This window comes from Phyllobates terribilis, unplaced genomic scaffold, assembly GCF_046119375.1.
Source record: "Phyllobates terribilis strain yellow unplaced genomic scaffold, ASM4611937v1 Scaffold_11__3_contigs__length_659146591, whole genome shotgun sequence".
Lineage (NCBI taxonomy): Eukaryota > Metazoa > Chordata > Amphibia > Anura > Dendrobatidae > Phyllobates > Phyllobates terribilis.
In genome coordinates, this window is record NW_027362771.1 from 341,252,208 (window position 1) to 341,374,103 (window position 121,896).

Below are 121,896 nucleotides of genomic sequence, written 5' to 3' on the forward strand. Positions count from 1 at the left end.
CCTTCCCTATCCAGGGCCAAGCTCTAGGGAAATATAGAGTTTAGGTTCCTGTGCGATGATTGGTGAGGAACCAATATAGGGACGTTAGGGGAGACAGGGTGATATCAGATCAGCCTAGGAGGTCTCCATTCCCCTTTCCCTAGTGTCTGGGCTCCCTTCCCCTCTTCCCTTCCTGTTGCACTTAATCTTTCTTACACCTTGCGTGACATCAGCGTTCTGGTGAATAAAGAGCAGGAAGTCATCACTTCCAGGCCTGTTGGAAATCACCAAAGCGTCCTGGACTGGAGTGACTAGATTAAATTCCTTCTTATATTACTTAATTCCCTGCCATTTAAACATTATTTTTTTGCAAGTTTTTTTCCCCTTTAAAGAGAATCTGTCACCAGGTTTTTACCATCAAATCTGAGAGCAGCATTATGCAGAGACAGACACCGATTCCAGCAATGTGTCACTTACTGGTCCGCTTGCTGTAGTTTTGATGAAATTACTGAGCAAGGGATTATCACTAGAGGACTAGTAAACCTGTCGCCAGGTACTCCTCCATATTCATGAGGCCTTGACCACTGATTGGCACCTTTCTGCCTATGCACACAGAAAGCTGCCAGTCAGTAGTATGGTGGGGTTATACAGAGCTCAGCATTCAGAGAACTGCTATATCTGCACCAGATCAAGTGATTTTATCAAAATGACATCAAGCAGATCAGCAAATTACATCGCTGGAATCAGGGTCTCTGCCCCTACATCATGCTGTGCTCAAATAGGGTTGCAAAATCCTGGTGACTGATTCCCTTTAAAGTGGATATCAGCACTCTGTGCCTTGCACATTACAACCGATACTAGCTGGACATTGCTCCCTCAGTGATAAGTGAGAGCAATTCATTCAGTAATGCAGCTAGAAGTAGAAAATTAACAGAAGGCACAGAAAGTGATCGGCAATATTCATTCTCCAAGAAGCAATTCTGTTCACACTACAAGCAGAATAAGAACCATCCATTGCTTTGGCAGTTGCTGCTGTATCAATGTTAACATTGTATATTGATCACCATTGATCATCTTTCTCATCTGTGTAAAGAAATTACAGTTTTCTACCGCTTGATATTATTTAAAAACTTCCCAGGTCTCTACTGTTCAGACATCAGAAAATCTTTCCTTTAAGTCCCTATATAATGGAGCTTTATTCTGAATTGGTACAGTATGGCGGTATGGACTAGCATCTAGCGCCTGCCGTTACATAGCCCTCATTCACTAATCAGCAATGTCCGGCCTGTGTCTGTTATTTCTGAGAGCCATTCAGTAGAAATATCTGGTTTGTGACTCATAGGGATATTGAGGGGTGGGGTGGGAGAATCCATGGAATTTGATCTGAAAACACACTCCTCACCTTTCCACAAAACCTTGCTTTATGGTGGAGAAGGATCTGGCAAGCATTCAGGGAATGTCAGAGGTGCACGTTTAACCACTTGATTATCGAAGTGCATGAGATGGCTGTATTAGAAACAATTAACACTTTCTTTCATTAGGACTGGGCTCAAACAAGGCATTTCTTCTGCTTTGCAACTTGATTTTTCTTTTAATTTAAAAGACATTTTCTACTGTAATTAAACCATCATATAAAAATGTTCTGTATTACTCTAACATTTTACGTAAAAAATGCCGCATTCCCCTGTGTAATTCCACGCCTCCATATTTTTAGTCTGCTGCATCAAAAGTCTAACGGCCCATGGTGCGTCTTTGGTGCACTTCGCACCACTTAGTTCATTTATGTAACTTGTGCTGTTTTGGGGCTTTTTTTTTTTAACATGCAGTTTTATTGTATTTTTTTTCTACTGCACTTTTTGGCAGATCAAATTTAAAAATATATATTTTTTGCAAACTGCTGGTCTGCTGAGTTAATCAACTAAGAAAAAACTTTACTGATAAATTCAAGTGCAGATTATATATGTTGTTTGCTGCATTAAAACACATGCAGATTTTATCTGCGCATCTCACACAAGTCTATGGGAAAAATAACTCATTAAGGCCTCATTCAGACATCCGGGAGTCTTCATTTAAGTAAAAACATGGACCATTGTTCATCAGTGTTTTGGATCTGAGTTTTATAAGCATTTGGCCAAAGTCAGTTTTCACTATCAGTGTTTCATCAATGATGGAAAAAACAAATGAAAGGCAAAGCTTCTCCTATCCATTACAATGTAAATCACATCCGTGTGCTGCCCGTGATTTTCACATAGACTTGTATGGGTAACTTTAATCTGTGACTCATTTCAAAAACGGACAAGTCTTCATGATTTTTTTTCAGCAAAAAAACACGGACATGTGAACAGCTCCACGGCTAATAACTTTTATATTATGGATTACTACAACTTGTGTTGGACAAGTGTTCATTTCATTTTAATGAGTAGTAGGACGTAAGCAATTTCCAGATATTACTGGCGGCTAGATCAAGAAAAGATCAAGTTGATTACAAACTGATCCCTAATTATCTACCCTGACCCTGACTGTCAGGTTGGGTGTGCAGCTGAGGTCCCCATACACATTAGAAGATTGACGAGATTGAAGGTGTATTGGGAGAGGGGGGACTAACATTGCTCTATATGTAACTAGTGGGAGCAATAAAGACCATTATACTGCAAAGAGTAACACATTACTGTTTATTTCCTACATTTTTATGCCTCAAGGCAAAGTACATTTCGGATAGTTGTACGAAAAGCATTCATATGCTATTAGAGACGACGGTACGCCTTTTTCTTCTAGGAAGTACATTTAGAAGTTTTTAAAAGGTCATGGTGTAGAAAGTTTGTGCAAATTAATATTTTGTATAATCTAATAGCGCTTGATGTGGAATTATAGAAAATGGACATCATAGAGTCTCCAGTATATCATTGTGAATTTTTCAAACCACTAGTCTCCGCTTACACCTGAGCTTGTGTAGCCGGCCGACAAGAAGCCATGCCTAATCCACTTAATACTCAGTTTTCAGCTAAATACAACAGGCTCATGTATTTTCTTGCAATGTAGCTTCAGCTTTCCAGATCTTCTGTTTTGCTTTCAGACGTTTTATTCGGTTTCTCTTTTTCTTCTTTGCGCTGCTAATGTTAGATGCATTTGTAGGTGGCAAACCCTTGGTCTGTTCTTGGCCGGGCGCTTTTCTTGGCTGCTTTAGTTGTAGCTAAGAACATAATAAACAATACACAATGAAACACAATACTCATTGATCTTAAGTCAAACACATTAAAAAGGCTTTAAATGTAATAATCTAGAAATGAAAGTCTTTGACTTCCTCAGCCATTTTCACCTTACAAGGGAACCTGTCAGGTCCCCTGTGCCCCAGAACCAGCAGCAGATGGGTCTGCATATATACACACCCTGCCTAACAGTCCCTATATTACACACATAAACAGATCTTTACAAAAAGTATTTCTAAAGTCCATTTATAATAAATGAGGCATTTGACTAGTTGATAGGGTGTTAGTGTCCCCAGACTGGTCGGCCCACCCAGCATGTTATCACGCCCCTGTGGGCATGATAACATGACTTACAAGCACCGGCGTCATCACCAGCACTATACAAACCTCGTGTATGCGTGCGGTCTCTTTCCCTCACGTGCTTGAACCTCTGTACTTACGCGTCCCGGCTTCAGAGAGGCGCGCCGGGTGTACGTACGCGTCCCGGCTTCAGAGAGGCGCGCCGGGTGTACGTACGCGTCCCGGCTTCAGAGAGGCGCGCCGGGTGTACGTACGCGTCCCGGCTTCAGAGAGGCGCGCCGGGTGTACGTACGCGTCCCGGCTTCAGAGAGGCGCGCCGGGTGTACGTACGCGTCCCGGCTTCAGAGAGGCGCGCCGGGTGTACGTACGCGTCCCGGCTTCAGAGAGGCGCGCCGGGTGTACGTACGCGTCCCGGCTTCAGAGAGGCGCGCCGGGTGTACGTACGCGTCCCGGCTTCAGAGAGGGGCGCCGGGTGTACGTACGCGTCCCGGCTTCAGAGAGGCGCGCCGGGTGTACGTACGCGTCCCGGCTTCAGAGAGGCGCGCCGGGTGTACGTACGCGTCCCGCCTTCAGAGAGGCGCTCTGCGCATAATCGGAAGTCTGAACTTTTTTGTGTTAAAGAGCCCTTATCTCATAACTTGCATGCCGAAACTAGCCATAAACATTTTATTTTTAGGCAGGTCACCTCCAATTTTACAGAATGTTGGCGATCCCCCTACAATAGGAAAACAGTACAAGATTATTAGGCCTACCGCCAACGGTTAGGCATAGCCAAATTCATATTACAGTCTAGTCGCTGTACAGATTGTGAACACGTTAACCCATCTAGTTGGCATATTTGGGTATCTGGTCACATAGATTAATTTCTATTTAGGTGCTACAAATCAGCACAAATAATAGATTAAGGGAGCAGTGACCACAGATGGCATGTCGTCTGGTACATTCATGATAGAGAAACACTGCGGTCTACAGGAAGGTCTGTGTTACCTGTGAAGAAATCTAATCCTATTATACACAAACACAAGAGGCTGTGCCACTATTAACTCAGGTGTGTTAGAGGAAGAAAGGCTTCTTTATCCTGCAGATAGGCTGAAACTTGCAGAACTCGCATTATGTGCCCCACCTGACTAAACTTACGATAAGAAGAGAGGGGGCGGGAGTGCTACAGATTGCTATCATAATCACCACGTATTACAAGGCAGAAGAGACTAAATATTCTATTTGGTCTCCCACTGCAATGAAGTCAAAAACTATATGATGAAATCTTCTGTCAGACAACTTGCTGCAGCAGGACAAGTCCGCCAATGCCTACAATAAGTGACGTAACATTAAGCCGGCCCCTTGGCTAAGTCCCACCCTGTTAGACATCTACCCGCCAAAAGTGGAACAGATCAGAAGAAGATGTTAACTCTCTAAAAGAACTATTTGGAAAACAGACAGTGCGAGAACATTTCTAGATGTAGTGCTCCTTGAAGATGGTCAAAACTTTGAACTTATAGTGACAACCTCAGACACTGACTACTACTCCACTCATCAGGAAGAAGCAATTCATGACAGTGATCGCATTACATTACATTTCTCAAATGAGGGAGAATTATAGGTGAATGACATTCGGAAACAAATTCACACATTAAAAGCTGCTTTACCGTTCTGAAGGTTCCCAAGATATGACCATCGATAGAAGCCTTTAGAAGGGTTCTCTCATTAGGATAACCTCAGGTTTCTTGCCATATTGAAGCTAGAAATGAGCCAATACATTTGCAGGATCCTGGTCCAGTGACCATGACACCATTCTGTGGCCATAAGACAGTAGCCCTTGAGAACACGATGTCATTGTTGTGGCATGACCCAAAGTACATTGTGCAAGCGGTCGATAGTCGGCTGAATAAGTGTTTATGAGAAGGCTTGCTCTTGATCACTAGGCCAAGTGACCAACTGTTGAACAAGCATAAATCACACCTTTAATAAGGCCTGAAAAATATCAATGGTGGCAGCACATCTAACCATGTAAACAATGTACAAACTGTATGGGAACCAAACGATCAAACCAATGATTATTGGCCCCACATTTAACAGACCGTTCAAAAGAGTGAGCTGAAAATAGCTGCTTGGTGTGGGGTGGAAGAGTTAGGACAAATCCTAAGAATAAGCCATCAATATCATAAGGCTGGACAACCCTTTAAACTTGGTCACCTCAATGCATTGTGACGCAGAATATCACAGGATGTTTCCTACAGCTCGAGATACAAATGAAAGGAATTACATAACAGAAGCTGAGCATCAAGATATTTTCATATGGTTCAATGTCAGTAAACACAACTAACATTTGAGGTCAGGAACATAAGGTGCTGAAGGGTCTGTGAAACCGGTTAGACAACCTTAAGTAATAATGAAAGTAATGTTAATGTCATTTATAAATGGATTATTATTGTTACACTGAAGTTGTATTTCATTATTGTTTTCTCTAAATGAATAAAAAATGTATCCGATTTAAAAAAAAAATAAATAAATGGATTATTAAATGAACGTGATAAAGAATACCTTTATTTTATGATCTATATATTACAGAAGAGGATTTCTTTCAAGAACAGTAAATCCATGTTCACACTATGTGGTTTATGAAAGACGTCTTTTTTTTCATCTCAGGAGTAGATTAGTAAGAGTAGAATTATGCAAGAGACTGTAGTTTTCTTATAAAGTGTATATTCACACATTGCAGTCATGTCATGATGTTGAGCATAAACCATATGACAGAACACACATCAAAATGGCCCAAATTGCCCTGTGAGATCATGGACATGCAGTCTTGGATCAGTAGTGTTTATGGCTATAGGTCACTGCCAGACAATCTCCCGGGTGAACGAGATCAAGCACGTGGAAACCCTTCCCATCCTAGATTGAACATTTATTTTCCTTTTAAAAAACTTATCACATTCCAACATATTTTTTGTTTCCATCTATTCCCCTGGATCCACTAGACAACCTCTATATTGGTTACAATGTTATGCAATCATCTCGCCCATTTCGGCCACATTTTTTCTTCCTTTCTTTACCATTAGAGAAAAGGTCCACACCACCTTTCACACATACTTCAAGCTTCTTCCCTTCTCATGTATTATGCTGATGTATTGATACTTGTACATCCATAATGGCCTTTTGAGCTGCCAGGAATAGCAAATGAATATTCTCTCTCTGACAAGATATATCCGGAACATAATGGAATAACAAGAACCACATTTCATTCACAATGTAATAGCCTGTAACTCGCTGTCAAAGGATTTTTACTTCTTCCCAAAACATCTTAAAGTGACAAACACAAAAAATGAACAAAAAGAAAAAAAAAATACCTCAGCACTTCCTCCCTTAAAGTGAACGCGTCAGCGGGTTTTTGCTAACCCATCTGAGATCAGCAAGGTGTAATGACAGAGACCCTGATTTCAGTGATGTGTCACTTACTGGGCTGTTTGCTGCAGTTTTGATAAAATCACTGTTTTATCTGCTGCAGATCCAGCAGTTTTGATAAATCAGCAAGAGATCATTAGAAGACTAGTAAACCTGCGGCCAGGGGGTCAATGACATTCATGAGCTCTGTATAATCTCACCCCCACCACTGATTGGCAGCTTTCTGACCATGTGCAGTGTACACATTGGCAGTTCTATCAGTGGTGAGGACGGGTCATACAGAGCTCATGAATATGCTTGACTACCTGGCAGCAGATTTACTAGTCCTCTAATTATAACCCCTGGCCGATTTATCAAAAGTAAAGCAAGCAGCCCAGTAAGTGACACATCGGAGTGGAATAATGTAGATACAGAGACCCTGATTCCAACGATGTGTGACTTACTGGGCTGCTTGCTTTAATTAGAACCTCTTGATCATTTATCAAAAGTAGAGGACTAGTAAAGCTGCTGCCAGGTAGTCAAGCATATTCATGAGCTCTGTATGACCCTGCCTCACCGATTGCCAATTCTATGTGTACACTGCACATGGTCAGAAAGCTGCCAATCAGTGGTGTCCGTGGTGTTATACAGAGCTCATAAATGTGATTGACCACCTGGCAGCAGGTTTACTAGTCTTCTAATTATAATCTCTTGCTGATTTATCAAAAGTAAAGCAAGAAGACCAGTAAGTGACACATCACTGGAATCAGGGTCTCTGTCTCTACATTATTCTACTCCGATTAAGTGGAAAAAACCTGGTGACAGATTCCCTTTAAAGCGGTAGTCCGAAACATAAAATGTCCTATAAACGCCTGCAGGGCCATTCATGTGAGGATGGTGGATGGCCCTGCAGTCGTATGTAGGCCTTTTTATGTATCAGACAACTACTTTAAAGGGCATCTGTCGCCAGGTTTTTGCCACCGGAAATAAAGGAAGAAAACAGATATAAGGATTAGCTGCATCAGGGAAATAGTATGGAATTTTCAAATAAACCTATTAACAAAAGTGGTTAGGGTGTAAAAAAGATTTATACAGGACATTTTATGTATCTGACAACCCCTTTAATATCATACTATAACCTGATTTTGTCTTGTATTACAATTAAAGGCAACCTGTTAGCAGTTTTGATTGTGTGATGACAGGAGTAGGAATAAAACTGTATTTCAAAAGTCATGTTGCCACTTACCTGCAACATCCAAGTATATTTATGCAGAGCTCCCATTTTCCTATCTATCCCTGTGGGAAATTTTGGAACACTGCTGACAGATTCTCTTTTCAATTGGGAAGTATAAAAAAAGCCATGTAACCGTTCCTCCTCCTCACTGCACTTGTGTGTGGCTGTAAGACAACTGGCTGGGGCTGGAGCCGGCCTCCTCCGCAGCTAGAGAACTCATTATCGCGCCCCCTTCTCTTTTCCCAGGGGCGAAGCTTCATTCAGCCACCAGCCAAAGCGACACTGATCAGCAGCGGATTTACAGCCTTATTCTCTGCAGGATTTCTACAAGGCCGACTCTTCCAGGGTCATGCAGAAAATGCTGCAGACTAACAAATTATAAGGGCAGCTATATTTCTTGCTTGATTTATCATTCACTTCTGGGGTTAGTGTTCCTTTAAGAAACATCTACAGCGGTCTGGATGGATGTTTCTTATCCTATTCTAAACAGCTTGGAATAAACCATGGAAGGAAAATGTATAATTAATAGACAAAGAGTTACCGCTCCAGACTACAAGATTTTAATAATATATTGGAAACTGGAACCACACACGTCCTGAGCTATTCTATTTCTATTTGCAGGAATCCACTTTTCATAATTCAGCCAGCTCAGGAAAACATTCTAATAGTAAGACCAGAGATGAACTATGCTACATAGCCATCTTGATAGTAGGAGCATTTTTTCCCCTTCTTATTATCAACTCAGCAACTCTTGGAGGGATCCTCCCCGAATAAAGGTCACTCCAGACAGCAAAGACAATGGAATCAGACTCTTAAAGTCGCAGTGTTTTTAAGTTCGTAAAACACAGAGCGCTTTATACTTTCCCTGCTCCACTTACACAACAGTGCAGAGGACGAGGCTTGGTGTCACAGCATATTTTCCTTCTAGCAAAATACAGTAAAGGGATCCAGGACACATTTCTCGGTGCATTATGAGAAGTGCTTGGAAATTGGCAGAGTTCAGCAGTTCTCCTGACTGCAACTATTATCCCGGGCAGCTATGGTGTATGATCCAAGAATGACATCAAACCCCGTTCTCTACAAATATTCAACTCCCTCCTCCTCTACAAGGAGAGCGCTGACTTTTCCCAGCAGCAATAAAGCCGGTCTCCACACACACAGCTTTCCCCACCACTCTCCGTTCCCATGAGCACACCTACTAGTATTTCTTTTAGGGTAAATTTACAGGTTTTTTATTGGAATTGTCGTAACTACGGCAAAACCAGAGATTTTTACAAATAACGTTGCTTGCTGCAACTGTGCAAAAAGCAGAACGAGAAACAGAGGTGTCAAGAAACAAGAATAAAAAACATATATACCCCAATTGAAATGTATCCATATAAAAAAAAACAAATCAATGGATATCTAATAGTATATGGAAGAGACATGAAGGGTTACTCATTATTACAGTGGGATTTCTATAACTATAACCAGATGTAACTCACTACAGAGCAATGGAAACCAAAAATGTGCATGACCTCATAGAAACACACTAAATAGCAAACTTTCCCAATAATGCTAGTAAGAAAATTGCTTTCTCTATGTTATATTAAGCCATATGTGGTTATGGGGGCCTAACCTTAGTGAGCTGCGGCTCTTCAGTATATGACATAGGGGTTTCCAGCTGCAACACCAACCTAAGTGAGATGCCATAAAAAAATTATACGACAACCTCCTTGAAAGGCAAATGTGATGAAGTATGAAAGATGTGGCATGTTACATTTCGTTACTGCTTTACATGTCCATGATATACAGACCTTGCTGAAATAAATGCCTTATATATGCTTATGGGACAGTTCAGGTCAGGAGACCAGCCAGAAGGGCCAGGTATTGCGACCCCAGCGCAGACCGTATATCATGTGTATACCTGGCCTTAGGATAGAAAGTGTCATCTATTTGCTCATCTATTCTTCATATAGTTTTAGGATTTGAAATGTCACAGTTTTTATTATATATGACAATAAATATAAAATCTACTGATTTCTCCTACTAAGACCCTATTTAAGAGGCCAGGCACAGCCAGCGGTTTCAGAAATGTAGTTTGCTGAGGACTATACCTCCCACACTGTGGATAATGTCTGCCCCCAGTGTCAGGAATGAGCCGAACTCCACAGTAAACCCTACGATCAGTGCTTCACTACTTCAACACTTACGTTGTCTTTTCCTGTATCCTGCTCTGGAGCAGGTGGGAAAGTGCAAGGCGGACGGCCATGTAGGATGTGATACTTCAACAACAGATTGGGATTTAAAGGCACCCAGGGAACAGACAGAGAGGACGGTGCTTTGGGGGCATGACAGTGGGCTTCATGCAGATTATAGGCTCCTCTTTTGTGATCCTCAGTACTTTTATAGAGGTAGACAGAGGAGTCTCCAGACACATGGCTCAAGAGGTAGGATCCATCCTGGAAACTGCATGGAAAACAAATACAGCCCAAGTTAAAGAATTCAGTGTTGAACATAAAAAAAACCTAAATAAATCAATCATATGACTTTTCCTTACAATTGTCATTTTGATGTAGTAATAGTGAACAAAGACTAAGTAACAATGCTGGCTCTGCAGGCTTCTATCACCCTGGCATAGTCGGTCTCATGTAGAAGTACTGGTGACATGCACGACTTTCTCGGTTACCAGGACCCATGGCTAGATCCAGAAGCAGAGCATTGTGCTTAGTTCTGCTGTTCCTGGTATGTTGCCTTCTATGTAATATAGCCACATGAACTGAATCATTCATGTGTATTCCACTCAGTCATATAAGCTTTGTGTTTGATTTGACTACGACAGGTGCGCAAACCAAACCTAGATATTACTGATGATCAGCTTCCGGGGTGAGTCACTATTTCAGCAGAACTATTAGACAGTCCATTTACATTGTTTGCATGGATGTGTCTCATTCTGGCAGATGCACACTTCCTCTCTACATCCTGCTGAGATGGTTACATTACAGACAAATAGCAATATGATAACAGATCAATAAGTGCTCAGCGAGGCGGTAACAAAATCCTTCATGAAATTTCAGTTAATAAATCTCTTCATTGTAACTAGACTTGCAAATTTACATGCTGAAAATTTACAAAAATTACTAATATTCAGAGAAAAGACAGCCAAGCAGCTTAAAGGGCCAGTATACAAAGTCACTAACATCTTATACTTACCCAGTCACCCACTTTAAGATATGACGAAGAGAATTGAGGCAGTTAGCAGGCCTGTGCAGAAATAAATAGCACATCATTACTTAGGCCTGGACCCCAAATATGGCAAGAGGTGGTCACTGGCAACTCAACAAACTTTGCATAATACAACCATATTTAAGAAACTCTGCAATATACAGTGGTGGCCAAAAGTATTGGCACCCCTGCAATTCTGTCAGATAATACTCAGTTTCTTCCTGACCAAGGATAGGTCATCAATATCAGATCGGTGGTGGTGGTGCTAGTTGTCCGATGCGACTCAGCCCGAGCTATATACTCTATTCATCTGGTTGCCTCCAAATCTGCAAACAGCTGATCGATCAGGGCACCGGGTGTCTGTTACTGATGATCTATCCTAAAAATCAGTCATTAATATCTAAGTACTGGACAATCCAGTGACCCACTGTGATGTAAGGTGTCAGAAGGTAGTTGAATAACAAAGCCTACTTGAAGGTATTCATGCCTTCCTTCAAATTTTCAACAGTGATTTCCTCCAGCATGAAGAACTTAGACGTGTAAGCATCGACATGTCCTAGAAAACAAAAGAAAAAAAGGGAGAAAAAACCTAATGCATCTTGAAATCTTTGGTTGCATAGCTTAGAGTAGGACCTTGATCTCCAGATCTCCTCATCATTTATTTTCTAGAGTAAAAAAAAAAAAAGCTAAAATCTGAAATCCCAAACCCAACATCTTGTGTGCAGTAATCTTTAAGTAGTCAGCAACATAAGGCAGCACTGCACAAAGAAACCAAGACGATTCATGATTTCTACATAGGTTAGAAAAAGTTACAATTGTGGAAGGAGGCGAGAAAACCTGGCCTTTTGTGTCTGTACTAATCTTTCTCAGTGGCTCACACCCAGCCAAGGTAAAGTGATTTATCATAGTGACCAGCAAGGTGAGTGGTAGCATGGGTAGGAATACTACATAGTTATCTGTCATAACATTAAAACCACCTCTCTAATATTGTAGAAGCCTTTTTTTAGCCTCCAAAATGGCTGTAAGCTGTCCAGTCATGGACTTCTATGTCCTGTATTTGGAATAAGACGTTAGAAGTTCAGATAAATGGAATGCATCTTTTTTTTTAATACTTTTTACACTTCCTATTTTTGCACATGACTGGGGGGGGGTGGACATGTTGAAAGAGCTACTGCTAATGGCCTTCAGAGATACACTTTGCAGCAGCCACATGAGCCATGAGAAACAATAGATGTTTGCTGACTTCTATGGGAAACTGTTTTGTGCATGCTCTGTGACTTGTGCAGAGGTAACTGCGTAGGGAGCAGGAGGACGTGTCTTTGTACACATTTCATTGTACAATATTAACATTTTTGATGAAATACATTTTTTGAATCAAATAAATTTTTATTGAACATATTTAGGCATACAATAATTTCCAAGGCATTAGTTTTAAAGGATAAATAATGAACAAGAACATTCCAACAATCCCTCCGCCCCCCACACCTTCCGACAGCACCCCTTCCCCTAGCCAGTAGAGAGAGAAATAGAAAGCTTCAAACAATAAATAAATTTCTATTAATCAACTATGGTAGAAAACCAGTGGTATATTATTTAAGAGTTAATTTATACTGTATTCTATAAGTTTGGAGTCAGTGTTCTCAAATTCCCTTGTATTGTATCCATGGCTCCCATATCTTTCCAAAGGTACTCAGCTTCCCTCTTTTTTCGTATATTCCCTTTTCCATTTGTATAATAAATTGCATTTGTCTAAGGAATTCTTCTTCAGAAGGGGGATCAGCTCCTATCCATTTTCTTGCTATAACTTTCCTAGCACAGTAGAATACTCTAGCAATGGCTATTTTTGTATTTTTATCAGCTAGTAAATCTTCTACATAGCCCAACAGACATGTAATAGGATCTCCTGGGACCTCACATCTGTACGCACCTTCAATCTCAGCAAGGACCACAGTCCAGAATCTTAATAGTCTAGGGCATTCCCACACCATATGATATATGCCCGCTTCCTCTCTTCCACATCTTGGGCATTCAGAGTTATCTTTCAACCCCATTTTATGCATAATTAATGGAGATCTATAGACTCTGTGGATTACATAAATATGTGACAGTCTAGCAGGTTCGCTCATCGAAAGCATAGGTATATATTCCAATATATTTTCCCAAATATCATCCCCTATGGTTCCTACTTCCTTTTCCCATTTATTTTGGGATTTTATTGGATACTCCAGCATAAAAGTGTGCATCAAGTCCTTATACATGCCCGAGATTACTCCCCTGGTGGTCCCCTCTTGACAGATACATTCCATAACTAGATCTGTTTCCACTGCCATACGTTTCCTGATTTTTTGGGTTTGGATTGCATGATTTATCTATCTATAGTGAAACCATTCTGAATTTGGCAGCGAGAATTCTTTCTGTAACTGGGAGAAGGGTTTAGCGTTCTCCCCTTCCATTATTTGATACATATAATTAATTCCTTTATTTATCCATTCTCCTATGGTACCAATCTTTTGCATCTCTGGAAGATTATTATTATTCCATATAGGGGTAAATTTAGTCAATCCTTTATTCCCCTCACTCTCTTTACCATGTTCCAGGTTTTATGAATAAGGTCCATTGTAGGCATTTTTTCTTCCAACCTATTTATGTCACCTCCCTCCAATCCCTCAAGTATTTGTCTTTCTCCAATGGAATGTTACAAAATTCTTCTTGTAGATCCACCAGATCCCAAACATGACCATCCTCTAAAATGTTGACTCTGCGCTGCCAAATAATAGATCTCCGGGTTTGGTAGTGCCAAACCACCCTCCTCTTTAGGTCGTTGGGAGAGTTTCTAGCCTTATTCTCGCCTGCTTCTTCCCCCATACCAGGGCTCTGATCATTACATCTAAGGACTTAAATCTCTTTTTAGATATCCAAATTGGAGCGTTATGTAGGATGTATAGTAACTTGGGCATCAAAACCATTTTGAAAAGATTTATTCTCCCTACCACCATTAAGTGTAGTTTATTCCATATATCTATTTTAGTTTTCAATTTTTGAAGTAGTGGCGATAGATTAATATTGAGATATTCTGTAACCGGTAAAGATATTTGTATTCCCAAGTACTTAAATTCCTTTTTACTGTGCAAGCTATCAACATCTTTCCCTTTATTTGTCAGCTCGGTGTCTTGATCTACCCTAAATAAGACTGATTTGGACCAGGTAATCTTCAACCCGGATATCATCCCAAATCTCTCAATTATCTGCATGGCATGGCTCAATGATTTATCTGAGTCACTCAGAAATAATAATAGATCATCTGCACATAGAGCAATTTTTTTCCTCTAACATTCCATATTTAAACCCTTGAATCTCCTTTGTTTCCCTAATAATTGCAGCCAAAGGTTCAATTGCCATGGCAAAGAGAAGCGGCAACAGTGGGCACCCCTGTCTGGTTCCTCTACCCAAATGGAATGAAATTGATATTGCTCCATTAATTCTTATTTTGGCAGTGGGTTGTGAATACAATAATTGCACCCATTTAATAAATTTTGGTCCAAAACCAAAGTTTTGCATAACTGTCCATAAATAGTTCCATTGTACACTGTCAAATGCCTTCTGGGCATCCAGTGATGTAATTATTCTACAGCCTGGGTTATCGGTTTTAAGTTGAAGATTAAGATATAATCTTCTAATATTAACCGCAGTAGATCTATTGGGCATGAAGAAATCTATACCTGGGGCCTTCTCATTAGCCATGCCATGTAGAGCGGTCTCCATTTCCTCAATGGTAATGGGAGAGTCCAGCCTTTCTCTATTTTCAGAGTTTAGTTTAGGGAGCGTAATTCAGTAGTGATCTTTCCCTTATCGTCAATCATTTCATGGATAAAGGAACTATTCCTTTGTGCCGATGCTATAACCGATAATAGATGCCCAACCTTTTCCCCTTCAGCATAGAAATTAACTTTCCGAAACGCCTGCATTTTGGTCATTTTATCAATTAGGATCTTATTTATCTTATCCTGCGCATTTTTAAGACTGAGTTGCACCTCAGGAGTGTTGCTATTTGTGGCTTCTTCTTCCGCCCTTTCTAATGCTTTTAGGCCTTCCTTTTCTTCTTTTTGAGATTGTGATTTACGCTTACAAATGTCTCTAAACAATAATCCTCTCAGAAAGGCCTTCATCGCGTCCCATTCTATCAGTTTATCAGTACTACCATCATTATTAGTAAAAAATTCTTTCAATTCTGCTTCTATACTCTGAGCATTAAGGTGTTGTAACCATACGGGGTGCATTTTCCATCCCTCTCTAACTAACTATTCCTTTTTGAGATCCGTACCCAATGGTTACCATGACTGGGCTATGGTCTGAAATTATTCTAGGGAGGTATTTAACCTCCTTTATCATGGAGTCTGCTAGTTCATCTGCCAATGCCAAGTCTATGCGTGATAACGTACCATATGATGTGGAGTGACATGAATAGCTTCGTTTCCCTGTGTTCCTAACCCTCCACGTATCAATCATTCCAATTTCCTTTATGAAGTGGCCAAAAACTTTATTAATGCTTTCCTGTATGTTTAATTGTCTCTTACTCCTGTCTCAAAAATGATCAGTTACGTTATTAAAGTCTCCCATCATCAAAAACAGTAATGTTCTTCCTTGTTCTGCGTATTCTCGCATTAGTCTAATTTTGGTGCTAGAGTAAGGGGGGGGAATGTATAGTGCCGCTATACACATTGTAACTCCAAAAAAGGTCCCTTTAATTGCTACTCCCTGCCCTTCTGGATCAATATAAACATCCAATTCTTCAAAAGGTGTGGACCTATTAATTAGAATTGAGACCCCTCTGGCGTAATTAGAAAATGTAGAGTGATATGCTTTCTGTATCCACCTCCTATTTGTAACCTGAGTTGTTTCCTTAAGTAGATGAGTTTCTAATAAACAAATTACTGATGCCCCTTGGTCCTGTAAGCTTTTAAATATCGTTGCTCTTCTGGTTTTCTCCGATAAACCCCTAACATTCCAGCTTATAACTTTAAAACTACCCATAAAATACAATTAACAATGTTTCCTTTTCCTCTATTTCTCTCCTTTGCTGTCGGTGTTTTCCCCCCTTCCCTTCTCCCCCCTCTCCTCCCCTCCCTTCCCTTCCTCTCCTCCCAACTTTGAGTGCTCTCTAGGAGCTGTGGGTTCTCCATTCCTGTTTGGGCTCCTAAGTTAGACATTCCCCTTAACTACTTCACTTATAATTCCTCCCCTCCCGCCACTCCCAAATGTACTTTCTATAAATTTTAACCATCAGTATCATAAATCTTAGGTATCAAATATTCTTAATATAATTAATATCCCCCCCCCGCCACCGTCTTGCCCTTCACCAAGGGCTCGAATTTGACATCCGTACACCATGCAGTGGCTCCTTTCTTTCCCCCTCTCCTCTTTCACGAAAGAGGGAAAGATTTTAAACTCATTATATCAACAGGACAACAAAAGCCAACTCAAAATTGGTCCTGAATCAACAAATTAGATAGCAAAAATATGACTAGAAGGCAGGGAGCAAAAAATAAAAGCCCCCCCTTCAGTTCTCTTGTCCAGGACAGCGTTACAAGGTTGCCTATTATACTCTGTAAAAAGGCATCTGTCCAAATAGGTAGTTCCCATTATTAAATAGTCACTGCGTACATCCGTTCAATAAGAATTCTCAGCCGACCTTTCTCTTAAGGAATATTTAAAGTGTCTTAGCAGACTCTCATTTTCCCGCTTGTATAGACTTAGCATTCACATCGATACATTCTGCTGCATCCTCTGGCTTTGTAAAAAAGAAAACTTTATCCATAGCAGCCACTCGTAGCTTGGCTGGAAACATCATTGAGTACGTTGCACCCAGTTCTCTTAGCTGTCTTTTTACTCCTCCAAATTGCATTCGCTGTTTCTGTACTGCTACCAAATAATCGGGATATATGCCAATTCGTTGGCCATTTATTGTGATCTCTTCACTTTCCCTTGCTTTACGGATAATGATATCTCTGTCTCTATAGTGAAGTAGTTTAGCTATTATAGCACGTGGTCCTTTTCCTGGGGGTTGAGGCTGCATTGGCACTCTGTGAGCGCGCTCCACCGCAAAAGTTTAGTAAGAGAATCCGCTCCAAATCTTTCCTTCAGCCATTTCTCAATAAAATCAGTGGGATCTCTTCCCTCAGACTTCTCTGGTATTCCAACTATTCTGATATTGTTTCTTCTGGAGCGGTTCTCCAGGTCATCATTTTTGGCCATAATTTCTGAGATTTGTTGTTTAAATTGTTTTTCAGATTTTGCAAGTTTATTAATCTGATCTTCATTTTCTCCCACTCTGGTTTCTACCTCGCCAGTCCTGATATTAGCCTTTTGCATGTCTTTTTTAATAGTGGCTACTTCAGATTGCACTCCCAGGACTTGCTGTGTTAATGTGGTTAGTGCCTGTTTGCAAAAAGACACCACAGCAAATACGTCTTTAATGGTGGGGTTTTCTGGTGCATCAACCTCCTCCTGTGTTACTTCAGACATGGCTTCTCCACCATTATGACTCCCCTTCAATTGTTTGCCCCATCATTTCATCCTCCTCCATCTCCTCTCCTTTATCCAGCTCCTGTTGTCTGTCTCCTTCCACATCGCGTGCATACCTTTCCAGCCTCGCCGCTGCACTCATGCGATGCTGGTAAGCTGCGTTGGCTCTGGCCGCCTCCTCCTTCTTCTCGGCGCCATCTTGGGAGCCTTTTCCGTCTCCCCAGCCCGCGTCTTTCTGCCTTCGACGGGTCATCTTTGTACCTCTCCGCACGTCGCAGCTACATCTCTGATGTTCCGCAGCGCTTCCTCCACCCTCCGGTCGGCTGAGACCGACCGCTCACATAGCCTACCAGGCTCCACCCCCCCTGATGAAATACATAGATAAGACTCTCATCCCCAGAGGCCTGCGGGTTCAAATTTTTCCCTCTTTTCCGATTGAGGACGATGCCTTCAAAAATAAGTGGGAGGAACTGGCGGACACCTGTTCCCTTGGATTCCTTAAATTACTAAAGGAACTGAATGAGACATCTCTTAACGAGATGGAGATTGAAATTGAACTATTACAAGTTCAATTCAAGAAAGCAGTTGAATGATGAGGTCGATCTGGAATGTCAGAAATGGGTTAAGGAAATACATGCTAACAAATTAAAGAAGGTTCAACGTGACATAAATGATAAACAGTCTCGGAGTGTGTACAGATGGCGTATGCCCTCTGATAGATCACGCCCCAGATCCCGTAACAACCCTCTTTCCCGCTCGAGATCGACTTTGATCGCTTCAACTGCTTCAAATGGGGACCATGTATCCTTGGAGAATCTGGGTGCCCGTTCTGGATCACAGGATCAATCATTACCGAGAATCCAGACAAGACCTATTAATAGGAGAAAGCGCACCACTCCTTATCAGGTTAGTGATCCCTGGGGAGGGCTCCGTGTCGTGAACTTATCCACCCACGTATTAACCGAAGCACAGATGGAGGTCCTTAGTTTGGGTCTATCCTTTGCACCCACTAATGCATTTAATTTTTTTACTGCCCTAAAGGACCTCCATCTGTTTGCACGGAAACTCATTCTCAAAAAATTATATTCCAGGTCGCATGGTGAGGGTGACCCTGTGACTGCGGCAGAGAGAGAGGCCCTGAAGAATTTATGATAATCTTACCTACTCCCAACATCAGCTACAATGGCTGCAGAATATTGTTATTAAGCCAGCGGACAAGGGAGGGAATATTGTACTGTGGCCCTGCTCCAAATATGAGAGGGAGGCATTACGTCACCTAAGAGACACTAGTACATACTCCAGATTACCTTACAATCCCACGGCCTCCTTCTCTGCTGCGCTCTAGGGGATCCTGGGCTGCGCCTGTGAACAGGGTATCATTGATAAGCAAACCGTTGAGGCTTTAACTGTTCATTTTCCAAAAACTGCCACTTTCTACTTACTCCCCAAAATTCACAAGGGCGCCCTCAACCCGCCGGGACGTCCGATCGTGTCAGGATTGGGCGGTTTGTGTGGGCCCATTTGTCAATATATTGACAGCCACCTCCGCCAGCTTGTTGAAACTCTTCCATCATGTATCAAGGAAACGACGGACGTCCTTACGCGGGTTGACGGCGTCCTTGTGACGGATGGTACTCTCCTAGTCACGGCCAATGTCGAGAGTCTCTATACTTGTATTAGCCATGATCTGGGCCTGTCTGCGGCCCGCTTCTTTCTGGGGACCTCCGACCTGGACGGCCCATCACGGGAGCTTATCCTTGAGCTCCTCCACTTCGTCCTCTGCCACAATTATTTTTTATTTTAAGATACAGTGTATTTGCAAAGGTGTGGCACGGCGATGGGGGCGGCCTGTGCTCCCTTGTACGCCAATTTCTTCCTGGGCGCTTAGGAGAGGGATATTTTTGGCGACGAGGGCGTACGGGGCGCGGACCGCGTCGTGTCATGGCTGAGATACATTGATGAGGTTATATTTTTTTGGCAGGGGACGGTGGAGGAGCTTGACGATTTTCTGCTATGGCTTAATTCTAACAATCGTGCTATCAAGTTGACTTATTCGTATCATCATAAACGGATTGACTTTCTGGATGTCACTCTTGAGGTAGGCTCTGATTTTCGGATTCAGACTGATGTGTTCAGAAAGTCTACCCCAGTCAATTTCTTGATACACGCCGCCTCTGCACATGACTCCCCTAATATTCGGGCCGTCCCGGTCGGACAATTCCTCAGGATGAGGCGGATCTGCTCCACAGATTCTAACTTTGAAAGACAGGCTTCAGACTTGGCGGAGCGCTTTAGACAACGCGGTTATAGTAATCGCTGCATCGGCCGTGGCTATGTGAGGGCACGGGGTACTCCCCGGTACCATCTGATATACCCTTCTACTATGCAGAAACGGGGGACACCGGAGAGGATCCGCTACATCTCCACATTCAATCATGAGTGGGGGGCAATGCGGCGGATCCTCTCCCGTCACTGGAGTGTTCTCAACGCGGAGCCCTCCCTACGGGATTCCTTAGGAAATTATCCATTAATGACATCTCGACGGGCTAATAACTTGGGTGATCTGTTGATCTCTAGCCATTATGTTCCTCCCCCGGCTAACCCCTTTGGGTCCCGCGGACCGACGGTGGGTTCCTTGCCGTGCGGCCACTGTGTCGCCTGCACCAATGTCCTGCGGAGTACATCCTTCACAGCCTCTGATGGCTCTCGTCAGTTTAGGATCCGCAATTACATCTCTTGCGGCACTACCCATGTGGTGTATTACGCCACATGTGGTTGTCAACTGATTTATGTGGGACTTACTACAAGAGAGCTTAGAATCAGGGTCCGTGAACACGTGCGGGACATTGGTGCGGTGCGAACCGTGGCCGATCCCCGGGAGCTAAAGACTCTGCCACGCCATTTCAGGGCAGTTCATAACGGTGACCCTCGAACACTGAAAGTGCGAGGCATTGATGTTGTACATTTGGGCTCCCGGGGGGGAAATGGCAAGCGCCTTCTGGCCCAAAAAGAGGGCAGATGGATTGTCACTTTGGACACCGTGATCCGCGTGGTCTGAATGAGAACTTGGGGTTTTCGTCCTCTCTCTGAAACGGGATAATTGTTTCCTATTTGAATAATATTTAAAATATAAAATAATAATAAGGAAATAATACATACTAAACAATCTCTTTGCTCTCCTGTGGGCCTTGCTTTACCCTTACATAAGGGACTATGGACCATGGCCATAAGTTTTTATGTTTTGTGATTTTACCCTTTTTACTGATTATGTTTATTCTTTATTTTCTTCACTTAGTGATTGTGCTCCAAGGACCTCTTACTCTGCCCTATTTCATCTGTGGTTGCTGACCTATGCCTATGAACCCCTTCCATCCTGACATGGAAATGGATTGAATGGATGGTGCACCTATATGAACACATTCTTCTTCAGTGTTGGCCCTTCTTTTTATATTTGCATTCTTATGGTTGCCAGTATTTATATGATGACTATTTAGCCTCATCTTCATATTCCTTCTTGATATTTAAAACCAAATTTTGTGTACCCATTGGAGGTTTATGATCTCTTACTAGAGTTACTCAGACTATATATATTTATCCTGTGAGGGACAGATATCTTATTTTATGGCCACACTGACCTTAGACAATAACTCCATTCATTTCATACAGCTTCTTCTGCTTCCATCTGTCCATAGATGCGGTGCACATGCGCCCGGTATCCTGCGCTCCGTGGCCGCACTCAGCTGTCTCTCTGCCCTCGGCGCGTCACCGAGCCTGTGCACACCCGCACTCCCGGACACGCGCTGACGTCATGACGGATGGGGCGCATACATGGAGGCGCTGGTAGCCCTAAAGCATGCGCCGTGTGCATCGGCTGCCGGGCGGCCATATTGGCCTATCAAATGACTGTACATGTGATCATCGGTTGGAGTATTTAAGAGGTCCTGACAGCCTAATCACACATGCCTCTTGAGAAAGCTAATCCACCGGCGAAACGTGCGTCGAGGCTGTCCTTGGCCACTGTCTTGTCCCTGTGCTGTCCCCTTCTGAGCTGGGCCCCTTTCCACCGGGTGAGTGCTCTTCTACTTGTTCATTTTTATGGAATTGACTCTCAGAGTTTATCACAATTAAAACTGAGCCACAGGATCACTTGATCCTTTCTCTGTTTTTCCATCTTTGTTCATTGTGGCCCTGTTGGGGCCCTTTTTTGAGCTCAGCAATGGAGTATGGCTGACTTGTCTGCATGTTTCCATTTTTGGAACACTATTTATACTTGATGTACTATTTTTAAAGGAATTGTCTAGTAATAAAGTTTTTCATGCCATTATTACTCATGGGTTCTCCTGTTTATAAATATTAACATGCCGGTATTTACTCATAAGATCCAAAATTCTTTTGGATGCAAAAAACAAAGCCTAGTAATGTATACTTTTATAATGGCCATCTCTTAGTAGACTGCTCTATTCTGCCATTTACACTGCTTTCCCAACAATTTCCCCTTAAGTCATCTGGCCTTTGCTCAAATTGTGATTAACACGTCAGTAATTTCTGACTCAGATGATATCTGGAAGTGGATTAAAGTCTTACTCCATTTAATAGCCCATACAGAACAAGCAAAAAGAGAATCAAGCAAACGTTAAGGCAGTAAAGTAACAGACAAGGAATAGTAATAAATTATTAATCCAAGAGAGACTATCAAAAGTATACATTTCTGAAGAACTGCCCTATATATAAATGTATACAACAGAGAAGGTATCATGAAATAAACTATACACTGTATGTATGAACAGCACGTTTCTTATCAGAGTTTTGGCAAAACCAAAGATGCAAATTCAGGATGTCCGGAAGGGCAATGCTCTGCTGTGTACGCTGTAATATAGTATGTGGTTTCAGAGATCTGAAACTGAGAAGTTCAAAAGATGAAAGTTTACAGGGGTGACATTTACAGAGGACGTTGTGTATACTGGGGTCAGTGATATGCTGCTCCTGGATGCCTGACACTCAGTCCTGAAAAGGAGGGGCACCAGCACAATGGCAGACCCCCGGGAATACTTCCATGATGGCAGCAGACATCAGCGAGTCTATATACTTAGGACAGTTAGGGACGTCTCACACCTATCACATCATAAGGACAGCTTTCATCAGGGATCGTATATTTTCAGATGATCTTTTCTTATGAGCCTACAATGTGGATTGTATTTACTGTGCAATGCAACAGAAATGGAGCACCGATATAGAAAAAGCTACAGCACAGTAATATGACTTCGCCACAGGGAGGGGCTTTACTATGGAAACCACTAAACATAACACAGAGAAGAGGAAATGCAGTAATCACACAGGATGAGTGGGCTGCTCTGACTCACACCGCTCAAACATAATGCCCAGCTTCAAATCTGCCCGGGCACTTTAGGTTGTAGCATTTCTTTAGCACATGGAGACTTTCCACCACTACTTACCATATTTTAAGTACTGATAGACAACTGCAGTGCACAAGATTGCAGACAACTAAATATATTGCATCTGTAAGGGTGTGCGCAGCGTTAACCCACCTTACCAACTTGCTCCTAATCATGTGCAGTAAGCTTGATGAGGCTGAGGAGTTTACACTGCAACTCACTGCACATGACACAGGCGTTCTAAGCACGGACCGTAAAAGAACATGTGCGGGATTCCAGAAACATCTGCTCTGACATCACTATACCGTGGAGCAATCAATTAAAAGAGAAAGGACGTGTTTACAAAGATGACTCGGCAGGAGGCTGTACCGCCCCGATGACTCGGAGTAACAGATTTTTACACAAGTTAACACATTTTTATTCCATAAGCCGCAACAATAATTGTACTGCTTAGCTAGAAACAACATTATTAATATCATTCAATTGCCTGCAGGAGCGTGGGGTCAGATTAATAATAAATTTGCTGATGTCAAGTTGCTTTTTAAGCATCATTCTCGGCCTTTTTTATTACAGCGCTGGAGTGGTGCTACTAATCTAAGTTCCCTGCCCCTAATATTATACTTACCAGCCGCAGTCTTCTGCTCTTCTCAGCGCTGCTCCGGTCCCACATCGCCATTTTGTGACTGCAATTTCTGACTAGCCGAAAGTTAGAGGTAACAGTCACAAGCTCTCAGTGTAAGTCTACGGGATCCTCGGTCGGGCTCTCGTAGACTTACATTGAGAAGTGGCCTTCGGATCGCTCCATCAAACACTGGCACGATCTAAAGGGTCACCAACTGCTGGAGATTGACAGGAGGAGCACAGAGAACTGCTGAAGACGGCAGCTGGTAAGTATGAGACTAAGTGCAGGGACCCAAAATCAGTGGCACCACATCAGCTGCAATAAAAAAAAGCTGGAGTGGAGCTTTAAGGACAGTTATCTGACTGCTCTTATGGGGTCATAAATAATCTCCCCCCACCGACCCTAGTTTTCATAACTTCTCCTGGAACAAACAGCTAGCTATGTAGCTAATGGAGATTTGTCAATTTTTAACCAGACTAGCTAAGTATAATTAAGAAACCTGATCACCATACCTGTTCCCCTCACAAGCCTGGTAATGGCCACTCCTCATATCCACCCTATATCAATTATTAACGGCCTATAGAAATTGCTTTATGAATTTTATATGGACACAGCAAGTAATAAAGATAGCTATGTATAAGTATGGTGGCTTAGTGCACAGGCATCTAGCATTCATGAATTTCCAAGCGCATTGATGACACTGATTAAAAGCACAAAGGAAAGACTTCACTCACCAACATAGAGTTCACAATGAGAGTGCACTAGGCTTTCAGTCCATAATCGACACCTCTCGCTCTCAGTCAGCGACTCCACACCATAGCAGGTCTGGTAATTCACCTTCGTGAGCACAAAGACTGGAATTTGCTAAGAAAGAAAATACATTTGGTCACACTGCTCTTATCAGCATTACTGGAAAGAAGCCGCAGACAGCTGTTCTCAATACTAAAGGCCTCCATACACACAACAGTCAGGGTGAGGACAGTCTGACAACCTGATTCGTAAGGGATTTTTGAGGAGTTGGGGGTGCTAAAAAAAAACAAAAAAACACCCAACCACTCCCCGACAAATGAGGTCATGGAGAATAAAGCAATTTCCATTTACTAGTTAAGCATTTTTTTTCTCTGGGCGATAAGCCGCTGCTTAAGATGTCTGCACTCAGCTGACAGCTGTCACCTCCGTAAGGCCAGTATGTAGGTTCAGCGTTCCTGAGATCTGCTGCATGCCATTGATAGGGTTGTTGGATTTAAGTGTAGGAACAGAAAGCATGAATTTCAGCCTGCCTGATCCAATTCTTCCTTGGAAGACCAGCAACACAAGAGGTACCTGGCAACCACTCGCTTCAAACATGCCTGATCAGACAGACTAAACCCGCATGATTATGGAGAATTAAAGAACAGTGGTTAGCTAAAGAGATCAATTTATTTTATTAAACCGTTAAGCTGCCATAAATATGTCTGCTCGGACCGGCTGAGCATGCATGTTTATTTTGACCTAGAAAGACTCTGTTTTTAGCCATAAATGCCATATCACATTTTCAAAACAGATACAAATAGATCACAGTGGACTGTTGGGGATTTAGCAGTTTTTTTTTCAGCAATGACCGTGTAGGATTTAATCTGTCAGAGGTTCATCTCCTTAAAAGGGGTTGTCGGAGCAAAATGAAAATTTCACCGGTGGCTTACAGTTGTAGAAAACAACAAACCAAATGATACTCACCTTCCCACACCTACCTGGATCCAGCACCGGTTGCGCCATGGTCTGTGTATACACAGGAAACGTCACCATTCCACCAGCGGCAGGGCCGCCGCAACAATCAGGTTACATCAGAAGCGTGTTATCCAATGTCATCTTTTCCTATAAAAGGCTGAATTCACCTGACTGTTACAACCAATCACAGGCCACAGCGATTTTGTCGCTGGTAGAATAGGGACGTCTCTTCTTCCTGTGTAGACGTAGATGATGGGCGGCCAGCACTGGATCCAGTTGGGTGCCGGTATTTGAATATCACTTTGTTTTTTACAGTCGCAAGTCACCTGCAAAATTTTCATTTTGCCTAGGCATCCCCAATATATTACGATAGAATCTTGTGCATGTTCAGCTTAGCACATTTCAATTCTGAAGGGGAAATAAGGCATGTTGTCCAGAATACAGTGCTCCACTACAGGGAATGGGTCTACACTGTGATACCACACACAACCTCTAAAAGGAGTGGCGATATTTCAGGAAGAAAGCAGCATTGTTTTTCTAATTCTGGACAACACCTTTAAATATAAGATGCAAAAAGTAAGAGAGTGAAATGTATTAATTTAAATGCACCTCACTGTTCAAGGCAAAAAAATACAATTTATCACACAGAAAACAGGGTGCAATTTACAAAAGATCTATAAAATCAGACTTTTTGTAAAGATAATCTACCAATTTGATTATTTTTTTCACTGTGCGATGAGTCTTGGCCGTGTGCACAGTACTCTTGAGTAGCAGCAGTATATCATCCAGGCTGAACATCTTGTATGCGCAGTTTTCTTCTGGCTCCACAGTGTACTCAGAGGCATCCTCTTGCAAGGTCATAAGGTCACTAGGAAGCAAGTCTATAAAGAACAGATAAAAATCTGAGAACGAAACATGGAAAGGAATATATGCAAAAATATACTGCTTTACGAGAACTATTCAATGCAGGTAAGACCTACTGCATTCAATCAAAGCACAATTGTTAATCCTTAAAAGAGGGAAGAATAAGAAGTATTTATGGAAACCAGGAAGGATGAACACAGAACTTAAACACATGCTAAAAAGGAAGAAAGAAATGTTTATCAAATGGAAAGAGGGAGGCATATTTAAAGAAGAATATAATGCTGTCTGCAGAACCTGTAGGGCACGCATCAGATTAGTTAAAGCTGATGATGAATTAAGGCTTAGAAGAGATGTTGAAAGCAATAAGTAAAGATTTTGGGGGTATGTCAAAAGTAAAAGAAAAGTCAAAGATGCTACATAATTTTTACAGGATGAAAATGGTAATGTGGTTAAAAATGATGCTGAGAAGACAGAAGTTTTAAAATTATTATTTTGCATCTGTTTTCTCTCAGAAAGTAAATGTAATATCAACTGATCTTCACTGTACTATTGAAGGAATAGAAGAATCCACACTATCTATAAAGAAAGAGATAGTGAGGGAATAATTAGCTAACATAAATGAATTCAAGTCTCAAGGTCCAGATGAATTACATCTTAGGGTACTGAAGGAGATAGCAGAGGAAATTATTGAACCACTCTCCATAATCTTTGAAAATTCTTGGAAAACAGGAGAATTCCCAGAAGACTGGAGAAGAGCGAATGTTGTCCCCATCTTCAAAAAGGGGAAGAAGATGGACCCAGGGAACTACAGGTCTGTGAGCCTTACTTCTATACCAGGAAAGATCTTTGAACAAATTATTAAACAACATGTATGCAAGTACCTTTATGAGAATTAAGTGATTAACCAGAGCCATGGGTTTGTAACTAATAAGTCATGTCAGACTAACTTAGTTTCCTTCTATGACAGAATCACTGTGGATCAGGGAAATGCAGCGGATATGGTATATCTTGACTTCAGAAAGCATTTGACAAAGTATCTCATACCATCCTTATTGAAAAAATGACCAACTATGGAATGGACAAAGCAACTGTTAGGTGGATTCATAACTGGCTTAGTGATCGGACCCAAAGAGAGGTCATAAGTGGTTGCACATCCAGTTGGAAGAATGTCTCAAGTGGTGTACCACAAGGCTCTGTCCTGGGCCCCGTGTTGTTCAACATCTTCATCAAAGATTTAGATGAAGGAATTGAGGGTAAACTGATTAAATTTGCTGATGACACAAAGCTAGGAGGGATGGCTAATACTAGAGAAGAAAGAGAGGATTCAAAAAGATCTAAACAAACTGGAACTGTGGGTAGCAACGAACAGAATGTTTTTAACAGGGACAAATCCAAAGTCCTATATCTGGACAAGAAAAATAAAAAAAGCATATACAGATTAGGAGGAATAGGGCTAAGCAACAGCACATGTGAAAAAGACTTGGGTATACTAATAGATCACAGACTGAACATCAGTCAACAGTGTGTTGCAGCAGCAAAAAGGCAAACATTTTGGGTTGCATTACGAGAAGCATAGAATCTAGATCACGAAGTAATTAACACCCTCTACTCCTCTTTGGTCAGACCTCATCTGGAATACTGTGTCCAGTACTGGGCACCACATCTTAAAAAATACATGAAGAAACTGGAGCAAGTCCAGAGAAGAGAGACCAGAATGGTGACCGGTCTACATACAATGTCCTATGAGAAACGGTTAAAATATTTGGTAATGTTTAGCTTGCAAAAAAGAAGACAGAGGAAACCTGATGGCAGTCTTCAAATATCTCAAGAGCTGTCACAATGTAGAGGGATCAGCTTTATTCTCATTTGCACAAAGAAAGACTAGAAGTAATGGGATCAAACTGAATGGGAGAAGATACAGATTAGATAGTAGAAAAAACTTTTTGATGGTGAGGGTGATCAATGAGTGGAACAGGCTGCCACGAGAGGTGGTGAGTTCTCCTTCAATGGAAGTCTTCAAACAGGCTGGACAGACATCTGTCTGAGATTGAGATGGTTTAGTGAATCCTGCATTGAGCAGAGGGTTCGACCAGATGATCCTGGAGGTACCATCTAACTCTCTCTTTGTATGTTTCAATCCCATTGGCAAGAAAAAGTGACGTGCCCCCTGGGCCGTGGGGTACTCGGCAGCCGGGCCGGTCAATGCTGGGGGATGTCACGGTGGCAGTGACCCGGTCCGTGACCCAGGGCGGTCAACTAAAGGGGAAAAAGTAGAAGGGGAATAAAGTTTTTATAGATAATGCTCGTGACGCCACCTGTGGTATGCGACTATATGGGGCCGCCGCTGCAGTGCAGATCCTAGGGAGCTGATAGTGACGCAGCAGAGTTGGTTCAGCTCTCCACAGGCAGAGCTAAGCTCCAGGGCAGTATAGTGATGTTATGAGGTAGATATTGCTATGCAGTGTAGTGCAGGGCTGGTGATGGTGCAGCAATAATTCTAGGACACAGTGGAGTGCAGTCTTCAAGGTTTTACTCACAGTTATCACACTGCTCCTGGTTACAACTGCCAGATTATAACTACCCATGTCGTCCTGCGTTCAACAAGGAAGGGGTTCAGCTGCTCTCAGGTATTTCAGGAGTACTTAAACGGGACCCCGTTCTATGTTTCTTTCTCAGTCGTCTTCCTGCGCTGGCTCTCGCCCTCCTGCCCTGCTCCTCACAATCAGTGTCCCAAGTCAGTAGACTCGGATCTTGTTGGGCGACGTGCAGTTCCCTGGACCCTATGCGGCCACCTTTTCGGCGATGTAATTGTGGTAGTGGGCAGCTGCACCTTGAAAGTACAGTAGCCTCCAGTTATCTAACTGAGCCTGTTTCTTCTCCACGAGTTTAGGGGTCGGTCCCCTATGCGGCCTGATCCCTCCACGTCCGTGTAGATTTGGGCGCACGGGTGGCTTCCTGCACTCACCGTGCCCCTAGGATCCCCTCTGTCTCAGGAGCCTTCCCTCTGCTCCCGTCCTCTCTCCCCTGGGCCTCTCAGACTAGGCCTGCTCTCCTCTCTCCAGAGCAGAGCTCCTTCTGAGCTCCCACTCCCACCTGTTTCTCCTCTGTACTCACACTGCACTCCTGCTCCCAGCACTGGAGCAGGAGACTGGCTTGTTCTAGAACCTTTTACCTTCCTTTTATACTCCTTCCTGAAGGTGCTCCCATGATCTACTTCCTCCACCCACACCCACTACATGGTTCTCCCTCTCGTGGTTCCCCCCCTTCCAACCAGGTGCAGGGCTTAGCATTGTACACGTGCATCTTGCCCCGCCTGCTGTTCTGGAGTGGTGTAGTGTTGGATGCAGGTAGGTGGGTCCGGGCTGTACTCCTTCCTTACCTGAGAGTGGGGTACCACACCTCTGGGTGAGATGTAGTACCTCGGTAGCGACTGAACCCACAGGGGCGCCACAAAAGGATCTGAAAATAAACTCTTGAATATAGGCCCCGATTCATCAAGCAGTATTTACAGTCTTCTGGCATAAAACTGGTTGAAATGTAGCAAAATTCTTCCGTTTTCACGCAAGTTCCAGACAGCTCCGCCAACTTCTTAAAAGACAAGATGTGGCCAAACGCGTCCGACAAATTCTGCATAATTTACACCATGAAAGAGAGTCACCTCTGTGGCCAGTGTCTGGCAAAGCACCCAATGAGCAGAGACCAACAGGGACACTAGAACAAATCAGTGGGGGTGAGTAATGCTTAAGCCTCAGAATCCACTCAAAAAAGGAAGCGTTAGAAATGTAACTGAGCCTAAAAGCAGAATTTACATTTATGTTCTTACAAAAATAGCAAAAAAAGGAAGATCACAGAAATACCCAGTTGTGAAGTCAAATATTTCCCACGACATCAAAAATCTCATGCATGTCAGATCTTGTAAAATGTCACAAAAAGACTTCCAATTATATTTTGCCATTTAAAAAAAAAAATCTACTTTGCAATTGTGCTGGAGTCTTGCACAAGACTAGCAACCATGAGTTGCCCCTGTGGGCAGTGCCCATATTCTGCCAATGTGCATAATTAAAAGTTTAGTTTTGTTTTTTTCATTGTGAAATTACTGCAGGCAATTATTTTACAATTGTTTATAAGGAATTACAATATTGGAAAACTGTGAACAGGTCACAACAGCAGTCAAAATCTGTAAAATCAAGTCTTAATGTAATTAATGACAATATAAGCCTCACTAAAGTGTTACTCACAGTGGTCCAGGAAGCTGATACATTGCGAATACCGTATTTTTCGGACTATAAGAACCACTTTTTTCCTCCAAAATTTTGGAGGAAAATGGGGGGTGCGCCTTATAGTCCAAATGTTGGGGGGGGGGGGCGTATATATGTGGGGTGTGTGGGGAGCGGTATCGGTGGAGGAGCGGGGCACAGGAGGCAGCAGCCGCCCGCTGCAGCCTACACTGTCCCCGCTGCTAAAGAAAATGAATATTCACTGCTCCCCACGCCCGTGGAGAGCACTGAATATTCATGCTCCTTAATAGCAGCACACAGTGTAGCCGCGCTGCGGCTCCTGCCGGAGTCACCTGTGCCCGCTGTTAAAGGGCATGAATATTCAACCTCTCTCCACGCCCATGGGCGTGGGGAGGGGGTGAATATTCATGCCCTTTAATAAGCGGGCACACGAGATAACCCGGCAGCAGCAGGAGCCGCAGCGCGCTCCGCTGTGTGCCGGCTATGAAGGAGAGTGAAGTCACTGCTCCCTGCGCACAGTCCCGGAATGGGGAGCAGTGACTTCCGGCAGCTGATCTCTCCTTGTGAGCCGCGCATGGTAGTGACATCATGCGTGGCTCACATGGAGAGATCAGTGAAGGCAGACAGGACGCAGCGCTGGAGGAGAAATGAAAGGTGAGTAGGAGTGTTTATTTTTTTTTTATGTGCAGCATGATGGGGATTAGGGGGACCATGCATACTAGGCTAAGGATGAGGGGGCCATACATACCAGGGTAAGGATGAGGGGTGCCATGCATACCAGGATAGGGATTAGGGGTGCCATGCATACCAGGACTGGGATTAGGGGTGCCATGCATACCAAGATAGGGATTAGGGGTGCCATGCATACCAGGCTAGGGATTAGGGGTGCCATGCATACCAGGATGGGGATTAGGGGTGCCATGCATACCAGGATGGGGATTAGGGGTGCCATGCATACCAAGACAGGGATTAGGGGTGCCATGCATACCAGGCTAGGGATGAGGGGTGCGATGCATACCAAGACAGGGATGAGGGGTGCCATGCATACCAGGACAGGGATGAGGGGTGCCATGCATACCAGGACGGGGATGAGGGGTGCCATGCATACCAGGACGGGGATGAGGGGTGCCATGCATGCCAGGACGGGGATGAGGGGTGCCATGCATACCAGGATAGAGATGAGGGGTGCCATGCATACCAGGACAAGGATGAGGGAGCCATGCATACCAGGGTAAGGATGAGGGGTGCCATGCATACCAGGATAGGGATGAGGGGTGCCATGCATACCAGGATGGAGGAGTTCCATGCATACCAGGATGGGGATGGGGACCACGTATAAAAGGAAGGGGGGGGGGGCATATATACCAGGATGGGGGATATTGTCAGAATTGGGGGACATTACCCCTACACCAGTGTCAGCAGAAGACTCCCTCCCCCTTAAAAGTGCATCATGAACACATTTTTGGCTTAAAATTTTTTATTTTATTTTCCTCCTCTAAAACCTAGGTGCGCCTTATGGTCCGGTGCGACTTATAGTCCGAAAAATACGGTACTTTGTCAGGGTTTTTGCACTGGAGAACTTATGTTGATGATTATTTCTGGCCTCTGTACGTTGTCTAAGAACTTGCTTTAATTCAGCATTCTGGACCCCTTTGAGTATAACATGAAGAAATGGGCTACTAAAATTAAAAGCTAGAGACAGCAAAGTGCCGTACTTGGCTATCTTCATCAGCCCCATAGATAAAAGGAGCAGTAAAGTACATGAGCAACTGATCCATTCAAATAGAGTAGAGGACATAGCACCTTTGTGTTGATGAGACCCCCCCCCAATTAATCAAGCACTTATCACCTACTCTGTGGCCAGGTGATAAATTGTTATTATGGCAGAACCCCTTTACTGCAGAGTTCTGCTTTAAACAGGTAATTCACCACTATACTTACATTTATTATTACTTGACTGAGTAACTTGAACTTTCCTCTGAGACTCCAGGGATGAACATGGGGGAATCTGTTGGAAATTGGGTGCAGATTGAGTTGAATGTTCACTTTTCTCAGGATTTACTGAGCTCATCTGTTCCATTTTCTTTGTGTCTGCTCTAAGAAGCTGTGTTTGCATCTTAAGAATCTGCCCTAAAGGATCAACATCTTTAGAAATCTTCCTAGCAGTCTTTCTCTGCCTAGGGGCACTTGGAGTAGTAGTCACTGACTGTGTGACTGCCACATTATTGGGCTCGTTCATCTTACAATCAATGTCAATCACAAGTTTGCCATCATCTGAGTCACTGTCACTACTGGTGGTGGGTTGGGTGCCAGTGCTTGGCGTAGAGCTTGTTCTCAACTTGTTGTCAGCGTCTAGACTCAGATCCAACTCCTCTTTATTACTCTTTTTTTGTTTCTTCATATTGCTGACCTCATCTGAACTGTAACCTTTATAAGAAGGAACAAGAATAGTGTTACCTCTCAATCACTACAGATAATCGTGCAGACTACTTGTACATATGTAGTGATCACTGACGGCTAAGCAATACTCATTACCTACCATCCTAATTCTAAACAAGCTTGTTAGGTTATAAAGTAACTCAAATTAAACTTTTGAAATATAAAGAAAAGCAGAAGTTGCCAAGTAAGAAAACCTATGTCATTTTCTAAGATAAAACTAGTTATCACTAACAAAACTTCTTTGTTTGTCTGCAGTACAAGGTGCGCACAACTATTAGGCAATTTGTATTTTTGATGATTCATTTTATTATTGAACAACTACAGTGATGTCAATCATTCCAGTAGGTTAATAAACCTGAAACCAGAATATTGAAGAAGTAAAAGTTGAGGTTTTGTCTTTCTTAGGAGAATATCTGTGTGTGCTGAATTATGCAACTACAGTCATGGCCAAAAGTATTGAGAATGAGACAAATAGTAATTTTTCCAAAGTTTACTGCTTCATTTTTTGCAATGGCAATTTGCATATACTCCTGAATGTCAAAGAGTGATCAGCTTAACAGCAATTACTGTACTTGCAAAGTCAATATTTGCCCAGAAAATGAACTTTAACCCCCAAAACACATTTCAACATCATTGCAGTCCTGCCTTAAAAGGAGCACCTAACATCGTTTTAGTGATTGATCCATTAACACAGGTGTGGGTGTTGATGAGGACAGGGCTGGCGATCAATCAGTCATTATTAAGTAAGAATGACATCACTGGACACTTTAAAAGGAGGCTGGTTCTTGGTATCATTGTTTCTCTTCAGTTAACCATGGTTATCTCTAAAGAAACACGTGCAGCCATCATTGCACTGCACAAAAATGGCCTAACAGGGAAGAGTATCGCAGCTACAAAGATTGCACCTCAGTCAACAATCTATCGCATCATCAAGAACTTCAAGGAGAGAGCTTCCATTGTTGTCAAAAAGGCTCCAGGGCGCCCAAGAAAGACCAGCAAGCGCCAGGATCGTATCTTAAAACTGTTTCAGCAGCGGGATCGGACTACCAGCAGTGCCGAGCTTGCTCAGGAATGGCAGCAGGCTGGTGTGAGTGCTTCTGCACGCACTGTGAGGCGGAGACTCTTTGAGCAAGGGCTGGTTTCAAGGAGGGCAGCAAAGAAGCCACTTCTCTCCAGAAAAAACATCAGGGACCGACTGATATTCTGCAAAAGGTACAGGGAGTGGACTGCTGAGGACTGGGGCAAAGTCATATTCTCTGATGAATCCCCTTTTCGATTGTTTGGGACATCTGGAAAACAGCTTATTCGGAGAAGAAGAGGTGAGCGCTACCACCAGTCTTGTCTCATGCCAACTGTAAAGCATCCTGAAACCATTCATGTGTGGGGTTGCTTCTCAGCCAAGGGAATCGGCTCACTCACAGTCTTGCCTAAAAACACAGCCATGAATAAAGAATGGTACCAGAATGTCCTCCAAGAGCAACTTCTCCCAACCGTCCAAGAGCAGTTTGGCGCCCAACAATGCCTTTTCCAGCATGATGGAGCACCTTGCCATAAAGCCAAGGTGATAACTAAATGGCTCATGGAACAAAACATAGAGATTTTGGGTCCATGGCCTGGAAACTCCCCAGATCTTAATCCCATTGAGAACTTGTGGTCAATCATCAAGAGACGGGTGGACAAACAAAAACCAACAAATTCTGGCAAAATGCAAGCATTGATTATGCAAGAATGGACTGCTATCAGTCAGGATTTGGTCCAAAAGTTGATTGAGAGCATGCCAGGGGGAATTACAGAGGTCTTGAAGAAGAAGGGGCAACACTGCAAATATTGACTAGCTGCATTAACTCATTATAACTGTCAATATAACCTATTGGTACTCATAATATGATTGCAATTATATTTCTGTATGTGATATAAACATCAGACAAACACTAATAAAAACCAGAGGCCAGCAGATCATGTGAAAATATAATTTTGGTGTCATTCTCAAAACTTTTGGCCATGACTGTAAAAGAAAAACAAATTTTCCCATCTCAGTTATTGATTCTCATCTGTTAAAGTGAGAATAACAACTAAACAACTCAAAATGTACATAAATAAATTTCTAAAAATATATCAGTGACATATATAGCCGCCCTTCTTTTCAAGAAGTCATAAATCTTCCATCCATGGAGTCTGTCAGACTGTAAGACTTCAAACAATGGTCTGCCATTAACGCCAGCTACAGGCTGGCTGTCAAAGAATTAAATGCTGCCATCAGAGATTGAGTGTTTCATTTCAGGTTAGCGGCAGCGGGCAGAGCTCAGCTCCACCCGTGGCTGTTAAGAGGCAGATGATGGCTAAATAATTCAGCCATCATCTGTCAAGAAAGAGTGGGCTCGGCTTGCGAGCCTGCATCAAAATCAGGCACCCCACATATGACGCAACTGTACGTCATATGTCAGGAAGCGGTTAAAGAGTGAGCGTCGTTTAATTTTTATTTTATAAATGAATAGTGTACACGGAAATAAAACAAATTTTGCAATATATGTTATCAGAGAATTCTGCTTCTTTCTCCTACTGGACTGATCATTCATTTTCAAAGTTCTCAATTCACGGGAAGAATCTGTATTCAGTGAAGACAGAATTTTACATTAAAGAAATAGGAGATGGCAGCTGCTACTGATAACATTCTATGTAGATGGGAGGAGCTCTGTCTCTAGCTCCTCCCTTCTCTCCCCTACAGAGAACCTTATCAGTAGCAGCTGCCATTTACTATCTCAGTAATTGGAAAGTCTCTTCACTGAATACAGACTTTACCCGAGAATTGAGAATTTTGAAAATGAATTATCAGTCCTGGTGGAGAAAGAAGCAGATTTCTCTGATAAAATTAAGTAACTTTGTAATATATCTTATGAGTATTACTGATTTGGGAAATAAAAATGATGATTACGCTTTAAGGGAAGGTTTAGGTTTATTTTCCTTCACGGATCAGTTTCGGACAAAAGATGTATGGGAGAGCATACTGTGCTCCTGAAGATAGTGTGAAGAAAGCCTAAAATGCACACAAGTAGCACAACTGACAAGACACAGATTCTAACAATGATGGTCTTACAAAACTGATCTGGGTTTGAGGTGTTGATGATCTGTTTGTCAGCTTCTAATTTGTCTTGCAGAGATGTTTTAAGGGAGCACTGAAACGCTTCCGGCGACTCTGGACCAGATAAAGTTGTATCTGAATTTGCATCCTTATCCACAGATCCAAACGTCTCCAATTCTGTCAAATCACTCTCAAAATCCTTATCCTCACGTGGCAAACTCCTACTTGCATTATGTTCTTCAACCTACAAGGAAAAAATAAATAAAATAAAGGGACAGCAGATCGATAGGGGAGCAATCTAAAACGATGACAGCAGTCCATAATAAATTAGTTATTTACAAGACAACAACAACGACATTAACAAGATAATAGGAATCAGGTAGTAAAAAATGTACTGTATGCTATAAAACACAGTTCAATATAAGCCATTACATTCAGTCTTTATAGAGTCTTGATTTATGCAGAGAACTTCCACGGAAAGAAATTTGTTTAATATCCAAAAATATTATCTATGAAGCTGCAAAAAGTACAGTTAGAAACCAGAAAACCTTCTGCCAATAAGGTTATATAATCCATGAAGGCACCCATGTAGATAAAACTGGTAAACACAGGCAAAGAGATCATTATAAGACTGGAGTCGCAAAAACAATTTTAAGGGCAATTTTGGGAAGAAAAGTATAAAAAGAAGGACTTTCTAACCACTTTTAGCTAAAAGTGTACAACCCCTTTAATACACACCTGTAGATGTAGGCAATTTTCCACAATAAGGTGTTGTGGGTGTACATGGGGAATAATACTATCTCTGGCCATCACATGGATTCCTGCATTATTTTTTATGAAGAATAACTACTATCATGTGTCCCATACACAGAGACATGAGAGATTCCTGCTCTCCTGTCTCTCTGTAGAACATCCCCAAAAGCACAGCTGAATGGATGACATCACAAAGTAGCACTGAGTAGTGTAGCTGTGAATCCAACTTTGGGGTTAAAATAAAGAAATGGCTAGAAAGCAGCAGCATATATCTATGTGTTTGTCTTGCTCACTATTTTACTCTCTTGCTCACTCTGCTTCTCCCTTATCCTCTTGCTATAGACTTTAATAGTCAGCTGTAATCTGACACCTCAGTGAGCTGACAGTCCACCTTGATTGGGCCAAGATGGATTTGGATTTTGGCGGTTTTTCAGAGTGAATGACAAGTTCATGGAGAATGGGGGATGAGAAAAGTGGTTCAGAAGTAGAAAAAGAAGCAATTTTCTCTGATCATATGCATTACAAAATGAATTCTATTTGCTTGTACTAATGATTTATGCAAAGTTTGTTGAGTCAACAAAGACCACATAAATACGATGAATGAATAACGTTCAGCAATCACTGTTGGAGCAGTATCTACCATTAAGGAATTGGCTATGATTGGCCTTCATAGAATATGTCTCTATGTTCCTCCAAAAGAAACAGACTGGTCAAAACTTATTCTCCTCTCACAAACGTAGGTGTAGAAAGCTGTGAGTTCCTAAAGGTGTACTTTTAAGAGACAGACCAGAATTTACCATTGGGAAAGTCTTCTAAGTTGGTATGTCATTGGGATCATGGTCACCAATCAACCACCCTTTGATCTAGGGGCTCTGTTGGCATGTGTGGGACACTAGTAAATAATTACATCAGTCATTTATTTCATATGTGAAACATACTTTTGTCTGCCTAAAAAAAAAATGACAAAAAAACGTATGTAGTACAGTAAATGTTTTTGTCGTAAGGTCTTTATTCTAAAATATGCACTATGCAGAGTAATGTATTCCTCTCCCCTACACAGACAAAGCCTTTGTTTTTAAAAGGTTAACGCAGACTCCCACAACTTCCAGATTTACTGGGTTTATTTCATGCAAAACCTTTATCTGGGGCTAAATAGACACATTCAGCAAAAAGAGACAAACCCATTTTTCCCATACGTTTATACTTCCAATACCACAGAAACAGATGCTTCCTATACAATGTGATTTAAAGAAATGGAATTGTTCAAAACACAATGTAGAAAGGGGAAGCAACAGCTTTATCTTGCTTGCACAATATACTGCATGGAAGGACTATACACTAAGTGATCTTATAAGGGCTTTGGTAAATAGTGAAAATTTATAAGCCAAAAAGCAAAAAAAACCCCCTAATTTTAATATCCTTCTGACTTAAGAACATCCTTCATCCAAACAAGGCTCTCTCCATTCAGGCTAAACAGTTTAAGACATGACCAGATAGCAGGTTTGGCTGAACTTTTATTTTAGTTTGTGATGGAGGCTCCTCCTTTAATTTTCGATTCCATGATGTCTTCATCGTGGATGATCACGCCAGTCAAACCCTACTGAGGGTACTAGGAGGCCAGCCAGACATCAGCACTGTGCCTAGTCCACCTCCAGGTCACCTATCCCTTTACCCTGCTGCTGCAAGTATGATGCGCTGATAACCCCTAAATTATGTGGGAGATTACCAAAGAGGTGACTCTGCACACACCCAAAGATAAAACACGTGAGTACAGAGCTCCCTTTTTAGTGGATCCCTTTTTCTTTTACCTCTCTCCGGCCATTGCTCAGTTTCCAAATAAGTCTATTTCCTCAGTTGAATTCAAGGGTTACAAGCTTTTCCCTAGATGAATGCCCCTCAGCAGCCGACAGATGCCCCTCAAAGATAAGAAACTTGTATTAGTAATGCTCCCACATGCCATGGAGTGTTTTTACCAACACTGCTTTCACCTGGCCTTTACACATGCTGTTGTGGCTCTCTACCATGCCGAGGTTCTTTCCCACGTGGTATGTGCTCCCTTATCAATCCCCAGCATCTTGGAGGGACACTGCTGCAGGACCAATCTCGCAGCTTGCCCAGAAGCATAATCTTCTCTTACAGCAGGATTCCAGGAGGGAGGTACTTCGCTCCTATCTCACAACAGCTACTGTTCCTAATATTGATCTGTCAATACTTATTGCTCAATTGTTATCAATTGTTCCAGCATAAAACAGAATCCCTTGTCTGTCCAGCTCAAGACACCAGTACAGACTCTCCAACTGAAGAAGCTCTTAGTAGCTGAAGCAGCTGAACACTGCAACAGCATCTGTAAGCTAGCATGTTGGCTATACTCTTCGCCCACTACATCTATTTAGGAGTTAATTCAAAACTATACATTGCTTGGTGCTCCAACCCCTTTTTTTTTCTGAGGCAACATATCTATATCTCAGGAGGATTCTGCCAGACAACTGTTGTTTATAACCAATTTTGCTTGAACTTACTGTAATAAGTTTCAACGCAGTAAAAGTAATGTCTTAATCTGTGATCGCAGATCATCCTAGTAGCTACCATACTTTAGTACAAGGGGCAGAGTTATTACATGAAGCAGGTTTCAAATCCCCAAGACAGGTAATTTTGCCATGAAACCATCCTTCATGCCCAATTTTACGTGTCCCCTAAAACAGGAGATACTTGTGTCTTGCGACAAATTCCTGGCTTCTTTAGATAAGACTACCATCCTAACCACACAGATATGCAGAGAGCTGCTCTAGGGGAAAACATCCCAAACCGTTCATTCCTGCTTGTCAATTGGCTAGTCAATTCAATAGATACGTCTCATAGGTGGGTGGGCGATAGTCCCCATACTATGTGAGGCGCATGGTCAAAGAAAAAAAGCTTTCCTATTGGTCAATTTTCGGGATCGGAGGGTCATCCGTTTTAATTAGATCCCCTGCCCACCACCTTCAGGGTCATAATGGAATCACCATGGGGCACTGCAGTCGGCTTCCTAGATTTCACACTGTGTAAAGGAGAATAATAAATTTCTTCAGCAATTCGTGTATTGAGAGTAGACAATGGGCAATGGACTTCCTCATCTAAAAAAAATGAGGCCCTGGATCGTGCTGACTCCACCTGGACATCTTTTACCAGATTTGCCAGAGGTGGTGCATCTGTATGTGGTACCCTTTGTATTCCATATGAACCACAAATTCCCAGAATATGTGGAAAGAAGGCAAGACTACTTGGCCCTTGCAGTTGACACTCAAATCATTCCTTAGAAATGGTTCTCTCTTCATTACCTTTTCCATCCTCTTCCACTCCTGCCCCAAGTAATAAAAAAAGTCAAGGCACTCGGCTTGCAGTGCCTGGGTATGCTGACCTCATCAGTCTGCTTGTGGATTCTTCAATTTCAAACCAGCTTTCTTTCCAGTAATGCTCTATTACATAACACTTTACCTGAGCCTTATGTCATGTTGTTCAAGTCAAGTTTTGAGGTCTTATGATTTATCCATGTCTGTCATTTAATGTTCTAAACCCAAAAACCTTAGTCAGACATTGGTCGAAGAGCACGGTTTTCCCTAGTTGGTTTCTCCACCCATAGGATTCTGTTCTTCCTCCAAACAGGTCTAAAAAAGGGATTTGGTCTCAATTCCTTACAGGGTCAGGTTATTACTCTTTCAATTCTATTCCATCCTTCCACTACCATGTAGATTTCTTTTGCAGGTATTTGCCCCATTCCCATCCTGCTGAGCTCCAGGTTCTTCGCCTGGTCCTGGAAAACGTAAAAAGGTCTGGCGCAACGTCATGTGTGCGTCACACCACAACAATGATATCGCGCCAGTCCAGCTAATGAAAACAGAAGCCAGGATTTTTCACAGGGCAGACAGGAGTTAGTTCACAGGGCTCCAGTCTGATGGCCATAAATTATTTATCTGGCTGTGGGACCGGTTCATGGGAATCGATCTGCAACAACTCTAGAATTCATTGTAATGTATCCAGAAGAAAATATACTCACATGAGAAATTCCATTATCTCTGTCCAGAGAAATAATTTTCAAAGGAATCAAAGAATTTTTCACCATGAACTTGTCCAGAACAACCTCATGAAACATTCGGCTTTTCTCTCTTGTGCTCAGCTCTTTCTTGGGAAGAGGGGAATCCATGTACACCACTTTACATTCTTTACCATCTGGTAAGACAAAAAAAAAAAAAAAGATATGCCAATGTGACTTATACTAGATGATATTATTATTTATTATAGCGCCATTTATTCCATGGCACTTTACATGTGAAAAAGGGGTATACATACAAGAACAGGTACAGGAGGAGCGAGAACCCTGCCAACGAGGGCTCACAGTCTACAAGGAATGGGTGAGGATACAGTAGGTGAGGGTACAGCTGGTCGTGCAGCGGTATGGTGGAGGGAGGGTTACTGCAGGATGTAGGCTTGTCGGAAGAGGTAGGTCTTCAGGTTCCTTTTGAAGGTTTCCAAGGTAGGCAAGAGTCTGATATGTTGGGGTACAGAGTTCCAGAGCAGGGAGGATGCACGGGAGAAATCTTGTATGCGATTGTGGGAAGAGGAGATAAGAGGGGAGTAGAGAAGGAGATCTTGTGAGGATCAGAGGTTGTGTGTAGGTATGTACCGGGAGACTAGGTCACAGATATCTGGAGGAGACAGGTTGTGGATGGCTTTGTATGCCGTGGTTAGGGTTTTGAACTGGAGTCTCTGGGCAATGGGGAGCCAGTGAAGGGATTGACAGAGAGGAGAGGTAGGGGAATACCAGGGGGACAGGTGGATTAGTCAGGCAGCAGAGTTTAGGATAGATTGGAGGGGTGCAAGAGTTTTGGAAGGGAGGCCACAGAGCAGGAGGTTGCAGTAGTCGAGGCGGGGGATGATGAGGGCGTGCAATAGTGTTTTTGCAGATACGTGGTTGAGAAATGTGCGGATCCGGGAGATATTTTTGAGTTGGAGTCGGCAGGACGTGGAAAGGACTTGGATATGTGGTTTGAAGGAGAGAGTCCAGGGTTACCCCAAGGCAGCGAGCTTGCGGGACTGGGAAGAGTGAACAGCCATTGATGTTGATAGATAGGTCGGGTGGAGGGGATGAATGAGATGGTGGAAAGATGATGAATTCTGTTTTGTTCATGTTAAGTTTTAGAAATCTAGCAGAGAAGAAGGATGAAATAGCGGATAGACATTGTGGCATTTTGGTTAGTAGGGAGGAGATGTCGGGTCCAGAGAGGTAGATCTGTGTGTCATCACCATAGAGGTGATACTGAAAGCCGTGTGAGACTCAATGAGCTGTCCCAAGCCAAAGGTGTAGATGGAGAAGAGGAGGGGTCCTAGGACTGAACCTTGGGGGACACCGACAGATAGAGGGAGAGATGAGGAGGTGGTGTGTGAGTGGGAGACACTGAATGTCCGGTCTGTTAGGTATGAGGAGATCCAAGATAGGGCCAAGTCTGTGATGCCAAGAGATGAGAGAGTCTGGAGTAAGAGTGAATGGTCCACGGTGTCGAAGGCAGATGAAAAGTCCAGGAGGAGGAGGACAGAGTAGTGTCGCTTGGATTTGGCGGTTAGTAGGTCGTTGGTGACTTTAGTCAGGGCAGTTTCAGTAGAATGGTGCAGTCGGAAGCCAGATTGGGAGGCGGTCAAAGAGAGAGCAGGAGGAGAGGTGGAGGACAGTTCAAAGTGGACATGTTGTTCCAGTTGTTTTGAGGCATGGGGATAAGTGATATGGGGTGATAGCTAGTCAGAGACGATGGGTCAAGGGAGGGCATTTTGAGGATGGGTATGATCTAGGCATGTTTTAAGAATGAGGGGAAGACACCAGTTGTTAGTGACAGGTTGAAAAGATGGGTTAGGGTTGGGATGAAGATAGTGGTAAGGTTGGGGATGAAGTGGGACGCGATTGGGTCAAGTTCAAAGGTGGTGAGACACATTTTACCTCTTATTATAAGAAAAAAAAAGTGGCAAAAAATGGATACATTCAGCCTTGTCAGTACAAGGATCATACTGTATTTAAAACATCACTTAAACAGTAACTATCGTTTTAATTTTTATTTAAAAAATCAATAGTACACCTGAAAATCAACAATATTTGTATTATATCTTATCAGAAAAATCTGCTTCTTTCTCTGCTAGAATTGATCAGTTATCAAAATCCTCAATACGGAGGTAAAATCTGTATTATTCAGTGAAGACTGACTTTCCCATGATGGAGATAGGAGATGGCAGGCGCTACTGATGAGATCATGTGTAGAAGGGAGGAGCTCTGATTGTAGCTCCTCCCATGTAGATAGAATCTTATCAGTAGCAGCTGCCATATCCCATCTCAGTAATGGGAAAGTCGGTCTTCACTGAATACAGATTTTACCTCAGTGTTGAGAAATTTTATAATGACTGATCAATCCTGTCAGAGAAAGAAGCAAATTATTCTGATAAGATGAATTACAAAGTTGCTGATTTTCACGAGAAGTATTGATTTATGAAATAAAAATTAAAATGAATATATCACTGAACGTTGAGGAAATCAGTGGTATGTCTGTTAGTGGGTATCAAAAATGTTCATATTCTAATGATAAACGTGGGGCAGAATCAGCTCCCCAATGTTACAGAGGTCCTGGAGGTTCTCCTGGCTCGATCGCCAATGTAAAGGGCAGCAGAATATCAATATTTTAATATAATATTCTCCTGTTTTTTTCGGGTCCCTAAGGGTTGACTAGTTTAACACCTTTTCCTGTATTTCTGTTTCTCTGCACTCATATGTACACACGCGTGTGCTGATTCATAACACTGTTAATATAATAAAATCTAATAAATTTATTGCCTAACAAAAAAATTTACAATAAAAGTATATTAGCAAATGTCGAACATATAACAATCAATATGAAATCTAGATGAAAAAATTATACACAATTGCAATATATGAAAAACATCAGTAAAAGTACCTTGACCTACCCACTTACAAAGACACAGAAACACAAGGAGCCTCTCCCACTTGACAATACTTGTGAGGATCTAGGTCTGCTTGTGGTTCAAAAGGTGGTTCTGGTGGATTCTCTTCTTTCTCTGCGTGTCTGTTCTGGAGCCAGCCTTGTGTCTTGATTTCTGTCCGTCTCCAGAGCTATCTTTTTATCCACATTTCAATCACTGACTATAATGTGACCTGTCGTGATTGGTATCGTCACCTTGTTCTGATGGAATGTGCTTGGGTATTTCCAAATAAAGATACTTGTAATATGCCATCATGGTATTCTGACATTTATGGCTGTCCCTAAGCCACTACCACCAGGTGTGATATGGGTGCAGAAAAGAAGTGGTCCTGGCATGCAAAGATGCCTATCTAGATGTGGACATTGCATTCGTAAAAATCATACAGTGAACAAATTTTCATACACACATGTACAGTGGCATGTAAAAGTTTTGGCACCCCTAGTCAAAATTACTGTTATTGTGAACAGTTAAGCAAGTTGAAGATGAAATGATCTCTAAAAGGCCTAAAGTTAAAAGATGACACATTCCTTTGTATGTTAGGTAAAAATATACACTGCTCAAAAAAATAAAGGGAACACTTAAACAACAGAATATACAGTAACTCCAAGTATATCAAACTTCTGTGAAATCAAACTGTCCACTTAGGAAGCAACACTGATTGACAATCAATTTCACATGCTGTTGTGCAAATGGAATAGACAATAGATGGAAATTATTGGCAATTATCAAGACACCCTCAATAAAGGAGTGGTTCAGCAGGTGGGGACCACAGACCACATCTCAGTACCAATGCTTTCTGGCTGATGTTTTGGTCACTTTTGAATGTTGGTTGTGCTTTCACACTCATAGTAGCATGAGACGGACTCTACAACCCACAGAAGTTGCTCAGGTAGTGCAGCTCATCCAGGATGGGACATCAATGCGAACTGTGGCAAGAAGGTTAGCTGTGTCTGTCAGCATAGTGTCCAGAGGCTGGAGGCTCTACCAGGAGACAGGCCAGTACACCAAGAGACATGGAGGGCAACAACCCAGCAGCAGGACCGCTACCTCCGCCTTTGTGCAAGGAGGAACAGGAGGAGCACTGCCAGAGCCCTGAAAAATGACCTCCAGCAGGCCACAAATGTGCATGTGTCGGCACAAACGGTTAGAAACGGATTCCATGAGGGTGGTATGAGGGCCAGACGTTCACAGATGGTGGTTGTGCTCACAGCCCAACACCGTGCAGGACGCTTGGCATTTGCCACAGAACACCAGGATTGGCAAAGTCGCCACTGGCGCCCTGTGCTCTTCACAGGTGAAAGCTGGTTCACACTGAGCACATGTGACAGACGTGACAGAGTCTGGAGACGCCGTGGAGAGCGATCTGCTGCCTGCAACATCCTTCAGCATGACCGGTTTGGCACTGGGTCAGTAATGGTGTGTGGTGGCATTTCTTTGGAGGGCCGCACAGCCCTCCATGTGCTCGCCAGAGGTAGCCTCACTGCAATTTAGGTACCGAGATGAGATCCTCAGACCCCTTGTGAGACCATATGCTGGTGCGGTTGGCCCTGGGTTCCTCCTAATGCAGGACAATGCCAGACCTCATGTGGCTGGAGTGTGTCAGCAGTTCCTGCAAGATGAAAGCATTGAAGCTATGGACTGGCCCGCCCGTTCCCCCAGATCTGAATCCGATTGAGCACATCTGGGACATCTTGTCTAGCTCCATCCACCACGTTGCACCACAGACTGTGCAGGAGTTGGCGGATGCTTTAGTCTAGGTCTGGGAGGAGATCCCACAGGAGATTATCCGCAAACTCATCAGGAGCATGCTCAGGCGTTGTAGGGAAATCATACAGGCACGTGGAGGCCACACACAATACTGAGCCTCATTTTGAATTGTTTTAAGGACAATACATCAAAGTTGGATTAGCCTGTAGTGTGTTTTTCCACTTTCATTTTGGGGGTGACTCCAAATCTAGGCCTCCATTGGTTAATAAATTTGATTTCCATTGATGATTTTTGTGTGATTTTGTTGGCAGCACATTCAACTTTGTACAGAACAAAGTATTCAATGAGAATATTTCATTCATTCAGATCTAGAATGTGTTATTTGAGTGTTCCCTTTATTTTATTGAGCAGTATATATATATATATATATATATATATATATATATATATATATATATATATATATATATATATATATATATATATATATAGTCATTTTTTACATTTAAAAAAAAATACAAAAAAGGAAAATGGGCCGACACAAAAGTTTAGACACCCTTCCAAATTTGTGTGCTCAGATAACTTTGACCAAGGTTTCAGACGTTAATTAGCCTGTTATAGTTATGGCTCCATCATCGTTAGGAAAGGCCAGGTGATGCAAATTTCCCAGCTTTATAAAAACCCAGCCTCTTCTACCCTTGTGCCAAAATACAGCAGCCAGGGGTTCTTCTGAGCAGATACCTAGCACTCTGAAAATTAAAATGATAGCGGCCCACAAAGCAGAAGGCTATAAGAAGATAGCAAAGCGTTTTCAACTTGCCCTTTCCTTTGTTAAAAATTTATTTAAGAATTGGCAGTTAACAGGAACAGTGGAGGTCAAGAGAAGGTCTGGAAGACCAAGCAAAATTTCAGTGAGAGCTGCTCGTAGGATTGCTAGAGAGGCAAATCAGAAACCTCGCTCGACTGCAAAAGATTTAGTAGACTCTGCAGTTGTGGTACATTGTTCTACTGTTCAGAGACCCCTGCACAAATATGGCCTTCATGAAGGAGTTCTCAGAAGAAAACCTCTCCTGCATCCTCACTATAAAATTCAGCGTCAAGTAAGCAAAAGAACATCTAAACAAGCCTGTGGACCGATGAGGTTAAAATAGAACTCTTTGGCCACAATGGTCAAAGATACAGTACGTGTGGAGAAAAAAAGAGCACAGAATTTCAGGATAAGAACATATCGCCAACCATTAAGCATGGGGGTGGATCTATCATGTTTTGGGATTTTATTGCAGCCAATGGCATGGGGAACATTTCATGGGTACAAGGAAGAATGGATTCAATGAAATTTCAACAAATTCTTAATGCAAACATAACACCATCTGTAAAAAAGCTGAAGTTGAAAAGAGAATGGCTTCTACAAATGGATAGTGATCCTAAACACACGTCAAAATCCACACTAGACTACCCCAAAAGGCTCAAGATAAAGGTTTTACAATGGTCCTCACAGTCCCCTGATCTGAACATCATTGAAAATCTGTGGCTAGACCTCAAAACAGCAGTGCATGCAAGACAACCCAGGAATCTCACAGAACTGGAAGAATTTTCCAAGGAAGAATGGATGAAAATCCCTCAAACAATTGAAAGACTCTTGGCTGGCTACAAAAAGTGTTCACAGGCTGTGGTACTTTCAAAAGGGGGAGCTACTAGGTACTAACCATGCAGGGTGCCCAAACTTTTGCATCGGACCATTCTCCTTTTTGTATTTTTTTAAAATGTAAAAGATGAAAATATACACGTATTTTTCGCCTAAAATACAAAGGAAATGTGCCATCTTTAACTTTAGGCCTTTTAGACATCATTTCATCATCAACTTGCTTAACTGTTTACAATGCCAGTAATTTTGACCGGGGGTGCCCAAACTTTTACATGCCACTGTAAGTAAAAGCAATAGTGCATATAAATAGCATAGGATACTTAGTAAACACGGTGTTTGATAAAAAAAAGAAAAGTAAAACTCATACCATCAGTGTCAAGGTGTACCCAAATTTGGATGGTCCTAGCCTCTAGTGTTAAAACCTAACCATGTGTCAAAGTTATATCAAGAGCCGAACAGGATCACGTCCCGAATATGATACCCAGCAAACGGGACGCTATATAAGTGTAATGTCCAGCTCAATTAATGGGAGGCCACAGCCTTACCTGCACTTAGTGCAAAGAGGGTGTGGCCTCCCTTTCTTTGAGTTGGACATTGCAGGTTCAGTTGACGTTAGTCTAATGTGTATGGGGGCCTTAACAAAACATCCATTCAGTTTATTACATTCGTTTTCGCTCACCTCTACCATTAATCGTCTTCACACACACAGGAACCTCCCATTGTTCATTGTAACCAGGAGCATGGTTGTTAAGGAGGGTAAACAAGACCTGGGAAGTAAGCACGACCTGTGGACAATACTTTGAGGCCAATTTAGAAATGTTTGGATCCGAACTCACATCCTGTGAAACAGCAAGAGACACAATATAAATAAGCAAGCAAAAAAATTGTTAGGATATGTGTACACACGTTATTTGCAGCAGATTTTTCTGCAGGAAAAGCTCTGCGTATAATATGCACATTTTAGAATATTTTTCTGATGCATTCTCACTTGAGTTTTTTATCCTTTCATTTCAATGGGTGAAAAATGGTACAAAAACTCTGAAATAATTGACGTGCTTCAGATATGAAAAAAAAACCTTTGATGGTTCAAATTTGCAAAAGAAAAAAACAAGAAATTTAAGAAATTTCATTCACTTTGCTGGCACTGCAAACGTTATTGTTGCTGTAATTGAGTTGAAAGATACAAGGAAATGTTTATTAAAAAAAATAAAGATTCTTGGATCCCCCCCACCCTCTAAAAAAAGAAAAGAAAAAAGAAACCCTAGAAAAAGAACTTTGTGTGAAGGAAGTCTTACACCTCATAAGTACCCATCACAAGTCTGGGGTTTCCCTTTTTATGTAGGAGTGGGCGACCTCGACTGGAGAATTTTCTAAACATCTGTTAGCAAAAGCGGTGAGAAGGGTTTCTAAAACCCTCATAAAGGACCTGACTTTCTAGCAAAAGTAATGTCTGAACTTCCAGTTTGTGGGGTCTCAGCATGTAGAGTGGGATCCTGCAACCCTCCGTGGTCCTCCTCACTATGAAAACACAAGATCTCACATGTTATCACAAGATTTCAAGCCTTACAGTAACCCAGCACAGCTGCATCCTTTGCTAAGTGGTTATGAATGTTACCATTCAGTAGCCACTTACCAGAATGGTAGCCAGAACTTGCTCTTTTAGAACAAGCGGGGTTGTGGGATGCCACAACTCAGAAGTTCAGACCTGACTTTTGATAGAAAGTCAGGTCCTTTATGGGGATATTAGGGACATTTTTTATGCCTCTTTTGCTAATAAAGTGTTATTTACAAAATGCACTAGTCCAAGACAGCCTACTTGTATATAATTATAAAAAAAAAAAAAAGGGGGATAGTTCCAGATTGGTGATAGGTAAGCTTTAAATATTAAGTACTAATAATTTGTACACTCAATCGCTTAGTCAGACGACGGTAATAAAATTACATTACAGTACAATTATAGAGCCGAATAAATAAGCCCTTAAAAGGGAATGTATCATAAGATAATGACCTACTGTGCAAATAAAGTTTTCATATTGAATATATTTATTTATATATTTTTAAATTTGATTATGATTTTAGAATTTTCCAAATAATGATCTGTATTAATTCTGCAATATTGCAGTTTTCACGCTGGCCTTTAAGCCTCACAATAACTTGACACTTATTGTACACTCAGTAGTTTTCATCATTGTGATCATAAACTGGCTTATGATATATAACAAACAAAATAATATTGGTTGTGCCAACAGGGGAACTGCTGCCCTTGATAGGGCTCTGTAGATCCACTGTTTACATTGGCCATATATGTTTAGGTTTTGATTCTTTTCAAGTGATGGTGTTAAAAATTGTCCAGTGTGCACAAAGATCATCAACAATGAGCCTAATCTTGATATTTTGTGCTGCCATAACATATGATCATTGTTGACCGCACAATTGGAAAAGACTGTAGCAACATTTATAACTGGCTCTCCAGCCTGTCACTACACAATTCTGAAGCTTCTTGAACATCACCTTGCAGTGACAAGGATCATCCAGCTTAGAATCATCAGTTCCTCACAATGATTTTGGAAATGACCATAGTTCGTTCCGCACAGAATTTAAAAGTGGCTTCATATAAGGGTTCTCTACCCAAATGCTTTAACAGATCAGTGGTAGTGAAAATTCACTAATTGAAAAATTATCTTCACTTATATCATAATGATGAAAATCCATAGGACCACACAGCTTTACTAATGATAGTTATACATAGGTCTAAGTGAATATACTGTAATTCTTTTAATCACTCCTTAAAGTGAATCTGACAGAAGATTGAGATTCATGCAGCCCGAATCACAGGCAGCATGAATCAGACAGTCTGGGTTACAGCCACCATGAATGATTTATTCTGAAACATACTTTAAATAGTCGCTCCGGGACCATGAATCTCAGATGACTAGTCTGGATTGTGATAAACTGGAAAGATAATGAGCACAATAAGGTCTTTTACGGAAAAGTAAAGCAAAGTTTATTCTCACCTTCAAGGGTTGTGAAAAACACAACCTCTGTGATCGCTGGAGAATTTGGCTGCTGCAGATCCACAGAAGGAGATGAAATGTGCAACTGGAGAAAGTGGAGGTAAACCCACGCTGCCAATAGTAAAAGATGCAGTGGAAAAACTGTGGAAATATCAATGCGGTTTTTATTTGTCTGTCAACGCGTTTTGAAGCACACTTGCTTCTTCATCAGGACAAACCATTTCTGTGGTTTGTCCTGATGAAGACGCAAGTGTGCTTTGAAACGCGTTGTCAGAAATAAAAAACACGTTTTTTTCCACTGCATCTTTTACTATTGGCAGAGTGGGTTTACCTCTACTTTCTCCAGTTGCACATTTAGTCTGTGGCAGGTCTCTGCCAGCATCTCAAAGGGATCGGGTTGTGGAGAAGCAACGGAAGACCTGCCACTGACTACATAGACATCCAATATGCATTGTCTCTGGCCGGCTTTTCAAAGTATGTTCACTCTGAAATGCAACAGCGGTTTAGAGTAAATCAGATTTAGTGGCAATAACGCAGCCAGTGTCTGATTCATGACGCCCATGGTTTCGGCAGCATTAATCCCCATTCAGGTTCCCTTTAACAGCACTGTAGAATATTTTAATCACAAACTCACCGCATGTACATGACAAGCCTTTGTTTTTGGAGGCATCAACTGAGACACCTTTTTATAGGAGGTTGGCAGAGGAATATCATCAGATGGAAATGTAATCTTCACAAATTTCACAGATCCCTAGGAACATTAAAGATATTAGTAATGACCAGAATTGTTGGGAGTACTATAATGAAATTTCCAACATGCACTATATCATAAAAGAGTAACCTATGTTGCCTAAATTTTAAAAAACAAACAAAAAAAAAACACAAACATTTTAATACATAACCTAAACTCATGCATACAAGTTTCTTTAGAAAGATCTGATGAATCCAGAAAAAAATGCCTGGTTGGAACAGAAATAACTTTGTGAGCGCAAATGCCATATTTTTTATGTACTTACATAGAGAACAGAAAAAAATGCCACAAAAAAGGCCTGATTTATTGAAAGTTTGTAAAAGAAAAATTAGTCTTGTTGCCCACAGCAGCCAGATATCAGCTTCCACTATTAGATACTCGTCCCTTTTGCTAGTATGACGACTTTTTAAAGCCCTGTCCATCTCTCATTGTGTAACAGCCCGTGTTTTGGTATCTGTTTAATGTTCTTGAGATTGTGTAAGGAGACACAGAAAAACTTTTTGCATTAGCAAAAGCAGGAGCAGGACTACCTGTTCAATCAAATGGGCTGCAGGGTCCGCCTCATGCTATCAGTGGTGACAAGGACACTGACAAAAATGAAAATTACAGAAGAATCAGTCAGGAAGGATAAAGAGAAAGTTAACTGTTTTTGGCCTCTACCTACAAAACCATTCCTTTTTTGGGGGTTGTCTTGGGGCTGCCTTTCGATGTACCTGCTGTCACTTTTATTTGTACCAACGCAGGTAAAATAGATTCACAATCACTTATTTTTCCTAACTGGACAGATTGATATCCCTGAAGTTTAAATGAATTATCCTGCAATACTTAATTTATTTGAGCAGTGTATTTACTTAAGAGGAGAAGTAAATTCATAGTTGGGTTGCAGACTTCTCTTTGTTAGGAAGGCTCAGCGCCCATGGAAATTACCCCTCAGGATGTAAATGTAAGAAAATTTGCACGAAGGGATAAATTGCAGCAAAATGTTGGAGATACTGTCTGGAACATTTGCAGATAAAATTGGTACTACAAAACAATGTGTATATTACACTTTCTAATCTCATACTATACAGAACAAATACATAGGACAACAAAAAAGTGTAATACAATACATAGTATAACCCTCTATCTTGTACTTCGGTGAATGGAGTAGAAAGAAACAACAATTCTTATTTTTTACCATTTTAAGAAGGCATTTCTCCAGCTTAAAGGTCAAGTCGGGGATAAACTTTCCCCCCAAAATGCTGGTGATCTCATGGACAGTGAATAATGGAGGGTAATTCTTCACATTAGTTTGGCATGCCTTTACCATCTCCTACAAGAAGAATAGAAAAGAAATAAATAACCAGAATATAAAAGTACTTGCTAGGATAAACGGCACCAGACACTGTCAATGTTTATTACATAGCAAGCATTGTGCAGTAGGCACGCTGTTTAATGTGTTCTGGGCTGGCAGGAGAGACCGCTTTTAAAGCACCACTCCAGCGTTTTTTTTAATTTTACTGCTGGAGAGATGCCACTAATCTAAGTTCCCTGCACTTAGTCTCATATTTACCAGCTGCCGTCTTCTTCTGTTATCGGCGCAGCTCTTCTGCAGGTTGTGACCTGTGGGGTCACTCCAGTGTTTGCTAGGCGATCCAGAAGTCACAACTCGATTCAAGTGTATGAGAGCCAGAAGGAGGCCAGAACGAGGGTCTTATACACTTATACTGAGTGCTTATGATTGTTACCTCTGCCTTCCGGTCAGTCATAAGCTGCAGTTAGAAGATGGCAGCACGGGACCAGAATGGCGCAAGAAAGGGCTGAAGATATTGGCTAGTAAGTCAGGGACCTTAGGTTAGTAGCACCATTCCAGCGCTGAAATAAAAAAGTAGTGCTCGAAGGTACAATTTTACAGTCAATTTGATGTCTGGGTTAGTCCGAACTAGCAAAAAAGACCTAGTGCCAAGAGGCAAAAATACAAAGACTAGGGTATATTCAAAAAACGGACCATAACAGCAAAAACAACCCCAATATAAAATCTACCTTTTATTAGATATCATTAAAAGAATAAATCAATATAAACGGACAAAAAACTTAGAAAAGTGTGTCAATGCAATGGGATAAGGGTCGTAGGGAAGCAATACATATGAAATATACAAAACTGCCCTGGGTTTCCCTCCAATGCTGAAAACCTACCTGACAGTGGATGTTTAGCACCCTAGCGATACAATTTGGTGTCCCCGCTCCACGTCGGCTCTCCCTTAATGACCCTATCTAGCCCTAATAAACACACATATGAAAGTAGAAACAACAACAAAGAGATCCAAGCAGTGGTACAGTACAACCACACTGGGTCCGTTGTAAAAATGGTAAAGTTCAATCACTCATAAGTTCTTGTGAAGGGATAAATAACCATATGTATAGTTTAATTACGATAGTGTGTCAAAAAAAAAGGTCTAGTAGACAACAGATGCCCACACAATAATGGTGTATACAGAGGAAGATGTATTATTTTGGAGACTGTTTTTTATTCTGCATGATTGCACTTTGGTATTTGGTTTACAAGATTTCTGCTGAGGTAGTTCAATCCTATATGTTACAGCCTCTGGAACTGCCCAGCTCAGAGACTTGACTCTAAAAGGGGCATTTCATAATGTTACTATCCTGAATGGTGTTGCTCAAGAGCCGGGGGCTGACACCCAATATCCACACTTTGCTGTAAATGGGGAGTTACTATATCGGGTCACCAAGCTCAGAGGGGAGGTAATCGAGCAGTTACTAGTGCCAGGGCGGTACAGACGCAGGGTGTTAGATATGGCCCATACACATGTGTTGGGTGGTCATCTGGGGGTAGCAAAACCCAGGAAAGGATCCTCCAGAGGTTCTATTGGCCTGGTTGTCACTGAGAAATTGTACATTTCTGTAGGTCATGTCCCACCTGCCAACTGACCTCCCCGGTGGCCCACTTCCAGAGCCCCTTAGTGCCATTGGCAATCATTAAGGTGCCATTTGATCGCATAGCCATGGATCTAGTGGGACCCCTGGTCAAATCCACCATTAGACATCAGTATATCCTGTGGTACTGGACTACGCTACACGGTATCCGGAGGCTGTACCACTAAGTAACTCCTCTGCCAAATGTATAGCCCGGGAGTTGGTCCACATCTTCTCTAGAATAGGATTGCCTAAGGAGATCCTAATGGACCAAGGGACCCCATTTATGTCAAGGGTGAAGAGGGAGTTGTGCAAAACCCTGCAAATCACACAACTCAGGACCTCAGTCTACCACCCCCAGACAGATGGCTTAGTGGAGAGGTTTAATAAAACCTTGAAGGCCATGTTAAAGAAGGTCGTAGAGAAAGATGGCCGGGACTGGGACTGTCTACTGCCATGCCTTCTGTTCTCCATTAGAGAAGTCCCACAGGCCTCTACTGGATTTTCCCCGTTTGAGCTGTTCTATGGCCGACACCCCAATGGACTCCTGGACGTGGCAAAGGACACCTGGGAGGCAGAGTCTACACACTATAGGAGTATAATCGAACATGTGGCCCAGATGCAAGAGAGGATTGCAGAGGTGATGCCCATTGTGAAAGAACACCTCCTCAAAGCACAAGAGGCACAGTTGAGGGTGTATAATAGATTAGCGAGGGTGAGACACTTCAACCCTGGCGATCGGATACTAGTGCTGGTACCTACGATGGAGAGCAAATTCCTGGTCAAGTGGCAGGGACCCTATGAAGTGGTTGAAAAGGATGGCGACATCAACTGTAGGGTCCACCAACCAGGAAGAAGGAAGCCCTACCAGGTGTACCACGTCAACCTCATTAAGCCATGGCAAGACAGGGAGCCTGTGGAAGCTTCGTTTTGGGTGGCGAAGACTGAAACCGACATGGAGGAAGTCAAGGTGGCAGAGTCGCTGTCACGTGCCCAGAAGCAACAATGCCAAGAGTTGCTGCAGCGAAACAGGGACCTGTTCTCGGATCTTCCGGTCAGTACTCAGGTCATAGAGCATGAGGTGCTTACAGAGCCTCATGTCCGAGTGAATATGAAGCCATATCGGATTCCTGAAGCCCGCCGAGAGGTAATCTCGAAGGAGGTGAAGCGCATGCTGAATCTGGGGGTCATCGAAGAATCAAAGAGTGGCTGGTCCAGTCCCATAGTCTTAGTGCCGAAACCAGATGGAGAATGGCAGTTCTGCAATGACTATATGAAACTGAATGAGGTCTCTAAGTTTGATTCTTACCCAATGCCCAGGGAAGATGAACTAATTGAAAGGCTACGGCCGGCCAGGTACATTACCACCCTTGACCTCACAAAAGGGTATTGGCAAATTCCTATGTCCCAAGAGGCCAAGGAGAAGACGGCCTTTTCAAAGCCAGATGGGTGTTTCCAATACACCAGGATGCCGTTTGGGTTGCATGGAGCACTAGCTACCTTCCAGAGAGCCATGGACCGGATCCTAGCTCCCCACAAGAAGTATGCAGCAGCCTACCTGGATGATATCGTAATCTACAGCCAGGATTGGGGTAGCCATCTGAGCAAAGTCCAGGCGATATTTGATGCTCAACGGAAGGTGGGGTTTTCCATCAACCCGAAGAAATGTGCAATAGGCATGGAGGAGGCCAGATATTTGGGCTATGTCGTAGGTAGAGGTGTGATAAAGCCCCAAGTAAATAAAACTGACGCGATCTGGGTTGGCCACAACCTCTCACAAAAAAGCAGGTCAGAGCATTCCTGGGCATCGTGGGCTACTACCGTAGGTTCATCCCTAACTTCGTCATGACAGCCGCCCATTTGACAGACCTCCTTAAGGGGACAAAATCGGCTATGGCTAAGTGGTCTCCAGAAACCGAGACGGCCTTCCAGGAACTCAAGCAAGCTCTGTGTAAACAGCCGGTGTTGGTAGCACCAGATTTCTCGAAGGAGTTTGTGGTCCAGACGGACGCATTAGATGTCGGGCCGTGATGAACGGCGAAGAGCACCCCATAATGTATTTAAGCTGAAAGCTGACGTCTTGTAAGAGAAATTAGTCCATAGCGGAGAAGGAATGTTTGTCCATCAAGTGGGAGCTGGACACCCTAAGATACTACCTCTTAGGCAGGAAGTTCAGGCTGGTGTGAGACTATGCCCCACTAAGGTGGATGAGCGAGAAGAAGGGGAAAAATGCTCGAGTGACCAGGTGGTTCCTAGCTCTTCAGGAGTTCAGCTTCCAGGTAGAGCATAGACCTGGGTAACTGCATGGCAATGCTGACGCATTGTCAAGGTTCCACTGTATGTTAGCGGAAGGTGCCAAGCCCCCCCGGCTTTGGGCAGAGGGGGGCTATGTAACATGGCCGCTGGACATGTTCCTGAGGGGAGATATGTATCGCTGAGGTTGGTAGCTTCAGTGATATAAAACTAGGAAAGCATGCTCCAGCACACACAGTGCTGAGAGGGTTAATAGAGCGTATCAGGGCCGGCTTTTACGAGTAGTCATAAGAGACGGGTGGGATTGGCTGCTCACATATCCCCACCCCAGGGTGTGTGTATAAAATGGAGACCGAGTGTTTCATTCAGTGTCTGTGGCTGGAGGTGTGGAGACCTCCAGAGTGTTTGTGCTACAGGACGTTGACAGTGAGCGAGCGAACCTGCAGTATTGTATGGACTAGTTATTTTCCTGTTTTGTTACTTTGTGCCAGACAAGGCTGTCTTTTGTTTACATTGCAAAGGCGGTTTATGAGGCCTGAATAAACCTGCCTTGGACATTTTTAAGAAACTGACTCCTGTGCCTACCTCAAAAGCAGCTGAGTGAGTAACAAACCCTACAATGTATAGATAAAAATACCAGCAGATATAAGGAACATTAATGGGACCCAACCTATATCTGTTCAAATAAATAACAAGGTAGGCCCTCTTTGGTCTATGCAGAGATTCATGATAACACAAGCACAGAAATCTCTGTAATTATTCAGCTGAGATATCAAGGTAGGCCCTCTTTGGTCTATGCAGAGATTGGAGATAACACAGGTACAGGAATCTCCCTAATGATTCAGCCGAGATAGACCAAATCCATGCTCTCTCAAATACAGCACCGGGGGCATGGTCCCTAAATCATGTAATGCATTTGTTCATATGGCTTGACAAATATCAGAGAAAAACACTTCTAACCAACTCCCTATAGGAAAATCATAAACATATACACAGTTTAACAGAGGCTGCCCACATAGCCTATGGAAATTTTAGCCTTGTATACACCAATATTATGGCATCAAGTTTGAATTTTGCCGTCCCTCATTTAGTGTCCTGATGCATTGCCCCCCCTTTCTATCCAGGGTTTATCAGGGGACCATGAGAGATCTCAATCTCTCTCCGTGTAGGCATGGAGGAAAGCAAATGACGTTGAAAATGACGTTGAGAAAATGAGGTCAGTGGAACGCAGAGAGAGAAGCGCACAGTCCGGCGACCGGAAATGACGTCGACCGCCATTCACAGCGGCGTTAAGTGACATCGATAGCCCTATCATCTGAGGGAAACGGAAATTGTGTCAATGACACGCATCCTCCCAGCCATGTACCGCACCATGGATATAAGCGGTCCATAATGTCCTGCACTATGGATATCAGCGGTCCATACTGTCCCAAGCATATCTATACACCACCCAGCAGGCATATAATCACCAGTCTGCCTCCCTATTTTAGTGAGATAGGGATATGGTGTAGGTCATATGATCCAGTGCTTTATAAATGCTGACATTAAACTCCTCTTCTTGCTGCACTGAGAGAATGTACTGAGTTTTCTTTTGGGGAAATAATCAAATCCATTTATTTCTTATTATGTCAACTCTGCCTATACCTAAAAATCTAGAGAATAACCCCCAAACAATAAATAAAAAGCAGAAAGTATAGTCCTTAGACCAATCTTACATCATTGTGTCTCACAAAAGGCCATCTGGACTGATACTATATGGCCCTAAATATTTGTATTATGGACTTAGATGAAGCTCAAAAGGCTCAACTGCTCTTTCAGTCCCCCAGGACTCACTGATTCCATCCAAAAAATCCAAGGGGATCCCGGTTGTGGTATTTTTTTATTCCAATCCCTTTTTCTAATAGATGGTTGTATGACCTAGATTACCCGGAATGAAATGCAGCGGACATCACCTCCATGTTTTGAGTTGATATTTCTGGCGAGTGGTGTATCCCTGCCATGTATCACGTCCCCAAGGTGTTCGCTGATGCATATGCGCAATTCGTGTTTAGTTTTTCCTATGTGATCCATTGGGCTCGTGCATGTGCAGAGATACACCACCCTGACATTTTACAGTTGGCAAAACTTCTCATTCTCATAATGTATACACGAATAGTAATGGCACTTGTGACTTTTTTGATGGTATGACATACTTCTAGAAGGTACAGTGGCCACACCTAAATATACTCAGGGACCTATTCTGCAGCCAGGTACCTTCCTTTTTGGGTGGAACGCAGTGGCTATGGACGACCAAATCCCTAATTGACCTCCCCCCTCCTATAAAGTAACCAAATGATTCCTTGAAATTAGATCTGAAACATCAGGGTCAGCTTTCAAGATTCCCCAATGTTTCTTGAGAACCTCCATAACTCTGTTAGACTAGTCATCGTACGTAACTATTAGCCTTGTTATGGATTATGAGCAGCACGGTGGCTCAATGGTTAGCATTGCAGCCTTGCAGCGCTGGGGTCCTGGGTTCAAATCCCACGAAGGACAACATCTGCAAGGAGTTTGTATGTTCTCCCCGTGTTTGCGTGGGTTTCCTCCGGGTTCTCCGGTTTCCTCCCACACTCCAAAGATAGGGAATCTAGATTCTGAGCCCCAATGGGGACAGTGCCAATAATGTCTGTAAAATTGTCAGAATTGTAAAGCGCTGCGGAATATGTAGGCGCTATATAAAGAAAAAGATTATTATTATTCAGAGTCAGATATAGTCCTTGGAGCAAGGAGGGATGACCTGTCTGTCCCTTTTTCATATTGATATGCGTTCCTAATAGTTCCTTCGGGATATCCCACATCACGGAACCTTTTTGATAGATTGATTGATTCAGCTTGGAAGTCCTTCCACAAGGAGCAGTTCCATTCAGCTCTAAGGAACCGCCCCTTTGGGGATGCCTCTCCAACTGAGGTGGATGATAACTCTCCCACTTTAGGAGGCTGTTGGTTGCCGTAGTTTTCGGTACAACAATGTTTTTAGGGATCCACATTTCTCGATATTTTAAGGTCAAGAAAGGAAATGTCATTGATGCCCACTTTGTAGGAAAAATTCAGTACAAAGGTGTTAGAATTTAGGTATGTAACAAAAGACTGAAAGGACGTTTTATCCCCAGCCATAAGTACGAGGGTGTCGTCAATATATCTTCCCCAGAAGAGTATTCGTGAGGAACAGACGACATCCTCGTCCCTAAACACAAGAAGTGTCCTCCCACCAACCCAGGAGCATATTGGCGCATGTGGGGGCGCATGGGTTCCCCATCGCCGTGCCCGAGTTGGTGGTAGTCCTTCTCGTTAAATAGAAAAAAATTGTGCCACAAAACAAATTCTATCAGCTCCAGTAGAAACTTAAGAGGCCCAAAGTGTGTTCCTCTACTCCTTAAGTAGTATTCAATGGCCGCCAAACCTACTTCATGTCTGATACTACTGTACAAGGCCTCAACATCAATTGAGACCAGGATAGTATTTGAGTCAATTATTACACCCTCCAAGTTATTTAGGAGATCCATCGTTTCTCTCAGATACGATGGAAGTGCCAGGACAAAATGGTCTCAGGAGCTTATCCAACTAAATGCTGGAGTTTTGACACAGGGCATCAATCCTCGCGACGATCGGTTGTCCTTTTAGGGGACTGATGCCCTTGTGTATCTTGGGGAGCACGTAGAAAGTGGCCGTCGCGGGCCATTTATGAGGAGAAGGTTATATTAATTTTTTGAAAGCCGATTAGTTTTCAAGGCCTGTGAGAGGATTTTGGATAGTCTCATAGTGTAGTCCTTGGTGGGATCTCCACGTAGTATCTCATATGTTGTGTTGATAATATTCTTTGTATTGGTCTCTAAATGGGTGCAGGTTTTGTAGAGACCAAAGACAGGATACAATTCCCAACACACAGCAGGAATATAAGATTCCCGGGACATTCACATGTTCCTCTTCCAATGTGGTGTACTTAATTCTGTGCACTATATGTCCTATTGGGGGGGTCTCTATTTGGGAGAAACAGGACAGAAATTGAGAGCAAGGATGAGGTCTCATCGCCACACGATTACAGATAAGAAAACCCAGGTACAGGTGGCCAAACATTTCTGTGGTCCAGGACACAACATTAACAATATGAAAGTTGTCATATTAAAAGGCAACTTTAAATCGCAAAAACATCAAAGAGTCTGGGAATACAAACTGATTAGGGTCTTTGGCACTCTCCACACAGGAATAAATCTGTCAGGAGGATTTATGTCTCACGACAAAATCTGAGGAATCTGCTCCAGAGACAGTGAGGGCACCAGGCCTATGATCTTACATGGATATTGGGACCATAAAACTTTCACACCACTAATCTAATCCAATTAAGGACTCACTCTCTAAGCTCAGTTTGTTTATTTAAATGTTAATTTATTATGCCATGCATCTGCATTTCTTTTCTTTGTGTACATATATTTGTGTTCTTCATAAATCATGTGTTATGATAGGCTACAAGCACTAAGGAAAGACAGGAGATCTGTCCCTACAATAGAACTAAGCTAGATCCCTACGATGTAACGGGGAACCTGATCCTGCGATCAGACCCGCTAAAGTCCTCAGCTAGTCTGAACGAAGACCTATAGATGTGAGGGAGGGATCCCTACAAGAACTAGGGACAGGGAGAAAGATGGACACCTCCTAGCAGAAATTGTAGCAGTAAAAAGACAAACACACAACATAGAACATAAAGGTCAAAAAGACCTAGCTAAACTGACTGAGAAAGGTTACAAAGCACCTGGCTAGCTTAAGAGTAGAAATTACAATGAAGTCCAGCATGGCCAGAAGGGCGGAGCAGGATTAAATAGGCAAAAAGGTCATGTGACCAGCAAAATAGAAAAAACCTAACAGGAGAGTTCTAACAGTACCCCCTCTTCTAAGAGTATCCTCCGGATCCCCTAGGACCAGGCTTATCTGGAAACCTCTTGTGAAACGCTCTGACAAGTCTGGAAGCAGAAACATCATCCGCCCTCACCCATGAGTTATCCTCGGGACCGAAACCCTTCCAAGCGACGAGATACTGCAAACTCCCCCTATACCGTCTAGAATTAAGGATGCGGGAAATTTCATATTCCCCGTCCTCCACCATTGGAGGAACAGTGGCAGTGGCGTCTCTGATACATCAGCTTTTTTCAATAGAGAAACATGAAACACCGGATTAATCTTCCAGGAGGTAGGAACCTCCAACCTAACAGCAGATTGGTTAACTATCTGAAGCACATTAAAGGGCCCTACAAACTTGGGACCCAATTTTTTAGAAGGAATCCTCAACCGCAGATTCTTAGAGGACAACCAAACCATGTCGCCAACCATAAACAAAACCTCTTGACGTTTCCTGTCAAAGTACCTCTTAGATTTTTTGTTAGCCTCCTGAAGATTACCACGCACATCCATCCAAACTCTCTCCAAATCACCGGAAAAACTCTCCTCCTCAGGCACAGCCGATACCAATTTGGAGAATGACCCAAAAGACGGATGTCTCCCAGAACAACAAAAAAAAGGCAAATTCAGCAAGCGGCAGAAACTCAGACCACCCCTCTTGATTGTCTGCCACAAAACAACGCAAGAACTGCTCAACATCCTGATTCTTCCTTTCTGTCTGGCCATTAGACTCAGGATGATATCCAGATGAAAACGACAAATGAACTCCCAACCTGTCACAAAAGGCACGCCAAAAACGAGCCACGAACTGAGGTCCCCTATCAGAAACAATGTCAGTAGGAACACCATGGAGTCTGACAATTTCCTTGACAAAGGCCTTAGCGAGTGTCTTAGCGCAGGGCAGTTTGATGAAGGGAACCAAGTGACACATCTTGCTAAAAAGGTCCACGACCACCCAGATGACCGTGAAACCCTCAGAGGAGGGAAGGTCAGTAATAAAGTCCATAGCCAGATGTGTCCAAGGTGCACTAGGAACCTCCAGAGGGCAAAGTAACCCCGCAGCAGGAGTATGAGAAGACTTATATCTAGCACACACAGTACATTGACGCACCCACTTAATGACTTCCTTCTGCCATCCAGGCCACCAAAAACTGCGACCCACAAGTCTCTTGGTCTCAGAAATTCCTGGATGACCTGCCAACCGAGACTCATGACACTCAACAAACAAATCTCTCCTAAAGGTCCTAGGCACAAACAACCTCCCATGGGGAGTGTTAGATGGGGCATTCTCCTGTGCTTTAAGAATCTCATCTTCCAAAACGGAGTCCAATGCAGCAATCACAACACCTTCTTGTAAAATGCTCTCCTCCTCCTCAGCACTGACCATGGGAGAAAAGCTGTGAGACAACGCATCAGCTTTAACATTCTTGGTACCCGGGATGTAAGTAACGGAAAAATTAAACCGCGAAAAAAAAAGTGCCCACCTAGCCTGACGGGCATTCAAGCGCTTGGCAGCATCAAGATAGATCAGATTTTTATGATCAGTGAAAACCTGAATGGGAAATTCAGCACCTTCCAAGAGATGACGCCAGTGTTCAAATGCGAGTTTAATAGCCAGCAATTCCCGATTACCAATATCGTAATTAAGTTCAGTCTCAGAAATTTTTTTTGAAAAAAAGGCACAGGGATGTACTCAATCCTTGTTTTCCTGAGACAACACCGCACCGACCCCCACAGAAGAAGCATCAACCTCAACCAAAAACGTCTTCGTCACATCAGGCTGCATAAGGATAGGGGCAGAGCTGAACCTCTCCTTTAGAAACACAAACGCCTCAAAGGCCTCAGTAGTCCACTGAACCGTATTAGCACCTCTCCTGGTGAGATCGGTCAGTGGTTTAACAATAATAGAAAATTTTTTAATTAATTTTCTGTAATAATTGGCGAAACCCAAAAACCTCTGTATCGATTTCAAACCAATAGGCCTAGGCCATTCCTGCACAGCCTGAACCTTCACCGGGTCCATCTCAAAGCCCTCGCTGGAGATAATGTAGCCCAAAAATCTAATTCTCTATACAGCGAACTCACATTTCTCTAGCTTAGCAAAAAGCGAATTGTCAATTAATAACTGTAATACCTCACGTACGCTCCGCCAATGAGACTCCAGATCAGGCGAATAAATCAAAATGTCATCCAAATACACAACCACATTTTTGCCGATCAAAGGTCTAAGGATGTCATTAATAAGATTCTGAAAAAATGCTGGTGCATTGGTAAGACCAAAAGGCATAACCAGATTCTCAAAATGACCCACAGGAGTGTTAAAAGCAGTCTTCCATTCATCACCCTCCTTCATGCGCAACAAATTCTATGCCCACCGGAGATCAATTTTAGAGAACCACTTGGCCCCCACTAACTGGTTAAACAAATCAGGAATCAATGGCAGTGGGTAGAGATTACGTACAGTAATTTTATTAATCTCGCGAAAGTCCAGACAAGGACGTAAACCGCCGTCCTTTTTTTTTAACAAAAAAAAATCCAACAGCCACAGGTGACTTAGAGGGTCTGATCTGACCGGCGGCCAAGCTCGTCTGTATGTATTCCTCCAAAGCCTTTCTCTCAGGAATAGTAAGATTAAATAAACGACTTTTAGGAAGAGTCGCTCCAGGGACAAATTCAATGGTACAATCATAGTCTCTATGGGGAGGCAAAATTTGCGACTCCTCCTCAGAAAAAACTTTCCAAAAATCCTGAATAGGTACAGGTAATTCCCCTTTATCCACAGCAGCAATGCGCCCGTTACAACACTTGTCATAACACTAAGGGCTCCAGGACTTAATTTCATTAGTAGACCAATCCAGTACAGGATTGTGCAATTTTAACCAGGGTAACCCCAAAATTACTGGAGAAGGCAAATTATTTAATACTACCAAATCCAAATTTTCTTGGTGAATACCATTAATAATGAGGGGAAATTCATAAACCTTGTGAGTAACACATTTCAAGGGAGAGCCATCGACAGAAACCACGGCAATAGGGGATGACAAAGGTTTGGGTTTTAATTTAAGTTTTTCCAAGAATCCCCCATCAATCACATTCAGAGTAGAACCACAATCCACAAATACCCGAAATTCAATTAATTCTTCCTGAGCTGCAGTAGTAGCAGAAAGAAATACCCCCTTAGTGTTTAAACAGGCTATACAGGCGTAACTGACCTTTTTTTTTTTTTCTTTGTTCATACGAAGTACACAGTTCTTAATGAAATGGTCAGATTTTCCGCAATAAAAGCACAAACCTTCAGAAAACCTGCGGTCTTTTTCCTGAGAGCGGGGTGACATCGCCCCAATCTCCATCGGCTCTCCAATGTCAGTACAGACCCTCTCAAGACTAGGAGCTGACATGGCAAAGGATTTACTCTCATTAACCCTTGCACGCAGTCTCCTGTCCACCCGTATAGCTAATTGCATTGCCTCCTGCAAGTTTCCAGGTGTAGGATAAGCAATAAGCAGATCCTTAACCCTTTCACCTAGCCCAGCAAGAAACAAACTTTTCAGAGCTGAATCGTTCCACCCCACCTAAGCAGACCACCGACGGAAGTGAGTACAATAATTTTCCACATTACCTGATCCCTGTCTCAAAAGTCTCAATTCCGTCTCAGCTGATGAGACACGATCAGGATCATCATACAACAACCCCAAAGCAGAAAAAAAACTATCCACTGATCTAAAGCACGGATCACTAGGTTGGAGAGAAAAAGCCCATCCCTGAGGTTCTTAGCGCAAAAGTGACATTATGAACCCTATGCGCTGTGATTCATCACCAGAGGATCTGGGTCTCAAACGAAAATACAATAAACAAGCATTTTTAAAGGAAAAAAAATCTTGTTGTTCACCAAAAAATAAATCAGGCAATCGTACCTTTGGCTCCACAAAATGCGCTCCAGAACAGCTACTCACGTGTTGTTGGAGCTCGGCCACCTCCAGAGAGAGTCCCTGCAGGCGTTGAGCCAAATCCTGAACCGACACCATGATGGAAACTGGAGGTCTTTCCTTAGAGATATTTTTAGGCTGGACTTACTGTTATGATAGGCTACAAGCACTAAGGAAAGACAGGAGATCTGTCCCTACAATAGAACTAAGCTAGATCCCTACGATGTAACGGGGAACCTGATCCTGCGATCAGACCCGCTAAAGTCCTCAGCTAGTCTGAACGAAGACCTATAGATGTGAGGGAGGGATACCTACAAGAACTAGGGACTGGGAGAAAGATGGACACCACCTAGCAGAAATTGTAGCAGTAAAAAGACAAACACACAACATAGAACATAAAGGTCAAAAAGACCTAGCTAAACTGACTGAGAAAGGTTACAAAGCACCTGGCTAGCTTAAGAGTAGAAATTACAATGAAGTCCAGCATGGCCAGAAGGGAGCAGGATTAAATAGGCAAAAAGGTCATGTGACCAGCAAGATAGAAAAAAACTAACAGGAGAGTTCTAACATCATGTTATACCATGTCTGAGGAAGGGACCTAAGTTGTCCCGAAAGCTTGCCTTGTAACAGCATTTATTTTATTTTTGTTAGCCATTAAAAGGTATCATAACTACAAGATTATCTTGTTTTTCCCACTGAGAGCAATCTTTTTTCAACTGGCTAACACGGTACCAAACCCCTTTTTTTCTTTTAACATAATATTCTTTGACACATCTCAATATATTTGATATTGTCAAGTACAACCGTGTTCCCACCCTTATCTGAGGGCTTTAACACTATCAGCTATTGGTGTTCAAGGACTCCAGGTCTCCTTTTTCTTGTAATGACAGATTGGGACGTGCTGATTCATATCTAGGATTAATGTTCTGGATCTCTCCTGAAACTAGTTTGAAAAAGATGTCTATGCTCGCTCTCATTCGTAGGAGGCATCCTCCTGCACTTTGGTTTGAAATCAGAGAAGGGTCCATCACTGGCCCTCCACTGACCCTCCTCTGATAGCTCGGATAGTAGCAAAACATCTGGGAGATCATCCAGAGAAATGCCCAGTTGCTGACATTTCAGTTTGTCATTATTAGCAAAAAAATTTCTCCATTTTAACTTCCTGGCAAATAGATTGATATCCTTTTCCAGGAAAAAGGGTCAAATCTAGTTCTTGGCACAAAAGTGAGCCCCTTCAGCAGTACTGACTTTTCAGAATCAGATAATGAATATGATGACAAATTAATTATCTGGTTCTCCTTGTCCACCAATAAGTCACCAATTACCTTGCTCTCTCTATGTTTGTAGAGCAGTATGCTCCCGCAGTTTGTAGGGGAGCATACCTCTCGCTTCTAAAAAAAGAAGACGACAGGGAGGGAGCAGATGATGAAGATGCCCCTATTCGATCCACTCCCTGTCCCTGCCATCTCCTGTAGTTACCTTTCCGCCCAGTCCTCTCTGCCTTTGATGTACTCTAGTTGACAGATGTCTTGACTGAGGACTGTCTGAGGATTCTAAATCTGAGGACAAGATGTTATCTGGGTGGATTAGTCATCCACGCAATCTCTTAGGAATCTCTTGTGTTTCCTGTCTTTAATGCTCAACTGAAAACGTTCAACTGCAATTTTTAAATTCTCTTCTCTGTTAGGTAAGTGAGTTGTTTTATGCTTTAGGGCTCCCTCAGTCAATTCTTTTAATCTTAGGGAGGTTTTTTCCAATGTCAGCTTTTCTTCCTCTAACAAAATCTACATAAACCTAATTGAAGAGGATTCATTATAATACACCTGATGGGTGTTTAATTTGCCTACATAAATGGGGGTTGGTCAACAAAGCCCTGGACACAGCACTGACTGCCTACATGGAGAGAGATTGAGATCACCCATGGTCCCCTGATCAACTGTGGATATAACGGGGGGGGGGGGGGGGAAACGTGTTGGGACCCTAAATGAGGGACAGCAAAATGATAAGTGTTATTTCATTATTTCAAACTTGATACCATAATATTGGTGTATACAAGGCTAAAATGTCCATAGGCTATGTGGGCAGCCTCTGTTAAACTGTGTATATGTTTATGATTTTCCTATGGGGAGTTGGCTAGAAGGGTTTTTTTCTGATGATATTTGTCAAACCGTATGAACAAATGCATTACGTGATTTAGGGACCATGCCCCGGTGCTGTATTTGAGAGAGCATGGATTTGGTCTATCTCGGCTGAATCATTAGGGAGATTCCTGTACCGGTGTTATCTCCAATCTCTGCATAGACCAAAGAGGGCCTACCTTGATATCTCAGCTGAATAATTACAGAGATTTCTGTACTTGTGTTATCATGAATCTCTGTATAGACCAAAGAGGGCCTACCTTGTTATTTATTTGAACAGATATAGGTTGGGTCCCATTAATGTTCCTTATATCTGCTGGTATTTTTATCTATACATATACACCTTTTTTCTATCTTTTCTCACTATATGTATTGTGTCAATAAACTAGGATAGGGTATTACAGGGATATAAGGGACACAGACGTTGAGCGGGGGAGTCACGCAGAACAAATTAGGGTGCAACCTCCGCTGCCAGGAAGGGAGAGAAAGAAGGGACATCAAGGGACAGGTAAGGTCTTTATTTACTACCTCCTGTCAGATGTGTAACTAACCCTGCTGTGTACGATGAATACCCTCTGGCACTGATTTGTCTGGTATATGTTTTGTGGAACTTTTAATCCTTTATGCTTTTAGAATAACAAAATAAAAGTTTATTTTTAGGGGTCTATTTCTTTCTGCATGCTGGAACATGACAGTTTTACAGTTCAACACAATGCAATCAGGCAGGCAACGTTTCTCCTGGCATTCACAAAACCCAGACTCCAAAGGAGTCTTCCCAGATAGAAAAGCACGATTCATCTGTCCAAAGGACTTGTTTCCACTGATGTGGAGTTCAGTAGTAGCGGTTTTACACCACTCCATCCGATGCTTGAGATTGTGCTTGGTGATGTAAGACTTGCATGCAGCTGCTCGGCCATGGAAAACCCCATGCAATGAAGGTCCCACCACACAGTTTTTGTGCTGATGTTAAATGCCAGAGCCGATTTGGAGCTCTGCAGTTATTGAGTCAGCAGAGCATAGGTGACTTTCATGCCCTATGTGCATTTGCATTCAGCGATCCCACTCTGTAACCACATGTAGTCTGCTACTTTGAGGCTGAGTTGCTGTGGGTTCTAAACACTTTCACTTTCCAATAACACCACTTACAGGTGACCATGGAAAATTCAGGCGGGCAGAAATTTCAAGAACTGACTTGTTGCAACAGAAGCATCCTACTACAGTACCAGGCTTGAATTCAGTTATCTCTTAAGAGCCATTCTTTCATAAATGTTAGTAAAGGCAGACTGCATGGCTAGATTTTATACACGTGTACAGTTGAAACCAGAAGTTTACATGCACTATATAAAAAGACACACATGCATGTTTTTCTCAATACCTGACATGAAATCAGAATAAACCTTTCCCATTTTAGGTCAATTAGGATTACCATAATTTTTAATATTTGCCAAATGCCAGAATAATAAGAGAGAGAATGTTTTACAACATTTTTATTACTTACTGCAAAGTCAAAAGTTTACATACACTAAGATCACTATCCCTTTAAACAATTCTGGACTGCCTATATGATGAGGTCATGTGTTTGGAAGCTTCTGACAGTTTTTTTTGGCAATATCTGAGTTAGAGACACACCTGTTGATGTATTTTAATGAACACCTGAAACACACTGCTTCTTTGTGTAGCATCATGGGAAAGTCTAAAGCCAAGATATCAGGAAGAGATTTGTGGACTTGCACAAGTCTGACTAATCCTTGGGTACAATTTCAAGATACCTGAAGGTGTCTCGTTCATCTGTACAAACAATTATACGCAAGTACAAACAAGATGAGAATGTCCAGCCATCATACCGCTCAGGAAGGAGATGAGTTCTGTGTCCCAGAGATGAAGGTGCTTTGGTCTGAAATTTGCATATCAACCCAAAGACAAAAGCAAAAGACCTTGTGAAGACGATGGCAAAAGCTGGTAAGATTGTGTCAATATCCACAGTGAAAAGAGTACTGTATCAACATGGGCTAAAAGGCCTCTCTGCCAGGAAGAAACCATTACTCCAAAAGAAACATAAAAAGCCAGACTAATGTTTGCAAATGCACACAGGAATAAAGACCTTCATTTTTGGAGACATGTCCTGTGGTCTGATGAAACTAAAATTGAAATTTTTGAGAATAATGACCATCGTTACATTTGGAGGAAAAAGGGAGAAGCTTGGAAGCCTAAGAACACCATCCCAACTGTGAAACACAGAGGTGGCAGCATCATGTTGTGGGGTTGTTTTGCAGCAGGAAGGACTGGTGCACTTCATAAAATAGATAGCATCATGAGAAAAGAAGACTATGTGGCAATACTGGAGCAACATCTCAAGACATCAGCCAGGAAGTTAAAAATGGGTGGAAATGGGTCTTCCAAATGGACAATGACCCGAAGCATACTGCCAAATTGGTAACAAAGTGGCTTAAGGATAACAAAGTCAATGTTTTGGTGTGGCCATCCCAAAGCCCTGATCTCAATAGTATTGAAAATTTATGGGCAAAGCTGAAAAGGCAGGTGCGAGCAAGGCGACCTACAAACCTGGATCAGTTACACCAGTTTTGTTAGGAGGAATGGGCCCAAATTCCTACCAACTACTGTGAGAAGCTTGTGGAAGGATATCCCAAACTTTTGACCAAAGTCATTCAGTTTAAGGGTAATGGTACCAAATACTAATGAAATGTATGTAAACTTTTGACTTTGCAGTAAGTAATAAAAATGCCTTAAAACATTGTCTCTCTCTCATTATTCTGGCATTTGGCAAATATTAAAAATTATGGTAATCCTAAATGACCTAAAACGGGAAAGGTTTATTCTAATTTCATGTCAGATATTGAGAAAAACATGCATGTGTCTTTTTATATAGTGTATGTAACAGGGCTGTGGAGCTGGTAAGCCAAACCTCCGATTTCGGCTCCTCAATTTCCATGATACCGACTCCAACTCCGACTCCCTCTACATGGTTTATGTGTACGTGATAAATTTACTGTAGCACAGATTCATCTGTTAAAAGTCTAGACCCTTAGATCAGGAATAGGACAGACATTTATAGGACATTTCATAACTTTCCCAAATTCTAATGAAAAAATATTCCCCACAAACTGCATTGAACTACTGTACCCAATTTAGTATATATTTTAGGAGTTGGAGTCGGTCCATTTTATACAGACTCCCATTCCGACTCCACGACTCAGACTCCACAGCCCTGGTATGTAAACTTCTGATTTCAACTGTAGCAATGGGACTGAATGAAAAACATGAATTCAATAATTTTGTCTATATATATTTGTCTCTTATACCAAACTTCCTATTGCATCAACTCAACTGAATGGCACTTGTATGTACTTGTGTGGGCCTCTCTTTGTTGCTCCAGTTCCCCTCCACTCCATTTTCAAATACTGATGCGGTTAAAATGCTTCATATGAATTTGGCCTTAACACAGAATGATTGCTTACAACCCATGATTGGTGCCACTGAATATGTTACCGCTGTAAGAAATAGTCCTCATTTTGGTAAAAACTGCAAACCAGAGAAGAAACAATACTCTTGAAGAGGTAAGAGACATATGGCAGCACTCCTACAACTATGTCTTAAGACACATGTGCAGATTCTTGGGGAAGACATGGAGAGAAAAAAAAAAACCACCTATGCCTTACTATCATTGTATCCAACAATTCAGTATCGGACACGAACCTGAATATAGAGGTCAGCATCTGCAGAAAGCACATCATAGTCCTCAGCACAACTCCGAGCCGCATTCTGGAGAAACTTCTGAAACTCTGGAACTTCGTTGCTTGATTTAGACTTCAAGAACTAAAACACAATTATATAATGGAGACAGGTAATGTAATAACACTGGTAGATAAAAAAGAGATATTCAGCTCATCCTTTAGACTGAAGTGAAATCCATGGAATGAAGCACAGGACGGCGTCTCTGCCACACGTGAATTGCAATGACAGATAGGAAGAAATCCAGCTTTGTTTAGTTAAAACTTCCAAGTCTTTATTAGATCCATTTAAAATGGATCAGTTCAAACTGAGTCTAAGAACGGTAATACCGTTCAAAACCCTTTCAGTTGTTCCTCACCGCACTCCCTTTTTCACCCAGTGCACGCTACAGTTGGTCTACACCACTGTTATATTTTAAATGGATCTAATAAAGACTTAGAAGTTTTAACTAAACAAAGCTGGATTTTTTCCCTATCTGTCCAATGTAATAACACGCCATAAAACAGAATATAAAAAGCATTTAGGCAAAAACATATTTTGAGCTCACTTGCTGATTTGAATACTATCATTGGCGGCCTAACACCGACTCATGTAAAAGGCAACACCAAGGCTACATTTCATGTGACCCTTTCAAGCTGGCACAAATGGCATTCTGTAAAAAAATAAATATGTTGGTCATCGTAATCAGATAAAATGGTTGATTAGCTGCAAAGAATTTACAGCTATTTAAAAGATAAAGTTAAAGTGGTTTTAACTTTATTAGGCTTTCCCAAAAAAAAAGAAAAATCGCATCATGAGCTAGTCTGTACTAATTTACGGACCAGACTGGTGCATGGAACTACAGGTAGCTCCTGCACCGGTCTGCTATGGCAAAAAAAGGAAGAATAGAAATTATCAAAAAATCTCAAATAACATAAGATATTTAATATACCGTATTTTTCGGACTAGAAGACGCACCGGACCATAAGACGCACCTAGGTTTTAGAAGAGGAAAACAGAAAAAAAAAATGTAAGCAAAAAAGGTGGTTATGATGCACTGTTATGGGGTAGGGGGGTCTGCTGCTGACACTGTTATAGGGGTAATGTCCCCCAATTCTGTTAATATCACCCATCCTGGTATATATGGCCCCCCTGATCCCTATCCTGGTATATATGGCCCCCCTGATCCCCATCCTGGTATGCATGGCCCCCCTTACCCCCATCCTGGTATGCATGGCACACCTGATCCCCATCCTGGTATGCATGGCACCCGATCCCCATCCTGGTATGCATCATGGCACCCCTGATCCCCATCCTGGTGTGCATGGCACCTCTGATCCCCATCCTGGTATGCATGGCACATCTGATCCCCATCCTGATATGCATTGGACCACTGATCTCCATCCTGGTATGCACGACACCCCCCCTCATCCTGGTATGCTTGGCACCACTCATCCCTATCCAGGTATGCAAGTCACCCCTCTTCCTGGTATGCATGCCCCCCCCTCATCCTTCTTCCTGGTATGCAAGGCACCCCTCATCCCTATCCTGGTATGCATGGCCCCCCTCATCCTTCTTCCTGGTATGCATGGCACCCATAATTCCCATCACGCTGCACACAAAAAAAAATAAACACTTCTACTTAACTTTCTTCCCTCTGCTCCAGCGCTACGTTCTGCTCTGCTGCCAGCACTTATCTCACTATGTGAGCCACTCATGACATCCCTGTCATGCTCCCTCACAAGGTGAGATGAGCTGCCGGAATAGTCACTGCTCCCCACCCCGGGACTGTGTTCATGGGAAGCAGTGACTTCATCTCCTTAATAGCCGGCACACAGTGTAGCTGCAGTGGACGTACTTGGACGTTCCAACATGACAATGATCCAAAACTCAAGGCCAAGTCGACCTGTCATTGGCTACAGCAAAACAAAGTGAAGGTTCTGGAGTGGCCATCTCAGTCTCCTGATCTCAATATCATTGTGCCACTCTGGGGAGATCTCAAGCGCGCAGTTCATGCTAGATAGCCCAGGAATTTACAGGAACTGGAGGCTTTTTTCCAAGAAGAATGGACAGCTTTACTATCTGAGAAAATAAAGAACCTCATCCACAACTACCACAAAAGACTTCAAGCTGTCACTGACGAAGTGTGCCGAAACGCGCGTCGGGATCGGAGTGCAGTACACGGAGTGACAGACCACCAGGTATTAAGACATGTTTATTTGATGTAAAGTGTATGGCTGATGCAATTGGCAAGTTAGGAAGTTTAAAGGTTGTACATAGGAATTATTTATTTGAATGGATTGCAAGTCTATTTTCAGTATCATGTGTTTTGCTGCCCTTTGGTCATTGACCATATACACAATCAAAGTTTGATAGGGCCACTTTGTACTTGTCTCCAAATGTACATTTTTAAGTTGTGGGTGTAACACAATATATCCCATATTTCCTATGCAGCATCAGTGTACCATGGTGTAATTGTGTCCAATGTCTCTATGTTTGTATTTTATATCAAGAGAGTATATGTTTTTTTATAAATCCGTGTATGCACTTTTTCTTTAGTGCTACCAAGAACCTATTTTTGCAATAAAGGTGTTTTAGTCTGACATAATGTTTGGCTAATTCTTTATTATTTCTTATTATGACCTGGATGTTCGGTTTGTTTTGTTTGGGGTTATGTTAGAGAGGGCAATACATGGTATTAAGAACTGGGGTATGTGAACTTTTGATCAAGGTCATTTGGATGTTTTTTGGTTGTCATTAAGATTTAAAAAGAGAAAACACAGTAGTTTGACAATAAATGGCTTCACCCAACCAATAACCATGAGTGGAGAAAAAGTTTTTTTGTTATCATTCATATTCTCTGAAACAAGAGGCCAAGAAAGCAAAAATTCTGTCGGGGTATGTGAACTATGTAAAGTATGCATGCATGTTAAAATTATATAATATATAATTTATGTATATATACATACGTACATACATACATGCATACACACACACCACATTCGGACTATAAGACCCCCCCCACACACTTTTCTCCAAAATTTTGGAGGAAAAAAGTGCATGTTATAGTCCGAAGAATACGGTACAAAGTTTATTTAAAAATTTGGAATACAGAAAAATGGAGAGAGGTTACGGATAATGAACATACATGTAGGAAAAAGGAACGTACGTCCTACACAGGATTGCATCAAACAATACTATCTATCAAACAGAATGTGGTCCCAACACCCCATTAGGCCTAATAGGTATGAAAGTAGTACTAGCTTGATGACACACACAAACATTTATTTTAATAAATAAACCCCTGGATAGGCCCCCCGACGAAGGCTCGGACGAAATGCATGTTGGGTGGACGTGCGCCCATCCAGGGAATCCCTTGCCCCTTTGGCCTGGGTCTTTCAGGTACATGATGCACTAATCTGTCTTTGATGCACAATTATTCATTGTTAGCCATTATTAGGTGAAATGTTTGTATGTGTCATCAAGCTAGTACTACATTCATACCTTTAGACCAAATGGGGTGTTGCAATATGGTTAACCCCTTAGTGACCGGGCCATTTTTTTGAAATCTGACCAGTGTCACTTTGATTTTGTGACTGTTTTTTTGTGACACATGATACTTTATAATAAAGGTAAATTTAGGTTGATTTGTTTTTCGTTTATTTATAGAAATATCTAAAATTTTACAAAAATGTTTTAAAAATTGCAATTTTCAAACTTTGAATGACTATCCCTTTAATCTATATAGTCATACCACACAAAAACATTAATAATTAACATTTCCCTCATGTCTGCTTTACATCAGCACCATTTATAAAATGTTCTTTTATTTTGTTAGCATTTTAGAAGGTTTAAAAATGTAGCAGTCATTTTTCAAGAAAATTTACAAAACTTATTTTTATAGGGACCTGTTCAGTTTTGAAGTGACTTTGGGGGTTTTATTTGTTGGAAACCACCCAAAAGTGATACCATTTCACAAACTGCACCCCTCAACGTATTCAAAATGGCTTTCAAGTCGTTCATTAACCCTTCAGATGCTTTTCAGGAAGTAATGGAAAGTGGCATGACAAGAATGAATACGTTTATTTTTACCACCTAAATTTTGATAACTTCTGAACAGGCCGCTATAGCCATTATTTGGCCATGAACTGCCAATGCAACCATCAGGACCACACAATCAAAATCTCAGGGTGCCGATGAGGTTAAAGAGGGAGCCCCCACACTCTGTTAACTATTTAGATTCTGTAGTCAGTATTGACAGCAGAAACGAAGGGGTTAAACGTCCATGGTCGGTGTCAACACTAATCGTGGCTGATGCAGCAAGTTGTCAGCTATAGTGTGCAGGTGACAGGTACAGGATAGTCACCTGTCGGGGAACGCTAGTCTCATATCGCAGGTCAGTAAAAAGACGTCTATTGGTCACTATGGGGTTAAATTAGATTTATGGTACATTTTGGTGCCCACATTCTGTATGACAGATAGTATTGTTTGATCTAATCCTGTGTGGGACGCTCATCTCTTTTTCTTACATGTATGTTCATTATCCGTCACCTCTCCATTTATCTGGATTCCATATTTTTGAATAAAGCTTTGTATATTAAATATCTTATGTTATTTGGGATTTTTTAATTGCTTCTTTTCTTCTGTTTTTTGCCATGATCTCTAGCGATTTGTTTCCCTATTTTGACTTCGTCCCAATTAGTGCAAATAGATTAAGTACTATTATTGTTCACTGACTATATATGAATATATTTCTCATGAGGTTTTTATGACCGGTCTGCTAGGCGGAGGAATGCACGAACTGCACACGGAGGCAGTCATTGGTCAATAAATTCAATGGTCCACATGAACATAGTTTAAGCTGATATCATAACTTGCCAATTTTAACCCCTTAGAGATGGGCCTTTTTTTGGTTTCTCACATTTGTTTTATTTCCTCTTCTCCTTCCAAGAGTTACAATTTTTATATTTTCCATCAACATAGCCGTATGAGGGCTTTGTTTTATTTCTTTACATTTTTATTATTCCCCTCAGAAGATTTGAACCTGTAGTCTATTATTTCATTACCAGACCTCTATGAAGCCACCATCTGGGCATCAAAGGTGTGCCAACATGGCAGACACATGGGCCATCAGTAGGTTGGCTGCCATGACAACCAATGGGCTAACTACCCTTAGGTGCCTACTGTATTATACAGCTGTCACTTGCAAAAGGCTCAGCTCCTGACAGTAAGTGCACACATCTGCTGTAAATGTACAGTGGGTGCTACTATAAGGGATTTATCAGGATTACACCGCCATTCTGACAAAGATTTCTAAACTAAGTACACTACTCTCATCAAGTCTAAGAGATCTATGTAATAATGTAATAAGTTCATAAAGTGAAAAGATTGCCAGATTCCCTTTAACACTGCTCCAACCATACAAATTACATTCCTGTTTGACGAATACAGTTTGGCTGTTTAATGGAGGAGTACAGGAAACATCAAAACATTAAAAAAAAGAGCATTATTGCTTTTGGGCGTCCTCGCTATCTGCACCACATAGAAGTCACCTTTGCAGCATCTCTTTAGTTCCTGCACAATATAACAAATCTAGTTCTCAATTACCTGGTAGAGGTTGAATTCCTTCATGTGCTGAAAGGCCATATTGGTGTTCTTATTGTTGAGGTATTTGATCATCATCTTCACGTAGGCATCCTGCTCAAATGCTGTGAGAGAGGAAAGCCGTGGGTACTGCACACGAGGCTCGGGAAAAGGTGGGACATCTTTGGCAGAAGATGGGTCAATGGGAGCTTTCGGGTCAGTGACAGGAGCTTGGGAAGCTGAAGCCTCTGAATGTTTTTGTGTAGGTTCTGCTGGAGCTGGTCTGAGAGAAAAGGAGAAAGCAACGGGGATTACTTGTAATATACTATGGTTTGTAGCCAGGGCCCGACCTGCAGAAAGGAATAGAGTTAAAATGCTCTAACAGGCAGCCCATCAATGGGTAAATGTAGTTGACATTGCATCGATAAAGCAAATCACAGGATATTAGTTTGGCATCCTACGGCCAGTGGGTTGGCAGAGCAGAATTGGTGAAACGTTCGTTCACTGCCATCTCATGTATCTATAGGCTATTTACACAATTATTTACCACTGAAGAATGGATAGATTGCTTTATAAAACTTGTTATGGATTCCTATTTTACACATAGAAGCAATAAATTTACTCAAGTCATAGGGAGATGATGGGACACCACTACATAGCACAAGACGCTTCATAGCTGTCTCCTCTTATGGCAGAGGACGTCGGTCAGAGGAACACGCTGGCACATTAAATTAATATGGAGGTAAATACAGCAGCAGGAATGAACCGAATGTGCAGAAAATTAATTCCAATAACAGAAAATTGCCAGGACATAATAACTTGAGGAAACACAGAGTGAACAGATGCGGCTGCCATTGGTCAGTAGCTAGAACAGACACAGAGGTACATTTTCCTATCGACAGCGTTTGCAAACTCTTGGTTTGGTGCCATCATCTAAGGATATTGTCCTCAGGACCACTTATCGCAAAGAGTAAATGTGTAGTTCAGCAGGTGCAGCATCCAGTCCCAATGGTAATCACAGGATAAAGAAGACAAGGCACCAGACCACTTCAAAATGTGGTTTCGAGCACCATGTCCCATTTGCAGAGCCCCTGGGATACCAGTATAGTGGAAACCAACAAGAACTGATCTTATTTTGGGAACTACACCCCTCAAAAGAATTTATCTAGAGGTGCAGAGAGCATTTTGTCCTCACAGCAGTTTTTGAAAAGGTAATGCAGAGCGGATGGTGCAAAGTAAAAATTGCAATTTTTTCCATAGATGTGCCGTTTGGGAATTCAATATGTTGTACCCAGCTTGTGCCACTATAGACACCACATAACCAGGTTCCCCCAGGTATGGCAACACCATAAACGTTACCATTGGCTGCTGTTTTCGCACACTTCAGGGCTCAGAATGTTAGGAATGCAGATTTCAATGGTTTGGTGCAGCAGGCCATTTTTGCAGAGATTCACCCCAATTCATCAAGACATATTGTTCACTACGGTCCTGATGAGGGGGCATGGTGGAGCATCTAAATAGTGGTAACATCTTATAAGAAAAAACAAGTCAGCTCACCCGTGCAGTCGACGCCACGCTCGGAGCAGGCAGTACCACGTGATAATCAAATACGGAAAAAGGGAATTCCAACGTAGAAGTCTTTAAAATAAAAAATGTCCTTTATTCCAATCAATTAAAAAATCCAGTCCTAAATAGTGAACATCATTAGGGAAGGAATATCAGTAACAGAGACGCGTTTTGGATATTTAATCTTTAATCATTGTGTATACGGATATATATTCATTGTGCATATGGATTAAAAACTGGATTTTTTAATTGACTGGAATAAAGGACATTTTTTATTTTAAAGACTTCTACGCTGGAATTCCCTTTTTCCGTATCTTAATAGTGGTGGGTACCATGCCACAAATCTCACTGAAGTCAAAGACTGGATTAAGATTTGTGGAGTAAGGTACGCCACAACCCGTCATGACAGATGAGTGGGCATCAACACGCCACAACCCAGCTCCACCCATTAAGGCAGAACAGGCCAAAATGCTAAAAGTCGCAAAATTTCTGAGCAACCTCTAAAAGACAGTGCAACCCCAAGTGAAATAAATTTAAAGAGATCAATCCTTACAGTTATGAAGAATAAGTGATTGTGAATCCTTTTCATCAGCAAAGGCAGCAGCAAGACTACCGCAAAAAAAGAGAATGTTGTGGGTGGTGATCACAGACTCGCTTATCCTTTGTGACTGATTTTTCTGTAGTTTTGCTAGTGTCCTTGTCACTACTGGTAGCATGGAACGTTACCTGCAACCCATTCAGGTTGCACAGGTAGTCCAGCTTGCACAGGATGGTACATCCATACATGTACAGATGCAAGAAAACACCAGAATTGGCAAGTGTGGCATAGGTACTTGGTTCTCTTCAGATTCAAATCATTCAAATGATTCAAATCATTAAGGAAGGTGAAGAGTTCTTAGACAGAGCAGAATTATCTCTTCATGATTCAGAAAGAGAAGAAATTCGAACTGCACCTGACGAAACAGAGGAATGGAAGCATGTGACCCACAGAAGCAGGAGGATCGAGAGGCAGTCAGCACCCATACTGCTCAGGAACCAGTACCAGGCTCTCACGCAGGAGAACCATGAAGAAATACAGCAAAATAAGACTTTGCCAGCAATGAATAACCTTGTAAGCCCTCAGAATCCTCCTGGATGGAGAAAGAAGAATGTTGTGAAGAAAAAACGGAGAGTGGTGGTCATGGGGGATTCCCTGTTAAGAGGAACAGAGGCCGCTATCTGCAGACCAGACATAACCTCAAGAGAAATGTGCTGTCTTCCAGGAGCAAAAATTAAAGATGTGTCTGACAGGATATCAAGACTCTTCAGACCTACAGATCACTACCCATTCCTGCTAATACATGTGGGGACAAATGACACCGCAAGAAAGGACCTGGTAACCATCTGCAGTGACTTTGAAGACTTAGGCAAGAAAGTGAAAGAATTGGGAGCGCAGGTGGTCTTCTCATCCATCCTCCCAGTGGATGGCCATGGAACAATGAGGTGGAATAAGATTCTACAGGTGAACAACTGGCTACGTCGATGGTGCTGTCAACAAGGATTTGGATTTCTGGATCACGGAATGAATTACCTATACGATGGACTACTTGCTAGAGATGGGGTGCACCTTACGAAGACTGGAAAACATGTATTTGGAAGTCGCCTTGCTACACTCATCAGGAAAGCTTTAAACTAGAACAATGTGGGAAGGGAAGCAAAAGGCCAGAAAAAGCCAGACAACTGACAAATACTATTGAGATCTCTGCTACTGGAAGTGGAAAGGAAGAACAAAGACAAAACAATTTAAATAATAAAAATATGGGAGGAAGAGAAACCAATCACAAACTAAAATGTTTTTATACAAATGCACAAAGCATGGGCAACAAACAAGGAGAATTGGAACTACTAATGCAAGAAAAGAAATATGATGTCATTGGAATCACTGAAACTTGGTGGGACGATACACATGATTGGAATAAAAGGCTAAAAGGATACAACTTATTTGCAAGAAACAGACTTGATAAACGAGGAGGAGGTGTCGCATTGTATGTTAGAAAAGCGTATATCTGCACAGAGATTGAAGCTTCAGAGACTGGGAGTTCTGTGGAAACTGTTTGGGTAAGAATACAAGGAGAGAACAACGGAAAGGACACCATTGTAGGCATTTACTACAGGCCACCTGGGCAAGCTGAAGATATGGATGAACTCTTTATGTATCAAATGACCAAGTTCTCCAAAAAATATGACGTAGTGGTCATGGGAGATTTCAACTATCCAGACATTTGTTGGGAATCTCTCTCAAGTAAAACTAACAGGTCAAGCAAATTCTTATCCTCTCTTGCTGACAACTTTATCTTCCAAAAGGTAGGGGAGAAAACAAGGGAATCTGCTACTTTGGATCTAATCCTTATAAACAGGGAGGAAATGGTTGAGGAGGTAAAGGTGGCTGGGACCCTAGGAGGCAGCGATCATGCTATTATAGAATTTTGGATAACTAGAGGAGGAAGACATGTGAAGACTCAAACTTCAAGGTTAGATTTTAGAAAGGCAGATTTTAAGAGACTCAGAAAGAGAATAGGAGGGATCCAATGGCTGGATGTCCTTAAGGACAAAAATGTCCAGGAAGGATGGGAAATTTTTAAAAATGAGATTCTCAAAGCACAATCGTTAACAATCCCGAAAAGTAGGAAGAATGGGAAGCATTTAAGGAAACCAGGATGGATGAACACAGAACTTAAACACATGCTAAAAAGAAAGAAAGAAATGTTTATTAAATGGAAAGAGGGAGGCATATCTAAAGAAGATTATAATGCAGTCTGCAGATCCTGTAGGGCACGTATCAGGATAGCTAAAGCTGACAATGAATTAAGGCTTGCAAGAGATGTCAAAAGCAATAAAAAAGGATTTTGGGGGTATGTCAAAAGTAAAAGAAAAGTCAAAGATGCTATAGGATTTTTACAGGATGAAAATGGAGAAATGGTAAGAGAGGATGTTGAGAAGGCCGAACTTTTTAATTCCTATTTTGCATCTGTTTTCTCTCAGAAAAAAAATGTAACATCAACTGATCTTCACTGTCCTTTTAAAGGAATAGAGGAATCCAAGTTATCTGTAAACAGAAAGATTGTGAGGGAATATTTAGCTAACATAAATGAGTTCAAGTCTCCAGGTCCAGATGAATTACACCCCAGAGTACTGAAGGAGATCATAGAAGAAATTTTAGAACCACTCTCCATAATCTTTGAAAATTCTTGGAGAACAGGAGAAGTCCCAGAAGACTGGAGAAGAGCAAATGTTGTTCCTATCTTCAAAAAGGGGAAGAAGGTGGACCCAGGGAACTATAGGCCGGTGAGTCTGACTTCTATACCAGGAAAGATCTTTGAACAAATTATTAAACAACATGTATGTAAGTACATGGATAAGAATGAAGTGATTAACCAGAGTCAGCATGGGTTTGTAACTAACAAGTCATGTCAGACTAACTTAATTTCCTTCTATGACAGAATCACTGACTGGGTGGATCAGGGAAATGCTGTAGATATAGTATATCTTGACTTCAGCAAAGCATTTGACAAAGTATCTCACACCATCCTTATTGAAAAAATGACCAAGTATGCAATGGACCAGGCAACTGTTAGGTGGATTCATAACTGGCTTAGTGATCGGACTCAAAGGGTGGTTGTAAATGGCTTCACATCCAGCTGGATGAATGTCTCAAGTGGGGTACCACAGGGCTCCGTCCTGGGACCTGTATTGTTCAACATCTTTATCAATGATTTAGATGAAGGAATTGAGGGTAAACTGATTAAATTTGCTGATGACACAAAGCTAGGAGGGATAGCTAATACTAGAGAAGAGAGAGAGAGGATTCAAAAAGACCTAAATAAACTGGAGCAGTGGGCAGCAACCAACAGAATGGTTTTTAACAGGGAAAAATGCAAAGTACTACATCTGGGCAATAAAAATGAAAAAAGCATATACAGAATGGGAGGAATAGAGCTAAGCAACAGTACATGTGAAAAAGACTTAGGTATACTAATAGATCATAGACTGAACATGAGTCAACAGTGTGATGCAGCAGCAAAAAAGGCAAATACAATTCTGGGATGTATTAACAGAAGCATACAGTCTAGATCAGGGTTCCCCAACTCCAGTCCTCAAGGCTCACCAACAGGTCATGTTTTCAGGATTTCCTTAGTATTGCACAGGTGATGGAATTATTGCCTGTGCAGGTGATGGAATTATTGCCTGTGCAATACTAAGGAAATCCTGAAAACATGACCTGTTGGTGGGCCTTGAGGACTGGAGTTGGGGAACCCTGGTCTAGATCACGTGAAGTCATTATCGGTCTTTACTCCTCTTTGGTCAGACCTCATCTGGAATACGGTGTACAGTTTTGGGCACCACATTTTAAAAAAGACATAGACAAACTGGAGCAAGTTCAGAGAAGAGCGACCAGAATGGTGACTGGTCTGCAAACCATGTCCTATGAGGAACGGTTGCAGGATTTGGGAATGTTTAGCTTGCAAAAAAGAAGACTGAGAGGAGACTTAATAGCTGTCTACAAATATGTCAAGGGCTGTCACATTGTAGAAGGATCATCTTTATTCTCATTTGCACAAGGAAAGACTAGAAGCAATGGGATGAAACTAAATGGGAGGAGACACAGATTAGATATTAGAAAAAACTTTTTGACAGTTAGGGTGATTAATGAGTGGAACAGGCTGCCACGAGAGGTGGTGAGTTCCCCTTCAATGGACGTCTTCAAACAGAGGCTGGACAGACATCTGTCTGAGATGATTTAGTGAATCCTGCTTTGAGCAGGGGGTTGGACCAGATGACCCAGGAGGTCCCCTCCAACTCTACCATTCTATGATTCTATGATTAGAGACGGTTCACACTTAGTAAGTTTGAAAGAGTCTACAAATGACATGATGAAAGTCAAGCTTCCTGCTGAACCATCCAGTATGACAGGGTTTGGCAGGGGGACAGTGATGGTCTGAGGAGACATATCCTTGGATGTTCACACAAACCTCTATGTGATTGCCAATGTTACCCTAACTAGAATTAGGTACCGGGAAGAAACCCTCAGAGCCACTGTCAGACTCTACAATGGTGCAATGGGCTGCTCCTGGTGCAGGACAATGCCTGGCATCATGTGCCCAGATTATGTGGCAGTTCATAGATGACAAAAGACATTGATGCCATTGACTGGCCCTCAAGTTCCCCCAACCTGAATCTAACATTGAGAATCTCTGACATATGCATCACCACTTCTCATGCCACTGAGTAAAGACAGAGATTGTCCAGGAGGACACGGATGTTCTTTTTCAGGTCTAGGAGGAGATCCCTCAAGGACACCATCTGACATCCTGCTAACATGTTGGGAGCGCATACAGGCATGTGGTGCCATACACAATACAGAGTCACTTTTCCTTGATGAAATTCACACAGACTGGATCGGTCTACAATTTCAATTTTTCACTCTGATTTTTGAGGGGATTTAGATTCCAGCCTGCAGTTGGTTGATGGTTTTGGTTTCTGACCACTGATACGTCATTCACTTTATTCTAGATTACAGAAACTACACAATTTATCAGTAAAGATTTTCAATTTGAATCTTTTGTTAATCAAGAACACATGTGTGATTTAAAGGGTTGGTCTCGTACCTAAAATGTCATTTCTAAACTATCTTTACACCCCAACCACTTTTGTAATTAGCTTTACTATACAATACCATACACTTCTCCCTATCTAGCTAATCGCAAAATGGTTTTTATTTTGCTGTTCTTCCTGTAACGTTTCGTTTGAGAGGAGTTTCAAACAGGACGTCACAGGAGACGAAGCCGCACTCAGTCCCCGCAGCGTCCATTGCCCTTCCTGGAACAGGTCGTTGTCAGGGGGCATTGCTGCAGTTACTACAGTTTCTTGCATCGGCGCCCTCTGAAAATGTCCTGGATCCATGGTGATGGAGGCTGCGAGTGCAATAAGGAGCAGAGATCCGCCAGCTGCTGTGGATTTGCTAAAGACCTCCGTTGTGTGTCACGATGGTGCAAAAATATGCAATAAAAAGATTTTATCTACCCCTAAATGACATAAATAAAAACATCAGCTCAAGGCACAAAAAAACAAGCCGTCAGACAGCGCCTTCGACTTTAAAGTAAAGACTTTACATGTCTTGGAACACTATGACATTTAGGGTTTTTGTTTGCTCAAATGTTTTTTTACCACTTAAGTGAAAACTAAAAATAATAATAAAAGTTTGGCGTCGCCATAATTGTACTGACTTGTTGAATCATACTGCCAAGTCATATTTCAGAATTGCTTTTTTGCGCAAGTTCACCTCATTTGGATTTTTTTCTGCTTTTTTGTAAATTGAGTGGTAAAATGAACGGTGTCATTCAAAACTACAACCTTTCCTGCCACAAAACAATTATTCTTATGTCTATATAGACAGCAAAAATAAAAAAAAAAATAAGCGGAAGAAATGAAAATGCAAAAACGAAAAAGAAAAAAAAAGAAAAATGGGTTCAAATCAGATCATGAAAATAAGTCAGAAAGTCTTTATTCACAGATTCTGCAGAAAGGAACAAAAGGAGTGCATCATAGAACCATCTCATTCCCATAAAGGTGAAGCCTAAGCCAAGGCTTGGCCACAGAGAAAATGTAGGCCACTTTTGACCGGTCATAAAAAAAATTGTTGAGAAGCACGTTCAAAATGTATGGTGCATTTGTTAGCAAAGCCTCTGGATCTTCATAAAATAGGAATAGGCAAATGTAGAGATTATCTCCAAGAAGAGTGACCCAAATGAGAGGGAGATTGAGGCATATGTTGAAAAGCCAGAGGTGTGTCCATTCAGGCTAGGGAGACCTGAATAGCCTGGAAGCACTCCTGTTGGCTCACAGTAAGGCCACGTTCAGTATTTGGTCAGTATTTTACATCAGTATTTGTAAGCTAAAATCAGGAGTGGAACAATCAGAGGAAAAGTATAGAAACACCTCACTACTTCCGTATTTATCACCCACTCCTGGTTTTGGATTACAAATACTGATGTAAAATACTGAACAAATACTGAATGTGTGAATGTGGCCTTAGTTGCCTACCCAGTACACATACGTCCTCGATATTCAACTTAATAGTATTAACAGTACTGATTCCACAGCACCGTGGAAAATCATGACCTGAGAACACTGTTATGGGCTCACCCGGTGAGGTGGGTTCACTAAGCCATAGGCTAAGGTGAGCAACAAGGACCAGGAGTGTTGATACAGCAGAGCAGGACAAGCCGTATACCTATTGATATGCAGAACAAGATGATCTGAAGAGATGAATATATGGAAAGGCATCTTGGCATAGCAGAGTTGAATGTGCATACAGCATCCTGGAACATAAGAGCTGAGTTGGCAATCAGGCACCTAGCCCAAGCAGAGTCAGATGTGTGGACAGCACCTTGGAACAGCAGAGACGAGATGGCAGCCAGGTAACTGGTAGTAGCTGAGCTGCATGTGTGGAAAACACTTAAAGGGACTCTGTCACCACATATGACCTATCTAAACTATTAATATGGGCATACAGATTATAGACTGCTGAGGAGAGTGATAGCTGTATGTCTTATATCACATGCCTTGTTGTTGATAAACCATCTTTTATTACTTTATGTAAATGACCTCTTCAAGGCTGCGTGTAGGATGTTGCCCATATTAATAGTTTAGATAGGTAAAATGTGGTAACAGATTCCCTTTAAGAAAAGTAAAGTTAGTAGTAATAATAAGACACTTAGTTATAGTGGTTTGCTGGTTGGGAAATGTGCAATTAATCACGGTAAACAATTTTTGGGAACCTGACAGCTGATGCTGCCTGTGGATCAGACATAATGTATGTTTCAGGCACTGGCTCTATGATTTCAGTGATGTATGACTCTGAAATGCTGTGGCATTTTAGAAAAAAAAAAAAACTTTAAAAGCTGCCGGCAACCAAGCCACATGGGTGACTAGCTGGACAGGTGGGTCCACGGCGGCTTCTCTCCGCCCACTGCCCTGGAGTGACAGGTCTCTCACTGCGTGTGTGTATAGGTGGAGATAACCTGCAACCGCACATTAAGGACTAAATAATACAATAAAATTAGTAAATTCTTTATTAGGATAAATCAGGGACCAGACACAAAAAATAGGTTAACAAACATGTAATGGACGACTAGACATTTAAAACAGATGTGAGAAGCAAGGACTCAGCCTATGTATAGAATTATACTACTGCCTCAGAATGCACATATATTAGCAAATACATTTCATGTGATAAATAGATAAATACAGGTAAACTAACATCAAAGATATATTGAACATATAAAGTGCAAATGCATATTCCAGGACTACATCAAAAGGAAAAACAGTCCATCTAAATGGAAAAAATGCTATATAATTCATGTGATACGTGACCTAAATATAGCAATGGCTGTAATAATGTGCATAGTCAATGGCAAACATGAAAATGAATATCAAGATGTAATGGAAGAGTTAATATGGGGTTAGCTTAATACAGACTCAGTTTGGCATGTACCAACAATTTTGACCATGTGTGTACAAACATACATGAATTTAAATGAATTACTGAAAGACATAGTAGAGGAAATTGCAGAACCACTAGCCAGAATCTCTGAAAATTCCTGGAGAACAAGAGAAGTCCCAGAAGACTAGAGAAGGGCAAATGTTGTCCCTATCTTCAAAAAACGAAAGAAGATGGAGCCAGAAAATTACAGACCAGTGAGCTTTACTTTTATACCAGGAAAAATCTTTGAACAATTACGGAACAGCATGTACGTAAGTACTTGGATAAGAATGCAGTAATTAACCAGAGCCAGAATGGGTTTGAAGCAAACAAGTCATGCCAGCCTAATCTAATTTCCTTCTATGATGGAATCACTGACTGGGTGGATCAGGGAAATGCAGTAGATATAGTGTATCTCGCCTTCAGCAAATCATTTGATACTCTATTTGTACTCTATGAAAGATCTAATATCTGTGCAACTGCATTGATGATATAGTGCACAGAAAAGATGATTATTATCCCTTGGATAAACTAAGTATGAATTATCAAAAAACTATTTAAGGATAATATAATACACAAAGCAACTTTATATAGTGCCATATTTCAATAATCTAAGGACCATGCAAAGGATCCTTTGTAATGCACTTAGCACTTCTTATTAGAGAGCAAAACCTTACACCCATATTTTTTCATGGAATACCAGATAGAGAAATTAGAACTATACAATAATAAGAAGTGTTTGCTGCGGGAATTTTTGATTTTATACGAAGTAATTTTAGAAAATAAAAATAAAAGTTATATTTTATAGTGTATATTACTCCAATTTAAAAATTGGCAGTGAATTAATTATTTAATTTTTTGGAGAAACTTGTCATACGACATAACAATGAAATTGTTAAAAAAAAAAAAAAAAAAAAAAAAAAAGAAAACATTGGATAATAGGAAGAGTGTTTCAAGTGGGGTACCACAAGGCTCTGGCTTGGTCCCAGTGTTGTTCAATATTTTTATAAATGAATTAGGTAAGGGAACTCGAGGTAAACTAATCAAATTTGTAGACTATGCAAAAGCTACGAAGGATAGCTAACACTAGAGAAGATAGAGAGAGGATTCAGAAGGATCTAGATAAGCTTGAACAATGGGCATTGTCTAATAGAATGGTATTTAACAGACAGAAATGCAAGATTCTCCATCTGGGAAAGAAAAATGAACATTACATCTACAGAATGGGAGGAATAGAACTAAGCAACAGTGTGATGCAGCAACAAAAAAAGTCAAACACAGTTCTGGGATGTATTAAGAGAAGCATAGAGTCTAGATCACGTGAAGTAATTTTCCCCCTCTACTCCTCCTTGGTCAGGACTAATCTGGAATACTGTGTCCAGTTCTGGGCACCACATTTTTAACAAGATATCAAAAAACTGGGGCAAGTTCAGAGAAGAGCTACCAGGATGGTGAGCGAACTGCAAACTATGTCCTACGAGGAACGGTTAAAGGATCTGGGAATGTTTAGCTTGCAAGAAAGAAGGCCCATGATGAAGCGGCAATACTGAAAGTGAAACGCGCGTAGGGGTCTTTGAGGGGCTTTTGTGTGTATGCTAGCCTGTTGCACTTCTGGCCATCCTGCTCCCTGGGTAAGCTATGAACATTACACTTGATTGATACTATACTAATGTGTTTACATAATGAAATTCAATAATTGTGTTTTGTTCATTTCATTCTGATACACAGGCTGAGACACTGTGATTCACCACCTTTTGGTGGTGTTAACTTGTTATTCATGGCTTTGCTGCCCACTGTGGTATTCTACACCTGTGTACTTTAAATTGCTTACCACGGGTTTTGTAGGTTTGGATTAGACATATTTAATGGCTATATTCAGTGCTGCATACATTTCGATGTATTTTTTGTCTGTCCTGTCTGTTTTTTATGTATTAATGTGTATTTTAATATATATTTAATAAAAAATGATTTTATTTGAGTCTATAAATACTCCACATTTTTTCTCCTAACTAATTGATGTTGTATATGGAGTTTGACGGGGTTGCCAAGCCGTGATAATCTGGCTGTGCGCTCAAGTGTTTACATATATAATGCTTTATCTGGGACGATTTGTGCTAAAAGGAGACTTAATAGCTTTCTACAAATATCTGAAGAGCTGTCACACTGTAGAGGGATCATCATTATTCTCATTTGCACATGGAAACATGAGAAGCAATGGAATAAAACTGAAATGGAGAAGATACAGATTAGATATTAGAAAAACTTTTTGACAGTGAGGGTGATCATTGAGTGGAACAGGCTGCCACTAGAGGTGGTGAGTTCTCCTCACATGGCTGAGGTCATACAGCCAGTGCCTGATATACAGTACAGACCAAAAGTTTGGACACACCTTCTCATTTAAAGATTTTTCTGTATTTTCATGACTATGAAAATTGTACATTCACACTGAAAGCATCAAAACTATGAATTAACACATGAGGAATTATATACTTAACAAAAAAGTTTGAAACAACTGAAAATATGTCTTATATTCTGGGTTCTTCAAAATAGCCACCTTTTTCTTTGATGACTGCTTTGCACACTCTTGGCATTCTCTTGATGAGCTTCAAGAGGTAGTCACCGGAAATGGTCTTCCAACAATCTTGAAGGAGTTCCCAGAGATGCTTAGCACTTGTTGGCCCTTTTGCCTTCACTCTGCGGTCCAGCTCACCCCAAACCATCTCAATTGGGTTCAGGTCTGGTGACTGTGGAGGCCAGGTCATCTGGCGTAGCACCCCATCACTCTCCTTCTTGGTCAAATAGCCCCTTACATGGCCTGGAGGTGTGTGTGGGGTCATTGTCCTGTTGAAAAATAATTGATGGTCCAACTAAATGCAAACCCGATGGAATAGCATGCCGCTGCAAGATGCTGTGGTAGCCATGCTGGTTCAGTATGCCTTCAATTTTGAATAAATCCCCAACAGTGTCACCAGCAAAGCACCCCCACACCATCACACCTCCTCCTCCATGCTTCACGGTGGGAACCAGGCATGTAGAGTCCATCCGTTCACCTTTTCTGCGTCGCACAGAGACACGGTGGTTGGAACCAAAGATCTCAAATTTGGACTCATCAGACCAAAGCACAGATTTCCACTGGTCTAATGTCCATTTCATGTGTTCTTTAGCCAAAACAAGTCTCTTCTGCTTGTTGCCTGTCCTTAGCAGTGGTTTCCTAGCAGCTATTTTACCATGAAGGCCTGCTGTACAAAGTCTCCTCTTAACAGTTGTTGAAGAGATGTATCTGCTGCTACAACTCTGTGTGGCATTGACCTGGTCTCTAATCTGAGCTGCTGTTAACCTACGATTTCTGAGGCTGGTGACTCGGATACACTTATCCTCAGAAGCAGAGGTGACTCTTGGTCTTCCTTTTTTGGGGCGGTCCTCATGTGAGCCAGTTTCTTTGTAGCGCTTGATGGTTTTTGCAAAAGCACTTGGGGATACTTTCAAAGTTTTCCCAATTTTTCAGGCTGACTGACCTTCATTTCTTAAAGTAATGATGGCCACTCGTTTTTCTTTACTTAGCTGCTTTTTTCTTGCCATAATACAAATTCTAACAGTCTATTCAGTAAGACTATCAGCTGTGTATCCACCTGACTACTGCACAACACAACTGATGGTCCCAACCATATTTATAAGGCAAGAAATCCCACTTATTAAACCTGACAGGGCACACCTGTGAAGTGAAAACCATTTTCGGTGACTACCTCTTGAAGCTCATCAAGAGAATGCCAAGAGTGAGAAAGAAGTCATCAAAGCAAAAGGTGGCTACTTTGAAGAACCTAGAATATAAGACATATTTTCAGTTGTTTCACACTTTTTTGTTAAGTATATAATTCCACATGTGTTAATTCATAGTTTTGATGCCTTCAGTGTGAATGTACAATTTTCAAAGTCATGAAAATACAGAAAAATCTTTAAATGAGAAGGTGTGTCCAAACTTTTGGTCTGTACTGTATACTGTCTGTGGATCAGGCAGAATGTATCAGCTGTCAGGTTCACTTTAAGAACATTCTATTTGGACATAAGTAAAAGAGTTTTACTTGCTGGAGAGGAGCAACAATTCAGCCAGTGTTGGACCCAAGCAATATTTCTCATAAGACTCATGTGTGAAGAAACAGCTTCTGCCATTGCAAGGTTCAATATCCCTGCAGAGAAGAGACAAAAAGTAATGAATACAAAAGTTTTAAATGAACATTGCAGGTATCTGGATACCAGCATCTAGTTCTACATTTTCTATATCGGAGATAAGCTTTACAGGTTTTTTTTGTTTGTTTTGTTTTTTAATATGCAGCTTCAAAGATTTTCCGAAAAGGATATTAGGATTTGGAAATCTCATTGCCATGGTTTATTACAACGGAACATACAGTGGGTATGGAAAGTATTCAGACTCTTTTAAATGTTTCACTCTTTGTTTCATTGCAGCCATTTGGTAAATTCTAAAAAGTTCATTTTTTTTCTCATTAAACTACACTCTGCACCCCATCTTGACTGAAAAAGAACAGAAATGTAGAAATTTTTGCAAATGTATTAAAAAACAAAAACAAATATCACATGGTCATAAGTATTCAGACCCTTTTGTCAAACACTCATATTTAAGTCACATGCTGTCCATTTCCTTGTGATCCTCCTTGAGATGGTTCTACTCCTTCATTGGACTTGATTTGGAAAGGCACACACCTGTCTATATAAGACCTCACAGCTCAGAGTGCATGTCAGACCAAATGAGAATCATGCGCTCAAAGGAACTGCCCAAGGAGCTCAGAGACAGAATTGTGGCAAGGCACAGATCTGGCCAAGGTTACAAAAGAATTTCTACATGACTCAAGGTTCCTAAGAGCATAGTGGCCTCCATAATCCTTAAATGGAAGAAGTTTGGGACCACCAGAAGTCTTCCTAGACCTGTCCGTCCAGCCAAACTGAGCAATCGTGGGAGAAGAGCTTTGGTGAGAGAGGTAAAGAAGAACCCCAAGATCACTGTGGCTGAGTTCCAGAGATGCAGTAGGGAGATGGGAGAGAGATCCACAAAGTCAACTATCACTGCAGCCCTCCACCAGTCGGGCCTTTATGGCGGAGTGGCCCGACGGAAGCCTCTCCTCAGTGCAAGACATATGAAAGCCCGCATAGAGTTTGCACAAAAACACATGAAGGACTCCCAGATTCTGATTAATAAGATTCTCTGGTCTGATGTGACCAAGATAGAATTTTTTCGTGATAATTCTAAGCGGTATGTGTGGCGAAAACCAGGCACTGCTCATCACCTGCTCAATACAATCCCAACAGTGAAACATGGTGGTGGCAGCATAATGCTATGGGGGTGTTTTTCAGCTGCAGGGACAGGACGACTGGTTGCAATTGAAGGAAACATGAATGCGGCCAAGTACAGAGATATCCTGGATGAAAACCTCTTCCAGAGTGCTCTGGACCTCAGACTTGGCCGAAGGTTCACCTTCCAACAAGACAATGACCCTAAGCATACAGCTAAAATAACAAAGGAGTGGCTTCAGAACAACTCTGTGACCATTCTTGACGGGCCCAGCCAGAGCCCTGAACTAAACCCAATTGAGCATCTCTGGAGAGACCTGAAAATGTCTGTCCACCAACGTTCACCATCCAATCTGACGGAACTGGAGAGGATCTGCAAGGAAGAATGGTAGAGGATCCCCAAATCCAGGTGCGAAAAACTTGTAGCATCATTCCTAAGACGACTCATGGCTGTACTAGCCCAAAAGGGTGCTTCTACTCAATACTGAGCAAAAGGTCTGAATACTTATGATCATGTGATATTTCAGTTTTTCTTTTTTAATAAATTTGCAAAAATTTCTACATTTCTGTTTTTTTCAGTTAAGTTGGGGTGCAGAATGTACTTTAATGAGAAAAAAAATGAACTTTTTTGAATTTACCAAATGACTGCAATGAAACAAAGAGTGAAAAATTTAAAGGGGTCTGAATATTTTCTGTACCCACTGTAGATCACAGATCAGAAGGTGAAAGTTACACTTTTTTTGTTTCATTTGTAAAAATTAACTCATTTAAAAATTGATGGCAAGAACACATCTCACGTTGGCACATGCTGTTGTGATGGTTGTAGTATGTGGTTTAGCATTGCCTTGATGAAATATACAAGGTCTTCCTTAAAGAGATGCTGTCTGTATGGGAGCATATGATGCTCTCAAACCTCTATATAATATTCACCATTGATTGTGCCTTTTCGGATGTGTAAACTGCCCATGCCATAGGCACTAATGCAAACCCATGCCATCAGAGCTAAAGGCTTCTGAACTGTGTGCTGATAAAAGGAGAGGGAATATCCAGCTTTAGTCCACAGGACCCAGCATCTGTGGTGTCCTTGAAGAATTTCAAATTTTGATTCCTTTGACCACAGAATAGGTTTCCATTTTACCTTAGTCCATTGCAGATGAGTTTTGGCCAAGACAAGATGGTATAGTTACTTGATTGTGTGAATATGTGTGATAGAGCTTTAACCCCTTTACAACCTTGGAAGTATCCATACGTCCTGGTTGGGAAGGACAGGAGCTCTGTGCGCGTCATCACTGCCAGGTGTTCACCTGACACTCGACTCTCACTGCCAGGAGCGGCGCCGATCGCAACATGTAGAAGACAGGGAGAGGGAGGGGGTTCCCTCTCCCCTCCGATCGGTGCCCCCGCAACATCATCGCGATGACCCGATCGTTGCCATGGTGACCCGAGGTAGTCATGGCGACATCGGGGTCACCAGGCTATGGCAAGCTTGTTAGACCGTGCGCAGAGCATGGTCTAAGAAGTTTGTGTCAGTGCAGCACTGATAGTTATAAAGCATTGCAGTGCTCGTGAATTGCAATGCTTTTTAACAGCAGAGTGCTGAAAGTGAAAGTCCCATAGAGACTATGTAAGAAAATTTTAAAAAAGTTAAAAAAAAATAATTGTAAAAATATATACAGTACAGACCAAAAGTTTGGAGACACCTTCTCATTTAAAGATTTTTCTGTATTTTCATGACTATGAAAATTGTACATTCACACTGAAGGCATCAAAACTATGAATTAACACATGTGGAATTATATACTTAACAAAATAGTGTGAAACAACTGAAAATATGTCTTATATTCTAGGTTCTTCAAAGTAGCCACCTTTTGCTTTGATGACTGCTTTGCACACTCTTGGCATTCTCTTGATGAGCTTCAAGAGGTAGTCACCGGAAATGGTATTCCAACAATCTTGAAGGAGTTCCCAGAGATGCTTAGCACTTGTTGGCCCTTTTGCCTTCACTCTGCGGTCCAGCTCACCCCAAACCATCTCGATTGGGTTCAGGTCTGGTGACTGTGGAGGCCAGGTCATCTGGCGTAGCACCCCATCACTCTCCTTCTTGGTCAAATATCCCTTACACAGCCTGGAGGTGTGTTTGGGGTCATTGTCTTGTTGAAAAATAAATGATAGTCCAACTAAACGCAAACCGGATGGAATAGCATGCCGCTGCAAGATGCTGTGGTAGCCATGCTGGTTCAATATGCCTTCAATTTTGAATAAATCCCCAACAGTGTCACCAGCAAAGCACCCCCACACCATCACACCTCCTCCTCCATGCTTCACGATGGGAACCAGGCATGTAGAGTCCATCCGTTCACCTTTTCTACGTCGCACAAAGACACGGTGGTTGGAACCAAAGATCTCAAATTTGGACTCATCAGACCAAAGCACAGATTTCCACTGGTCTAATGTCCATTCCTTGTGTTCTTTAGCCCAAACAAGTCTCTTCTGCTTGTTGCCTGTCCTTAGCAGTGGTTTCCTAGCAGCTATTTTACCATGAAGGCCTGCTCCACAAAGTCTCCTCTTAACAGTTGTTATAGAGATGTGTCTGCTGCTAGAACTCTGTGTGGCATTGACCTGCTCTCTAATCTGAGCTGCTGTTAACCTGTGAATTCTGAGGCTGGTGACTCGGATAAACTTATCCTCAGAAGCAGAGGTGACTCTTGGTCTTCCTTTCCTGGGGCGGTCCTCATGTGAGCCAGTTTCTTTGTGGTGCTTGAAGGTTTTTGCAACTGCACTTGGGGACACTTTCAAAGTTTGCCCAATTTTTCACACTGACTGACCTTCATTTCTTAAAGTAATGATGGCCACTCGTTTTTCGTTACTTAGCTGCTTTTTTCTTGCCATAATACAAATTCTAATAGTCTATTCAGTAGGACTATCCACCAGACTTCTGCACAACACAACTGATGGTCCCAACCCCATTTATAAGGCAAGAAATCCCACTTATTAAACCTGACAGGGCACACCTGTGAAGTGAAAACCATTTCCAGTTACTACCTCTTGAAGCTCATCAAGAGAATGCCAAGAGTGTGCAAAGCAGTCATCAAAGCAAAAGGTGGCTACTTTGAAGAACCTAGAATATAAGACATATTTTCAGTTGTTTCACACTTTTTTGTTAAGTATATAATTCCACATGTGTTAATTCATAGTTTTGATGCCTTCAGTGTGAATGTACAATTTTCAAAGTCATGAAAATACAGAAAAATCTTTAAATAAGAAGGCGTGTCCAAACTTTTGGTCTGTACTGCATATATATATATATAAAATAATAATTAAAAGAAGTTATTATACCAAAAAAGTACATATTTTATGTAAGTTTTGATAGACACAAATGTAGTTTTTTTTTTTATCAACTTTGTTGTTTCAGTGTTTCAAGATTAGTCAGATATTTATATGGTTACTGACGTACAATTATAAGCATTTCACAAGTTTTTACACTTTTATTAACAAATTCATAAAGTTTATGTAAAGAATCAATATTTCCAGTGTTCACCCTTATTTTTCTAGATTTCTGGAATTTATCCTGGCAGCTGGATCTCAGCATTTGGGCCAAATCCTAACTGATGACAACCCATTGTTATCTAATCAGGGCGTGGAGTTTATCACAACTATGTTTTTGTTTGTCCACCTACTTTTTGGGGTTTATCACAGAGTCTCAATGGGATTGAGATCTGGGGAGAATTTGCTCTTGAAAGATGTTTAGATCCCATTCTCTTTTAGCTGGCTCAATGGTTGCCATGACAACCCATTGAACGCTATGACTGGCATCGCTGCCGCATTAGGATCACATGGACCGACGCCTGGGAATCAGTCCTACAGTTAGCACTGTTGCCAAGCGCCGGGTGCTGAACACTGCGATCAGCACCACCAGGGACAATGATGAGGGTAGTAGTAGTTTGCTCTCACAGTGTCCCTGTGTAAAAATAAGAATAAAATAACAGAATCCCTATACTCGCCTGTCCTAGGTGTCCCCCACTGTAATCCATGTGAGGGATCAGCAGAGGAGCCGGGGAGAATGAGCCGCTGCATCGAGAGGGCCCCGGAGCTGAGCTGAGCTCAGGAGCGGTGTCCTGTCACTCACTGAACGCAGCTCCGGAGCAGCTCATTCTCCCCGGCTCCTCTTATGATCGGTCACATGGATTACAGCGGGGGACATCTCCAGACAGGTGAGTATATGAATTTTATTATTTTATTCTTATTTTTACAGGTGGACACTGCGGGAGCAGATACTACTACCCTCATCATTGTCCCTGCTGGTGCTGATTGCACGTGTGATATGGATGACACACGGATGTTATCCGTGTGGGATGTTTTATTTTGGACAGTGCATCCGCAAAAACAAGGACATGTCAGCCTGTGAAGCACACGTGTGTCCGTGGAAACACACTGACATGTGCATAGACTTATTCATTTAAATGGGTCTGCGTGTGTCAGTGTCTCCAGTATGTGTGGAAACTGTCACCACACGTACTGGAAACACGGACGTGTGAAAGAGCTCTTATAGAGAGATGTCAGCTGTGTTTCACAGCTGGTATCTTAATGATTTGGTGCTGGCTTAGCCCATGAGTTCGTTCCATACTCCGGCACATGACATGTGATGCACTATTACGTCACATGTCTGTAAGGGGTTAATATAAGTTATAAGGGAAGCTGAAAAAAAAAAAAATCTAACGTTTTTTAAAATCTACATTTAACATAACCAGATTTAAACAATAGGTCATTTTTTGGCGAAAGATTCCCTTTATATCTTCCCTAATATTTGACTTATATGGGAAAAAAAGCCTTTTTCAAGTTTTACTCTGCAAAAGTTACAAAACATAATGGGCCCAACTCATTAAAACGCTTACGACAGAATCCTGGTGTAAAAATGTACAAAATTTAGTCGCAACGTGGGGATCGGCTAAAATGTTGCGACTTTTGGCATTCTCTTTTCACTCACCTCTGTCAAAGTGGGAAAAGCTAATTGGCGACTGCTGCTTGTCAAATTCATGATTATCAGGAGTAAGATTTGTGGCAAGGCGCACATGGAGGCGGGCACCACTCGTCAGATGCTCCTGATTCATTAAGAGAAGTGCGCCTCTTAATGAATCAGGAGCCTCGCACCCGCCCTCTCACCAAAACCAGTGAGAGAATCGCTGGTCTTTATGAATCGGTAACAATATATATATGGGATCTCTGTAATTGTACTGACCCGAAGAAGAACGCTGTCTTAACATTAATACTGCATGGTGAATGGGGTAAAAAAAAAAAAGAAAATTAAGAAATTCCTAAACTGCTATGTGTTCATTCTGCCTCCCCAAAATTTGAATATGTTTAGTGTCACATTTATCCGATGCTTTACATTAAGCACTTACCTCAGGGTTTATGTCGAAAGCTTAAGAACCCTCTAAAGCACACGTCAAACTTTGGCCCGCAGGCTGAGTTTATTTAGCCCGCGACGCCGGAAGTGGCCCTCCACACCCGGTATCACACTTTTAACTGTATCGGTATCCTGGATGCTGATACAGTTGAAAGCAATGATGGAGGAAGGAGATTTAGCTGATGCACCCTCTCCCATCATTCCCCCTCTGCCTTTAACTTGTCAGCGTCGCGGGCACAATGACGTCACTACAATGTGCTCGCCATGTAGAGGATCGTAAGACACTTTGAAGGGGAGTGGTATTTTTTTTTTTTTTTTAATGTGAGGCCCATGATACTGCATGGATGACTATGCGGGGCCCCTGATACTGCATGGAGGGCAATGCGGGGCCCCTGATACTGCATGGAGGGCAATGCGGGGCCCCTGATACTGCATGGAGGGCAATGCGGGGCCCCTGATACTGCATGGAGGGCAATGCGGGGCCCCTGATACTGCATGGAGGGCAATGCGGGGCCCCTGATACTGCATGGAGGGCAATGCGGGGCCCCTGATACTGCATGGAGGGCAATGCGGGGCCCCTGATACTGCATGGAGGGCAATGCGGGGCCCCTGATACTGCATGGAGGGCAATGCGGGGCCCCTGATACTGCATGGAGGGCAATGCGGGGCCCCTGATACTGCATGGAGGGCAATGCGGGGCCCCTGATACTGCATGGAGGGCAATGCGGGGCCCCTGATACTGCATGGAGGGCAATGCGGGGCCCCTGATACTGCATGGAGGGCAATGCGGGGCCCCTGATACTGCATGGAGGGCAATGCGGGGCCCCTGATACTGCATGGAGGGCAATGCGGGGCCCCTGATACTGCATGGAGGGCAATGCGGGGCCCCTGATACTGCATGGAGGGCAATGCGGGGCCCCTGATACTGCATGGAGGGCAATGCGGGGCCCCTGATACTGCATGGAGGGCAATGCGGGGCCCCTGATACTGCATGGAGGGCAATGCGGGGCCCCTGATACTGCATGGAGGGCAATGCGGGGCCCCTGATACTGCATGGAGGGCAATGCGGGGCCCCTGATACTGCATGGAGGGCAATGCGGGGCCCCTGATACTGCATGGAGGGCAATGCGGGGCCCCTGATACTGCATGGAGGGCAATGCGGGGCCCCTGATACTGCATGGAGGGCAATGCGGGGCCCCTGATACTGCATGGAGGGCAATGCGGGGCCCCTGATACTGCATGGAGGGCAATGCGGGGCCCCTGATACTGCATGGAGGGCAATGCGGGGCCCATGATACTGCATGGAGGGCAATGCGGGGCCCATGATACTGCATGGAGGGCAATGCGGGGCCCATGATACTGCATGGAGGGCAATGTGGGGCCATTATACTGCATGGAGGGCAATGCGGGGCCCATGATACTGCATGAAGGGCAATGCGGGGTCCATGATACTGCATGGAGGGCAATGCGGGGCCCATGATACTGCATGGAGGGCAATGCGGGGCCCATGATACTGCATGGAGGGCAATGCGGGGCCCATGATACTGCAAGAAGGGCAATGCGGGGCCCATGATACTGCATGGAGGGCAATGCGGGGCCCATAATACTGCATGGAGGGCAATGCGGGGCCGATTATACTGCATGGAGGGCAATGCGGGGTCATTATACTGTATGGAGCGCTATGTGGGGCCATTATACTGTATGGAGCGCTATGCGGGGCCATTATACTGTATGGAGCGCTATGTGGGGTCCATTATGCTGTGTGCATGGCTGTGCCTGGATTACAGTTGGGTAATCATAATTCTTGGGGGTGGGGGGGGGGACTTTGGGGAAGGGACATCATACTGTATGTGTGGAGGGTACTGTGGAGGAATTCACAGTGAGGGTATCATACTGTGTTTGGGGGGCACTTTTGTTTGCATCATGCTTAATCATCTGTTTTATTATTATTAAGGTTTTTTATCCTTTGTTATTACATATTTAAATTAGGCCATTGGACCATATACTTTTTACTACTCTTACATAACATATTATATTATTCCAATATTTACTAAGATCTATTAATTAAAATGTACTTTGTTCGTGGGACAACCACTTTATGGCGTCTTTCAGACGTCCAGATATTTCCGGTACTGCAAAAAACAGTACCAAAGATATCCTTGTCTGTGCGCACCTGTGTGGCACACAAGTGCGGCCCGTGTGCCGCATCATGATCACACGTACCGGTGCTTGAGAATCAGCGGTACAGTTAGCGCTGTTCCCAAGTGCTGAACGCTGCCCTCATCATTGTTCCCTGCCGGCGCTGTGATCAGCGCGAGCAAGGGACAATGATGAGAGTAGTATTCTGCTCCCACTGTGTCCTGGTATAAAAATAATAATAAAATAAAAAATCCTTATACTCACCTGTCCGAAGATGTCCCCCGCTGTAATCCATGCGACCGCTCACACAGAGGAGCATGACTCACTGCAGCGAGTGGTGTCCTGTCACTCACTGAGCTTAGCACAGAGCAGGGGCCTGCTCGCTGGAACGAGTCATTCTCCCCAGCTCCTCGGCCTGAGCGGTCAGATAGATTACAGCGGTGGACATCTTCAGACAGGTGGGTATAAGAATTTTTTATTTTATTAGTATTATTTTTACACCAGGACACAGTGGGAGCCGAATACTATTCTCATTATGGTCACTTGCTCATGCTGATCGCAGCGCGAGCAAGGGACAATGATGAGAGTAGTATTCTGCTCCCACTGTGTCCTGGTATAAAAATAATAATAAAATAAAAAATCCTTATACTCACCTGTCCGAAGATGTCCCCCGCTGTAATCCATGCGACCGCTCATACAGAGGAGCATGACTCACTGCAGCGAGTGGTGTCCTGTCACTCACTGAGCTTAGCACAGAGCAGCGGCCTGCTCGCTGGAACGAGTCATTCTCCCCAGCTCCTCGGCCTGAGCGGTCAGATAGATTACAGCGGTGGACATCTTCAGACAGGTGGGTATAAGAATTTTTTATTTTATTAGTATTATTTTTACACCAGGACACAGTGGGAGCCGAATACTACTCTCATTATGGTCCCTTGCTCATGCTGATCGCAGCGCAAGCAGGGGACAATGATGACAGATGCCTGCAACATCCGGAGCTTAGCAACAGAGCTAACTGTACCGCTGATTCCCAGGCACCGGTACATGTCACACTGAAGACACAAGGATGCCATCCATGCGCCATCACTGTGCACGTGTGCGTGACATTTTGAGGCCAGTGTTGAGAGGAAAAAACGGACATGTCAGCGTGTTTTGCCCACGGACATGGTCCGTGAAAACACACCGACATGTGCATAGACCCATTCATTTGAATGGATCTGCTGTGTGTGTCTCCGGTACGTTGACACATGGATGCCATCCATATGTCATCACTGTGCACGTGTGCGTGACATTTTGAGGCCAGTGTTGAGAGGAAAAAACGGACATGTCAGCGTGTTTTGCCCACGGACATGGTCCGTGAAAACACACTGACATGTGCATAGACCCATTCATTTGAATGGATCTGCTGTGTGTGTGTCTCAGGTACGTGTGGAAATGGACACCACATGTACTCGAAACACAGACGTGTGAAAGGTGCTTAAGACTGTTTCCATATGAAAAGGTTTATCAATATATTTGACAAGGAAAAACTTCCTGAATTGTAGACATTTTTATAATAAATATCAAGGTTGGCCCACAACTTTGCCCCAAGCTTTGGCCCTCTGTGTATTTGAGTTTGACATTCCTGCTCTAAAGGAACCATTCATTATAAAGGTTAAGTGCACACGAAGTGCTTTTGATGCGTTTTCGCGGTGGTTTTCTTGCCACGGAAAAGCTGCCAGGTATAGCAACGGTAATTCGGATGTGCTGTGCACATGATGCGGAAATTTCCGTTCTGGATTACCATTGCGGTAAAAACTGCAGCATGACCATTGTTCGGGTGTTTCCGCCGCAAATTCGCGCCCATTGACTTGCACTGAACCGCAGCAAACCCGCAGGTATAATATCTATACTTGCGAATCTGCTGCGTTTCAATTAAAGCCAATGGGCGTGAATTCATGCTGGAAACGCGGTGCGGGTGGTACCTCAGTCGGGAGAGGAGGACTACAATGCCTCTCATCTGACTGCCACTCCCACTGATAACAGCGAGAGCAGCGTGGCTGGGAGGAGCAGTAGTCTGCTCTGCCCAGCCCGCTGTGAAAAAAAAAAAAAAAAAAGTAAAAAATAAATTAAAAAAAACTTATACTCCCCTGTCCGGCGCCCCCCCCGGTGTCCTCCTGGTCCCCGACGGCGATACGATGTTCCCCAGCGGTACACTTGGCTGCCAGGACCTGCAGTGACGTCATCGATCAGCTGATGCTCACGTGACCTCATCATGAGAACATTCAGAAGAATGCTCCTATGGTGGCAAGTTCACCGGGCTGATCTTCAGCTGATGAACCACAGTGACCTCACTCCAGCAGCATGTACACTGACAGGAGTGATTTTACACCCCTGTCAGTGTACATTGCTGGCTTCTACAGAAGGACATCAGTGATTGCTGATGTCACTGCTGTAGAAGTGACTCAGATCGCCGTGGGACAATCGTTGGCAGTACGTGGACTGCGTCGTTGACGGCGGACAGGTGAGGGATATGGTTGTTTGTTATTTTACGTTTTTTTCAGAAGATCGATGGCTTCAAGGACAGAGGGTAATAAAAAAAAAATTGTAGAACCGTGTGTTTTTTTATTTAATTAAAATACTTTATTCTGGCCGTGTCTTTTATTGAAAAAGCAGCGACCATTTTATTAAGCAGTTAGTCATGGGGGCGTCTTATAGACGCCCTCCATTACTAACCTGGGCTTCATGTCAGCCGCCAATACAAGGCTGACGTGAACCTCAACCCCATTATCCCACTCGCCACCGCTACAGGGCATTGGGAAGAGCGGAGGCTAAGAGCCAGATTTGGCGCATCTTATGGATGCGCTATTTCTGGGACAGCTGAGGGATGATATTAATAGCCGCGGAGGGGGTTAATATTAAGGGCCCCTTCCCTGGCTATTAATATCAGCGTGCAGCTGTCTAGTTTAGCCTTTGCTGGTTAGATTTTATAGGGGGACCCCACGTCAATTTTTTTCTGGGGTCCCCCTGTAATCTACCCAGTAAAGGCTAAACAAACAGCTGCGGGCTGATATTAATAGCCAGGGAACACTGTTGGCTAATGGTCCCTTCTCCGGCTACTAATATCAGCCCCCAGCGGTCGGCTTTCCCTCTGCTGGTCATAAAAATGACGCGGGAGCCCACGTCATTTTTTTTATTTTTCATTTCACGATCCGGACGTATCGGCGCTTTGGACGCATATTTTTGCTGCGTCCAAAACGTTTCATTCTATTGAACGCAGGTAAATCCGCATGTGTTCACTGAACCATGCGTATTTACCGCATTCAATACATTCTAGTGGTCAAATTTCTGTTACAGAGACTAGCAACTCCGCAAGAGGATTTGTTATGCTGCGGCCCTGAAAGACGCACCACATGTCAGTGTCCAGCCTCTGATGCACACATAGCGGACATGGGAATTCTAGAGATCCCATCCACTATGCTGTAACATCTGGACGCTGCGGATTTGACGCTGTATAAACACGCAGCTTCAAACTCTCAGTGGCTCCAGATCATGGCCATGTACCCAAACTCACCCGCAGCAACAAAAAGTGCGGCATTAGAACACCGTGTTTTGGACGCAGCAAAAATGTGCTGCGTCCAAAGCGCTGCTGAGTGCTGATCGGGGGACGTAGCGGCTAACCAAACAGCCGTGAGCTGTTAATTATAGCCAGGGACCATGTTTGCAGATGGCACCTTCCTAGGCTAAAAATAGCAGCTCACAGTAGCCGCATAAATTATGTGAATAGAAATACTAATGAAGATTGGGTGAATGGGATTAGCTGACACCTAGCTCTTTTGTTTGGTGATGTCAACGTGACAAATCAGAACTTTTCATGGCCAAACCTAATTAAAGTAAAGAGTTAAATAAACACACAGACAAAGAGTAAACGCTTTATTTGAAATACAACAGACACATTCTTTAATCATTTAAATTTACCAATATACTCACCCAAGTTCTGAAGGTAATCCAAGGGTTTAAGCAATGTCCCACCAAATAACTTTTTTTTAGCTGCAAAAACCATTCATTGATGTACAAAAACACGTAAAAAAACACATAAAAAATGGGCAGAATTTCCGCATGCGTTTTTCCTGCCAAAGAGATGCGGAAAAGCACAGAAAATTTGTGCTTCAAATCCTGACCGTGCGCAAATAGCCTAAGGCAGATGGAGTCACTTTGGAGTCCGCATCACCTCTGTTAATTTTATCTTCTTCTGTACAGGAAGGAATGATAGAAGGCGCTCACCAGATAGTAAAATTCATCTTATTTATTGTGGTAGTCATCAAAAGTATACAGGAGCCGGGAAGGCGTGCAAGCAGCTACGGTCATTTCGTGTTCGATTACACTTCTACAGGCCAGAAAAACAGTTTCTCCTTCCCGCAGAAGTGTAATCAAAAGCTAAAATTTTTTCTCGGCCTGTAGAAGTCTAATCAAATGTGAAATGGCAGTAGCCGGTTTGTCACGCTGCTTGCACGCTTCTCCAGCCTCTGTATACTGTTGATGTCCACCACAATATGGAAGATGGATTTTACCATCTGGTGAGCGCCTTCTATCATTTCTTCATAAAGACATTTATGACTGCAGATTCACATGAATGACCACCACCAGCTACCAGGAAGGGCTCTGTTAGGTGTTACCCTTATCTACACTAGTAACAGGACTCCAGCAGCCTGTTTTGAAGCCCAGCTATTTTGTTGTTTTTTTTCTACCTCGTGTTTTTAGGCTATGTGCCCACGTAGCAGATTTGATGCAGAGCGTTTTTGCCTCTCTCTGGCAGAAAAAAAACGCATGCAGATTTACATGCGTTTTTTACATGCGTTTTCGCATGTGTTTTTTCAAGCGATTTTGAGCATCACTTGGAAAAGTGCTTGTCAAGTTGGTCACACAATATAAATCCATGCAACCGGCATGGATTTATATTGTGTGACCAACTTAGATGCTTTAAATGTGGCATCTATAATAAAAAAAGAAAAAAAAAAAAAGAATTAAAAAGTTAAAAATACAAAAACCTGTATATTCACCTCTCCGGCGCTGATCCTCTCTCTTCGGCGTCCCGCGGTGTACTGGCAGGACCTACGGTGACGTCATTTAGTCAGCTGATGGTCACGCGACCATCACCTGACTAAATGACGTCACCGCAGGTCCTGCAAGTACACCGCGGGATGCCGAAGAGAGAGGACGCGGCCGGGAGGAGACCGGAGAGGTGAGTATACAGTTTTTTTTTATTTTTAACTTTTTCATTTCTTTTTTTCACCGCGTGGTAGCCGGGATGAAGAGGAGTTGTAGTCTCCTCTTCATCCTGGGTACCACACGCACCGCGATTACGCTGAAAATTCGCGGCCATTGAATTTAATTGAAACGCAGCAAATCCACAAATACCTGCGTGTTTGTTGCGTTTCAATGTTCCTCAATGGCCGCGAATTTGCGGCGTAATCGCGGTAGAAATGGTCATGCTGCATTTTGCAATTCAATGCGAATTCAGCGTGATAATTAGCGCATCATGTGCACGGCACATCCGAATTCACATTGCTTTGCATGGCAGACGGTTTTACAAGCGTTTTCGCGGCCGTAAAAAAGCTACAAAAACGCTACGTGGGCACATAGCCTAAGGCATCCACAAATAAGCAGTCAAACACTCTTTTTATACACCTCTAAAAAGACAAGCACCACTAGAAAAGAGGCCAGATGGAGTCCAGAGTAACTCTGCCTGCCACATTATAGTAATAGGCTCTGTCTGAATCCCATTTGTTGGGGAATACCGAGGACAGGATAAATGTGAACCGAACTTTAAAAGCAATAAAAAAAAAAAGTTATTTACTCCAAAATAGAAACAAAACAAAGAAAAAACATGCAAGAGCTGGAGATACAACTTGAATAAATACAAATTTATTGATCAAATAGACAAAAGGACAGAAAAAACAATGTTAAAATCAGTTAAAAACACAATAATGGGGATCAAAGAACCTTGACCTTCTCAAAATAAAGCTAGTGTCAGACCTCCAATACCCTGGTGTGGACAAAATCACATATATCAAAGAATATTAAAAGAACCAAAACGAAACCCAATAGCAATGGTGCAGTTACACAATAATAACCAACTAACAATATGGTAATATTAAAAAAAAAAAAAAGCTTAACAAACCGTAAGCACAAGGTATGCAACTAGAGAGTAAGTATGATGATGACGTTTTAAATAAAGACCAACTACACCTAATCCCAGAGCGGATAAAAAGCAATTGTTAGGCTATGTTCCCACGTTGCGGACCTGAAGCATATTTTTTACGCTTCTCCCTGGCGGGAAAATCGCATGCGGATATTACATGCGGTTTTCCCGCCAGGTAGAAGCGTTTGTGAGGCGTCTTTGCATGCATTTCCGCATGCGGGTTATCAAGCACTTCTCCAAGCATCACTTGGAAAAGTGCTTGACAACTTGTTCAGAATGGTAAAAAATAAAAAAATAAACTTTATACTCACCTTCTGATGCATTCTCTGCCCCGTCCGGAGGCTTGAGCGGCTCACGCTGTTGTGTGCAGGACCTGCGGTGACGTCATTGAGTCATGTGGTGGGTCACATGACTCAATGACGTGGCAGGTCCTTCAGACAACAGCGCGACGGAGGGAAAACATCAGAAGATAAGTATAAACTTTATTTTATTCTTTTTTTTACAGGTTCTTTGGTACCCAGGTCTGGATGAGAGTCTCCTCTCCTCCAGACTTGGGTACCATCCGCACATTGATTCCGCAGCGGTTCCGCAAAATTAATGAACATGCTGCGGATTTTTGACTGCAGCATATACGCTGCGGAAAAATCCGCAGCATGGGCATTGACATTGCGGAATGCCATTGGGGACCATGGGGTGCGGATCTACATGCGTTTTTCAAGCGTTTACGCTGCGGAAATTCCGCAGCATATACGCTTGAAAAACGCTACGTGGGCACACAGCCTTAGAGGTTTAGGTAAGCTCTTGCAGGTCTTTTCTTTGTTTTGGATTTGTCTTTACATGCATTGTGTTCATCACTTTTGGATATTATTGTAGTGGTGCCCTCTATATCCTTGTTTCATTTACCCCAAAATAGTGACAATAAAAACTTCAACTCATCCTGCAGAAGACAAACCCTCATGTCTGTCATCTATCGGTGAAAAATTGGAGGCTTCCATGTTGCTGGTAGCTCAAAAGGCTCTGGAATAGAAACTCAACCACCACCCCAAACCTCCCTACCCCACCAAAGGAAAAAAATGCGGTGAAATTTGCGCTTGCAAATGCCCCTTCCATTCAGAGTCTCACATTGTGTCTAAATCACAGTTAGCATGCACTTATGTGGCAAACTATAGCAGGGTGAGCCCACTTACAGGGACTGTCGGCACAGAATGACTGTTCAAACCAAGCACAGGTGCTCGGTGCATCATGGAGTGGCCAGATATTAAGGTGCACCTTCCCACCTGCTTGATTTCCATCCTTTTCTAGACCTATCAAGCCAGAGGTGTCAATCAAAGGAGACGAGGGTGGAGATAGAGGGAAAACAAGCAGGTGGAAGGTGTATATAAATGATTGACCGCTGTGAGGCACCGAGCGCCTGTACTTGGCTTGAACAGTCATTCTGTGCTGACAGCGTCCCTTTAAACTGTCTACAGAGGTTTGCAATATGGGCAATCAGTAGTTTCTGGCCACATGTGGGGTATTGCCACATTCAGGAGAAATTGTGTAACAGATTGTGGGGTACACTTTCTCCTTTTAACCCTTGAGAAAATAAACTCTGGAGCTAAAATAATATTTTAGTGAAAAATATGTATTTTTTAGCTTCAAGGCCCAATTCTGTGAAACTTCTGTTATGTCAACATGCTCACTGCACTCCTAAATAAATTTATGGAGGGATGTAGTTTATACTTTTGGGGGTGGGGTCTGCCATTCTGACACCTCAGACGCATGGCTAATGTTACAACACACCCACATACCATTACAGAAAAATCTGCACTTCAAAATGAGGCTCCTTCCGCTCTGAGCACTGCCGTGCGCCCAAACAGTAGTTTCTACATATAAAGGTATTGGCGTATTCAGGAGAAATTGTGCAGTTTTTTTTTTTCTTTCGGTTTCACGGCCCAAAGTTATCAAATTCTGAGCTACATGAACTGAGGGGTGCATTATCCTAAATCATTTAGCCTGTGGGGGCTGATTTGGCAAATGTGACATGGCATCCACAACCTATTCCACCCAAAATTGCATTACAAAGCACAAGTAGTGCTCCTTTCTTTCCGATCCCTGCCATGTGCCCAAACAGTAGTTTCCAACCACACATGGTGTATTGCACATTTGTAAGAAACCATATGACAAAATTTGAGGTCCACTTTCTCCTATTACCCCTTGTGAAAAATTCCAACCACAAATGGGTATTACCGCGTTAGGAGAAAATGGAGCACACAATTTCTTAAGCAATTTTTTCCTATCACTATATATCCATATAGCGCAGGTGCTGGCTGCACTATACAGTTGGCACCCAAAAGTATCTGATGCAATGAAAGCTACCTCAATCATATCAGTTTGAGGGCGCAGTCAGATAGACGTAGAAATCGGACCGAGATCAGATCACAGTGCTCGGACTGGCTGGCCGCTCTCCCAACCTGAGCATGACAGCTACAGTTGGGAAAAAAAGTATTTAGTCAGCCACCAATTGTGCAAGTTCTCCCACTTAAAAAGATGAGAGAGGCCCGTAATTGACATCATAGGTAGACCTCAACTATGGGAGACAAAATGAGAAAACAAATCCTGAAAAATCACATTGTCTGATTTGGAAAGAAATTTTTTTCAAATTTTGGTGGAAAATAAGTATTTAGTCAATTACAAAAGTTAATCTCAATACTTTGTTATATATCCTTTGTTGGCAATGACAGAGGTCACACATTTTCTGTAAATCTTCACAAGGTTGGCACCAGGGCTGCGGAGTCGGAGTCGGTGTAAGAGAAATTGAGGAGTCGGAGTCGCAGGTTTGGCTTACTGACTCCACAGCCCTGGTTGGCACACACTGTTGCTGGTATGTTGGCCCATTCCTTCATGCAGATCTCCTCTAGAGCAGTGATGTTTTGGGGCTGTCGCTGGGCAACACGGACTTTCAACTCCCTCCAAAGGTTTTCTATAGGGTTTAGATCTGGAGACTGGCTAGGCCACTTCAGGACCTTGAAATGCTTCATACGAAGCCACTCCTTCATTGCCCTGGCGGTGTGCTTGGGATCATTGTCATGCTTAAAGACCCAGCCACGCTTCATTTTCAATGCCCTTGCTGATGGAAGGAGGTTTGCACTTAAAATCTCACGATACATGGCCCATTCATTCTTTCATGTACATGGATCAGTCGTCCTGGTCCCTTGGCAGAGAAACAGCCCCAAAGCATGATGTTGCCACCCCCATGCTTCACAGTAGGTATGGTGTTCTTTGGATGCAATTCAGCATTCTTTCTCCTCCAAACACGCCGAATTGTGTTTCTACCAAACAGTTCTACTTTGGTTTCATCTGACATTCTCCCCATACTCTTCTAGATCATACAAATGCTCTCTAGCAAACTTCAGAAGGGCCCGGCCATGTAATGGCTTAAGCAGGGGGACATGTCTGGCACTGCAGGATCTGAGTCCCTGGCGGCATAGTGGGTTACTGATGGCAGTCTGTGTAACGTTGGTCCCAGCTCTCTGCAGGTCATTCACTAGGTCCCCCCGTGTGGTTCTGGGATTTTTGCTCACCGTTCTTGAGATCATTTTGACCCCACGGGGTGAGATCTTGTGTGGAGCCCCAGATCAAGGGAGATTATCAGTGGTCTTGTATGTCTTCCATCTTCTAATTATTGCTCCCACAGTTGATTTCTTCACACCAATCTGCTTGCCTATTGCAGATTCAGTCTTTTCAGCCTGGTGCAGGGCTACAATTTTGTTTCTGGTGTCCTTCGACAGCTCTTTGGTCTTCACCATAGTGGAGTTTCGAGTGTGACTGTTTGAAGTTGCAGACAGGTGTCTTTTATACTGATAACAAGTTCAAACAGGTGCCAGTACTACAGGTAATAAATGGAGGACAGAGGACCCTCTTAAAGAAGAAGTTACAGGTCTGTGAGAGCCAGAAATCTTGCTTGTTTGTAATTGACCAAATACTTATTTTCCACCAAAATTTGAAAAAAAATTATTTCCAAATCAGACAATGTGATTTTCAGGATGTTATGCTGGCGTGTCCATTAATAAAAATAAAATAAAACTTAAAGGACACGTCGGGGTCCACCGGACTGCAGAGGAGCTGCAGCAGCTGAGTCCCAGAGGAATGTTCAGCTAAACACAGAGAAAGAAATGAACTAGTGTGTTAAGTGCACACACTAGTAGTAACTAAACAAGGTACTATACTGGGAGTTAACAACACTCCAGAAACTAAAGTAATAAACTTCTGCAGTGCAAGACACCGCTGTGCAGAGCAGGAAGGATTTGGCAGCATGAAACGCCAGAGCACTAGATGGCGGCGTATAGAGCTGCAGATAGCTGCAGGCCAGGAAAGGCCTGGAACCTAAGTTCCTAAAGAGGAGGAGGATCTCTGCAGCACCCAACACATGGGTGTAAAAGCGGCAGTGTGACCACACATACAATGGCGGACCCTGGAGTACTGGATCGGTAGCAAGGATGCCTCCGTGGCATGGACACCAACCGGTGAACCGACACGGTAGAGCGTGCTGCTCACAGCATTCCCCTAGCCCTAATTGATGGCTAGGATGACTAGGGAGCTTTCAACAGGAATCCTTGACAACGAGACTCACACACTGCATTTACTTCCAGAGACCTCACCCCAGGTTAGAAAGAGATAGACCAGGCACCGGGGCGGAGCCCTTAAATACACTAGAGACAGCCCCAGCCCCCCAGGACAACCAACCATGCCGTACCAGACAGCAGGGGGCATGGCTTAACGGCACATGACCGCAAGGGGGCGTGGCTTAGCGGCACATGACCACAAGGGACGTGGCTTAGCGGCACATGGCCACAAGGGACGTGGCTTAGCGGCACATGGCCACAAGGGACGTGGCTTAGCGGCACGTGAGCAGAAACCACACATAGAATCCCTAGAACTGAACCTAAATGCTGACAATTACTGACCAGCAGGAAAGGGCCTGGCCGGACACCGCGAGAAAGCCCTTCTCCTGCGTACCGGCCTAACGCAGGATTTGTTTTCTCATTTTTTCTCTCATAGTTGAGGTCTACCTATGATGTCAATTACAGGCCTCTCTCATCTTTTTAAGTGGGAGAACTTGCACAATTGGTGGCTGACTAAATACTTTTTTCCCCACTGTACATAGAAATATATGAAGCGGTCACTGTCACACTGTTACGCTCGCACCCGGACTGACTGGCGTGAGCGTGATTAGTGATCCCACTGCACCATGAACCGAGGAGTGCCTGGAGGGGCGTAACACAGTATCAACCTGATCCGACCAAGGTCGCACGGCGGCTCAGTCGACTCCGTGAACCAGGGAGGAACCAAGCAGAGGGACCAGGTGCTACTCGAGGTCATACCCCGGTCACAGCTGTTGACCCACACCGGGGAATGCAGGAACAGGCAGGTTAGCTGGTATGCAAACAGGTGGGTACTGGCAGGCACGGCTGGTATGACAGCAGGTGGGTACTTAGCAGGCACGGCTGGTATGAAGCAGGTGGGTACTGGCAGGCACGGCTGGTATGCAGACAGGTGGGTACTGACAGACACGGCTGGAATGCAGACAGGCAGATACTGGCAGGTATGAACGCAGGCTGGATAGGGACCAGTACAGACTGGGATACAGGAACAGAGCCGCAGGTGCGGTGGACTAGCAGAGCAAAACCGCAGGTGCGGTGAACAAGCAGAGAGGAGCAAAACCGCAGGTGCGGTGAACAAGCAGAGAGGAGCGGAACCGCGGGATCGGTGAACAAGCAGAGCAGAACAGAGCAGAAGGTGAAGGCAGACAGGACAGGGCTCTGTTCACATGGAACAGACTGGAAAATAAAGGAAGATGGTTAGAACACAGGAGGTAAGATACGGAGGCAGGGAAAGGGGACAAACAGAACCAGATACACACAAGGTACTTACAATGAAGTAGCGAGTGGACACAAAACTCACAAACAGAAGTACAGAGACAACGAGTTGGAGTTAGGTGCAGGTTCAGACACTGCAGAAAAAGGGAAGGTACGACAGAGAGAAACAAGTAACGGGCTAGGACACTGTTCAGACAGGAACTGAACCGGGAGCAAGATACAGGAACGAGCCTGGGAACTCAGCCCCCAGGGTGGCGGAAACAGACTAGGAGTCAGAGATACAGGTAGCGGCCCTGGGTACTCAGCCCCTAGGGTGGCAGAACAGACTAGATACAGGACAGGACCTGGCAACTCAGTTGCGAAAGACAAACAGTGAAAGTGTTGCTCAGGCACCTCCTACTGGGTGGAGGGGATTTAAGTATCCAGTGACTCACAGCAATAGGCTGGGGACGCATTAGGACTGTGCACACAGTAGCTATAAGAAACAAGCAGAAAGCCGCGCCGACGCCCTAAAAGAGACATGGACAGAGCAGGTACTGGAGCAAAGAGTGCAGCATGGACTGACAGGTAAGATTGCGGTCTTGCATGGTGGGAGGTGGTGCACCATGCAAGCACGCCGCCAGGGATGTTACATACACTCGGGTTGGAACAGACTGTTCACTGCGTTCCGATGTCTGTCCTATTCATGCGGCCGTCAGATTGCGCCCTATAGGGAACCTGTTAGGCAATTCTTCCTGCCCACACAGGAGATGCATCAATCGTAGCCAGCTATATTATTCTGGATGCAAATTGCCTCGTCAGAGAGGAAGAGGATGAACTCTGCTGTCCAGGGCTGTGGAGTTGGTAAACCAAACCTTCGACTCCGACTCCATGACTCTGACTCCCTCATACATGGCTCATGTTTAAATGATATATTTACGGTAGATCACATTTTTCTCAGCGAAAAGTCTAGACCCTTAGATCAGGAATAGGACAGACATTTATAAGACATTTCAGAACTTACCCAAATTCTTATGAAAAAATATTCCCCACAAACTGCATTGAACTACTGTACCCAATTTAATATATATTATAGGACTCGTAGTCGGTCCATTTTATACCTACTCCAACAAAATGGGCTCCGACTCCACGGCCCTGCTGCTGTCACCTATTGGAAGTAGCAATCCTAAAAGTCAGTATTATTCCGTGAAACGGCCCGGCTCTTATCAGTAGTGCTGCCAGTGATTGACAGACATCATGACAATCTCCACTCTGCCAAAATGCTATCTGGACGATACTCTCCTCTTTTCCCATTGTATTGTTCCTGTCATAGGAGACTGGAAATTTCACAAAACAATGCAATATTGAAGTACTGCATAAATTATCCCGTACTACGAAAGCGTAAATACAAAAAAAATAAGTTAACATAATTGCCATTTTTTGATACTTGTTTTTCCAAAGAGAAAAAATAAAAATACAATAAAAAGTGATCAAAACATTGCATGTACTCAAATTGTTAATAAAAACGTGAGCTTGGGAGCAAAAAACACAGCCGCAACAGCAGAAAATGAGAAAAAAGTGGTATCTCTGGAATCATCCTGATGGGGAGAATCATATCGCCAGGTCTAATTACAGCACACGGAGAGCCGCAAAAGCCACCAGACAATGGCAGGTGAAGAATGTTCTTCCCCATTTTCCCCTACATCATAAGGTAAAATGAATGAACCCACTGTGTAACAACTGTCTCCATGTCCGGCCACATGTATATAGCTGCTGACTGTCTCCATCTCCAGCCTTGTACAAGTGTTTCTCACTAAATTAGAATATCATCAAAAAGTTAATTTATTTCAGTTCTTCAATACAAAAAGTGAAACTCATATATTATATAGAGTCATTATAAACAGTGTGATCCATTTCAAGAGTTTATTTCTGATAATGTTGATTATTATGGTTTACAGCCAATGAAAACACAAAAGTCATTATCTCAGTAAATTAGAATACTTTATAACAACAGCTTGAAAAATGTTTTTAAAATCTGAAATGTTGGCCTACTGAAATGTATGTTCAGTAAATGCCCTCAATACTTGGTCCGGGCTCCTTTTGCATCAATTACTGCATCAATGCGGCGTGGCATGGAGGCGATCAGCCTGTGGCACTGCTGAGGTGTTATGGAAGCCCAGGTTGCTTTGATAGCAGCCTTCAGCTCGTCTGCATTGTTGTGTCTGGTGTCTCTCATCTTCCTCTTGACAATACCCCATAGATTCTCTATGGGGTTAAGGTCAGACAAGTTTGCTGGCCAATCAAGCACAGTGATACTGTTGTTTTAAAACCAGGTATTGGTACTTTTGGCAGTGTGGACAGGTGCCAAGTCCTGCTGGAGAATGAAATCTCCATCTCCAAAAAGCTTGTTGGCAGAGGGAAGCATGAAGTGCTCTAAAATTTCCTGGTAGACGGCTGCGCTGACTTTAGTCTTGATAAAATACAGTGGACCTACACCAGCAGATGACATGGCTCCCCAAACCATCACTGATTGTGGAAACTTCACACTAGACCTCAAGCAGCTTGGATTGTGGCCTCTCCACTCTTCCTCCAGACTCTGGGACCTTGATTCCAAATGAAATGCAAAATTTACTTTCATCTGAAAACACCACCTTGGACCACTGAGCAAAAGTCCAGGTCTTTTTCTCCTTGGCCCAGGTAAGACGCTTCTGGCGTTGTCTATTAGTCATGAGTGGCTTGACACAAGGAATGCGACACTTGTAGCCCATGTCCTGGATATGTCTGTGTGTGGTGGCTCTTGAAGCAATGACTCCAGCTGCAGTCCACTCCTTGTGAATCTCCCCCAAATATTTGAATCGCCTTTTCTTAACAATCCTTTCAAGGCTGCGGTTATCCCGGTTGCTTGTGCACCTTTTTCTACTACACTTTTTCCTTACACTCAACTTTTCCATTCATATGCCTGGATACAGCACTCTGTGAACAGCCAGATTCTTTAGCAATGGCCTTTTGTGGAATACCCTCCTTGTGGAGTGCGTCAATGACTGCCTTCTGGACATATGTCAAGTCAGAAGTCTTCCCTATGATTGTGGAGCCTACTGAAACAGACTAAGGGACCTTTTTAAACGCTTAGGAAGCGTTTGCAGGTGTTTTTGGTTAATTATTCTAATTTACTGAGATAATGACTTTTGTGTTTTCATTTGCTGTAAGCCATAATCAACATTAACAGAAATAAACACTTGAAATAGATCACTCTGTTTGTAATGACTCTATATAATATACGAGTTTCACTTTTTGTATTGAAGAACTGAAATAAATTAACTTTTTGATGATATTCTAATTTAGTGAGAAGCACTTGTATACAGCCGCTGTCTCCATCCACAGCCTTGTATACAGCAGCTGACTGCCTCCATCCACAGCCTTGTATACAGCGGCTGACTGTCTCCATCCACAGCCTTGTATACAGCGGCTGACTGTCTGCATCCACAGCCTTGTATACAGCGGCTGACTGTCTGCATCCACAGCCTTGTATACAGCGGCTGACTGTCTCCATCCACAGCCTTGTATACAGCGGCTGACTGTCTCCATCCACAGCCTTGTATACAGCGGCTGACTGTCTCCATCCACAGCCTTGTATACAGCGGCTGACTGTCTCCATCCACAGCCTTGTATGCAGCTACTGACTGTCTCCAACCACAGCCTTGTATACAGCTACTGACTGTCTCCATCCACAGCCTTGTATACAGCGGCTGACTGTCTCCATCCACAGCCTTGTATATACAGTGCGTACGGAAAGTATTCAGACCCCTTTAAATTTTTCATTCTTTGTTTCATTGCAGTCATTTGGTAAATTCTAAAAAGTTCATTTTTTTTCTCATTAAAGTACACTCTGCTCCCCATTTTGACTGAAAACAACAGAAATATAGAAATTTTTGCAAATTTATTAAAAAAGAAAAACTGAAATATCACATGGTCATAAGTATTCAGACCCTTTGCTCAGTATTGAGTAGAAGCACCCTTTTGAGCTAGTACAGCCAGGAATTTTCTTGGGAATGATGCAACAAGTTTTTCACACCTGGATTTGGGAATCCTCTGCCATTCTTCCTTGCAGATCCTCTCCAGTTCCGTCAGGTTGGATGGTGAACCCTGGTGGACAGCCATTTTAAGGTCTCTCCAGAGATGCTCAATTGGGTTTAGGTCAGGGCTCTGGCTGGGCCAGTCAAGAATGGTCACAGAGTCGTTCTGAAGCCACTCCTTTGTTATTTTAGCTGTGTGCTTAGGGTCATTGTCATGTTGGAAGGTGAACCTTCGGCCAATTCTAAGGTCCAGAGCACTCTGGAAGAGGTTTTCATCCAGGATATCTCTGTACTTGGCCGCCTTCATGTTTCCTTCAATTGCAACCAGTTGTCCTGTCCATGCAGCTTAAAAACACCCCCATAGTATGATGCTGCTACCACCATGTTTCACTGTTGGGATTGCATTGGGCAGGTGATAAGCAGTGCCTGGTTTTCTCCACATATACCGCTTAGAATTATCACGAAAAAGTTGTATCTTCGTCTTATTAGACCAGAGAATCTTATTTCTCATAATCTGGGAGGTCCTTCATGTGTTTTTGAGCAAACTCTATGCGGGCTTTCATATGTCTAGCACTGAGGAGAGGCTTCCGTCGGGCCACTCTACCATAAAGGCCTGATTGGTGGAGTGCTGCAGTGATAGTTGACTTTGTGGAACTTTTTCCCATCTCCCTACAGCATCTCTGGAGCTCAGCCACAGTGATCTTGGGATTCTTCTTTACCTCTCTCACCAAGGCTCTTCTCCCATGATTGCTCAGTTTGGCTGGACGGCCAGGTCTAGGAAGACTTCTGGTGGTCCCAAACTTCCTCAATTTAAGGATTATGGAGGCCACTGTGCTCTTAGAAACCTTGAGTCATGCAGAAATTCTTTTGTAACCTTGGCCAGATCTGTGCCTTGTCACAATTCTGTCTCTGAGCTCCTTGGGCAGTTCCTTTGAGCTCATGATTCTCATTTGGTCTGACATGCACTGTGAGCTGTGAGGTCTTATATAGACAGGTGTGTGCCTTTCCAAATCAAGTCCTATCAGTTTAACTAAACACAACTGGACTCCAATGAAGTTTTCGAACCATCTCAAGGAAGATCACAAGGAAATGGACAGCATGTGACTTAAATATGAGTGTCTGAGCAAAGGGTCTGAATACTTATGACCTTGTGATATTTCAGTTTTTCTTTTTTAATAAATTTGCAAAAATTTCTGCATTTCTGGTTTTTTTCACTCAAGATGGGGTGCAGAGTGTACATTAATGAGAAAAAAAATGAACTTTTTAGAATTTACCTAATGGCTGCAATGAAACAAAGAGTGAAAAATTTAAAGGGGTCTGAATACTTTCCGTACCCACTGTAGCTGCTGACTGTCTCCATCCACAGCCTTGTATGTAGCTGCTGACTGTCTCCATCCACAGCCTTGTATATATAGTTGTGCTCAAAAGTTTACATACCCTGACAGAATTTTTCCATTCTTGGCCTTGTTTCAAAGAATATGAATGATAACAAAAAACCTTTTTCTCCACTCATGGTTATTGGTTGGCTGAAGCCATTTATTGTCAAACTACTGTGTTTTCTCTTTTTAAATCTTAATGACAACCAAAAACATCCAAATGACCTTGATCAAAAGTTCACATACCCCAGTTCTTAATACCGTGTATTGCCCCCTCTAACATCAATGACAGCTTGAAGTCTTTTGTGGTAGTTGTGGATGAGGTTCTTTATTTTCTCAGATGGTAAAGCTGCCCATTCTTCTTGGCAAAAAGCCTCCAGTTCCTGTAAATTCCTGGGCTGTCTAGCATGAACTGCGCGCTTGAGATCTCCCCAGAGTGGCTCAATGATACTGAGGTCAGGAGACTGAGATGGCCACTCCAGAACCTTCACTTTGTTCTGCTGTAGCCAATGACAGGTCGACTTGGCCTTGTGTTTTGGATCGTTGTCATGTTGGAATGTTCAAGTACGTCCTATGCGCAGCTTCCGGGATGATGAGTGCAAATTTGCCTCCAGTATTTGCTGATAATGTGCTGCATTCACCTTTCCTTCAACTTTTACCAAGTTTCCTGGGCCTTTATAGCTCACACATCCCCAAAATATCAGCGATCCACCTCCGTGCTTTACTGTAGGAATGGTGTTCCTTTCATCATAGGCCTTGTTGACCTCACTCCAAATGTAACATTTATGGTTGTCGCCAAAAAGTTCACTTTTGGTCTCATCACTCCAAATTACCTTGTTCCAGAAGTTTTGAGGCTCGTCTCTGTGCTGTTTGGTGTATTGTAAGTGAGATACTTTGTGCCATTTGCACAGTAATGGCTTTTCTTCTGGCGACTCGACCATGCAGCCCATTTTTCTTCAAGTGCCTCCTTATTGTGCATCTTGAAACAGCCACACCGCTAGTTGTCAGAGAGTCCTGAATTTCAGCTGATGTTCTTTGTGGGTTTTTCTTTGCATCCCGAACAATTTCCTGCCAGCTGTTGCCGAAATTTTTGTTGGTCTACCTGACCGTGGTTTGGTTTTAACAGAGCCCCTGATTTTCCATTTGTTAATCACAGTTTGAATGCTGCTGACTGACATTATCAATTCCTTGGAAATTTTTTTGAATCCCTTTCCTGTTACACAGTACTACTGCCTGTCCCCGTAGGTCCATTGACAATTCTTTTACTTTCCCCATGATTTACAATCCAGAAAAGTCAGTGGCTGGATGAAAGATGCAAGAGTCTGTCTGGATCCCAGAAACTCACTCAGCTTTTATACACACACGCTCTGAATACAAGCAAACAGGTCACAGGTGAGGATGTTACCTTTAGTAGCCATTCAAACCCATTTGTGTCAAATTCTGTGCATGTTAGCAGGCCAAAATCACCAGGGTATGTGAACTTTTGATCAGGGTCATATGGATGTTTTTGGTTGTCATTAAGATTTAAAAAGCAAAAAAAACACAGTAGTTTAACAATAAATGTCTTCACCCAACCAATAACCATGAGTGGAGAAAAAAATTTTTTGTCATCATTCATATTCTCAGAAACAAGGCCAAGAAAGGAAAAATTCTGCCGGGGTATGTAAACTTTTGAGCACAACTGTAGCTGCTGACTGTCTCCGTCCAAAGCCTTGTATACAGCCGCTGACCAACTCCGTCCGTCCACAGCCACTGTCTCCGTTCACAGCCTTGTATACAGCCGCTGACTGACTCTGTCCACAGCCTTGTATACAGCCACTGACTGTCACCATCTCCAGCCTTGTATACAGCTGCTGACTGTCACCATCTCCAGCCTTGTATACAGCTGCTGACTGTCACCATCTCCAGCCTTGTATACAGTTGCTGACTGTCACCATCTCCAGCCTTGTATACAGTTGCTGACTGTCACCATCTCCAGCCTTGTATATAGCTGCTGATTGTCACCATCTCCAGCCTTGTATACAGCTGCTGACTGTCACCATCTCCAGCCTTGTATACAGCTGCTGACTGTCACCATCTCCAGCCTTGTATACAGCTGCTGACTGTCACCATCGCCAGCCTTGTATACAGCTGCTGACTGTCACCATCTCCAGCCTTGTATACAGCTGCTGACTGTCACCATCGCCAGCCTTGTATACAGCTGCTGACTGTCACCATCGCCAGCCTTGTATACAGCTGCTGACTGTCACCATCTCCAGCCTTGTATACAGCTGCTGACTGTCACCATCTCCAGCCTTGTATACAGCTGCTGACTGTCACCATCTCCAGCCTTGTATACAGCTGCTGACTGTCACCATCTCCAGCCTTGTATATAGCTGCTGACTGTCACCATCTCCAGCCTTGTATACAGCTGCTGATTGTCACCATCTCCAGCCTTGTATACAGCTGCTGACTGTCACCATCTGCAGCCTTGTATACAGCTGCTGACTGTCACCATCTCCAGCCTTGTATACAGCTGCTGATTGTCACCATCTCCAGCCTTGTATACAGCTGCTGACTGTCACCATCTCCAGCCTTGTATATAGCTGCTGATTGTCACCATCTCCAGCCTTGTATATAGCTGCTGATTGTCACCATCTCCAGCCTTGTATATAGCTGCTGACTGTCACCATCTCCAGCCTTGTATACAGCTGCTGTCACCATCTTCAGCCTTGTATACAGCTGCTGATTGTCTCCATCTCCAGCCTTGTATACAGCTGCTGACTGTCACCATCTCCAGCCTTGTATACAGCTGCTGTCACCATCTTCAGCCTTGTATACAGCTGCTGATTGTCTCCATCTCCAGCCTTGTATACAGCTGCTGTCACCATCTCCAGCCTTGTATACAGCTGCTGACTGTCGCCATCTCCAGCCTTGTATATAGCTGCTGACTGTCACCATCTCCAGCCTTGTATACAGCTGCTGACTGTCACCATCTCCAGCCTTGTATACAGCTGCTGTCACCATCTCCAGCCTTGTATACAGCTGCTGACTGTCACCATCTCCAGCCTTGTATACAGCTGCTGACTGTCGCCATCTCCAGCCTTGTATATAGCTGCTGACTGTCACCATCTCCAGCCTTGTATACAGCTGCTGTCACCATCTCCAGCCTTGTATACAGCTGCTGTCACCATCTCCAGCCTTGTATACAGCTGCTGTCACCATCTCCAGCCTTGTATACAGCTGCTGACTGTCACCATCTCCAGCCTTGTATACAGATCCTGTCTGTGTCACTGACATTCAGTTTTACAGGAAACCGACAACACTGAAACCTTAACACAAGTATAGTGTCCGCCATCTATGCCGCACCCCGGCCCTGCCCGTCCCCGCCTGACATGTCACTTACCACTTCAGCTCTCCAGTCCCCTCCATGTTTTCTATGTGTGCGACTAGCGCACCACGTGCGGCTCACAACATTTACGTCATCAGCCCGTCCACCCTCCAGTGCGCAGCCGCTCTGATGCTTATCGTCTCACTGTCCAGATCTGCTGGTGCTCTATCGCCATCTAGCGGGTAGCTTGCTAACTGCACATAGAAGTTGCTCAAATTGTGGAAAATCTCACAGCAAATTTTCTATTAAAATAATTAGATGATATTAAACGAAATACATGGAGGCTGTATTCTTTTTTATCATTATTCTTATTTGTGTACAATTACTGATGAAGACATCAGTATGTATTTTGTAGGTAATGGAGAAACAAATGGGTTAATTCTGCGCTGTCGTGTAGGAGGGATGAAGGATGCCAATGCCAAAAGTAGTCTATTAAGTCAACGCTTGAAGAATACAAACTTACTTACATGGCAGCGCAGAATTAACCCATTTGTTTCTCCATTATCTGCACTTTCATCCTCTCATGGGTCTGCAGCAGCCTAAGCGTTATCAGTGGCTGTGTGCACACAACTCCAACAGGTGAGCACCATGATGCAAATCTTTTTAACTTTGTTACACAGATAAGCCCCTATTTTGGCGCTTTGTGTCTTTCCAGTCCCTCTCTTATTTTGGTCTTAGTTTTGTAGGTATAGTCTCAATGCTCAAATACATTTTCCCTTACTAAACAAATCTGTGTAAAATCTTAAAGGGGTTGTCCAGGCATAGGTATTTGATGAGATATTTACAAGAAAGGTAATTAATAACAGATTGATGGGTATTCGACATCTGCCCTCTACCACAATGAACTGCTTCTTGGTCCAGCGTCAGTCAGATGTACACACATTGAATACAGCTCAGCTGAGCAGCTCTGTTCAAAGCGTTGGACCAGCAGGGTACTGCAGCTGGTTACTGCACAGAAGCTATGCTGCCGGGTACTGCAGATGGTGACTGCATAGAAGCTGTGCTGCCGGGTACTGCAGCTGGTTACTGCACAGAAGCTGTGCTGCCGGGTACTGCAGATGGTGACTACATAGAAGCTTTGCTGCCGGATACTGCAGATGGTGACTGCATAGAAGCTGTGCTGCCAGGTACTGCAGCTGGTTACTGCACAGAAGCTGTGCTGCCGAGTACTGCAGATGGTGACTGTATAGAAGCTGTGCTGCCGGGTACTACAGATGGTGACTGCATAGAAGCTGTGCTGCCGGGTACTGCAGATGGTTACTGCATAGAAGCTGTGCTGCCGGGTATTGCAGATGGTGTCTGCATAGAAGCTGTGCTGCGGGGTACTGCAGATGGTGACTGCATAGAAGCTGTGCTGCGGGGTACTGCAGATGGTGACTGTATAGAAGCTGTGCTGCGGGGTACTGCAGATGGTGACTGTATAGAAGCTGTGCTGCGGGGTACTGAAGATGGTGACTGCATAGAAGCTGTGCTGCGGGGTACTGCAGATGGTGACTGCATAGAAGCTGTGCTGCGGGGTACTGCAGATGGTGACTGTATAGAAGCTGTGCTGCGGGGTACTGCAGATGGTGACTGCATAGAAGCTGTGCAGCGGGGTACTGCAGATGG

At 42.8% G+C, this 121,896-nt stretch overlaps 1 protein-coding gene across 2 annotated transcripts; it reads right to left on the reverse strand.

Moving 5' to 3' along the window:
* Positions 1-2,690: 2,690 nt before the first annotated feature.
* Positions 2,691-120,434, reverse strand: ICE2 (interactor of little elongation complex ELL subunit 2). Of its 2 annotated transcripts, XM_073652802.1 has the most exons (16): positions 120,304-120,434; positions 90,690-90,794; positions 76,548-76,806; positions 70,926-71,045; positions 52,230-52,364; positions 50,936-51,052; positions 47,967-48,126; positions 40,955-41,127; positions 36,184-36,412; positions 32,592-33,077; positions 26,257-26,429; positions 24,576-24,705; positions 11,776-11,860; positions 11,293-11,343; positions 10,293-10,548; positions 2,691-3,169 (listed from the first exon to the last, which is right to left on the reverse strand). In XM_073652802.1, exons 1-16 carry the CDS (start codon positions 120,327-120,329, stop codon positions 2,996-2,998), a joined length of 2,679 nt encoding a protein of 892 aa, XP_073508903.1. In that variant the 5' UTR covers positions 120,330-120,434; the 3' UTR covers positions 2,691-2,995. The 2 variants fall into 2 exon arrangements, with proteins under 2 accessions (XP_073508903.1, XP_073508904.1); XM_073652803.1 differs by lacking the exon at positions 90,690-90,794 and having other exon boundaries at positions 2,692-3,169; positions 120,304-120,408.
* Positions 120,435-121,896: the final 1,462 nt, after the last annotated feature.

Excerpts from the sequence above, each read along its gene's own strand:
- ICE2 (XM_073652802.1), bottom strand. The coding sequence starts at position 120,329 with ATGGAGGGGACTGGAGAGCTGAAGTG. Across the intron at positions 51,053-52,229 it reads AGAAATGCCTTCTTAAAATG|GGATCTGTGAAATTTGTGAA; the intron begins GTAAAAAATAAG and ends TAATGTTCCTAG. Across the intron at positions 11,344-11,775 it reads GAAGGCATGAATACCTTCAA|GCCTGCTAACTGCCTCAATT; the intron begins GTAGGCTTTGTT and ends ATTTCTGCACAG.